The sequence below is a fragment of the Candoia aspera genome, chromosome 5 (assembly GCF_035149785.1).
Source record: "Candoia aspera isolate rCanAsp1 chromosome 5, rCanAsp1.hap2, whole genome shotgun sequence".
Taxonomy (NCBI): domain Eukaryota; kingdom Metazoa; phylum Chordata; class Lepidosauria; order Squamata; family Boidae; genus Candoia; species Candoia aspera.
In genome coordinates, this window is record NC_086157.1 from 57416336 (window position 1) to 57539853 (window position 123518).

Here is a 123518-nt window from a genome sequence, read left to right on the forward strand (position 1 = left end):
CTTCCAGATCCATGTGGCTCCCACTCAGATGATGTTCTGAAAGTCCTTGCAAATGTATCTGTCCTCCTGGCCCTTGGGGTAGGATGATTGTTCAGCCCTTATAGGTTATGTTTTGTTGTTATGTATGTTTTTTTCTCTTTGGGGTAATGTATGATCTATTTCTCAGTTTTTACTATTTCAAGCTTTTAAAGCTTTTAAAACGTAAGCCTCCCAAAGTCATTTGGAGTCAAGTGGTCTCTCAAATTAAATTATATACGTGTGTGTGTGTGTGTGTACATACATACATACATACATACATACATACATATACAGGACCAAAATCATCTTAACTAAATCCTATTGAACTTATCAGAACTTAATTCTAAGTAATGGTGCTTAGGAGTGCACTATGCTTTCCCAGAATGCAAAATTATATCCAGGATTCTTTCCTGGTTAGTTCATAAGCCATAATACCTTTGGGTTTTTGCTTTGGTTCTATGATTATTTTACAGGTAGTCCTCACTTAACAACAGTAATTGGGACCGGAATTTTCATTACTAAGCAATACAGTCATAAAGCACGATGTCACGTGACCGCATCACTTAGTAATGGCAGTTCTGGCACTTCTGGTTGCCGTTATTGAGTCAGTCCTGCACCATCATTAAGCACAACCTCCCGCTGGCTTCTGCACTGAGTTTGCTTGTCAGAACCCAGCAGTGAAGGTTCTGCCCTGGGTTTTGGGCAAGCAGCCGCCCTGTGGCCCTCCTTCCTGCACCGAAGGCACTGCCCTTTGGCATAACAGCGCTCCCTCTCCTCCTCCCAGGCACGTTGCCCGGGTTTCCCAGTCGTGGCAGTGGGTCGGGATCCCTTGCTGAGCACCGCGTGTCTCAACACCTTCTTACTGTGTGCGAAAGTCTCGTGGGCATGTTCAGCCTTCCCTGCCAACTGTATCCATTCATACAAAGTATCTGGGTTGTCCCTGCCCAACGACCACTGCAGGACCTCCATGTTCAGGCCGTCCTTAAATAGCTCTATTAAGGTAGCCTGGGACCAGTCCTCAACCTTCCCAGCCAAAGCCTTAAATTCCAAAGCGTAGTCAGCTACGGATCTTTGCCCCTGGCTGAGTTCTTTCTTTGGCTAATGGGTCTACAAAGTGTAGCTTTAATGCCCACAGGAATTCTTCGAAATCCTCCAGCTCAGGAGTGTCCGCCTCATTTAACTGGACAAACCAGTCAGCAGCCCACCCCTTTAGCTTGGTGGCAATGGCATTTATCTTGGCCCTTTCGGAACGGAAATACGGTCTGAATTCATCCATATAACTACTTGCATTGGTAAGAAAGAATGACAGCTTAGTTGGATCCCCGTCAAATTTGACGGTAAAGTCTTTAGCCCCCGCTCCAGGCGGGCCCCTCGCCACATCTGGGCGGTCGGTCCTTCTTTTGGATACTGGAGATCTCCGCTCTCGAAGAGGGGACCTTGAAATTCTCACTCTGTGAGATTTTGGCTCAGCCCTGTGCCATCTCCTTCCTCTTTCCACCAATCGAGGGGGAGAAGGGGAATACCTGGTGCTTGATTCTCCTCTCCCCCTCTCCCGGGGCCCCCAGTCCATTGACAGTTTCTTTAGCATATATTCCATCGACTCAAATTTGGCCTCCAATAGTCTTATCCTTTCAGGGGTTTGAGAATCCTCTTTCCCTCCCCCGTCCTGCCTCACAATGATTGGGGACATCAGGTACCGCTGCTTCCAAGACGCCTTGGACATCCCTGGTAGGGGTCCCCGTGCTTCATCCCAAGTGATCAGCTCGCTGGGCGACTCTCCGGTAGGCTCAGGGGCTCCTTTTTCTCCAACCTCCTCTTCCTCCGGACTGGAACTCAAAATGTCCTGTACCTCAGATAGTTCCCGAGTAGGAACCCTCTCCGTTCTCCTCACCGTGGAGTCGGGTTCCCCATTGCTCGTGTCCTCGCTTTCCCTGGTTTGGGGTTTTGGTTCGGTCATCGCTAGCGCTACTCCCTCACAAGATAAATCTGGAAAGGGGCTAACGGTAAACTTTTAAGAGTTTTCAGCTTTATGTAATGATTGCCTACCCTAACAAAACCAGACTCACAAGTAGAGGCTTAATGATATCTGATTTATTAAAGAATAGTATGCAAATACAGAGAAAGCTGAGAATGAGCAAAAGCGCACCAAACACAAACTAAAAACCCTCGGTGCGAACGTAATCCCTCCCCTCGCCCAAACCGTTTCAAATTCCCCACCTCAGGTGCTGGTAACAATTTCTGCTCATGTCCTGGGAAGAAAACCTTGAACACACGAAATAACCCAAACACATTCCAATCCAGCTGAATACAGATAACATCCCAGGAGACCGATTCCTCCTCCCCTCCCAACTGAAACACGCATCAGCAAAATGACATGTGAAACGTTACGATGTACGCTTAACATTGAAACGATGAACATGACAGTATACCATATAAGCGTATTCTCTGCCTGTGAATAATGCCAAGTTACATATAATCACTATTGGCCAAGCCAACAGATACACGTCAATGTGCCAAGCATGTTGCTCCCAAGATGAGGTTGACATGTTTGGGCCTATAAAGGAGAAGCCCACACTGGAAGCAGAGCCCGGGCTGTTGCCACTTGGCATGACATGTCCACTGGACAGCCCAGACAGAGGCAACCCCATTTAAACTCAACAAGCTAAGACTGGAAGATGCAGAAGGGAAGTTAGGAGGAGAGCCAGATCAAGGTTTGCTGGTTAAAAGGAGATGGAGTGACTGTTGCAGAGGAGACTTGATTTAGTAATAAGCCTGCCCACAAGATGGAGTATACTCTGTGTGCTCACGTGATTCTACACCTATGAGCAGCAACCAATAATGCTCACATTGGATAGAGACACTTGTGAGGCTAATCTAGAGTTTCTATGAAAGCTAGCCAGTAATAGTTGACACAGATATGTCACCCATCTATCTTGTGATTCTGGGATAAAAAATGAAGTATCCAGGGACTCATGTCAAGTTCCCATTGCTTCCTAGCAAAAACATTCAGTATGTTCCAAATTTTGTTCCAATAGAACACCCAAGCTATTTTGAGTTTTGTTTTGTTGGTATACAGCTAACTTAGCAAGTTCTTGTTTTTGTGTACATCTCTTGTATATGTAACATAGTAACATGTAACTATATGTAATATAGCGATATGTACACCAGCTTCATCTGCTTGACTGAAACATTAAAATAGGAACTTATTTTTTATTTAAGCTTTTAATAGATTTTTAGAAAGTTAAAAATACAAAGCACAAGGTAAGAAAAAAATAGCTATAGAGTAAAAACATGATAGAACAATTTTTAGTGATGCATTCTTCCATTTGTTCCCCAACTGCTGAACTAAATATTTGTTCTTTATATTGAACATTGAGGATTATCTGGGAACAGTTTGATCCTGTTGGGCCTGAGGAAGTGGACAGGATCTTCCGGATTGTAAATGCCACCACGTGTCATCTAGACCCATGTGCTTTCTGGCTTGTGAAAGCAGCCCGGGAGGTGACATGTGGTTGGGTCCAGGCGATGGTTAATGCATCTTTGAGGGAGGGAGTGGTTCCGGTTGCCTTTAAGGAGGCACTGGTACACCCCCTCCTCAAAAAGCCATCGCTGGACCCTACTGTCCTGGACAACTTTCGTCCAGTCTCCCACCTCCCCTTTTTGGGGAAGATGGTTGAGAAAGTGGTGGCGTTACAACTTCAGAGGATTCTGGATGAAACGGATTATCTAGACCCCTTTCAGTCAGGTTTCAGGCTGGGATATGGGACAGAGACTGCATTGGTTGCGCTTATGGATGATCTCTGGTGGGAGCGGGATGGAGGTGTGCATCCATCCTCGCTCTCCTTGATCTCTCAGCGGCTTTCGATACCATCGACCATGGTATTCTGGGGTGACTCAGGGAGTTGGGGGTGGGCGGCGTGGTTCTGCGCTGGTTCACCTCCTTCCTCCAGGGCCAGTCCCAGTCGGTGGTGATAGGAGATGAGAGATCCGACCCTCGACCCCTGCTTTGCGGGGTGCCGCAGGGTTCGGTTCTCTCCCCTCTCCGATTTAACATCTACATGAAACTGCTGGGTGAGGTCATCCGTCACCACGGGACGAGGTACCATCAGTATGCTGATGATACTCAGATATATATCTCCATCCCGGGTGAAGTAAGTGATGCGATCAATGCCTGGGGGCTGTGGGGGCCTGGATGAGGAGCAACAGGCTTCAGCTGAACCCTGGTAAGACGGAGTGGCTGTGGATTGATGGCTCCTCGGTATCCGGGAAGTTGTCATCTTTAGTTCTGGATGGGGTTGCACTGTCCTATTCAGAACCTGTGCGTAACTTGGGGATCCTCCTGGACTCACGACTCCTGCTCAAAGAGCAGGTGGCAGTCGTGGCTAGGAGGGCCTTTGCACAACTTCAGGTTGTGCCAGTTACACCCTTTCCTGGATGGAGATGCCCTCCGGACAGTCACTCATGCCCTGGTCATCTCCCATATAGACTACTGCAATGCGCTTTACATGGGGCTACCCTTGAAGAGTATCCAGAAGCTTCAGTTGGTCCAAAATGCGGCTGCGCAAACAGTGCTGAGTGCTCCAAGATCAGCACATGTAACACCTCTACTGCATGAACTGCATTGGGGTCCAGTTTGCTTCCAGGTCCAATTCAAGGTGTTGGTTATCACCTTTAAAGCCCTACATGGCATGGGGCCAGGCTACCTGAGGGACCATCTCATCCCTATAACATCAACCCGTCCCACCCGATCATGCAGAGAGGGCATGTTGCGGACCCCGTCTGTAAGAGAATTTCATCTGGCGGGGTCCAGGAGGTGGGCCTTCTCTGCAGTGGCGCCTGCCCTGTGGAACATTCTACTCCCTGAGGTGAGGCAGGCCCCTTCACTCCCGACCTTCCAGAGGGGCTTGAAGACCTGGTTTTGCCGCCTTGCCTGGGATGGGAAGGGCAATAGCTCTTCCTGGGGGTGGCTGGTGATGTAGAGTTCTCCCGACGGAATGGAAATCTCCCACTTGGATTTTATATTTATATTTTTATTATTTTAATATTGGTGATTTTATGATGTCAGTTTTTAAGGTGAATTTTATTGTAAACGCCCAGAGTCCCCCTTTTAGGGGGAGATGGGCGGTGATAGAAATGTGAATAATAAATAAATAAATCATTACTAATATCTGTTGAAGTTGCTTCTTAATTGGTCTCATAACTCTTTTCCTAGAAACCACATTCCAAATATCTAAGTTTGCTTTGCTGTATGATGTGTAGTTTATAAAGGAGCCATTCCCTGCTTAAATTGAGACTTCTATTATGGATCCATACTGTTGGTTTTGCCATTGCTGCATTACAGTTTTGATTTCACAGCCTTGTAGAAGTGAGTATTTTTAGAGGAAGAAAAGAGGTCCTGTGATACTCTAGGCAAGAGGCGGAAAATCTGTGGCTTTCTAGATGCTACTACAATCATCTCAGCATCTGTCACCACCTGATGAGACTGAGGGACTATAGAAGCTCTGGAATGCCATAGGTTCCACACCTGTGCTTGCTACAGCCAGTTTGGTATAGGTGCTGTGAGTTCTAGTCTGCCTTAGCCACAAAGCCAGCTAGGTGACTTTGGGCCAGTCATCCTCCCTCTCAGCCCTAGGAAGAAGCAATGGCAAACCACTTCTGAAAATGTTGCCAAAAAACCTGCATGGACTTATTCAGGCAGTCACCAGAAGTCAAGACTGACTTGAAAGCACACACACACAAATGTGTTCATCTAAAAGTATCACATGAATTCTCTTGAATTAGGCACACAAAAATAGACCAAAGAAATATATTCTGCATATTAATAAAAATGGAAACAATTTATCTTAACTTCATCCATTTTATTTAATTTGAGTTATATCTAATTGAGAAAAGTTACGTTCTCTTAATTGGTCTGAACTGTTGCACAGTAGTTTGCTTCCTCAATTCCCTTGGTAAATCAGAATGCTTAATAACATTCACATGGATTCCACTGGAGGAACACAATTTATTTGTAAAACATTCCCTATAATTAGAACTGTCATTTGAGCTAAAGCCTCATTTCTTCAAGTGACTACAGATGATATATGGTGTCTTAATTCTTCAGGAATTTGTAATACGCCAGTGCTTATGATATGATAAACAACCAGGTTTTCACAGTACTAATAATTAGAATCCTTCTAATTATCTTGGCAGGAAACTAGCCCCAAATATTCTAGTGCCTACTCCAAAATACATTACAAAATGAGTGGAATTTTATTCTGCTGTTCTTGATTCCTAGATCCTGTTCTTTAGAGATCATATCATACTGGTGATTCAAATCCAATTTGCACAATTTTAACATGCTGTATCACAATTTCTACAGTAATATAATATTGGAACTGATGGGCCACATAACATGCTTTGCAAAATCATGGTAAATCATTGCAAATATTCTTAAAGCTTGTAATACTTTAAATACTTAAGGAGATATTAAGTACAATTTGTTTAACAATGGCCACATTCAGAACATAAAACAATTGTCAGTGACAATGCACTATATGGAGAAGAGACTGACATGAAAAGGATCCTGATTCAATAGGACTAGGATGCTCCAGTTCAGAAATTTAAGTCAATCCTCTAAAATACCTCTAAAAATACATTCTGTGCCAACTTTGTCATCAAAGCTGCAATATTCCTAAAAGCTACTGCTGCTGTTATTCAGCCATCCACTTCATTTGCCTGTTAGCTTTAACACATTTTTTACCATGGCTCCAATACCATCAAAAATGTGATGCAATTCAGTTTCACACATAAATGCTGGTGTAGTAACTATCTTGTTGGTAGTGTCCACATGCGCTTCGTGAAGGGCAGTTAAGGAAAGTAACAAGATTAAATAACATTGTAAATCAGCAATAGTATACTTCCTTCTACACACAAAAATATCTTCCTATGGATGATGACATTTGGCCAAACTTACCTTGGTTCAGAAACTAGAAACTTGAATGGGAAACCGCCAAGGAATACCAGAGCTGTAGGCTAGACTGGGAAGATGAAAAATATTCTGAAAGACAGTAGAGGCAAACCATTCCTACAGTGCCTCCAAGAGAACTGCATGTGGTCACCAAATATCAAGCTCAACTCAGGAACAGGTTTTCCTCATTTGGGTTGCAAAAACCTGGACAATTAGTAGACAGCAGCAAAGTTGCTACTGTCTAGTAGTATGGATTTCTGCAGCCTATATATAGTACCCCTATTGGAGAGGTAGATTTGTTTAGCTCCATGTAATCACAGCTAAACATCTATGTTTTAAACATTTATTAGGAAACCAGCCATGCATTTCAGAACTACTTAAAGCAGAATAAGCTCTCAACCTTCTAACACTCCAGTATCCACTCAAGAGCCTGACAGCTAGCCCACAAATTAGAGATGGGTTCCAGCATAACATCTGACATTCTCTAGGGTTAAATTAATGCCATCAAATTTTGCAAGAACAGTAATCACCAGGTGAAATTTCCTTATCACGTTCTTATCATTTACATCTGAAATGAGATTCAACTAAGGAGGATGTGTTGACTGAAATCTAACTATGTTAAATGCAACTTTTCAAAATATTGAAGCATATCTAACAGCATTTTCCCACCAGAATTCAGGGCATAACTTGGGCTAAGCAGACTATATTATTATTTGGAAGTTTATTTTGCCACACTTTCAAAATAACCAAGGGGAAAAGATCAACTCCCCCAAAATAGAGAACATTTCCAAAACCAATACATTTCTGAGAAACAAAACATTTAAAAATTAAGTGACTGAGTGGTTGAGGTTCATGCCTGATCAAAAGAAAACTGCACTTCATTTTCAGCTAAGTCTAGGTTAATGGCATGTCTGAACTCAGACAGCTGTCGATAAGCTTTACCATGGTTCACTGAAAGAAGCCAAATTCAAGTTGCACACTTCTACTTCCATGCTTCTTGTGGCCAGGCTAAAGAAAAAGAGGGAAATGGGGAATATACAACAAAACCACAATTGGATGTTAGTCTAGAATGAAACCAAAAGTCTTCAGTCTCCTCTTTGTGGCAATAATACTGAAGAAGCAGGGAGGGGAGACTGCAAAAAATTAGGGCTAAATGATTGTGCCCAAATAAGGCTAAATACTCTGCCTTTCCAATTTAGAATATTATCTGTATTCTTTACAGAAGGATAGCATTGTGACAGGAGCATAGTGGGGAAGAAAGAGAGGAAATTTATAATCTGCTTTAATCTCTCTTAAATAGATAATAAATAGAAGATATGTCCATTTAAAAACAAATTCTTCATTCCTAATATTAATCCTTGAGAAAATTTAAATAATTTCCCATACTGTTCTTCTCAATTATACACAACATCACTAACTTAGGTGCAAGCCTAGTCTCCTTGGGAGTGTGGATGCGGAGTCACAAGATTAATAGTATTTGCTCTTTCAAGTTTAGAGAGGGAGCTTTAGTCTCAAAAGGGAGAATCCAACATTGCTTCTCTCCTTCACATATGTAAAAATGTCCAGAATCCTTACTTCACAAATCAGGAGAACAGAAAAGGAGAAAAAAAAATGTAGCATAGCTGGCCTAAGCAAGAGAGAGAAAATGGATGCAAAAAATCTGAAGTCAGGCATTGTTCTATTGAACTAGGGGAAAATGTAGACTACTCTTTGATGTGATCTAAGCTTTCTCCCATGGTTCTGTGGGGGAGAGATGGGCGGTGATAAAAATATGATTGATAGATAGATAGATAGATAGATAGATAGATAGATAGATAGATAGATAGATAGACAGATATAGATAGATAGATAGATAGATAGATAGATAGATAGATAGATAGATAGATAGATAGATAGATAGAGCAGCCACTAGGGAAAGGAGAAATGCAAACATTTTCCCCCCTCTCTTCCACCATGTTGCTAGTTAAGTACAGATAATGGCAGAGTTTCTGAAACTGGAAGATGATGGTTTCCTGGTTCTGGAAATTTAGAAAGCCCAGGAGGGTTTTAGCAATATAACTCATACCCTTATTGGGAATTTGTTGGACAATCCAGAAGGGTTCTTAAAAGTTCTTCACTTCTGTAATTACAGTTAGGAAATACTTCAGTGCCATTGATATAGTTGACTTCTTCCAAACATGTATGTGGGATTGGAATTGTGGCACACTTAAGGGATTCCTCACTTCTGCCTCAAGGTAGCTGAACTGAACATGAAAAGGATATTGTTACTTCTGTAATGCAGTGTTTTCCTCCCATGGCTTTAATGGCCCCAGCAGTGCCAGCATAAGGCCACCTCCCACCTTGTTCTTGTTCGTGTCCTACGGTAACTTCAGTGCCAGGAAGAACCTTTGCAGCCAAGACAGGGGAAATGCAGCACAACCTAAAACAAAGCCAAGGCATAATCTACATACAGAGTTCAGCAAAAAAGGATTATGTACAATCAAGATTAACATAGTCATGGAAAAAAGGAATATCTGATATTATAAAATATTTTTAAATTTTAGTGATTAGACATTTAGAGATAGCTTTTACTATTATGGTCCAATTAAGCACACAACAGGCATTTTATATACTGTATATACTTGAGGATAAACCAAGAATTTTAGCTTCCAAAATACACCCCAAAAATTGGGTTTGGCTTACCTGCAGATGGACTTATCCGTGAATACATACAGTATACTTTTTTTAAAGTTCTGTCTATACTTGTGGGTAAGCCGACCCTCAATGTTTTTATATGTTTTTTTCAATATATTCTGAAGGACTTCATTTGTTTTTATATTTTGTATCAATAAAAGTTGTTTTCCAGAATAGATTCCATTTAAAATTTTCACAATTGGCTTATGCTGGGTGGGTTTATCCACAAATATATATAGTAGATACTTTGCTCATATTAACCTTAAAGATAGATCTTATAATTATGGCTAATGATTTTAATCAAATTTTGAATTCTTTATCTGACTGTAGTAGTCTTTTAAATACATACTGATCATATAAATGGAATGTGCTTCAAGCCTACCTAGTGGAACTAAATTTGGTGGACGCATGGTGATTTTTGGATTCAACCCAAGATTTTTTTCCCCCAACAATCCATTAGACCTGTTCTTGATTTGACTATTTTTTAATATCTCAACCATTGGGTAGACAGCTGTACTATAAATTCTATTATTTTATCTGACCATGTTCCATAACATTATTTCCAGGAAAATTAGTTCTACTGGTTCAAGATGGCATTTAAATACTTCATTTATATTTATATAAACTATTAATTTTTTTGTGTGGTTTTTAAAAATAAAAATAGACAATCAACAAGAAAGAGAGATTGCATATATATTTTGCTTTTTTCTTTGTTTTTGTTTGGTACTTTGCAGTTTGTTCCCCCCCCCCTTTTTGTACTATATATCATAAATGAAAGTTTTGAAAAGAAAAACAAATGCAGCACCAGCTAAAAGAAAGCCTCATAAATTCTTCATAGAAGGGCTTGCTGTATTATGTCTAGTCAGGATTATATTTGTGCTGCAGAGGGCTGCCATGCAATTCCAGAAAAGGTACGGCTACTTTTAGGAGTTATAGATGGGTGCTTTTTCTGGATATCTTTGGCTCTGACATATCTGTTGGCCTTCTAATCTAAAGCACTGCCCAGAGTCATTGAGAGCTGGGCAGCATAAGGGGTTAAATCAATTATTAACTTGAATCAATAGCTTAAACTAGCCCTTCCCAATTAGATGACCACCCAAGCTCACAGTAGCCACTATTTATAGTGACTCACCAAGTGCCTAACCAATCTGTTTTTGCAGTTCTAGACTCGTAAGCTCATTTTATCTGGGAGAATCACCACAAGTAAGTCTCTGATTGAAGGAAGGGCCGTGGAAGGCTCTTTGGGAAAGACTATTTAAATAGCTGACGTACCCAATGGGCTTCCCTGCTTTGTAGAAGTCTTTCAGCACACGCTCAACTTCTTTATTAACTTTACAGTCTTTCCCATCCACAGCAAAGGTAGATCTGCCACAACAAGAGAAACCCACAGAAGGCATTACAGTTCTGATACACACACCTGCACTCAGTAACCTGCAGGGTATGAACACTTGAAATAACCAGATTTTTTTGTCATTCATAAATGCAAATACTTTAACAGAAAAAGTTGATCAATAAAAGACAGTGATCCTCTTCACCCGCCCCTGTTCCTTTCAATGTGGAAATGCTTTTTCCAGCAAAAATGTCAGGAGTAGTAAAGTCAGTCTTTCCACTTCTCCTTCCAAAAAGAAATAGGGGCCGGGAGGCAAGGTTTTATCGGTAATTTTATCGCTCTCCTTTCTATCATACAGTTACCAGGATCCTCCTCTTTCCAAGAACTAAGGAAAGGGAGCATTAAGTATTCCTTCCTTTTATCTTACAAAGGGAAACTTGGAGGTTCTTTCCTTGGTTCTGCTATCTGAGACTTTAAACAAGCTTCCACAGGAACCAACAGAAATTTTTTCCCCTATGTAATTGCTCTGCCAGGGACAGGGTTTGTAAGTGATTAGGAAGGAAGGGTTTTCCTGAAAAGCTCCAGATCAGAAATTATACAACTGTCAAAGTCTTATTGATGTATATGTTGGCAGGTGGATGTTGGAAGAGAAACACAGAGAGGGGAGAAAAGAGAGAGCAACCAAATAAATGGAGATATGAATGAATGGAGGTATGCAAAATCAACAGTAAGGGATTATTCTGGCCTCATCCACCCTACAGCTAACTTGAACTGCACTATAGGGTTATGTGTGCTTCAAATATGATTCCGAAGCGGTGTTTCCAGGCAAGCATAATAAAAGTCATACAGCTGCTTTAATGAATTGCATTGGCTATTCTTTTTTCAGGCTTGCACAGAAGCCTAAAAAAAAGTCACAGCTCCTCTGAAGAGGTGCTGTGGTTATGCTTCCACATACTCCAAACTCCTCTTCTGAGTACTCTTAAACACATGCCCAGTCCTAGTCTACACTATTATTTCCCAAGCTTTGTCTTAAAAACCATTTTTTATATGCCACACACAGACTACCACTCAAGTATATTCTCACGCAAACACCAAGGCATATAAAAAAGAGCAACTTTTAATTCTATTTTTCATGATTTGAGAAGGGCTATTTAGAAGTTTTACTAATTTCACCCAGGATTGCAGTCATAGTATACACTTCCTGCTATGCCATTTACTCACATCTGATCAACAAAGTAGCAGCATATTGTTGCAACTTACAGAATTCAACACTCACAGATTTTTAGCAGCTCCAAAGCCTCCAGGAAATATGACTGCATCATGGTCCTTTGCAGTAAGTTTAGCCAAGTCAGCAATTTTCCCACGAGCAATCCTTGCTGATTCTGCTAAGACATTTCTTAGGAGAATATCAGTATAAATGCTTTTGTGGGCACCCAATTTTAGAGCACTATTATCAATAGACTTTTAAAAAGAACAGTGTGTCTAATTCCCCCGTGTAATGAAAAACATAAATTATGTTGAAGGAGGAAATGAATGGCATTTTAACAGAATCACCACATTAAGAAGCTCAATCCATTCTTCTTAAACAACTGTTAGTAGTTGCAAAGTCACCAAACTTATTTATAAAGTATTTCATAAGCTACAATAACATTCTAATGATCTGATTCCAGAACGGTGATCAGAATAAGGGAAAAAACTCTGCCACAATAGAGAATGCTTCCAGTATATAGTTACCTCATACAATATTTTAAACTTTTAAGCTTCTGAACTCTACTGTTGGAAAAGACTCCTAAGAATACCATGGACAGCCAAAACAAACAAATGGATCATCGAACAAATCAACCCAGGGTTCTCAGTCAAGGCACAAATGATCAGGTTCAAATTATCCTACTTCAGACACATTATGAGAAGACCATCTCTCTGGAGAAGGGTCTGATGCTGGGAAAGGTGGAAGGAAAGAGAAGAAGAGGACAACCAGCAGCAAGGTGGTGACTCAGTTACAGTGGTGATGGGGGCACCATTAGAAGAGCTGAAGGACTAGGTTTCGGACATATCATCATGGAGAAAATCTATGTGGTCACTAACAGTCAACAACGACTTGATGGCATATAATCAATCAATCAATCAATCATACATTTTTAGTAACTCTTACCTTGATTCCCCCTCAGCTGGTTGTCCTTTGCTGTGATCAACAACATGCATCTGAGAAATATTTGGAGCATACATCTCAACATTGGCTCCTCCTCGGCTCAAATGAACCAATATCCTACATATAAATTCAATAAATTATCATCATCATCATCATCATCATCATCAACATATAGTAAGGACAGAATGAGACTAAATAAATAACTCATTAAATGCAAGTTTAACTTAAAATGAAATACTGTAGAAAGTATGAGGGAGGATGACATTCGAAAATATTCTAATGAGAAGTAACCTAATGCTGAAATTCTGTCTGGATAACTGGACTATATCAATCAGCTTTACTGATATCAATGGAGGTGTTAAAATACTTGTTAAAAATACACTTACGCAGAGGATTCGTGGATTTCCGTGCCATCATAAACACCACAACCAGAAAGAACCTGTAAAAAGTGATTAAGATCAGACAGAGCAGCCTATCCTGGATATCTCCTAACACTGCTAAATTTACTGAACTGCAGATATGATGATAGAAGTAGCATGACACAGCTAGAAGACCACAAATTGTGGTGGACCAACTTAGGAAACAAATACAGATGTAATCGAAATTATTCAACCCCCATTGCAAAGCAGGTTGTTTGTCAAAAACAGACTTTCAGCTGTTTGCAATGATCAAATCAAACAAAAGCAATTGAAATAGCGTGACACAATGAATGCTTCAAGTGGTGTCCCCAAATTCAGTTGAAAATTTATCATGACTTCTCCAGTCTCAAAATTATTCAACCGCTTCATGGCAAACATCTTCAGTACTTAGTAGAGCACCTTTTTGCCGTGATGACCTGCTGCAAACGAGATGCATAGCCAGACACCAGCTTCTGGCAGCGTTCCTGAGGAAACTTAGCCCATTCCTCATGAGCAATGGCCTCCAGTTCAGTAATATTCTTGGGTGTGCATTGCACCTGCCTTCTTCAAATCCCACCAGAGATTTTCTATGGGGTTCAAGTCAGGTGACTGTGATGGCCACTGTAGAATCTTCCAGGACTTCTTCTGCATCCAAGCCTTAGTGGAATTTGAGGTATGCTTGGGATCATTGTCCTGTTGGAAGGTTCAATGACGCCCAAGCTTCAGCTTCCTTACAGAGGGCATGATGTTTTCTCCTAGGATTTCCTGATACTTGTCCTGCTTTCCATTCACTTTTGTCTACTTTCTGTTTCCAAAGATGCCACATAAAGTCCAGGGATAATTCTCAATTTGAAACAAAATAAGTGCATTCGGTAGCTAGAATGCTGGTCTACAACTGCAGAGACCCAGGTTTCAGCCATTAAATTCAATAGGTAATTATGAGCAAGTCACTATTTTTCAACCTAACATACCAAACAGGAACAGTGTGAAGTTCTTCATACAGGTGCTTCAAGACAAACGAGTTTAAATATAACCTTACACATAAAGTAAACTCAGAAGTCTTCAGCAAAGGATCATTACCTTGTCATGGTGCTGGAGCTTGAGCACCTCAATGATGCCATGAGCTAAACCGTGTAGGGCCACCCAAGACGGGAAGGTCATGACAGAGAGGTCAGACTAAATGCGATCCCTGGGGAAGGTAATGGCAACCCACCCCAGTATTCTTGCCGTGAAAACTAAATGGATCAGTACAACCAGAGATATGTCGGTATACCATCGGAAGATGAGACCCCCAGGTCGGAAGATGGTCAAAATGCTACTGGGGAGGAACAGAGGATGCTTCAACTAGCCCCAGACGTGATGACACAGCTAGCTCAAAGCCGAAAGGACGGCTAGCGGCCGACAGTGCTGGTGGTGAATGGCGAATCCGATGTTCTAAGGATCAACACACCATTGGAGCCTGGAATGTAAGATCTATGACCTAGGCCAAATTGGACGTGGTTATTGGTGAGATGTCAAGATTAAATATAGACATTCTGGGCATCTGTGAACTGAACTGGACTGGAATGGGCCACTTCACATCAAATGACCACCAGATCTACTACTGTGGACAAGAGGACCACAGAAGAAATGGAGTAGCCTTCATAATTAATAGTAAAGTAGCTAAAGCAGTGCTTGGATACAATCCAAAAAATGATAGAATGATCTCAATTCGAATTCAGGGCAAGCATCTAACATCACAGTGATCCAAATATACGCCCCAACCACAGAAGCTGAAGTACAGCAGTTCTATGAGGATCTGCAGCACCTACTGGACAACACGCCTAAAGGAGATGTTATTTTCATCACGGGAGACTGGAATGCTACGGTGGGCAGTCAAATGACACCTGGAATTACAGGTAAGCATGGCCTGGGAAAACAAAACGAAGCAGGACATAGGCTGATAGAATTTTGCCAAGACAACTCAATGTGCATAACAAACACTCTCTTCCAGCAACCTAAGAGACGGCTTTATACATGGACTTCCCCAGATGGACATCACCGAAATCAGACTGACTACATCCTTTGCAGCCAAAGGTGGCAGACATCTATACAGTCGGTAAAAACAAGACCTGGAGCTGACTGTAGTTCTGATCATGAACTTCTTCTTGCAAAATTTAGGATCAGACTAAAGAGATTAGGGAAGACCCACAGATCAGCTAGATATGAGCTCAATAATATTCCTAAGGAATATGCAGTGGAGGTGAAGAATAGATTTAAGGGACTGGACTTAGTAGATAGGGTCCCAGAAGAACTATGGACAGAAGTTCGCAACATTGTTCAGGAGGCGGCAACAAAATACATCCCAAAGAAAGAGAAAACCAAGAAGGCAAAATGGCTGTCTGCTGAGACACTAGAAGTAGCCCAAGAAAGAAGGAAAGCAAAAGGCAACAGTGATAGGGGGAGATATGCCCAATTAGATGCAAAATTCCAGAGGTTACCAGAAGAGATAAGGAACTATTTTTAAACAAGCAATGCACAGAAGTGGAAGAAGACAATGGAATAGGAAGGACAAGAGACCTCTTCCAGAAAATTAGAAACATCAGAGGTAAATTCCAGGCAAAAATGGGTATGATCAAAAACAAAGATGGCAAGGACCTAACAGAAGAAGAAGAGATCAAGAAAAGATGGCAAGAATATACAGAAGACCTGTATAGGAAGGATAACAATATCGGGGATAGCTTTGACCGTGTGGTCAGTGAGCTAGAGCCAGACATCCTGAAGAGTGAGGTTGAATGGGCCTTAAGAAGCATTGCTAATAACAAGGCAGCAGGAGACGATGACATCCCAGCTGAACTGTTCAAAATCTTGCAAGATGATGCTGTCAAGGTAATGCATGCTATATGCCAGCAAATTTGGAAAACACAAGAATGGCCATCAGATTGGAAAAAATCAACTTATATCCCCATACCAAAAAAGGGGAACACTAAAAAATGTTCAAGCTATCGAGCAGTGGCACTCATTTCACATGCCAGTAAGGTAATGCTCAAGATCTTGCAAGGTAGACTTCAGCAATTCATGGAGCGAGAATTGCCAGATGTGCAAGCTGGGTTTAGAAAAGGCAGAGGAACTAGGGACCAAATTGCCAATATCCACTGGATAATGGAAAAAGCCAGGGAGTTTCAGAAAAACATGTATTTCTGTTTTATTGACTATTCTAAAGCCTTTGACTGTGTGGACCATAACAAATTGTGGCAAGTTCTTAGCGGTATGGGGATACCAAGTCATCTTGTCTGCCTCCTGAAGAATCTGTATAACGACCAAGTAGCAACAGTAAGAACAGACCACGGAACAACGGACTGGTTTAAGATTGGGAAAGGAGTACAGCAGGGCTGTATACTCTCACCCTACCTATTCAACTTGTACGCAGAACACATCATGCGACATGCTGGGCTTGAGGAATCCAAGGCTGGAGTTAAAATTGCTGGAAGAAACATTAACAATCTCAGATATGCAGATGATACCACTTTGATGGCTGAAAGCGAAGAGGAACTGAGGAGCCTTATGATGAAGGTGAAAGAAGAAAGTGCAAAAGCTGGCTTGCAGCTAAACCTCAAAAAAACCAAGATTATGACAACCAGCTTGATTGATAACTGGCAAATAGAGGGAGAATATGTAGAAGCAGTGAAAGACTTTGTATTTCTAGGTGCGAAGATTACTGCAGATGCTGACTGCAGTCAGGAAATCAGAAGACGCTTAATCCTTGGAAGAAGAGCAATGACAAATCTCGATAAAATAGTTAAGAGCAGAGACATCACACTGACAACAAAGGTCCGCATAGTTAAAGCAATGGTGTTCCCCGTAGTAACATATGGCTGCGAGAGCTGGACCATAAGGAAGGCTGAGAGAAGGAAGATAGATGCTTTTGAACTGTGGTGTTGGAGGAAAATTCTGAGAGTGCCTTGGACTGCAAGAAGATCCAACCAGTCCATCCTCTAGGAAATAAAGCCAGACTGCTCACTTGAGGGAATGATATTAAAGGCAAAACCGAAATACTTTGGCGACATAATGAGAAGACAGGACACCCTGGAGAAGATGCTGATGCTAGGGAGAGTGGAGGGCAAGAGGAAGAGGGGCCGACCAAGGGCAAGGTGGATGGATGATATCCTAGAGGTGACGGACTCGTCCCTGGTGGAGCTGGGGGTGTTGACGACCGACAGGAAGCTCTGGCGTGGGCTGGTCCATGAAGTCACGAAGAGTCGGAAGCGACTAAACGAATAAACAACAAACTCAGAAGTAGCTAGTAGAGTTACCACTGGGGTCAACTCAGCTCCTGATGATTACAGGGACTAATTTTTTATTTTTTTTTACAACAACACAAAAGCGGTTTGCCATTGCCTTCTGAGATGGTGCCGCTTCCTAGTCTAGTCCTGGGATTCCCCGTTTCCTATGATTTCCTAATGGCCTATCCAAGCCCAGGTCGGCTAGATGCCGTCACCTAGTACGCCTGTGCGGAACTTCACTTGTCACCAATCATTGCGCCTAACACCCCGCCCCCACCCACCCACCCTCCCACACCCACACACACACCCACACACACATCTGACTCTCCAATTGCAGCAGAGTTAATGGACTTTCCCTGTCTGGGAAAAATGATACAGCGCTGCAATTTCTGTTTTTGCCGCCGGACGGAAGCGTCTTTCGATGGAGTTTGAGAAAAGCGACTGCAGAGGGAGTGCGGTGTGCGCGGGGCGGTGGAGTCCCGCGCCTTAAAGCGCCCGAAACGACCCTTCCCGGCTGCGCTTCCTCCTTCTCCGGCACCCGCGAGGCTGCTGTTCGCCTGGCGGACACGAGGCGAACTTACCACAGCGACTTTAGCCCCGCGGCACTGCGCCGAGGAGTGAAAGGGAGAGCAGGACGCTGGGACCCCCCTCGAGAGCAGCAGCGCCGAGGACAGGAGAGGCGGCCGGCCGCTCGCGAACTTAGCAGCCCACATCTCGACTCGGCAGACAGACCCACAGGGGAACGGAAGGTTGCGCTGCGGCCGAAGCCCTTGTGAGCGGCTTCTCCAAAGGCTGCGTTTCGGAAGGGGACGCGCGCGGCAGCTCCACCTGGAGGCCGGAGGATGCACTCCGGCTCGCTGCTTCGTAAGCACAACTTAGGTTGTTGCTGCCAAGGGGAGCAGCCTGATCTTTGGAGCCGTCCACGCTCCGCAAAATGCAACGGAACGCTGTCCGGCCAACCCACGTAGACTCTTCCGTAATGCCTTTTGGGGGGCGGGGAAGGGAAGCAACGCGGTCATATAAAATGTGGTTTGGGTGGTTTGTGGACCGAAACTAACCGGGTGGAATAGTCGATCCCTGCAGCCTTGATATGGAAGGACCGTAACCCAGGAATGCGCCTCTTGGGGATGATACACCGGTTTGGGGCTGCATTGGTACCGACGTTTTAAACTCCCTTCTGACATTTTTGATGAGCCTTAAGAACAACTATAACTTATTTTAAAATAACATCTGGTTAGCTATTTTGTGTAAATTTTAATTGAGTCTGCATTTTGTAAAGCACTTTATCCCCTAATAAATGAAAATCAGGAATGTGATCTTCAAAGATTATACAAAGCGTGACTAACATTCTTTTACATTACTTAGTTTGCCTTGGCAAACAATTACATCTATTTGCTGTTTTCATATTTATTAGTCATATCTTTCCAGCAAAGTAAGCCACATTGTCCCATTTCGTTATGGGAGAGAAAACGGTGTTTTTTTTTAAAGGACCTCAAGGGGCTTTAAAAACTAATTTCTTTCATGAACAATCTATTTCAGTAATAGGTATTTTACAGAGACAAAGGGCCTTCACCTCTTACTTTGATACAGCAAAATACTATTAAAATAACTTGCTCTTTTTCTATTCAGCTGAGGATTCAGATTACAGTGGCATCTGTATCTTTCCACCATATTGCACCAATTTCACTATTAATACAGTACTGAAAGGCAAGGCAAGGCAAGCTGAGATGGAATAATTACTCTGATCAGAATGACTTGGCTATCTAAAACAGCTACTTTAGTTGTCTCAAAAAGGAATCAAATAGTTGTTTTCAGTGATTAGAATTATATTTTTACTCCCAGGGGTACACATAATATTTTCTGCCCTATCCAGCAAAATAACAGCCAGGCATGGTGTTATGCTGATGGAAAATGCTGTTTGTTATTCCATATCATGAAGCAACTATTTTTGACAAGGTCTGATTGGTCAATTCCCCCAGTTTATCTTTTTCAAATACTGTTCAAATAAATCCACTCTATATTGACTGGTATGTTTTTCTTTTATGTTTTTATTAGTAAACTACTTTACTGAACAAAACAGGACTCCAGAAAAAATAAATAAAACCCAATAAGCCAGATACCATTCCAGGGCAACAAGTACAAATAACTTCACTGATTGTAGCCTGTAGGTCTAAAGCATTTCTACTGTTAAACCAGTAGAATTTCTTCATAATTTCCATTCAGACTACAGTATTAGGAACCAGAATTCCAAAGCATTTTTTGCTACCACTAATAAGATACACTATAACATACTTAACAAAAGTGATTACACTGCATATGGAGTCCAAACCCTTCCTGTGAAACTTTTCAACATACTTTCAATTATTTACTGTTTCTACTGTGAAATTTTGAATAAGCTGTGCCTGTAAGTTTCTACAAAGGATTTCTAGAAAATCTGTGGTTATTTTAAGAAGATAAATGATCTTCAGTTTTGTTTGCAAAATGTAAAAATCTGGATCTATTCAATTCATTCTTTTGGTCCTTGTATCTTCTTCCCATAGCCATATATTTTATTTTATAGAAGTGATTTTACGTAACAGGTCATTTAGGTAATTTGCAAATCACCAACTATGTGAGCATTGGACATGGGTAGGAACACTTTTGATTCATGTAATCTATAACAGAATTACAATACATGTCTAATGGCAAGAAAAAAGCCATGGTTGGGATTTAGTGACCATACATACGTCCAGCTATACAATTACTGAAAAAAGTGTACAAAAGGCAAACTCTTTTCTCCAACATGATTGTTTCACATTTAAATCACCTATAAAAAATAGGCCACTTCAAGGGCTATGAAGTTCTCAGTGAATAGCACTGTTTAAATTTATGCATGGAAAGAAGTGTCATACTTCTATAAATGTACAGCTGATTCTTCCATAAAAGCTTCATCACTGGAGTCTTCCAAATCTTTCAAATCATTATTTTCAGAGTCTTCTGCTGTGCGTTTCATACCCCGTTGTTGTGAAATAGATAGAATGTATTTCATGTTATAACAATTCCAATCACAACTGCAGAAACAAAAACCAGAAAAGTAAGTCAAAGCTATGTTAAACATGCATGCATGCATGCATGCATGCATGCGTGTATGTGTGTGTGTGTGTGTGTATATATATATATGAATATGGCAAATAATCAGAGGCAATGAATTACATGGTTAGTTCAAATATACATCACTCAACACATCATCCAATACTTTGAAGCAATCTGAAAGCCATCCTATGATGTTTGAACTACAATGCCTTATTTACACATACAGTTCCTAATCAGATGTACAACTCGGCTTTCCACCTAGTTACTTCCTGTTGCAAGGTATTCCAATGTAGAATATTAGAGTAACTCAGGCAAGCCTCTACTTTTTCCACTGCCATTAGAAGCTCTAGCATTTGATATCACATGGATTGTTGCTCAATATAGTAACTTTGGGCTACAGAGAACAAGGAATGATTAAGGGCCCAAAGAAAAATCAGACAAAGCTGGCACTTACACAGATCATAACCTGACGTAAGTAATGAGAAAGAGGAAAAGAACATTTAAAAAAAAATAAAACTATCTTTTAGTGCTGTTTTTTATTCTCCTCAACTAAGTAGAACAGAATCAAACAAAATACTTACAGTTTAGAAAGGTCTTCAAAATGTTTCTGAATGCTCTTCTGTAGAAACTGAACAGTAGGCAGCAGTTTTTCTGATCTATGAAAGGACAAAAATACAGTCATTCTGTAATCTAGGGCTGCGCAAAGCTTTTGAAAGAGGAGTTAGGATAAAAACTTTGAAGCATTAAAACAACCACATCCTTTGCAAGGCTTCTATAACTGCTTCAGATGCTGTTTCTATGTGCATATACATTTCACAGTAGTGAAACTATGCCGTGTACACACATGCCAATACAGGAAGAAATTTCAAAGCCACAAAAACTTTGCAAAGGATGCAGTTGCTTCTTGGTACCAATGCACATTTTTCCAAGGCTTTGCACAGGTCTACTCCATATGCTAAAAATAAAAAGCCCAATGTTAATTTATACTTAACTTTCAAAGTGTTAATGAGATTGAAAAAGTATCTAAAGCAGTAGCAATAAAATAGCTACTAGATGCAACAGACACATAGAGTGTCTTGTTGCAACTTCTCTTGTACATGGCAGTTGGAAGCACAACTGCTGCTTCCCGTGTATTCCAGTTTTCAGTCAAATCACTGTAAGCCAATAAAATAGGAATGGACTCCTATCCCATACGGACATTCTAAGTAATGGCGTTTTGATAGTTGATATAATTCTACTTTTAAAACTATCAGCTGGCTATTAATATGTATTCTCCCTCTTTCAACCATATTAAGCTAAGCTCACTAACCTTGTTTTTAACTTGCATCCATGCAGCATGAGCAATTTCTGAGTCCACATGAGATAGAATTCCAAGTGACGAGATTTCTCAAAGCAAGATGCTAAAAATTCTAGGACCTTTTCTATGTACAAGTCCGGAAGCGATGAGCAGACTACATCAACTGTGTTTTACAACAAACAAGAGGATGTCTTAGTTGACCACAAATGAGTAAACCTAACTGGCAAAAAGAAGTCTGCTAGTCATGACTTATGCAGAAAGAAAATGTTTGCATTTTTAGCAAAGGAAACTCAAGGCAAGGAATGCTATATTGCATGACATAATTCTTTTTGTTCAGTTTCCACTTTTTAATAATTAGGGAACTTCTATGTGTTTAAAACACCCAAATTATTCAGGATATTATCTTTTGCTAACATCTTAGAAATTTAGGAAATGTAGGAAAGTAATTCTTGGGACGCGGTGGCGCTGTGGGTTAAGCCGCTGAGCTGATGAGCTTGCCGACTGGAAGGTCGGCGGTTCGAATCCGTGTGATGGGTGAGCTACCGTTGCTAGTCCCAGCTCCTGCCAACCTAGCAGTTCGAAAACATGCAAATGTGAGTAGATTAATAGGTACCGCTTCGGCGGGCAGGTAACGGCGTTCTGTGTAGTCATGCCGGCCACATGACCACGGAAGTGTCTACGGACAAACGCTGGCTCTTTGGCTTTGAAACGGAGATGAGCACCGCCCCCTAGAGTCGGGCACGACTGGACTTAATGTCAAGGGAAACCTTTACCTTTACTAGGAAAGTAATAGTAGCCCAGCTTACTTCCATCATACGGCACAGTTTCTAGAACCTCTTGAATCATTTTTTTCTCATTTAGTCGAAAGGCCATGACAATAGCCTTAGTGTACTCCTTTTGGTGTAATACTTTACGAATATTGCTAGGGGTGATGTCAATTTCTAAGTCAAATGGATCAAAGGTGAGACTAGAGTCTAAAGAGTAAATAAGGAGACCTTCTGTAGTGGTTGCTGCCCAACTTCTTCCTGAAAGAGAAGCACTGTGATATTAGCCAAAATTATGGAAGTGAGGAAGGGCAGGTGGGCAGGCAGGGAACTGAAGAACATTTTCAAGCAATGAAAAGATCCTCCAAAAACCTACCAGTAGGAGAGAAGTGGAGGCAGGACACTCTTATTTCTGGTTTAAAATGCCGAGAACTCATATCACCTGAAAATAAAGCAAAATGCAACTCAATAACTTCCTACCTGTATCTTGCACAAACCAATGCTGACACTGTATGTTGATTCTTTCTACAGTAAGAAATGTGGCAAGAAAGAGAACCGTATAGATACATTTACATTTCTTAAAAAGTTAAATTAAATTAAACATGCATATCTCATCTTTCCTTTAGGAGCTCAAGCTGATAGACAGGGCATTTCCTCCATCAATATTCCCCCACCCCCACCCCAACAAAAACCACCCTGGGAAATAAGTGACCATCCTTGTTCAAGTACAAATGTTTATGTGGTATATGTTTATATAGTTGTTGCCATCATAGCAACTATCTCTGAAGTACCAGTTCAGAGGGAAACATGTGTCAGTTGCCAACCTTAGAAACCTTAGAAAACAGATTCGGATTACAGTATTGATTGATCAAGCCCATTCTTCCTTGTCATAAATTATTCCAAATTAATTACAGAAATACAGGCACCATAGGCAGGGGGAGAAAAGGGAGAAAAGGGGGTGAGGAGAAGTAATATGCATACTATTACATAGTAGAGGCAATAGTGAAAATGCTACTGGTTACTATAGTACAAGAGTTACTACACTGTGTTAGTTAAAAACATCACAGATAATGAAAAATACTGTTCTAACACCCTCAATATGTTGAAAGATTTTCCAATGATCATAATCTGGGGCAATACTTCTCATTGCCCAATAAAGACACTCTGGTTGATTGCCAAACTATGAGATTCAATCATCACTTTATCAAGTGAGAGAATGTTTAAAACTTCACCCTTTTCATCTCTCATTTATTGATTGATTGATTAAATTCATACGCCATCCATCTCACTATATAAGTTACTCTAGGCAGCTTAAAGATAAAAAAGAATAAAAAATATACAAAAATATACAAAGTTAAAAAGACGGAGAGAGCATACTCCACCCACCAACCGCCCCCAGGGTTGCATACACCCACTGATTTCTATGCTAGGTGGCAGAGCCAGGTCTTAACGCTCTTCCAGAAGGCTTGAAGAGTGGGGGCCAACATCACCTCCGGGGGCAAGATGTTCCACAGGGCAGGGGCAGAAAAGGCTTTCCTCCTGGATCCCGCCAATCGGAATTCTTTGGCTGATAGGGTTTGTAACGTAGCTCTCCTGTCGGACCAGGTGGGACGGGTGAATATAATTGGGGCAAGACAGTCCCCCAGGTAACCTGGACCCATGCCATGTAGGCTTTAAAGGCCATAACCAACACCTTGAATTGAACCCGGAAGCAAACCGGCACCCAATATAACTCACGCAGCAGAGGTGTTATACGCGCAACTCTAAAGGCACCCATAACTGCCCGTGCTGCTGCATTCTGCTCCAGTTGTAGCTTCTGGATACTTTCCAAGGGTAGCCCCATGTGGAGCTCAGCAGGAAAAAACCCTAATGTAACGGACATAATTTGGTGAGTCTTACTTAAAATTAACTAATACCTCTCTTAACTCCTGGAAGAGGAATGACAACACCATCATCATCCCCATTTCCTTCTTCTATTAATGCCATGCTACCAAATTCAGTCATCTTCCTGCGATCCAAATACTCCTATAAAATAAGGTATGTGACAACATAGCATATTTCAAATTCCAAATATGTTTCAGAATACTTCAGCTACAGTGAATGCTAAATCCTTGCTCTTCCTCATCAGAACCAAGAATTGTCTATAGCTGATGGATAAACTGATATAACATTACAAAGACAACATTAATTCAGAGTATAGATAAATAGGAATGTCTTAATAAAGAATGCTTTAGAGCAGACAATCAAGTGATAGACACAAATTTGGATTACTCAGTCCAAAGAGCTCATTCACTGTCAGTTTAAAAATAGTATGTGGCAAGGCAAGTAGCATCAGTGAGCATACTTTTATTCCATAAACTTACAAGATTTATCCCATGTCCAAACACACATACACTAACCTCCATTGCATCTAAGGAAAGATTGCAAGATATTTCAAACTTCTTAATGAGAATCTGTTCCTTGACATGATAAATACAAACAAACTTTGATAGTCCTCCTGCCAAAATGCATTGGCCATCAGCAGAATAACACAGACTAGTAAAAGATCTGAAGAAGAAAAAAAAAGTGCAAATCAGTAATTTGACATACATCTCAGGCTTTAAATATCACACAGCTTATAGTTCTCACCAGAGCAGGTACTCTGGAATAACTGCAGTCTGCATCCCATACTGTAGGGTTGGAAATTTTTTCAACTATAATTTTGTGTAATGTTCTAGATGTGTGCAGATACACTCAATTTAAATCTCACTCAAACTTGAGAGATTTGACCATCTAGAGAAGTATCTGTAAAAATTATCCCCATGTAAAATCCAAACAAGTTAAACACATTCCTGACATGTTCACTTCACTTTATTTCTCACAACCTTTGTCTGTTAAAGCAATATAAAAATGGTGCTGGGAGATCTAAGAAATTCATTCAAGGTTATGTCCCAAGTAAAACTTAGGTTGAACTAAATCTCCAAGATTATGGCAACCAGCTTGATTGATAACTGGCAAATAGAGGGAGAAAATGTAGAAGCAGTGAAAGACTTTGTATTCCTAGGTGCAAAGATTACTGCAGATGCTGACTGCAGTCAGGAAATCAGAAGACACTTAATCCTTGGGAGAAGAGCAATGACAAATCTCAATAAAATAGTTAAGAGCAGAGACATCACACTGACAACAAAGGTCTGCATAGTTAAAGCAATGGTGTTCCCCGTAGTAACATATGGTTGTGAGAGCTGGACCATAAGGAAGGCTGAAAGAAGGAAGATCGATGCTTTTGAACTGTGGTGTCAGAGGAAAATTCTGAGAGTGCCTTGGACTGCAAGAAGATCAAACCAGTCCATCCTCTAGGAAATAAAGCCAGACTGCTCACTTGAGGGAATTATATTAAAGGCAAAACTGAAATACTTTGGCGACATAATGAGAAGACAGGACAGCCTGGAGAAGGTGCTGATGCTAGGGAGAGTGGAAGGCAAAAGGAAGAGGGGCCGACCAAGGGCAAGGTGGATGGATGATATTCTAGAGGTGACGGACTCATCCCTGGGGGAGCTGGAGGTGTTGCCGACCGCAGGAGGCTCTAGCGTGGGCTGGTCCATGAAGTCACGAAGAGTCGGAAGTGACTAAACGAATAAACAACAACAAAAATCTCCAAGATCCCTTCCAACCTTTACAGTCTATGATTTTATGAGCTTGTTCTAAGGGTCCAACATAAATTTCATAGATTCATATTTTCTCTATAGCTGGAAATTACATTGATTTAAATAAATATTTATAAATTTAGGATTCAAGTGTTCAAAAGAAAACCATAGAAATCATGCAGAGCAGATGCTCTGCACCCCATTGTTAAAATAAGCCTACAGTAATAGAATTCAAATTCAATTATTCAGATAAGAGATTCCGTCAATTATAACAGATATCTCCAGTTCAGAAAAAAAGATTAAAAGGTCATACGTATGCTACCTACTTGCTCTTAGCAGCTTGTTTGGCAGTTATTTTGTCCAGCTCTTTTCTCCCCATCTGAAGATCATGTCGCCCCATAATTGATCCAGTTTGCCCTGCATTTTCGTGATCCCAGAAAGTGATCTGCCCGTCCAAGGAAGCTACAGCAAGCTCACTGCCATCCGGACGAAAGGCAACAGCAAGCACTGCAAAAATCATTAGTGAAATCAAGGGCAAGCCTTATTTAAGATCCATTCCATTACATGCATTTTGATTGTATTACCTTCCATTCCTCAAACAGTTATCAGAGATCAGTTACTACCATGTTAAATTTCCACAAGCATAGCGATCCCACATTTCATAAGGATGGTCCTATTTCTTGTACTGAAAAATATATGCAACTTCGGAAGCTTTAACATGTTCAGTGTAATTTCCTATCTGACAAGTTGGAGTTCTGTACAGCTCCCCCCACCCAGATGATGTTCAGAAAGGTACTGAAAACCTGACTGTTTTCCCAGGTCTTGGGGCAGAGCAGCGGTTGAGTCCCTATAGGATATTTTATTGTTATTCAGAGTTTGCTTTCTGGATGCTTATGTTGTTTCTTGCTTTATATTGTTCTTACTTTCTTTTAATATAAGCTGCCCAGAGTCATCTGGAGTTAGGCAGCCTCTAAATTGCATTAAATAAATAAATAAACAGTAAAGCTCAATTCAGACTCGTTAACAAAAATTGTGTCACGTGGAAGTTTTTTTCCCCCAGTACCAGTGCTCTGGAGGTCTCCATGTGATTGGCTTCATTCCACCACGGCACCCCACAATTATTGCAAACAACACCCAAACAAAGCAAGACATTCAAGACATTTCAACAGATTTACCATCAGAACTTAGTGTCAGTGTTTCTTTGGTCCTCCAGCTATCCAGCATGTCCCACAATCTGACTGTTTTATCCCAAGAGGCACTTGCTAGAACACACTTCACTGGATTAAAACACAGACTACTGATGGGGCCTTCATGACCATCTAATACCTAATAGAGAAAAATACATATGCAACGTTTGGAAATCATGATTTATCTGATCTATGTGCTACCGTTTCAAACTACTCCCACTTCCAAAGAGTGTACTTTCAGATCACACATCTCAAGATTTCATTATTGAGTATAATTCCATCAATAAGTTCAACAGTAAATGATTTGAAGAGCCCTCTTTATATTGGCAAACTTTATCTTCTTAATGTATGCAACATCAAAGCCAAAATCTGCTGTAATAAGCAAATTAATAGAGAGGAGGGAACTCCAAGCTCAAGCACGATGATTCCAAAACTATCACAGTTCAATAAGTTGTACCGGCAGCACAGCTGAGGACAACAGTCTCAGAATAACGTTAGTGGCTACTATTACCTGTAACTCTGGCCACATTCAGTACAACAAATTGGGGATACAGTGTCATAGTGAATTATAAGACGAATAATATCTACAAACACATAATGGATCTCTGCACGTGCCCCTTATAAGATGCTGTTTAAACAATGAAGGCAAACATGGTATTAATAGGCCACAGTTGCACAGATGAAAGTTTCAGTTAACTGTTTAATTCCAACTGTTCATTCAGAAAAAAGATTGAGAAATCATGAATTCTATAACCAAGTGTCTAGTTTTATTTTTCTCACATAAATAATCAGCTTTAAAATTCACAGAAATGCAATGTTTGGCTTTAATAATCACTTAAAATTCTACCAATATAGGATCTCTCCTTTACAGGTAACACTGGTAAGAATACAATTCGTTTCAAAATGGATTACTGCAAGCACCATAAAAAGTGTCTGTAGCTTACATCTAAAAGTCGTCCACTCTGCACAGACCACACAAATACTTCAAAAGAGTCCTGGGAACCAGCTGAAACAATTTCTCCACTGGAGTCCACAGCTAAGCAGGAGAACTGTGTTGGTCGTGGGGAAGTGAAAGTTCGGAAATTGCGGTATCTATCGTAAAAGGCAAGAATAAGATATACGATTCTGGGCCTAGGTTAAAAACCTCTAAGTGCTACCAAACTGAAAGTAATTACAGAAAATAATATTTGATTAGGGTTTTCATTATTCTTCTACCATAGCCTAGTATTATACTGTATATCTGCTTCTAACCTGGAACATGATTTTAGAGGGGAGGCTTCCAAATCAGATCACACTGATACAATGTTTAATTGACACAACGGCCCAAGAGAACACAGTACAACTGACCTAATGAAAAATTGCACCTCCAGATTTTAATAAAGAATACTCTACATTTTCTGATGTCTACTCCAAGGCAGAGCAAAAAAGTAAGCAAGTAAAATAACAAGCTTACCTGTGGAGATCAAACGCCCGCACTGTTCCATCAAGAGAAGCACTCAAAACAACATATCCTGAGTTGGTAAATGTTACAGCAGATACGATGCTGGTATGCTCAGTAAATGTAACAAAGCAGAAGCCACTGCTGGTATTCCATACCTTCACCTGCAATGGAACAGAAAAGCTTTAAATCAGCTTGAGATAAATTATTCCTTTTCAATAACTGATTAATGATTTGACTTTGAGAGCTAACTATTGAAAGAATGTTCCTGTACTCATGACAGTTCCAATTCACCACCTTTAATAGTTACCCTGGCAGGGAGGTTAACCAGTCATATTTTGAACACAAATTATAGAACCATCTCTTTAGAAACTGGTGTGACCACAAGTTTCAGCTGTCATATATTTTTATCCCACCTTTTTATATACATATATAACTCAAGGTAGCAAACATACCTAATGTTATACAACCCTGCTCCAACCAAATATTTGGTTGTTTAAAAAAACAACCAACCCTCCAAATCAGGATTAAATACACATTTGAGAGAGATTTGTTTCTAGCTCCTAAGTATGTTAACTAGAACTGAAAAATCCCACTCTAGTCTAGAATTTTATTTTTAAAAAGATGCATTAACTAGTGAGAAGATCACAACTGTAACCTAAAAGATACTTAAAAATAGATCTTATCATTCCAAAGGTGAATTTGATAAAAATAGTGAACTTAGCATTATTTTTGTACCCTGTTGACTTCTCACAAAATATGTTATTATAAGCAATGTTAATTCTAACATTTTCTTAGACTATGTATGTAAACTATCAATAAAAGGACCAAATTAAGTGCTTCTATTCTTTTCCAGTGGTGTTCTATTGTTAGTAATTTGTTTAATTCCACAATTTATTTTAAACACACAAAAATAATTTTAGGATTTAGTATTCCAAAATAATTTAATATATACACATGCTAAATTATAAATTTTAATATGCATGTTGAATTATGAAATAAAACTGCACAATTAACATTTCTGACAATTAACCTACAGATATATTTTTGTCATACAGTGTCACATTTATTACTATATTGTTTTAATATGTTACTTATCCTTATCCACCCTGAGTAATATTCAGTAGAATAATTACTACTACTTTTTGATTTCCTTAATAAGGTTATTTTGATTTGTCAGGGTTAATCTTATAGGTCTTGACAACCTTGAATTGTTAAGGTTAATCTTAAACCTTGATTTGTCAAGGTTAATCTGACTAGTACTTGGATGGGATGCCAAGATACAGGCTTGACTAGAAAATGAGAAAAATATCCTTGAATAAGGCAATGGAGAATCATTTCCAAATTCTTATTTCTAACAGAATTAGCAAAAGAATACAATAAATAATGGAAAAAGATAACCTTGATGTATATCTCTGTAACATAAATGTTGAAAAAAAATGCAGATGGTCTTTTCAAAATACATTACTGATTGCCTGTTCTTAAACTGCCCTCCCATATTAATCAAATATTTCATATATTTAAAAAATCCGATTCCAACTCATCAAAAGATGTTTCTGCATCCAAAACAATATTGTGGCTTTAGGTATTTTAATTGTGGAATGTTAACGTAATAAACTACCCATTTAATATTTGTGAACAAATCTTTTCTTGCTCTTTTTAAACTATACGCTAAGAATTCCTTTTAAAACTCTTAAGTTTTAATGAACACTTACTTTTCCATCATCCCCACCAGTAACTAAGTACTGCCCATCTGGTGAATATGCAAGCGATACCATGCCGTTGAAATGGCCTTGCTGCTTCAGCACATAGGACTCACTTTGCCATTCCCACACCAAGAGCTGTCCCAGACCTGTCAATATAACAGAAAGGAAATCTGGTCATCTAGTGGAGAGATTTGTGTATGTACCAGTAATAGTCTAACCGTGTCAAATCGTTATATGAGATGGGCAGTGAAGAAATTTGATAAATAAATAAATAAATAGGGAATGAATCACAAGTATATGAAGGAACAGTGAATATGTTAGGAAGGTTAGAAAGACTGAACAAGATGTATTTGATGAAGAGGAGATAGAAAGAGGTGAAAAGTTCAAAAAACAAAACGGAATGTTTGAAGCAGTGGAGGGACATCACGTGTACAAGGGCTGTTTGCAAGGACAGAAGGGCATGGAGAGTTACAATCTTGGTATAAACTAGATTTAGCTATATTTCCTTTCCTTTCCTTATCTCATGCCTTAATTTCTTTGTCTTACTACTTCTTACTCTCTGTGCTTTGCATAACACTGCTTACCCTAAAAGAACACAGCATCCTGGGCATGAATATAGATATTTATGTACAAATCAAAAGATTATTTTAACGGTATTACATAAACAGGCCCTCCCTAATTCCATATCTTAGGTATGCACCTGCACAGCCAAAGGCAATCCAGTCACCAGTACTGTTGATGGAAATGGATGCAATTCTCTGGTCTGAAATGCTGAACAAAACGAAGAAAAAGTTAAATAGATCAAAAACAAAATTTATCATTATTTCCTAAGTTAAAGATATTGTTTCAAGTGCTCTCCCAATAAATAAAAATGGCTTTAAACAAAACTGATGAATAATTATTTCTTTAATATTATACAAATCTTCAGTAAGCAATATTAACATTAACCTTAAAGAATGGATGAGATTGAATTCTGGAAGCTCATGAAGGTGAAAAGTTCCAGAAGCAAATCCAGTGACCAACAGATGGATTTTCTTGTGATAAGCTGCAGCTGTCAGGGTGTTAAAATCTCCTTCTTTGTTAAAAAAGTATCTGAACACACAAAGAGTAAAAAAAATCAGATGCATTTTTATATAAGAACAATTATCATCCAATTACCTTTCTTATAAAACTGGTTAGACAAGTAGGAAAGGAAGTAGTAATGGTTGGTGATAAAATGCTATTTTTACATTAGCATATTAAGAAAAGCAAGAAAACAGTATTAACAGTATATTGTTAATATTCGTCACACATTACTAAAAATTGAACAATAATCATGAATCAAGGTTAAAATAATGAGCAGAAAGGCTTTAAGTATTACCTGTCAAAATTTTAGCACAGTCTGTCTAGTACAGCTGTAAGAATCTTTACTAAATTTAAATGGAGTTGTATATCATCTTTTTTTTCTCACATCATTTTAGTGGGTGGCGTGTTTGGTTAAGATTTTAGGCTATTTTATTCAAGTATTAGCTGCACAAGCACCTGCAGCATAGCAAGCTTTCACTACTGCTCCATCATTACTTAAATGACTGGAGAGAATGCATAATATAATGGCTTGCACATTTCCATATTTCTGCCAGAGGATGGAGATCCTCCGCAGAATTCACAACTTATTGTCCTCCTGATTTTCTGGACTTCAATTAACAGAATTTCCACACTTTGCCATCCTGGCCAGATAATATTTGCAGTTTAAGTCCAAAACACCTGGGGACGGGAGAACGTTAAGGAATACAAGATGAATTGTTTGTCTTAAACCACTGTAGACTAAGGAAACAAATTTAGCCCATACTTTTAAGCCTTCTGCTTAAAAAACTGATTGAAGTGCTACGTTAACAATTCTTCCTAGTTCAGGCTTCTTGAAATTCAATGAATTGTATTCTCACATCTTATGTGTAATTCAGAGCAACAATCTGATTACAGTAACAGCAACATTAGGTTCTTTTACTCTTAGTCAGTTAGCACTGAGATCAACAATGACAATTTTGATATTTCTTAACAAAACCAGAGTTCTTGGGTCTGCCTCATCAGTAATATAGAAACTAATACATTAGGTCTTCAGTTCAGAAAGTTAATTATAACAACCTGTTTCCAGTCACTTCTACCATGATTGCATTCGTACATTAAAAGCATTCCAATGGAGTTTGCTTAATCACATAAATAAACCAGATAGAAACGTACAACAAATTCCTCTTATAACTTTCTCTCACTGGAAAATCACTTACTTGGCAGCACATGAGTATTTCACTTTCTTTTTGTTTTCTTTTTCATTTCCACTGGCTTTTCCATGAACCTCTTTGCCTTTCTGTGTTTCTATCAACTCTTCATCTAGGTCTTTTGCTGATTCTTCCTGGTCAGTGGATTGGCTTTTGGGAGTTCTAGGTTTCAGACCATTTAGTTCTGTATCACACTGCCACACACACAAAGCCCCATCACAGCTGACAGTGTATAACTACAGTAGCAAAATATAATTATCAATTGACAGAAATGACCTTTAAACAAATGAACTTTGCAAAATTCCAAGCCCCTGAATTCAGTAAGGACCTTGCATTATTTGGCCCATAAAACTGTCAACTTGTAATAAAATCCTACATAAAGATTTCCTAACATTCAGTCTTATAAATTATCTAGCCTGCTGTTACAAAATGCTGCCTTCTAATCTATATATTTTAGTGTGAACATGTGTATGAGTGAGAGAGAAAAACCTCTTGAAATATTTGGACTTGACTGTAATTCTTGTTAGTATATTTATATTGGACATGTGCATTCCACTTAGTGATAAAGAATAGGGCTTTGCAGCACATCAGATTCAAAGGCGAAAAGCTGTTTGGAGCACTTGGGGTGTGATCATATATCACCTGCCTGCAACTCCTTAAGCAACTGCAACTTCTTCCCAGACTGCTCTCTGCAAAGACAGTGTGATCCTGGGGGAAAATACTAAGGAATTATAGAGAAATGCAGGATGTGCTCACCTGCATACTTCAAAGCATCTTTTTGCTTTTGAATCTGAAATGCTGTACAACGCTAATAGACAACTGGGTATGTGCATTCATTAGTTGTTTAAGTCCAAAATCTATAGTGCTAATTGTTGTGGCTTCTCAGAATACTGTATCAACTACCATCATATTTAAAGTACTGCCCTACTTGTTAATGTATTAACATTGTATCTATCTATCAAATATAGACCTCACAGCGACCAAATCAAATAAATACTAACCAACTAAATTACCAAATGATGTGAAAAAAAATGTGAAAGGTACATACATCCAAACTGTTTTCTTCAAAAAAACAGGCAACAATTGCATCTTTATGACCTCCTAGGGCATAATAAACCAGATTGACCCAGCGTTCTGCTCCAAACACCCACGTTGACATGTCTTTGCTACCTACTGCAAAACATCTAAAAGAAAAAAAAAGTTACTTCATGATTATTCTCTAATGTCTGTTACAATTACATAGCTGTGGATAAGACAATTTACTCATGCCAGACACTGTCTCCTAATAGCCTGTTGCAAAGGGAAAAATACTGAAGAATTAAGATAAAGTAGTCCTCATTTAGAGACTGCTCAGTTATGACGGTGATGAAAAGTAACTTTATGACCATCCTCACATTTATGATCTTCGCAGGTCTGTAAAGCAAAGGAAAGCCGAAGTAAAATCATAAGCGTGGTCACCATTTTGCTTTGTGACCACTTTGCTTAATGACTGAGTTGTCAGTCCCAATTGTAGTCGCTAAACAAAGACTACCTGTAAGTTGTTAGATCCAATTATTCATTTTCACCTTGAAAGGCAGGCAATCTATGCATGCACCTCCAGCCCTAATAAACCTGCATATATACGCATATTAAAAACAATGCAGTACTAATTTATTTATTTTTCAAATTTTGCCACTGCCCATCTCCCCGCAGAAGAGGGACTCTGGGCGGTTTGCTGGCAAAGTATTATTCTTATGTTTGGGATATTATAAGAACTTCAATTTGTAAAGGAGAGCAAGGGATGCTTGTCATTAGAACTGTCTGAAAAAAATTATCATATACAGTAGGTATAGATGAGAAAATACTCCTAAAATGCTTCAACACCTTTCTTTAAATTAATAGAATAATGGATATTTATATTGTTGGATTACAAATCATGGATTAAAACTAGAGAACTATAAGGAGATTTTCATTCCTGGCAGAGAAAAAAGCAATTTTTGCTTCTTTTTCCTGTGGAAGTCCCCACCCCCCAACCCCACCCCATTTCCTCTGAAGAACTGGGAGCCATCTCAAACTGAGGAAGGTTCCTGGCAGGCAATTCTGAAAAGGGGAAAATAAAGAGTTAGCTTCCTCCTTCTGATTTACAGAAAGGCTTGAAGCCTCTTCTGAAAATTGAAGGATTGCTTAAGATCTTCAGCAGCTCAACTCTTATCACTTTATAATAAACTGCATGCAATAAATTTAGTGATAGTAAACATCTCTGTGAAAATTGAAAAAAAGTAGTACATGAATACAATGTACAGAATAGACCACAGACACACATACATACCAAAAATTGGGCAACACGTCCAAATACATTTTAAAATTCTACATTGTTAATGAGTGTATCAGCAAACTAAAATAACACAGGTACCATTGATATTAAACATATTTGTTCATTTTTTGGCTTTCTCAATAAACTACACAGAAACTTACTTGGAATCATCAGTCCAGTCAATGCATGTTGTTTCATCGTAAGCACCATAATATGTTGTGTCAAGAACAAATGCATTAAATTCTCTCTTTTTCCCTGGGGCATGGTACATCAGTGCAACTTTGTCTTTAGTAATAACAAATTTTCTGTTTTACAAAAATGAAGAATAAAAATGAATTGTAGAATTATTCAGCAAAGAAATAAAGATCAACACATTATAGCCAAACAATATAGTTAACAAGTATTTATATAATTAAAATTATATATGCTTCTGTTGTAGATAGCAATTACTTTGTGATATTTATAAGCACTGCTATTACCACATGCTCATAAATAGCAAAGATAGATATAGATATAGACTGACCTTGAGCATGATCCATTAAATTATTTTATCTTCAGTTATATCTATTTTTCTTTAAATGAACTTATTTTCCTAAGTACTACTTTCGTGATGAACTTATTTTACCTTATGGTTAATTGCTACTACTATTTCTACACAAAGTAAAATAGTAAAATCAAATACACAAATACAGTTCTTCATACTTTCCATTTGGAGAAAAACAGACACTATGGACAGGTTTCTGAAAATGGAATCGATGGATAACAGATTTACTGATCAAGCTGACAAGTAAGGCAGATCCCTCTGTAAGGAACAGAAGAAATATTTGTTTATTTATTTATCAATCAAATTTGTCACCGCCCATCTCCTTCCCCCAGAGGGACTCTGGGCGGTTTACAACAAAAGTAGTCAATTAAAATAATAAATATAAAAACACTACAATATATAAAAATATAAACAGTATTAATAACTATAAAATATAAAAATAGCAGTAAAAATGAAGTCCAAGTGGGAATATATTTCAATTTTTTTAAAAGATGCAAATAATAAAAACAGTTATTTTACATTGTACTTCTGCTCATATTCCAACTAGAGGAATTTAATTCACACATTCTTATTTTATCTGAAGTTCAAAGGAACATGCAAACAGGTTAAAAAAATAGTTCATTTTTAATGAAAATGTAGTAATAATATTTGTATATATAATTTACTAATCAAATTCTTTCTTAACACCTTAAAAAGATTACCTTCATCAACAAGTATAGCAAGATTTCCATCTGGAGACAGTCCCATACATGCAACATTGTATTGGGCAGCCAGTGGTAATGTTTCAGACTTGTTACTGAAAAAGCAGATGAATACCATTTCAAAAACAATAGAGGAATAATTTATAAAGTAGTAATTTTAATGATATACTTCTGCCAGATGCAGGAATACAACAAAGAAGCAATAGAGGCACCATTATCCAATATATTTGAATCAGAGTAGAGAACTGAATCCTCTACAGCAGTGTTTCTCAACTGTGGCCATTTTAAGATGTGGACTTCAACTCCCAGAATGGCTGGCTGGGGAATTCTGAGAGTTCAAGTCCACGCATCTTAAAATGGCCAAGGTTGAGAAACACTGCACTACAGTTCTAATTTATCTAATTTATCTTATAAATTTCTTCCACAAAACAATGACTTCAGAGGCAGGTTGCAAAAGTATTTTTTTAACAGGCTATTTACTAATCAGACACTGAGAAGCCACAGTTACAACAAAAACCAGTGAGGTATAATGGTTCAGATGTTGGACTGCCACTTGGAAGACCCAGGTTCAAGTCCACCATCAGCCGTGGAAGCTGAAGAGCCAGTTCCACAATCTTCTCAGTACTCACAGCATAGTCTAATTTTTCCCCACAAAAACAAACTATTATATACATGCTTTCAGCTGAACTAACAGTAGGATATAAATCAAATAAACAAATAAATACTTTTTCAAGTCAAAGACTGTAATTCTGTTTCCCACTGGACTAATCAGAGAGTTTCCATCTGGAGTGAACTTCAAGTTTCCACATCGGTAGACTGTACCCAGCAAGTTGGAAAACTAGAAAAATAAAATTGAAATTGCATTAATGCAACTTAAGCAGAAAATAAAATAAAGCTTAAAAATGCAGTAACTTTTATAACTCTTGAAGGCATTTTCAGGCAATGCAAATTTGAAGGATACTGAAAATGGGAACTAAAAAGCATGTATGATTTGTAACCAACTCAATCCCAAAATGTAGAGATGTAAAGTACATATAATGCACAAATAAATTCTAGAAGGAGAAGCTCTAACAGTAAGATCTTAATCAAGTGCCACTTCTATATGCCCAAAATATTTCACCTGATCTTAAGATACAACACTAATATCAAACATAACTAGTAACTGGATTTAGAAAGCGTAATGTAGTAAGAAGTTGTAGAGGACCTCTCAGGTATTTTGGACTTTTGAAGAGATTTGGAAGCATGCCAGCTGTACTCTTGTCAAATGTAAACTCTGATACTGAGATTTAACAAGGACAAAGTGCAAAATACGTTGCCTTCTCGTGGATAATAAGCACAAAGTGAGAGGAAGCGGGAAAGAACAACTAGTGAGACTCAACACAGGCTGCATTTTTCAAAGATAGATATCCAACCCGCTCCAGTTGTGAAACCTGTGGGGAAGCAGCAACGGAATAAAAAAAACAGACTGGAAGACCGACCGGGAAGAGGAGAGGAAAAAATAAAACAAGGGAGCCCCCCACCCCCCAACAAAACTGGCAAATCCACAAATCCTCCAAGCCGGCAAAGGCAACTCGGTTTTCTCACCCGATAGGCGAATTTCATCCCTTCGGCTGCCCTCACTCCACTCGCACATGAGAGCAGAGAGGCAAATGGAAGGTTTTACTGCTTTCATTTCCGGGTCAAAAATATTTCCACAGCGACCGGAAGCCACTTTCTTTTAACCTTGCGCAGACACGATGGATTGAGCTGTAAATCCCTGAAGACTTGAGTTCTGAAGCGGGAGTTCCCGGATTCCCGAACATCCCGGGGGTGTCGCAGTTGAAAACTTCTGAGTTTGCCCGGATGAAGATGAGGTTGCGTGTTTGGTGATGTTCTAGTTCAGATTTAGTAACTGTTCTGCATATTTGGGACAGAAAAGGATTTAACAGACGTTTAAGGTGCCAATCGATGCATTCCTTCTTAGGAACAAGCCCTCACGATTAGAGGCTTGCACAGGGTCGGGCACCAGCAGGCCTCTTTTCAGACTCGTTCGTGGCCATAAAACAACAGAATGTGGTTTTTGGGTGGTGGTTTTAGGTGTGGGCAAAATTGGACAGTTGCTCAGAGCTCCACACTTGATACACTCCACACCCATTTTGGCATAATTTGAATACATAAAAAAGGAAACCTAAGGGAAGTTTGCTGGCGTCTTGTTAGGCAGGAAACCAGCTGCACCAATATAATTGTATTCTGACATCTGGGACAGCCTGCTTTTAGTAGGTAATCCCTCAAATCATCTGAACACTCAGATGATAACATCTCACTATTAGTCTGCGACAATAAAGACAAAAAGGAGGGTGACAAGAGAACCAGAGGCAATCAGCAAGATGCCTTAGATATATTGATCATTGGCACACAAAGAGGAAAAGGTTATAAAAACTAATATTCGGTGAGGGCCCCAATTATATTTTGGCCAGGAGCCAACCAATTCTAAGCCCATGGAGTCCTTGGGGCTCTCTGAACTTCGATGTTTGTTTGCAGATGTTTCATTTCTCTACTAGGCATCAGTGCAGTGCGTGTGGAGTTTGCTCCCTGTTTATATACAGTACAGTAGCTTGCCCTGCCAGTGTTGGTGGAAGTGTGGTTTTCTCCTTGGTAGTTCCTTGATTAGGGTATTGTTTTCTGCTTGTCTGGTCTTAATCCTTGCTTATCTGGGTGTAGGCTGCTGGAGAGGATGTGGTCTGGTCTTTTTGTTTCCTTCTTAGCTTTTTTATTGTCTCTTTTGAATGGTGTGTAAATGTGGTTGATCTCTATGTATCTATTGATGGCTGACTTGTCTGAGGGCCAGGCTTCCAGGAATTCCCTAGTGTTTTTGGATTTGGTTTGGTCTAGGATGCTCAGAGTTTCCCAGCTGAAACTATGGTTGAGTCTGTCCATGTGTTGTGAGTTTTCATTGTGTCTTCTGACTGCTAATTGGTGTTCATGGATGCGCTCTGCTGGTCTTCTGCCTGTCTGTCCTACATAGTGGCTTACAGTCCTTATGCTGTATGTTATAGATGACTCCTGTTTTTCCTTCTTGGGCTACTGGGTCTTTTGGTTTACTTAAGATGTTTTGGAGGGCTTTAGTTGGCTTGTGTGCAATGGTGATGCTGTGTGGTTGTTATAATCTGTTAGTTGTTTCTGAAATGTTTTTGATATATGTTAGTGTTACCTTTTCATAGCTTGTGTTGGTTGTGCTGTAGTGGGTTGGGTGATCAGGCACTTTTTGATAAAGTTGTGTGGGCATCCATTTTATTGGAAGATGTATATGTGTTTTCTTTTTCTGGTGTTCTGGGTTGCTGCAGTGTATTTGTACTCATTTGAATAATGTTCTTACACAGCTCCTCTTGTAGGAGGTTGAGTTGTTACTTTGGTAAAGGAGCACTTGGTTAACATGGGTTGTTTTTCCGATAGACTTGTGTTTCTAATTTGCCATTTCCTCTGCTGATGAGGATATCTTGGAAGGGGAGTGTGTTGTTGTTTTCATCTTCCCTTAAGAATTTTATTCCTTTGAAGATGTTGTTTCATGTGTCTTATCTAGCTGTTCCTTTTTTATTATGACTAAGGTATCATCTATATACTGGATCCATACTTTTGGTTGTATGTGTGGGAGTGCTATAGTTTCTAACCACATTACACTCTCTGCTATGAGTCCTGAGAGTGGTGATCCCATGAGTGATTTGTTGGTATATTTGTCCATCAAACTGGAAGTAGGTAGTGAAGCAGAGGTTGATGAGGTCCATGATTCTGGGTATTTCAGTCTTAGTATATTTGGCTAGGTTGGGTCTGTTGTGTAGTAGTGCTGCCATGGATTCTTTTGCTAGATACGTCCATAGATCCAGTGGCTAGAAACATTCAAAAGTGACAATAAAAAAGCTAAGGAGGAAACAAAAAGACCAGAACACATCCTCTCAAGCAACCTACATCCAAGTAAGCAGGGATTAACACCAGACAATCAAGCAGAAAACAATACCCTCAAATATTGAAGTGCACAAGCCAGAACCAACTATCCACCATGCATAAGAGGAGACACCATAGCAGTTTTGGGATAACTTAAAATATTAACTATACATCAATGAAAACCTTATGAGGCTTGAACATGTTAGAAGTTAATGGTGATGAATCAACTCAAATTGTATAAATCCATACTTTCTAAATTATATGCAATACTTGTATTTCTTATGTGTCTTTGCTGACCATTTTATCTACTGATATTTAAAAATGGAACTGCAGATGGCCATTGTATGAAAGTTCAAGTGGGGTGTGTGTGTGTGTGTGTGTGTGTAATGTAAAAATGTCTCCATTATTATTGTGGAGATACTGAGTTACACTGCAATGAGGAGCTATCCACAGCCTGAAACTAAAGCTCTACTTCCTGGGCAGTGCATCACCATCACCTGATGATGAGCTGCACCCTCAGCAAATCTCAGGGTACAAAACTTTTTCCAACAGTACCATCAACATCTAGCTACCTCTTGGCAGAATTCTAGACACAATTCTCCTTAATTTTACAGTATCTCTGCAACATGAAACATTTAGAATGTAGCTCCCCAACAGAAGAGAATATCTGTAGCTCAGGGTTGAACTGTGGAGTCCTTGGTGCTCTCTGAGCTTGGTTGTTTGCAATGAAATGTCTGCAAGCAAACAACCAAGCTCAGAGAGCACCAAAGGCTCCACATGTAGCTCTCTACAAACATAATTAGTTTTTCAATGCCTTCGGGGACTATAAAAAAAACAGGAACATTTTGTTTTAAAACCAGATTTTCTTTACTGTATTGTTTTCAATCTAATTACTTTACATCTAAGCCATTTCTTAGGGGGCGTGGTGCCTCGGTGGTTAAGACAACAGGCTTTTGCAAGTTCGGTGGTTCGAGACCCGAGCGTTGTGTGTCATGCTGGCCATACCATGCTGGCCACATGACTGCGGAAGTGTCTTTGGGCAACGCTGGCTCTTTGGCCATGAAACGGAGATGAGCACCACCCCCTAGTGTTGGACACGACTAAACAGGAACCTTTACTTTAAGCCATTTCTTAGTTTAAAATTACTGTGGCTGCTTTCAATCCAAAAATATCCTCCAGTATTTTGACTGCATAAGCGTATTTGATTTTTCTTTAAAAATGCTATGAGAAGCTTTAGGCTTCTGTTGGTAACAGGAGGTTTGTAAAGCAAGAATGCAGAGAACATAAACACGCAACAACCTTCAAGGCCAAAGTGTTTCTACACAGGAGGAACTGCAGAAAGAGAGCACAAAAAAACCTTTACAGGAGTAGATATAAATTCTGTACCATCTCTCTTGGCTGCTCCGAAACTGTTGATTAGTTATAATGACTTCCTTTCCTGTATTACAACAAGCATTCAATTTTAGGTGTATTTGTCTAAGTCTCTGGGGAATGCATTCAGTACCTAAATAAAGGAAGGAAATAATTCCATTCACCTGAATTTGGGGAGGATGGTTTTCAATGCCATTCACTGCAAAAAAGAAAAATGGAGCAGCCCAGCATGCCACTGTTGAGTGTAATGACACCTACAGGTGCTGCACTGGGAACTCCAGATTTAATATTTGCTTGCCAAATCTCTGAAGCATGTATATAGTTGTAAAAGTTTAGAGATTCATTAAAACATTCAATAACCAGAAGTGCCTAAACATTGCATGCTAACTGATGCAACTCAAATGACAGCTACATAACTAACAAACATTAAAAAAAATCATAAAAGAATTAGAAATAGGTTTCATGCACTATTTTTGTTAATTAATCTTATGGTAACATGTTTTCTGTCAGACTCCATCTGGGAAAGAAACTAACTGGGAGGTAACACATTAAACTAATAGAAAAGCTACTGAAATAAGTCTCTACCAGACCAACTTAGAATGGTAGTCTTTTAATACCCAATCATCTGAAACAAGATACAGCAACTGCCAATCCTGGCCACCCTTGCCTGGGTTTGGAAGCTAAGCAGAATCAGAATGATGTGATGTTGAACTATATACCAAAGCTTTGGAATCTGTTTATTAGGAACTATGGTTGTACTAAGCATGGAGGTTCCAATATTGAGTAACTGGAAATGTGATATTATTCCAGATGTCAAGGATTGGTTGTCAGGTATGTATGATCTATCTGTTTTGGAAAAGGCATTTTCTACTAATCAAGGGATGCCACAATATGTGTTACAATGGCAGAGATTTTGTGATATTTTACACTAATATTTTGTATTGATTATACTATAGTACAGTAGTGTATTTATTAGTAAACCAGTGACAATTGATATGTATAACATATAGTATAAGGTGGCTTTTCTTCCTTTTTTTCCCCTCTTAGTTTGTTTGGAGTTGGGTTTTTTCCTTTCCTTTTGTTGTTTTGGTTTCTATTAATATTTTTCTTTTAAGTTTAAAGATTGTTTTGTTAATTGTGTATGTTAAGAACATGAAATGACATGACACGACATGACATGACTTGGGCCTGATTCATAATTGGATGGGAGGCCATCTATTCATACCAGGGCTGAAGGCTAGATTGGAAAGTCAAATCAATAGTTTGGTTGTCAAGAAAACTGCATGGTTCTGCCCATGTAGTTAATCAGGAGTCAACCTCAACTAGGGTTGAGCTTTAGCTTTTAATGTGAAACAAAGGAACATATACACAAAAGTTGAGAATCAGAACAACTTGCTTAAAATATTCAAGATTTTTATTCACTTCATCCAGTAGCTTGTTTTCCATTTTTTGACAGTTTATTCCCCATTTTTCATGGCACTGCTTTAGGAAAGAATAAAACTGGGTAATAATGTTTCTGGATATTTTTCCTGTTTGCTTTTCTACATTTGCATTACATCTATAGAGTGTAATGTTATACAGAGCTGCAAGTAGGAATTGCTACAAATGTCATTTAAATTGAACAATTTCCAGGAGGAGTTAATTTTTCCAATCACAAATCTGTGAAATTCATCAAAATTTTACTCCTTTAACCCATTTGCATGTATTTACAAGCTTGAAAGTTATCTATAAATAAGATAATTTGCCATTTTTTTGCAGATGCATATATTGCAAATTGAATCAATCATTTACAAGTTAGAAACCAATCTTTTCCTTCTATACATATGTTATCACCTCAGTAGTGATTAAAATACACTTCTGGTGTATTTTAGTGAAGTTCATCATTTCAATATGAACATGAAAACTTTATGCTGCTCTAAAGCTAAAACAAAAGAAAGCTTTCTATATTAATTGCTAATAAAACCTTGCTCTTGGATATTTCACAATAAATTAGGTTGTTCATCATGTTCAAAATATACTTTTATACTCAAATCTGCTTGAAAAAAGCCTCTAGTTTAAATAAATTTTATAAACAAACTCATGTGTATACATATGTTCACTGTGTAATCTCATTAATTCTTATAAGCAAATAACCAAGATTAAGACAAATGATTGTCAAAAAGATGTTCCAGAGCTTGCATATTTTTTCTAAATAAATAAAAGCAAATGGCAAAGATACAGTCAACCTGACTTCAGTGGAAATTTCATGAGGGAAGTTTCTGCAATAGGAAGAAAACTGAACATACACAACAGCTATTGACAAATTACTAGAAATGTGATGTTTCCTCTGAAAATAAGGTTCAATTGCTCTTAAGGCAGGGCAAAGTAATCAAGAATAAAGATACACAATGTTGGAACACATGCACACACCATACAGCTTAATACTTAAAAGAATTTGGATTTTAGTTTCATATTGCCTCCTATACCTGGAATTATCATTGTTTTTGCATGTGATGGAGGTGGATTACTAAGAGGCTACATATGTTTCACAAATAAAGTAACTGTGAAGCTAATAATTGATATGAGCAGCAGCTAAGATAATTACAGTGAAGTTTAGAGAAATGTTTATGTACAAAAATACATTGTTTCTAAGAACTGGAAAAGGTTCTACATATTAAACTTATTTACAAGCTTTGATTTTCACACCAATAAAAACACATTTATTTTGTCCTTGATTTCTGGAACAAATTATACACAGACAATTACATCAGTTAGATTATTTCAGACGTTTTAAAATAATCATTTATACAATAGATTTACAACTAAAAAATAATCAGTTGGTATGGTGTAAATGCAGTTTGCTGCACCACAAATTCAGACTAGGACCTTAAATTCACCTATAACCAGATTGAAAAAACAATTAAGGCTCCCTGCAGCTCCTGCCTTCTCAGATTACAGTATGGTATGGAAGCCTGTGTGTATATACATACACACTTGCTCTTTTTCTATATATATGGCTCTGCAGTCCGTAATAAGTTAACAATTGTAACAGAAAAAGAAAGAAACTTTGGTTTTAAAATATCAAGTGAAATATTCAACAAAAATCAATTTAGTAAGACCCAATATACTAACTTCTAATCACTTAAGTATTATTTTTGGGGACAACCTTAGACCAATTTTTGTGTCTTCACTCCAAACTTAACTACACTGTGTCTTTAATTCTAACTTAACCACTTTTGTGCCACTTTGCTACTTGCATCAAGGTGTGCATGCATATATGTATATGTGTGTCTATGTCTCTGCATATTCCCCCATGTACTGACAGAATGGTTCTCTATATAGTACAAATTCAAGAGCATTAGCGGGCCGATAAATCTGTTATGTTCCAAGGCACAGAAGAAGTTAAGTCTTCAAGAAATAAATATATCTATATATATACAATACGTATTATTTAAAATCCTGTAGATAGTTAAGGGTTTAAGAATCACTCTATTACACAGAAATTTGGAAAAGTACCCTGGTCCAGGAAATCAGACAATTATGTGACTAGAAAGGCACACACTTTAGTCTTCAATTGCCACACTGCAAGACTTACACTGTATGTCAACCTGAAATATTATTTGAGCAGTAACCTAATTATTGAAGCTGCTCAAATTAACGATTTGCAGTAAGCATCTTTTATTTCATCAGCAGAATGACAGAGGAAAAAAAATCCCAAAATTCATTTTACACAAAAAGTAGCAATATAAACTAGCTGTTACAAGCATCACTGTACACTTAAATTGATACAATTGTCTGATGCTTCCAGGGCCAGTAAGGACTCTTTAAGTTGCCGTAGGCCTATTAGTGTTAAAATGTTTCAAGGATGAACTATCAGGTTATGATCTCTTAAAGTGCATTCATATTCAAGTCTCATGTGCATATTTCTACACATCTACAGAGAAATGTCATGTGACATTAACTTCCAAAATATGATCATCCTTGCTGGGAATGACAAGGATTTGCATGCCAGAACTGGAGTTGAAGACCTGTCCAGGGGAAAATGATTGGAGCTGGGGCATGGGCAAACCTTTGTGTTCTGCACTGGCTGTTGAATGTATGCTGCCTCTGCTCTTTATGCTACTGTTGTCAGCTTGATCATCCATATTTTTATCCACAGAGAGATTATCATTTTCAATCCAACTATCTGTAAACAATAAAATTGTAAAGCTTTATTTCACATCCATCTGTACATTGTTGATTATAATTAGCTTGCTTGCACTCATTATTAACTAAAATCATCAGAAATTATTTATCCATGCACTTAAAAGTATATTAACGTACGAAGAAAATCTGGCAAGGTTATGACAACAGTTTCACTAGAAAGCAATAGCCTGAAAGAAGCCAGTCAGGACATGCCTCTTCCCAACATTCTCACAGGTAAAAGTGAGAATGCATCTCAAGTGAGGCAGATGAAAAGTCTAGGTTAAGGAGTTCCTGAGAAGAGAAGAGTCTTCTGCTATGATACAGTTTTGTCTTTTTTTAAAACCAAGTACTTTAGCATAAAGGCAACATATACATGTGCTTAACGAAGTATTATAGTGAATGTATATATGTTTGTATATATGAATATATGAATATACTATAGTGAATGTATATATGTTTGTATATATGAATATAGTATATATGAATGTATATAGGTTTCAGGTCACTTACAAGAACTCCCAGTGCAGAAGGAATAATTAGATCAATATTTCCCAACCTTGGCAATTTCCATGTGTGTGCTCTTCAAATCCCAGAATGCCACAGCCAGCATGGCCACTGATGAGAAATCTGGGAGCTGAAGTCCACACCTGCAGAAGTTGTCAAGATTGGGAAACATTGGATTAAATCATTATTCAGAAATTTACCAGAAAGAGGTATATAACCATTGGCTCATTCAAAGTAATTACACTTCATCTATATGTCATCAGAACAATAGGCTCTACAAAGAACAAGATGTAATACTTCTGAAATGATTGTTGAAGTCTCAAAAGCCTACTATTTTCAGTTACTTTTTAGCAACTTATTTTAACCATGATTTCATTTAAGTATTAAGAACACAATCCAAAATGTTTTATTTTTTGTTCAAATGAAATTTAGCAGATTTTCAGAAAAAGGGAACATCCACATAAATATCTAAATTAACCCAAAATACCTGCCTTGAATCATGAAGAACTGTGATAGTGTAATGCTTTGAAGTAGAACTCTACAGAGAAAGGATATTCTATAATTTTATGTTAACAGTTTCTCACATAACTTTTAAATGAACGCATTCTTACCAGCATCAAGCTGCATAAAGTGAGCAGAGTGATGAGGGAGATATTTAAATAGTTTAACATCAGGGAAAGGGAGATATCCAGCAAAAAGTGGCATTACTTCCATATGTACTTTGTGGGTTGCTCGAACCGCTACTGGCATAGATATTACTCCTGAGCTCTTCCCACAGACTGCCCAGTTACTACTGTCATCTACAACTGAAATAAAGAGGAAATGTTATTCAAAATCAACTATTATTTCAACTGGTATGGCATTACAATGTGACATTGGGTAATATCCTATAAAGCAACCTTTTGTGGATTGATAGCACCTGGTCTTTTCCATAACTTATTTGTGCTTAAATTTAGAGGTGTTTTTTCGTCTAAAAGAAAAAGATTGGAAGTATGAGAGATATTTACAAGGCAGAATTTTCAAACATCCCTGCCTGCTAAATTAGTAATAGTAATATAACAGATAATTCTGTCAGATAAATATCATCTGTATGGAAAAATATAGTTCTATTAAAAAGTGTAGGATTATGATTCCACAAATACCTTTTAAGGATTCCTATAAAGGAATACTTTTATAAGATTCTTCTCTAAACATCTTCACTGTTCTGTTTCCAGTAACAGTCTGATGTAGCAGTTAAGGTGTTGGGTTAGAAGTTGCAAGACCTAGATTCTAATCTTTCCTCAACCCTGAAAACTCATGGGGCAACTTGGGGCCAATTGCTGTCTCTCAGCTCAGTTCAACGCCACCTCACGGGGTTGCTGTTGATGGGACAAAGAGGAGGACTGAGCACCACTCTAGCTCTTGTACAAAAGGTGTGATATAAATTTCATAAATACATAAATACATAATATCCTGGGATACCAAAAGAAAAGCACGTTTTAACATCATAATGCATCATAAAAGCATCATAACGTTGATGCTAACATTATGGTTCAGTAAGTTATCAACCAATAAACAGCCAAACTAAATCTTGAGTATATATATATTAGTTACTAACCTTCATACATCAGTTTGGTTGTACAGTATCTATCAGTTTCTGTTAATGCTTCATCTTTATCCACATCCAGGAGGTCTAAAAGACGGGTTATTGACACTTCCAATGAACAGAGTGAGCCTGTTTTACAATATTCTGCCCCCAGTGGGGGTGAAATCTCAGCTTTCACATTATACAATGTCTGGCAGGAGTACAATGATATTTATAATCAACATACAAAAGATAATTTTTCATAATATTCAAACTGATCAGAAGATACAATCTATTTTTATAACTGGATAGGACTTCCTAATCCCTGGGTTTCTACAAACACAGCATCAGTAAAAAAAAGTCCCATACAAGTCAATTTCTTATATTTAAAACTAACATTTTATAGAAATTACTTATGGCTACAATAGCATTAAACATTTTTGCTGACCACTACTTTGTCATTCGTCTTTGATACCATTATGGAAAAGCTTAATGGTGATTGTAATAGACAGATGGTAAGTGGAACAATGATTATATAAAATGCTTTCACTGCACATATCATTGCAATCATGTTAAGTCTGTACCAGCAGCAAGTTCAATAATGATACTGTACCAGGAAGCCTCACATAACTGTCACAATTAAAATATATACTCTTCTTGATGCTGCAGCTTAAAAAGCTACTTGCCATACAAAGACAGAAATGGAGCAAGTATAAAACATAAACCAATACATGATGTCTAGTACTGCAGCAGAAATATAACATCTTCTACACAAATTTTAATGCATTTTTCTCATTACTTATTGTAGCCTAGTGGTTTTACAACAAAGTACTGACAACTTACAAAAAAGTTTTCCAGCTGGAATTCATAAGTGTATGGCTTCAGAGAAAACGAGTGCTCCTCAGAGAGTGCTGAACAAAAGTTCATTGAAAATTTGCAGTGCAATGATGGGGGAAGCTCTTTTGTCCACTTCAGTTCCCAGACAAAAAATACTGCTTGCTTGCTGTAGATATGCTGAGAAAGAATTTTTAGTCAATATAATACATTAGAACTGTGCTGGGTAGCACCAGGTAAAACTGAAATATTTTTTAAATAAGTAAATCAATTATGAGTTTATTTACATATTTTCAGAAGCAGTGGCTTAACTGTAACAAACATGTGCGTTGTTACAGAAATCTTAACAAAATTGTGTTAAAGTTCAGGGGACTTGTGTGAACCAGATGGGGAGGTAAGAGATATGGATTGATTGAGATAATGCTGTGAATGTAGGAAGTACTGTATATCAGGCTGCAGACCTAGACCTACACTGTACATTCCCACAAATAAATACAGATTTTGGTACAGATTCAGACTACCTCAGCTCCAGAAGAAGTTTGGTCCTTTTAAAACAAAGAGGAAAGCTTGGGAAAAGTCTGTAAACCAACCAAGGGAAAAGCACAGGACTACCATCATCTTCCATAATCTCATTAAATTTGGAATCTCCAAGAATTGGGAGACATTCAAATAACTGAAGAAGGAATTTTTACTTGTAGAAATAGGTAAAATATCTAGCTGGGAAGTTGCACTGGGTTACTAGTATCTGTTTTCAATGCAGTGCTAGGTTTAATTATTTCCAATTTTCTATATAAATTAGGAAATTGTGTTCAATTATTTGGCTACTAAAGTAAAGTAAAACTTACTGAAAATAATTAGATGTCATGGAGGAAAAAAAGTCAGTTGAGGAAAAAAATCACAACTCTGGCCTCAGTGAAAATCCAAGCTCTTCTAGGGCCATTCAAGTGAATCCTCAATCCCATCCATCTACCTTAAGTTTTTTTCGCCTCAGTCTTGCCAAACTTTCTAATTTTTTTCTAACACATTCATCTGATTGCATTACATTCCCAAATAATGGGAGTTTCTGCTTGTTAATCATCACCTTATGGGAGCAGCCAGTCTCTATTTCTTCCATGATCAATCAATTCTTCATGGGGTTTTTTTTTACAGTCAGCAGTACTCTTCATAATCATCCCCAAATCCATACATTTTAAGACATCAACCATCTTTCTCTCACTCTTTCCCAATGCTCAGCTTTCACAACACATTATCACTGGAAAGGCTACTGTTTTAAGTATTCTTTCTTTCTTGTCATAGAAATATCCTTAGTTTTCCTGATTTTAATCTGTATTTATTACTGCCTTCCTCCGTTTACTTTTCCAGTACACTGTCTGATTGATACCACCTTCTTAATATTTAATATCCCAATTTTTTCATTTTTTATTTTCATAATGAGCTCATCTTCTTTACTTTTAGTTCAAATTGTTAAAGTGTTTTCACACACACCCCAATTTCGATTCCAGCTAATACTTCTACCAATCCTACCATTCTTATAATACCCTGCTGTTCAAGGTAAATAGATATGGTAACAATATTCATTGTTGTCTCATCTTCTTTCCTCTTCTGAGCTACTTGGCTTCTACATCCATAATGTACCCAAGGCCAACCACAATCATATTCATAACTCTAACAGAAGAGGCTCATTAAAAATCCTGGCCCAATGCCTGGGAGAAGACCTAGGTTTTCAAAGCCTTATGGAAAACCAGCACAGTTAAGATCATCCAAATTACAGGGGCATGCTGTTCCATAGAGCATTGCCATGATAGAGAATGTATGCCTCCAGGTCTCATCAGATGGCACTGCTTCACAGAGGGGCCCACAGCATACCTACCCTGTTCAATCTTGTGGGATGAACAGAAATGATTAGAGACAGGCAGTCCTTCCATGTAATGCTTTACAGGTGATAACTAGCATCTTGAATTGCACCTGAAAGCTTTGTGGGAGCCAGTGCAGTTTGTGAAGTAGTGATGTTACAGCAGTGTGCTGTAATGTACTCATAATAAACCATGCTGCTGTATTCTGGACCAATTGTAGCTTCTGACTGGTCTTCAATTCCATGTAGAGTGTGTTGCAATAGTCCAAACATGTGGTGAACAAGTAATGAGCGACAGTGAGCAAGGCCTTCTGATCTAGGAACATGCACAATTGGCATACAAGATGGATTTGTGCAAAGGCCGTCCTGGCCACAGCTGCCACCTCCTCTTCAAGTAGGAGCCAAGAGTTCAATAAGACCCCCATCTTGTGCACTAATTCTGCCTGGAGGAGTGCTACCCCATCCAAAACTAAAGCTGGAAGGTCCTCAGATCCAGGAGGCCTTAAAACCCACAGCCTCTTGATTTTGCCAGGATTAAAGCTTGCTCTTCCCCATCCAGACACACACAGCCTCACTTGGTTGGTATCACTTGGTGCCTCCCACTCCTAATCCTGCCCCCCACCAAACTAGTCCAAAAGGATATCATGACTGATGGTATTGAAGGCCACTGAAAGATCAAGGTAGGGTGTTATGGATGCATCACCTCTATGTGGTCCAGCCACACATCATCAACAAATAAAATCAATGCCATCTCAGTACTATATCCAGGTCTGGAAACCAAATGAAAGGGGTCTAGATAATCTGCTTCCTCCAGGCCATCTTCTCAACAACTTTCCCTATTGTCCAACACCACTGGATCCAGCAATTGTTTATTGAGGAGAGGATGGGTACTCTCTCTCTAAGACTACCCCCTTCCTCAAGTATGCATTCACCACCATCTGGATCCAACCACACACATGGAAGGCCTTGATAAACCAAGTGGGACATAGATCTAGTACACTTGTGGCCAAACTTACAGCTTAAGGACCTATCCACTTCCTCAGGACCAACAGGCTCAAACTTCCCAATTCTTACAGTAGCTTCTTGTTTATTGTAAAGACTTCTCAGAAATATAATGCAATGTTTGGCATGCTCCTTAGCCATGATATGTTCCATATTCTCACATGATCTACACAAAAGCCTTGCTATAGCCAATGAAGCAAAAGCAAACCACCTTCTTAAACTTTCATTCTCTCTATTATTATTCTTATACTAGCTGTCTGATCTCACGTCCCTCTGCCTTTTCTGAAATTGACTGTCCATTTGACATTTCTATTTCTATGTATGGCTCTATTCTTTTTTGCAAGATCTTGAGCAAAACTTCACTAGTGTTAGGAATTAATGCAAATGTTTAATAACTTACAAGTTCTCTTCTTCAGTATAGGTATATATACCAACCTTTCCCAGTCTCTAGGGCACACAATTTTATTGTGTATTTGTTGAAAAAGTGAAGTTAGCACTAGCCCTTTAACTTCTCCTACAGATTTAAACAGTTCAACAGACTGAAAATAAATGTGTGAAAGGTCCCCTGTGCAAGCACTGAGTCATGTCTGACGCTTTGGGGGGACACCACTTTCGTGACATTTTCTTGGCAGACTATAGTGGGGTGGTTTGCCATTGCCTTCCCCAGTCATCACCTTCCCCAGCAAGCTGGGTACTCATTTTACCAACCTCGGAAGGATGGAAGGCTGAGTCGACCTGAGCCAGCTACCTGAGAATCCAGCTTCCGCTGGGATCGAACTCGGGTCGTGGGGAGTGTTTCGGCTGCAATACTGCCACCTACCACTCTGCGCTACACAAGGCTGTGATAAATAAATGTACCCAAACAGAAAACTGCAGTTCAAATTATCAGCAACAGATTTTCAATTACAGGTAATCCTCACTTAACAACCATTTGTTTAATGATGGTTTGGACTTAGGATGGTGCTGGGAAAAACTACTTACAACTGGTCCTCACACTTACGACCATTGCAGCAACCCCATGACCACATGATCACGATTTGGGTGCTTGGCAACCGGTTTGCATTTATGACCATCAGCGCATCCCATGGTCATGTGATTGGCATTTTCTACCTTCCCAGCCAGCTTCTAGCAAGCAAAATCAGTGGGGAACCGTGTGATTCACTTAACGACCACATGGTTTGCTTAAAACCCATGGTGATTCACTTAATGGTCACCACAAAAAAGGTCACAAAATCAGGTCAGATTCACTTAATGACTGCTTCACTCAGCAACCAAAATTCCAGGCCCGATTGTGGTTAAGTGAGGACTACCTGTATACCATTCAAATAAAAGAACCTGTCCACAGGACTTTTTCAAAACCCCATCCCTATTGCAGCTTTTCAACTGCATCTCAAATAGTCACCATAACATTTACAGTAAGTTTATTGAAAAGACTACAGCCCAAAATGAAGCTAATATTGTCTCCATATATTGTAGATGAGGACAAGGGACTCTTGGGGTACCATTCATTCTTCCCAAATACTTTTCAGGCATCACAATAATATGATACTTTTCATAATCATTTTTTAAGAATAAATACTTGATTTTTTTCAGAAGCCACACACATGTAGATATTTATGGCTTTAAGATATATAATAAAATGAGTGAGATTGAGTTGTAGTTTGTATATACTTTTTATGTTATTACAAGAAATACATGTGAAATAGTTACCTGTTCCGCTTTGGGATTTAGAGGTTGAAGACTTAAATCTTTGTAAATGTCAGAACTTGTGAGATTATTGTCAGAGAACTGAAAACAGATTTCTGACATGTTCTGCACACAAACTTGTATATATTTCCTAAAATAAGAAGGAAATGACTTTTTAAATATTGTAAGGAGTTATTACTATATACAATTTATGTGTGTGTGTGTGCGTGTGTAGCAGCAGAATTAACAAGATGAAAACAGTAGTTTAAAAAAGAACCTGAGGAAAACATGCTAATTTACATTAGGTTATACCCACTAAATCTGGATGATGTTTTAAGTAAGGCTCTCATTTGAAAGGTAAAGGGCAAAAAATCCCACCATACAATTGACAGTACAATAAACTACATGTCTACTTAGGACAGTCAAACTGAATTCACTAAGGCTTCCTCCCAAGGAAATAGGTTTGGAATTGTAGCTTGAATCATAAAAGGACACAAGGGCGGCTTTGGAATTAAAAGGCATTTTCAAAACTTCCTGCTCATTCATACTACCTAACTTGTAGCTTTGATAAGAAAAGCTTTACTGATGGAATGGAGAATGAGAACTTTGAGTAACTTACCTTGTGCCTGCTGATAATAAGGAATGCTTGGCTTTAAAGGGTACACTGAATGTAAGTGAAATAATAGTGGAATAAATTGACCACGGACAATCAATGGTTACCTGTAGGAAACAGAAAATAAAATCATCTGCTATATAGCTTAAAATTTCTATTTAATTACAAATAGGTGCTGTATTTCTCAATTTTGGGTGTTGGAGAATAAGTGAAGAGCAGAGCAGAGCAGAGCATATCCAATCCAATCCAATCTAGAAGCATTTTAGTACAGATTTATTGTCTTGCCATTCTTTCATCTCTGCATAAATGCACAAAACAAATGTTTTATAGCAAGCTAGCTGGAATAGCAGGCTTGAAAATCTATTCAGATTCTCTCAGGAATTGATGTTTGTAATTTAATGGAAATAACAACACAAAACAATGCAGAAACACTGTAGAATTGCCAAAACATCCCCAGGGATCAAACAAGTAGTGCAGCAGATTATTAATATATAAGTATTTGCCAGTTTGAAACATGACGTTGACACCTGAATTTCATATCTAGTTAATTTAAATATTAGCCAAAATAAGTTCAAAAAATTATTCATATTTCCTCACCTTTTGGTCAATTGTAGCCATGCTGTTGTAAGATGTTTCTTTCTCTTTGCTTTTTTTCCTACACTCCTTACTTGTTAGATTCTCATTTTCCATTATACATATTGGGATTGGTGGTGAGTATAAAACTTCAAGCTCAAAGGTAATCACATGATAAGCAGGAACCACAGGTAAACTGATGCTTGTGATTTTCTCAGATGACTGAACTGTTAGTGATGCTTCTGATACCTTTTCTACAATTGTATGAAATAGAAATTAGGGACTATAATTTACATTTGAATTAACAAAATATTCAGCGTGTAACAAATAAGCAAACTGTTTTGACCTCAAAACAGTTGTTTTGAATGTACCAAGCATGAAGTGTTTAAAAGTTTTGTTTCAAAATTTCAAAATTTATTTTGAAATGTGTTTCAGAAGTTTTATTTCATTTGTTCTGAGCACTGCAACTGTGTCTTTGGTGGGGAGGCAGAAGTAGGTGAACTTTTTTCAACCTAGCCAGTACCGCATTAGTGATCAGTCATGCCCCTAATTCTATTGCTTTAGATTGGATGGGCTGAAGCGGGAGTTAAGTACTGAAAATAAAATAGGAATTAAGTTCATGCTAGACAAAAGAATAGCTGAGCAAGGTTTTTTTTAATTATTGTTATGAGAAAATTAATGCGGATGGATGGATTGCATGTGTGTTGTGTTTATTTTGCAGGCAAATAGTTCAAAAATGTGTTACTAATGCTAGTAAGGTTTTATATATATAAAGATTACAAGAGTAATACAAAATTGCTTTATTTCTTAAGCTTCATTATGGCTGTGCACTCTATGCATGTTCTTATGCCTTGCTGAAGTTGAGTTTCAGGGTAAATTTAAAAGCCAAAAATAATTTATTGATTTGGCTAGTTTGATGAGCTCCTGGATATGTGGTAATTCTGAGCTTATACCTTGCTGTCACAATGTTAAGTGTATTTATATAATTAAGAAACATCAGCAAGTCTTTTCTTGTTGCAGCTATCAGTGGACTCCTGCGTACAAGCAAAAACACCAGCTTTTGCTGGAGTTCTGCCTAGCAAGTAGGCCCCCAAAGGGGTGGGGGGGAAGAAACCCCAAAAGTCACTTTTTGTTTGTTCTTGCTAAGAAATGGGGTATTAGTATATATGAAAGAGATTATTTCTCTTAAAAATCAAAACATTGAAGAAAATCTCATGGAAGAGATAGGCTAACGAAAAGGAATGTTAAAGCAATTTGTGCTCCTTTTGCCAAGTATCCAGTGAAATAAATTGAAAAAAATCTCTTCTGAGGAGGAAGGACTGATAATTGTTTTCAGTTGGTGAGGATAGAGTTGTGTTCCTATTGTTTCCTATGGGATTTATTTTAACACTGTAAAGTGTCCTTTGTTAAATTTTCTGTTATTTGGGCAGTAGTAGCACTCTGTATGGACGATATAATCCTCTACTCCTGTATCCCTGGAATAAAAAAATAAGGGAGAAAGCAGCACTGCAATATTTGCTTTCTACATGGCTTCATTATATATAAATATCAAGTCAATCTACTATAGATACAATCCAGAGATCAGAAGGCACTATACACGCTGCTTGCTTTCATGGTTTCAACTAAAAGCTGTGTGTAGCTCAGCAAACTGATAACCCACCCACCCCAATAAATATATATATAAAAGTAAGAACAAGTGGGTTTTACTTAGGATCTATCCTTAGAAAGAAATCTTTGTGAAAAAAGACAATATATGAATATTAAGCACTATAACTATAAGGATCTCTTCTATAAGTTTTTCTTTTGTAACAGGAGCAATTCATTCAGAATTACTAAGTGCTCTTTCACACATTCCTGGCAATATGCTTTCCTCCCATCCTCAAGAACAGGGGAAAGTCTTTCAGCCTGAAAACCGCTGCTGCCGCAAGGCTGGTAGTGTCAATGCCTTCACTACAGGTCTCATTCCTGAGGCATAAATCAATGGCAGCAATTTTATTAAGTCTGGATGGTGGCATCTCAACAGTGCCTGTCCAGTGTGCTCTTTCTCCATTTCCTGGGTTGCTATGGCACGAGTGTAGCTGCTGCCCTACTCTTCTTTTGGCCCTGGGGGTGTCAGTCAACAGCTTGTAGTGCCCAGGCAACATTGTGCACTTTGGCTGCTTGGAAAAATAGCAGCAGCAGCGCCATTGCAAGAACAGGTGACAGAATGCAAATATGAGGTCCAGAAGTAGGAAAAACAATAGGGTTATGATCTTTTTTGCGCACAAATAGGAAAGTTGATGTCAGGGAAGTTCTTCCATAAAGTTGATATTCCCTGACAGAATCAAACCAAAAAAGCAAGCATCTGCTCTGTTCAGCAGCCAAAGCACAAATGAATCCTGCAGGCCACTGGCCTCATTCAGCATCTTCCTGTATATAACACAAAACGTTCATACAGAGGGCTTATTTTGTTTTCCTATGAAAAACACAACTTGCCTGTTGGATCATCCTACAACCAAGCTTACTTCAGTAACATATGGACACCAAGATGGAGAATTCATTGTGACAGCACATCCTCATTAATTGGTAATGGCAAGAAAGATGTGTGGATAAGCTTTAAAGTTTAATGTTGTTTCTAATGCTATTTCCCTGTGTTTTAAATTGTGCAAAGGAGAAGTAAAGCATCAGAAGTAGATTGATTCTAACGATATACATATTATACCAAATCCTAATAAAATGCAGACTGCAATGGTCATGAGAAGCTTAAATGCAACAACAATTAAGATACCAGAGAAAACAGAGTGCTATGTGTCCATCCTTCCGAGGTTGGTAAAATGAGTACCCAGCTTGCTGGGGAAGGTGATAACTGGGGAAGGCAATGGCAAGCCACCCCGCTTTAGTCTGCCAAGAAAACGTCAAAGTGGCATCCCCCCAAGGGGTCAGACATGACTCAGTGCTTGCACAGGGGACCTTTCACCTTTTTTCACATGTGTTAACATCTACAATTTCCTTGATGGTTTTTTATGCTGTGGAATCTCTTTTATCACAGGATTAAAATTAGTGTAATAACAAAACTGAATACCTTGAGTATTTGAATAAATCACAGCTTTGCTCTCTGGATGGTACAAGACAGGCATGGCATCAGCATTACTTAGTTGTAGTGCATCTCCATTCTTTAAATTATAATGGCCAGTAGTCACTGTAAATTTTACCTTCTGAGGAATGCCAGCCAAAAGGCTATCTGGAGAAAAATGAGTTGATAATAAGGAGTGTGGCAAAGGAATCACTGCTTGCACAACATAATTTGGATAATATTGAATCAAATATACAATCTGTTTTAGTGTGTTCTAATCTTTAATCTATTTGTGGTTTAGTAAGAAGAGAGAAAGACACTCTTTTACCTCAATAATCATTTAAAGATAAAATACTGTGCCTGTAAGAGCCCAGAAAGACATATATCCCCAGGGAAGTTTGACAGTGTACATCAAAAACTCCAAAGAGTGTGTCCGGTAACTGCTGAGTTAATAGCTTAGCTAAAACAGAGACACACAAAAGGGATTTTTGAACAGAAACTGATCACTCATATGGAAAACACAATTTTCTGTTATCCTAGAATAACCACAAAGGTGATAAAACTATTATTTATCGAAAGGTTTCAGTGAATCAAATCACAAATTATCTCTGGTACATATGGATATTAGTTCATAATTCACAAAACTATAAAATGATGACCCTAAATATATTGTTTTCTATCACATAATTGTACAAAGTGTTTCACATTCATTGAATTATCTATGAAAGATCTCAAGCAAACAGATTCACAACTAGGTCTTATTTGAAGAACCTCTTGCTTTAGATGAATAAAGAGCTGAATATTTTCATCCGTCAGAAACAGCTTAAACCTTCCACAATAAACCCAGGGAATGAAGGCAATGCCAGGCACTCATTCCATTATGTCCCATATTTTTAGGATATCCTCAGATATTGCAACAGATACAAATTTTAAAAAAATATACGGTACCATTACATGGCAGTGAAGTTAACTAAACAATTCCCTTGGACTCATCAACTTAAGCTATGATATTTACTTTTGACTTCAAAGCAATAATTACATATAATGAATGGTGAGGAAAAGTTTGTAAACTCTTTAGAATTATCAGCAATACTGCAATACTGTGACTACAATAAGATCTGAGTTTCAAACTCCTATTAAAGGAGAGTTCACAAATATAAAGGGTTCCTAACTTTTTCTCACCACTGAAGCTGCTTAAATATTGTATTCATTAGTAAACATTTTTCAAGGGTTTAAATGTGTAATTTTCCAAATTAGATACCCAGTAACATCTTTATATCTATCCATCCATCCATCCATCCATCTCCTATCAGTTAGAGGAACAAACGATTTGGTCCAAATACATTATTTTTTTAAAAAAAATATTGGTTAATGGAAGATAGCTGCACAGAACTTAGTCCTCACACATTAGTTTATAGTTTTTCTATTTGAGGTATAAGGAAATAATAAAAAAGTACAACTTCTAATTATTTACTTACCAGTACATGGTTCCACTTTTAGCTGTGGCTCCTGAGAATACACATCATACTGCACAATTGGATAAATATGAAGTAGGGCAAACTGCATTTTGCCCACTGAAATGCATAACTGCCTGAGTGTATATGTTCCAGGTTCTTTGCCCTATGAGAACATTTTAAGTATTTATATATTAAAACCTTCTTCAATTTTTTTTAACTGAAGACCATTTGAGAAAGCAAGCAATTTCTTAACAATTGGTCAGCATATAATTACACAAAATGGAATGCATTTTCATCCTCAAAGTGACATTGTGTCCACATAACCATTGGTATATTCTACATTTTTATGAATAGAGCAAAAGAGCATAAAGCAGCTTCAGATGTGCTTTTACATTAAATAATTTGAACTCATGGCAATTTAAAGAGGAAAAATACCAATGTATTTGAACTCAGGAATTTCTGCTTCCACCCACTCCACCCTGTGAACACGGAGCTCAACTAAGTATGTTCTGCTATATGTGGTGGGGAAAGCACACATAGGCCAGCCAACCACACATACACCAAACTGCAGCTTATTTACACATCTAAACACAAACACACTGAGTTTATTTATACAAACTCATTTATAACAATGGATTGATTAAAATTAATCTACTGTTCCATATTACTAAAAGAAGTATGCACATAGAATTCAGGACATTAGGATTTGTGTTATTTGCTATTTCATGTATATACTGTACATGCTTGAACTGCCCACTGATACATTAAATTCTCACCTATAATCAGTTATTATTTGATGGACTTTATATCAGGTCCCTCAATATCATAAGAATTTTCAGTTTTAAGAATGGGTTTGTTTTTATTTCATATTCATCTATTTCAAACTGAGTTTTGGGTTTGCTTTGCTTTCTACTTTTTTTCTTCTGTTCGTTTTTGTTTGTATTTCTTCTTGTATGTGGTCAATGTTTTTACATACACAGTACAGTGATGCTTAAAAGTTTGTGAACTCTTTTGAATTTTCAGTATTTCTGCATAAATGGCCAAAAATGTCATCTGTTCTCCACATAAGTCCTAAAACTAGATAAAGAGAACCGAGTTAAACAAATGAGTTAAAAACATTATACTCGTTTATTTATTGAGGAAAATAATCCAAAGCTTCATATTTATGTGTGGCAAAAGAATGTGAACCTCTAGAATTATCAGTTCATTCGAAGGGGAAATTAGAGTCAGGTATTTCAATCAATAGGATGATAATCAGGTTGAGTGTGGGAGGTTCTGCCTCTAAGAACAGAATTCTGGGTATTCACTATCTAAGTCTGATCTTCACATCACAGGTATGTGGAAGTGTGTCATGATTTGAAGAAAGGAGATTTCTGAGGACCTCCAAAAAACAGTTATTGATGTTCACCAGGCTGGTAAAGGTTACAAAACTATTCTAAAGAGGTTGGACTCTACCAGTCCACTCTTGGGCAGAACACATACAAATGGAAGCAATTCAACACCACTGTTACCCTCCCCAGGAGTGGTCGACCAACCAAGATCACACCAAAAGCTATAATACTCCAGGAGGTCTCCCCAGGGTAATGTCTAAGGAACTAAAGGCCTCTCCTGCATTGGCAAATGTTAGTGTTCATGAGACCACCATCAGAAGAACACTGAACAATGATGGGTGTGCATGGCAGGGATGCAAGGAGAAAGCCGTTACTCTCCAAAAGAACATCGCTGCCCTTCTAGAGTTTGCAAAAGACCACATGGATAAACCACAAGACTATTGGAAGAACGTTCTGTGAATGGATGAGATCAAAATAGAACTTTTGGGCTTTAATGGAAAGAGTTATGTTCGGTGAAAGGCAAACACTGCATTCTAGCAGAAGAACGTTATCCCATCTGTGGTGGCAGTATCATAGTTTGGGCCTGCTTTGCTGGCTCTGGACCAGGACAGCTTGCCATCGTTGATGGAACTATGAATTCTGAATTTACCAGCAAATTCTATAGGAAAATGACACAGTATCTATCCATGAACTGATGCTCAAGAGAAAGTGGGTCATGCCGCAAGACAATGATCCAAACTGTACAAGTCATATGACCAAAGAATGATTAAAGCAGAAGGAAGTTAATGTTTTGGAATGGCCAAGTCAAAGTCCTGATCTTAATCCTATGGAAATGTTGTGGAAAGACCTGAAGCGGGCAGTTCATGTGAGGAAGCCCACCAGCATCCCTGAGTTCAAGCTGTAAGGAGGAATGGGTTAGAATTCTTCCAAGCCTATGTGCAGGACTGATCAATAGTTATCGGAAATGTTTCGCTGCAGTTATTGATGCCCAAGGGGGGCATACCAATTACTGAAAGCAAAGGTTCACAAAGGTGCCACACAGAAATGTAGCTTTGGATCATTTTCCTCAATAAATAAATGAACAAGTATAATGTTTTTGACTCATTTGTTTAATTGGGTTCTCTTTAACTAGTTTTAGGACTTGTATGGAGAACAGATCACATTTTTGGTTATATTTATGCAGTAATATTGAAAATTCAAAAGGGTTCACAAACTTTTAAGCACCACTGTATTAAAAGCAATAAAAATATCCAAAAGAACATGCAATTAATCAAAACACATTCAACACTTTCTTTAAATACAATTTCAGTTTAGCATTCACAATGATATTGGAAGTACTAACTGCTTCAATATTACAATTAACCATTAAATGTTTTTTAGCCCACATAAAATCAACTTTTCTCAACACATGCAGTCAGAGGAATTCTCTACTTAAACAGAGTTACCTACTGCATTCAAGCCAGTAAGCTATAGCTATTAACTAGCTCGAAATGGCAATTTAAGGTTGTGGTTTGTTCATAAGTGGTCATAACAGTTTGCTATTTTAGAAAGACTAACAATGAACACAGCTTTTCTAATGCTGCAAAAGGAGTAACCAAGAGGCTTATATAGAGGAAAGGTTGCATGCAATTTCAGCATAAACATAGTTATACATGACTGGAAAAATGATTATGTATGAACATACTACTGAATAATATTAAATGTGATATAGTTAAATATATTACACCATATTACAAAATACATGTAATTAAAGTACCTATATTTATATTTCTTTAGAGTTGGTTTCAAAATTAATTCCAGATGCAAAACCAGACACTGCTTTAGATTTTGGACTTTATTTCATGTGAGCAACCCAGAGTTAGTTTAAAGTGGGTAGGATATAAATGATGCGTGTATGGTAACCTAGACAGGTAAATGATGAAATACTGTACATGAGCCAGACTTCTGCATTTACAATGTTTACACAAAACCACACAAAAAAAGTTACCCTAATACTTGGAAGAGAGATGAAATGTTAATTGTAGCTTTGCTTTTCAGACTTAGAGAAGAAATGTAAGTTTTCAAAACAATTTGCTACGCTATTTCTATAGATGCATGTCACAGAACCAATCAGAAATCCCGCCTAAGCAAGTAGCCTTCCTTTCAGATATTCTAGTCTTTAGCCTGAAATGCCGAAGAAGGAAGCAGTAAAGGACTAGAAGTGCAAAACAGAGGCAAGGGAGCAATACTGGATTACAGTTTGCTTTCTATAAAACATACCTGGGTTCTGAAAGTTATTTTATTGACCCCTGGTTCCAGTATTAAGTTGCTACATTTTAACACGTGGGCCCCATCCTCCAGAGTCAGCCCTGTAGGTATTTCCAATGAAGAGCTGCTCTCCTGCCTTCGTAACAGCATATGCACATTTTTGCAGATGATGCCTGTTGTGTTCAAAGAATTATCCGAGGGGCTTCTCTCATACATTTCATACAACTCCAGCCCTGGTAAGCTACTTCTTGAAAGAGAGACACCTACAATCTCATTTGGAAAGTTGATAATACCATTGGAAGTCTTGTGTTTCGTAAGCCATTCAGCTGTCTTCCGGTAGCTATTTTTTTCAATGCTGAAATGGACATTAATAGCAATGTGATCCACGTTCACCGATATGGGCATCTGATTTACCAGCGTCAGTTCAATAGACAGTGTTCCACCCACATGAACCACAGCATTAGGAGGATCAAAATGTAGATTCTTCAACTGTGCGAAGGAATGCATGGAAAGCATAACTTTCTGTCCTGGGAATTAAATATAAATGGGATTTATGGTACACTCTGTTGGCAGGATCAGTTTTACTGAAAACAACATTTCCATTTATCTAATTATAATAACCTTAAGGGAAAAATAACTTCCTGGTTTGGTCATTTAAATATATTTAACTCAGGGAATATACATTTACCTGTTGATCTCCAAACCCAAAGCAATTTTTATCAAGGTCTTGCAGTTTGGAACAAAACATTAAGTGTGCCTAAAATATTTTGAATCCTAGCTGTAACATACATTTTGTTTAACCAAACACTCAGGTAGTAGTAGCTGCAGGTGAACTTAATTAAAGTAAGGGGTTGAATATTCAAAGCAAATATATTATGCATATTATAATCTGTCTTCTTTCTCTTGCTACGTGCAAATTTTATTCTAGTTTATTCTAGTTATAGGGAAGCATAAAGCTCTGAGTTAAAAGTATTTGAAAACTTATTCACTCACTCTTCTAGCTTCTGTGATTTCAACATATACTACTCACACACTTCAACCATATCATTTCTGTTGTAAGGATTAGAAACTTGTTGCTCGCTCTCTCTCAAAAAAAGCTGAGTTTGAACTATGAAGTCATATTTTGTAAATGTTACATTTATTGATGGATTTACATAGGGTTTAAAACTAAACTGCCCTGAAATTACTCATCATCAAACAAAATAAAAGAGCCCCAAACTAATAGAAGACAAGCACAAATAGGAATCTTGAGAAAATTAAGAAATTATCTTGACATTTACAGAATGAAGTTGGTAGCTTTAAAAATAGCCTGTTTGAAGTCTGACAATAAGATCCTCTCAAATCTTACCTTCTACTTCTGAGGGTTGTTTGGCAAAATCTAATATTTCTTGGCAAAAATGTTTCCGCTCTTCTTCAGTTAAGTTATTATCACCAGCTAAAAGACTGCTTGTCTGAAGATAGCTGGCACAGAGATAAGGAAGTGTGGAAAAAGAATATATATACAAGTCTTGGTACAAAAGCAGTTAATTCTTTATCTTCCATTTATCAGAAATACTGAAAAGGTGATACAGTAATACAATAATTTTAGTACTTCAGGAGTGACTTTACACTGAAATAGTGCAAAATATTTTTTTTCTATGCCAACTAGAATTCAAGATGCTCTATTTAAAACTATGATTCAAATTTGAATGCATAAAAATATATATATTTAAAGCAATTAAATGGGAGCAAAAGGGAAAGGATAAGATATATATGAAGAAGAATCAATAGAAAAGACCATCAATCAATTTCTGAGATGATCATTAACCAAATTCTGCTCCAGTTACCAACCCCAACCCATCCCTTCCTCTTCTTCTGGTATATTTCCCTTTGACTTGAGTATCTCTTAACTGCCCAAACTGTAATAGAATTAATTCCTATTGGAGCATACCTAGCATTTGAATCACTGACTGTGATACATAACTAAAGGAATGTGCTACACAATACTAAGCTAGAAAATGTTTTTTTTTTCTCAGCTTCAGTGAGACAGGATGTATCTACTACAGTTGTCAGGGAAATCAGGATATAGCAGGCCCCCATGATCCTAATATGGTGTTTTACCTTTAACTATAAATGCTAGACCAGATGAAGAAATAAAACAAAGCCTGTGGCTCCAACAACCTGGAGCTCTTATGGTATTTCAGGGGTTGAATGGCAAAGATAGCCAAACAGGATTTAACTACAGCTTTCAAGCACATTGGAAAAGAGCACAGGAACACAATGAATGCTCCAGGCAGTAATAATCCTTTTCAACAATCTGAAGTCAAAACTGGCAACTTTAAGAGTGGCTTAAAAATCTGATTCCTCAATTGTAATCTCCAACTTGTAAATCAACATTTTTTTTGTTTTTTGCATTTATTTAAAACATGTTCTAATATCTAACTAGGTCCTTAATACCTCAATTAATATTAGTCCAATTTAAACTCAGGAGCAGTCTATACAAACTTGTGAGGATGTATGTATTTACATTTTTGACCTTGTCTGCAGTCAGAAGCTAACCAGGGTCAAACCTGGTTAATATTGTATGAGAAACCATCAATGCATCCAAGGAGTGTAGGCTAGATGGGAAGTCGAGACTACGGCAAACTGCTTCCATGCTGCTAACAAGGGAACTGCACTGATGTATTCACATAATTTCCAGGAGTCAAGGTTAATTAAAGGATGTATTTATTTCATAGTATGAGATACAGACTTTTTGGTGGCTGCATGCAGACTTTTGGAAGTTAATACCTCTGCTACTCCCAAATGTGTTTTAAGTTCTACTACCCCGCCAATAAGATAAATCCAAGCACACATAATCAGCAATTTTCCATTTTTCTGAAGGATACTTTTCAGTTTGTCCGAGATGTTTTTGACATTCTGCTAGTTGCTTCCGTGTATGCGTAATAAGCAATGCCCATCCTTCAGCAAGGTATGTTTTTAATGCACCTTGAAGATAAACCTCAGCTTTCTGAGGACTCTTCTTCTTCCTTGGGAACAAAATCACCAAGAGGGAGAGAGGAGGGGAAAATACATTAAATGCATTCATATACAGCTTTTATATGTAAACACTTTTCTTTACCTGCTCTCTCTTACAATTATCAACTAATGAATAGGTGACAAATTCTTAATTCAACATAGTATATTCACTACTAAACGTGTTAATAGCCAGTTAGAATACATCTAAAGAATATTTTCAACTCATGGCAGGCTATGTGGTATTAGACAAAAAACAGAAAGTCTATTAAATTCTTACCTAAACATTTCTAAACATACAAATAAAAAATTTAAAGTTTCAAAATCACAAAGCACTCTCATTCTGTGTCCCAGAACTATCTAAGGTGATTTTCTTTGTACTGTAGTACAAAGAAACCAGTAATTTAACCTACTGAACCTACTGATCACTGTGGTTTTATCAGCAAGCATTTTATAAAAAGTGCACAACTTAACATCCATCAATCAATTTTATTTACAGCCAAAAGGCCCAAATAGCAAGTCACAAATATAATCCAAAATTTGTTTTAATATATATAGGACTCCTTTGAACATTACAATAAACCATAAAATATTTAAGTGACAAACACACTGCACTAGTGTCCTGTGCATGCCTGCCAGAGCAGCATAGTTTGGAAGTAATTAAGTATTTTCCCCAAACAGAGAATGGGGAGAGCTATTTCTGGCTGCCACAAATAGCAGAATAAAACATGTTTTGGAAAAGGTTATCTTAAGATTTAACAAGGCTGTACTACTCTGCAATGGGTGGCATATTTAGCCACTGCCAAGCTATGAGCAGGGAACCTGGAAGTTACAGTTCTCCAGCTATTCACAAGGCACTGCCAGTGTGCTTTTATAGTTAAAGGTGAGATGCATATAGTAGGTTAGAGATACCCTTTTCAGAATATTACAATATGCAACAATTCCAATAAGTTTATGTACATGTAAAACTCTGCCAGATCCTTTCCAACAAGCTTTGCTGAGCGAATTCTTCCAATATTTTTGTACATTTCAATAGTAGCATGAGAAAGATCCTGTGGAAAAGAAATAAAAGGACGGAGGATAAACTATACTGTTACAACTCATCCTTGTTCTGCATCAAGTTTAATTTAGCTATATTCAGGAACATATGGCTCCTAACGCTGGCCAAAGCATACAGAACTCTTAAGATTTCAAAACTTCAAGGTGTTCCAGTCATTTAACTGGTTTGAAAATTAGAATGTTATGGAGTTGTCAAATGTTTTGCTGAAATCAATAAAGTATATTACATCTACTGCTTTCCTACAATCTATTAAGGGAGCTACCAATTGAAAAAAAAAAAAACAAGATTAGGACAGCTTGCAAAGTTGATCTTGACAAGTCTGTGCTGATTTTTGGTAACTGCTTCATAATTTTCAAGGTGCTTACAGCTCAATCACTTTATGATCTGCTCTTGAAGATTTTCAGTCATCAATTTCCTTGGATCATTCCCCCCCCCCCTATTTAAACAGGGACATTTGCCCTCCTCTAGTCATCTACCCTTCAGCAAAGGATCGTTACCTTGTCGTGGTGCTGGAGCTTGAGCACCTCAATGATGCCATGAGCTAAACCGTGAAGGGCCACCCAAGACGGGAAGGTCATGACAGAGACGTCAGACTAAATGCGATCCCTGGGGAAGGTAATGGTAACCCACCCCAGTATTCTTGCCGTGAAAACTAAATGGATCAGTACAACCAGAGATATGTCGGTATACCATCGGAAGATGAGACCCCCAGGTCGGAAGATGGTCAAAATGCTACTGGGGAGGAACAGAGGATGAGCTCAACTAGCCCCAGACGTGATGACGCAGCTAGCTCAAAGCCGAAAGGATGGCTAGCGGCCAACGGTGCTGGTGGTGAACGGCGAATCCGATGTTCTAAGGATCAACACACCATTGGAACCTGGAATGTAAGATCTATGAGCCAGGGCAAATTGGATGTGGTTATTGGTGAGATGTCAAGATTAAAGATAGACATTTTGGGCATCAGTGAACTGAAATAGACTGGAATGGGCCACTTCACATCAAATGACCACCAGATCTACTACTGTGGACAAGAGGACCACAGAGGAAATGGAGTAGCCTTCATAATTAATAGTAAAGTGGCTAAAGCAGTGCTTGGATACAACCCAAAAAACGACAGAATGATCTCAATTCGAATTCAGGGCAAGCCATCTAACATCACAGTGATCCAAATATACGCCCCAACCACAAATGCTGAAGAAGCTGAAGTAGAGCAGTTCTATGAGGATCTGCAGCACCTACTGGACAACACGCCTAAAAGATGTTATTTTCATCACAGGAGACTGGAATGCTAAGGTGGGCAGTCAAATGACACCTCGAATTACAGGTAAGTATGGCCTGGGAGAACAAAATGAAGCAGGACATAGGCTGATAGAATTTTGCCAAGACAATTCACTCTGCATAACAAACACCCTCTTCCAACAACCTAAGAGACGGCTTTATACATGGACTTCACCAGATGGACAACACCGAAATCAGATTGATTACATCCTTTGCAGCCAAAGGTGGCGGACATCTGTACAGTCGGTAAAAACAAGGCCTGGAGCTGACTGTAGTTCAGATCACGAACTTCTTCTTGCACAATTTAGGATCAGACTAAAGAGATTAGGGAAGACCCACAGATCAGCTAGATATGAGCTCAATAATATTCCTAAGGAATATGCAGTGGAGGTGAAGAATAGATTTAAGGGACTGGACTTAGTAGATAGGGTCCCAGAAGAACTCTGGACAGAAGTTGGCAGCATTGTTCAGGAGGCGGCAACAAAATACATCCCAAAGAAAGAGAAAACCAAGAAGGCAAAATGGCTGTCTGCTGAGACACTAGAAGTAGCCCAAGAAAGAAGGAAAGCAAAAGGCAACAGTGATAGGGGGAGATATGCCCAATTAAATGCAAAATTCCAGAGGTTAGCCAGAAGAGATAAGGAATTATTTTTAAACAAGCAATGCACAGAAGTGGAAGAAGACAATAGAATAGGAAGGACAAGAGACCTCTTCCAGAACATTAGAAACATCGGAGGTAAATTCCAGGCCAAAATGGGTATGATCAAAAACAAAGATGGCAAGGACCTAACAGAAGAAGAAGAGATCAAGAAAAGGTGGCAAGAATATACAGAAGACCTGTATAGGAAGGATAACAATATCGGGGATAGCTTTGATGGTGTGGTCAGTGAGCTAGAGCCAGACATCCTGAAGAGTGAGGTTGAGTGGGCCTTAAGAAGCATTGCTAATAACAAGGCAGCAGGAGACGATGGCATCCCAGCTGAACTGTTCAAAATCTTGCAAGATGATGCTGTCAAGGTAATGCATGCTATATGCCAGCAAATTTGGAAAACACAAGAATGGCCATCAGATTGGAAAAAATCAACTTATATCCCCATACCAAAAAAGGGAAACACTAAAGAATGTTCAAACTATCGAACAGTGGCACTCATTTCACATGCCAGTAAGGTAATGCTCAAGATCCTGCAAGGTAGACTTCAGCAGTTCATGGAGCGAGAATTGCCAGATGTACAAGCTGGGTTTAGAAAAGGCAGAGGAACTATAGACCAAATTGCCAATATCCGCTGGATAATGGAAAAAGCCAGGGAGTTTCAGAGAAACATCTATTTCTGTTTTATTGACTATTCTAAAGCCTTTGACTGTGTGGACCATAACAAATTGTGGCAAGTTCTTAGCGGTATGGGGATACCAAGTCATCTTGTATGCCTCCTCAAGAATCTGTATAATGACCAAGTAGTAACAGTAAGAACAGACCATGGAACAACGGACTGGTTTAAGATTGGGAAAGGAGTACGGCAGAGCTGTATACTCTCACCCTACCTATTCAACTTGTATGCAGAACACATCATGCGACAAGCTGGCCTTGAGGAATCCAAGGCTGGAGTTAAAATTGCTGGAAGAAACATTAACAATCTCAGATATGCAGATGATACCACTTTGATGGCTGAAAGTGAAGAGGAACTGAGGAGCCTTATGATGAAGGTGAAAGAAGAAAGTGCAAAAGCTGGTTTGCAGCTAAACCTCAAAAAAACCAAGATTATGGCAACCAGCTTGATTGATAACTGGCAAATAGAGGGAGAAAATGTAGAAGCAGTGAAAGACTTTGTATTCCTAGGTGCAAAGATTACTGCAGACGCTGACTGCAGTCAGGAAATCAGAAGACGCTTAATCCTTGGGAGAAGAGCAATGACAAATCTCGATAAAATAGTTAAGAGCAGAGACATCACACTGACAACAAAGGCCCGCATAGTTAAAGCAATGGTGTTCCCTGTAGTAACATATGGCTGCGAGAGCTGGACCATAAGGAAGGCTGAGAGAAGGAAGATCGATGCTTTTGAACTGTGGTGTTGGAGGAAAATTCTGAGAGTGCCTTGGACTGCAAGAAGATCAAACCAGTCCATCCTCCAGGAAATAAAGCCAGACTGCTCACTTGAGGGAATGATATTAAAGGCAAAACTGAAATACTTTGGCCACATAATGAGAAGACAGGACACCCTGGAGAAGATGCTGATGCTAGGGAGAGTGGAGGGCAAGAGGAAGAGGGGCCGACCAAGGGCAAGATGGATGGATGATATTCTAGAGGTGACGGACTCGTCCCTGGGGGAGCTGGGGGTGCTGACGACCGACAGGAAGCTCTGGCGTGGGCTGGTCCATGAAGTCACGAAGAGTCGGAAGCGACTAAACGAATAAACAACAACAAAGTCATCTACCCTTCTGTCTGTTTGCCATTTTTCAGATACAGTACCCTAGGATGCAATCCTTTGAGTACAGCATGATGCCATTCATCTGGCCTTGGAAATTTAAACTTACTCAAAATAAATATAATCACAGTCAGGAAATACCTCTCAGTCTCAAGCACCAATCCTGCTCCTTCATCCCGCTCATCCTACAACTGCCTGATGGGGTATATGCTCTTTTGTTAGAGAAGACCAAGGCAAAATAAGAGTTGTGTAATTCCACCTTCTCATTCTTCTGTGTATTTTGCCATATTCACTGTGTGGCTAGTATAGTGATTCTTTCATCTTCCTTTTATTTTGAACCTATCTGAAGAAACCATTCTTTCTGTTCTTAGTATCCTTCACTAGGCTCAGCTCATTCTGAGTTTCTTCTTTCCTGACATCTTTTCTACTGTTCTGTAGAGAACACATCAGGGCTAGAAACTTTAGAATCCCTGAAGAAAAAAAAACTTCTGCTAGCATTCGTCCTATTCTTATCTAACTTTTCCATGGATGTAAAAAAGGGCATTTATATAGTAAGCTTTTTAATGACAGGGAGCTTTTATTTATGCAGCTTTCTAAATATTACCTGAAGCATATTTAAATTAAACAGTTGACAACAAAATTAAATTAGTTTGAAATCCAGAATTCATATATAAATATAGTATGGGGGGGTATTTTGATTGATGTTTTTAGCTGAGATATTTCGTTTTGGATGTCCAAAATTTTACACTCTCTGTATCATTTTACTAAAAGTGATTGAGCTGCTAACAATTATGCTATTTTTCAAAGTAGATTTTAATACATATCTAAAAATACTATTCTGCTCTAAATACTAGTTAACTGAAAAATATGCGTAACATGTATATCCTCAACATGTTATATGAATGCAGAAATACATATACCATGCTTACCAAATAATGCTTTTCAAAAGCTTCTACAGATGATAAGGCTTCTTTGAGTTTCTTATAAGGAGACTGTGCTGTATTGGCTTCAGAAATAAAATAGAACATAATAGAAAATAGTAAGATTTAAAAAGCATCATCCACAACTTTGCACTAAGTGTTCTGCTCAGAATTTCAGTTTTAATTCTCATTATGGATGGATGGAGGCAATTTGGGTGTACCTATGGTGCTACAGTCTCCATAAAAGGGAGATGCTCCACTACTATCTTTACAACAGTAATCCTTGCTATGCTTGCAAAGATGGAAAGCTGCCACCAGCTACTGCAGGTGGAAAGCTAAAAATGGTTTTCACAGTCATATCAGATTTAGCTTTGGATTCCTTGACTGGGCCAAGGAGGGACTCCTGAGTGGACTGTGAGCACCTGTGCTCCCCACTTTCCCCTCCCTTGTGAGCCCTCCCTCTTGGGACAGCACAGCTATGACGGCACAATTGCCTATAAAACGTTTTCAGCATTTTCAAATGCTGGGGGTGGGGTGGGGCGGGGGAGAAAGAGCAAGTCTATTGGAACTGTATAAGCACAAATGTCTTGACTGATAGACAGGCAGGCTGGCCACAAAACCAGGAGAAAAGAAACAAAAACCTGCTGATGGGTGAAGTATTTCTGGGCTGTGGGGAACGCTGGGCAGCAAAGCCCCGGATGGGAGCCTAGATAGGCTAAAGCAGCAAATTCCAAGCCCTGCTGAGCTTAAAAAAGAAAGGGGGGGGGCAGCCAAGAAACTGAGGTGTGGGAGTTGTGTTCCCCTCCCCAGTCACCTTGTGGAGACAAAAGTTCCTCCAGTCCAGAAGAGAGAAGGCATCCCCTACCCCCACTCTACCCACGCTTTGGAGCATTCATTTCTGAGAGGAAAAAATAACGAAGCCCCACAGGACACAAAAGGAGCAAACAGTAAAAAGCCCCATAGATAGAAACCAAACAGTAAGGTATTTGCCTATAAACCGAGCAGGTATGTCCAGAATTCCTTTTGTAAAACAGAATTTTTATTTCATGCAATAAAACTCTCCCGCAGCTATTGAAGGGAGATAAAACCAACACTTCTAGTTTCCAGTGCTTATTGTGGCTTTGCTGAGTTTGGGGTCAGCCCAATCAATAGTATTCCAAAAGAACCAATGACAGCAGGAAATCTCCCTCAGACTGGGCATTACAACATAATACCCTGGGTCAAGGTGGGGGGGTGGGGGGAATCTGTTATTTTCTGCTTTGGCAAGTGAGATCTGATATTGCTGTGGATGATCTATCTAGTCATTTACCTCCTTAAACTGGTACAGAATTCTGCCCCTTTCTAGAAATAGAGACACTTTGAATCCCTGACCCTTGGAATTGGCATCTGATCCTTGCTTTTTTTCTCCAGCCAACAATGGTAGCCTTTTTCTTGTGCAAATACTGAAGCCATCACTAGTATAAAAGAGCTTCCCACTGTAGCAAAAGCCAGCAGAAGAGCACTTTTTGTAATATGTAGACAACCAACAAATAAGATTAGGATTGCTCTCTATTAATATTGTGCTACTTTGGGAAGTTAAGATGGACCTATTTCTTGTGGGTTACTCATGCCTAACTTATGGCATTCTATCAACAGAAATGTAGAAATCTAAGAACCTAGCAAAAACTTGCACCTTAAGAATTGCTCATGGACCCTGAAAAGGATAGGAAAGACATTTATCTTCCTATGTTCCTGCCATGATCTCTCTCTTAGCCTGCACTCTCAGATACAGAGCTTTCTCTTTTCTGATAATTATATCATTTTCAGATGAAGGCCAAGTATTTCCTGAATGTCCTGCATATCCCTCAGAACATTGTGATAGGAAGTAGCTAACAACAGCCTCCAAAATAGTTTGCTTTGTGAGAAAAATACTGTATCCCAGGCAACATTCACCTTCTCTCTTGCTTATTTTTTTTTCCCTTCTCTTCCTCTGCTCTCTCCATTTTACTTCTCTAATTCTTTTTATCTCCTTCTGATCCTGGCATCAATCTTTCTATAAGGAGGATTTTTAATATGCATTCTTCTTAAAGACTTATTTTTTCCCCATTTCATTCTCTTTTCTTCTATGCTTAGTATTTTTCCCGCCTTTCTCATTCTATTTCCTTTTCGCTCAACAGGACAACTCCAAACCCTTTTCTTAACAGGATGCAGGTTTGGAAAACATACAATGGTGCATTAAAAGAAGTAATAAAAGTATATAGTTGCAATTCTGCACAACTTCAGAATATAGAAATTTATTCGGTTAGTTTGAATTATTATACCAGGAACACACTCCCTTCCTTAACCTTAAGAGGATATACTCTTCAGTTTTTCAATTTTTTAAACCAAAATAAAAGTATAAGTTAAAGATAAATAATCACTAGCAGGTATCCAAATAGATACACGACCATATTAAAACATACTTCAAAATTAAAAATCTCAAGATTATAAATATCTCTGATTTTGTTGTATTAATAGGTATAGGACCACATTGATATTGTACATCCTTTGAAATGAAAAAATTGAAGATTATAAAGGTCTCTGAGTTTTGTTAAATGTAGTAAAGATAGCCATAGAGATCCCACTTTTCTGTGCAAAAATTGCAGCATTCGTCCAAATAGGTCATGAAGATTCTAAGTATCAGTGATTACTTGAAAAGCACCAACTTGTTTCATTTGTGGTATGTTGATACCTGTTTCAGGGCGCTCAGCTCCAAGTCCTGCCAAAAGATCAACTGTTCTGTTAAGATCTTCTGAATTGGGCCCCTTTTCTGACACAAGTCCACATAAGTAGCCCAAAGATTTCAACTGTAAGAAAATTATAACCATGAAGTATCTCCATTTTATGATAACAATATATATAAAAAACAGGACTTAGTTTTAACCCTCTAAATTTTAACAAGAACTTCTGACATAAACATGTTTCAATAAAAGCTAACAAAATTTAAGTCTGCCTCTTAATATTTTAACATAGTTAACTATCTGAAATTTGCTAAGCTAAAATGTGCAAAGCTTTATTCTGCAAATTTGAAAGACAAATTTATTTTTTCAAAAGAATAAATATGAGCAAGTTACAAGAGCAATATTTATAAGAATTAAGAAATTAGGAAACTATTTTAAAATCAGTTAGGTTTAACAAACATAAAACTCTTAACAAGACCATTTTCAAAAAACTCCCCATATTGATTGAAATAATATTTTAGCTAGCATAGTTGTTAGATTGCAATGTGGAATTAATAATATAGTTTATAAGTATGGTATAAATTAATTCCATAAAGTTCCAGTAGTAAATAGTTTTTGGGGAAAAAAATTAGTTGTGGAACTACAAATAGTTTCTTTGGCCTTAAATAACGAAGATTCATTAAAATCTCTTGTGTGACAGAGATTAAACCTATATAAGTAAAATAGAATTAAGGCAAGAGTTCAATTTCTTTGTGAAATTTCAGTATAAAATTATTCAAATCAAGCTCTATATAAGTTTCAGGAGGAATAGTCAGCTTTTCAATAGTAGGGTTCTATTAGCTTTCCAAATGAGGATGTTTTACAAGCAAGTTAATAATTTCAGAGGAATTCAATGAAACTAAACAATTTGTGCAATGCTAAACTGCTTTAGTTGGACTACTAAAGAGTCCTTCTCTTGGGTCAAAAAATGCATCTTTATATAACTCATTTGAATAATTAGAGTTATTTCATTAAGTGTGCACCTATTAACTGATGAATATAAATTCCTGACCAGCATCACAATTTCAAGTTCACACTTCTGGTGAGAATTCATGGCGAACTAGATGTCCCTGGAGGAGGAGGGACAGCACTGCGGTGGCGATCAGCAGCCAATGAATTCTGTCCAGTGAAGTCTCTCTGGAAAAAGGAGAGATCGTGAGATCACCCACTTGTGCTCCAGACAGCTGCTCCTCATGAATAGATTGCAGGAACTGAGATTTTTGTGGTTGACTTATGAGTCAAGCACCTGGGAGTCGAGGGATTTCAACCAAGCTCACAGCTCTAATGTAGCCTATATGGACTCAAGGTTCACCAAGCCTCATTACTTAATCATTTTCAGAAATTGCTTATTAACTGCTTTTCAGCTATTTTGAATTTTTGCAACGGCAAGTTTTAGAGCACCAGGTGAGCCTCCTTCAAACCTTAGTGAAAGAAGTTTTAAATACAATTTTAAGGACAAAAAAAAACTTTCTGTGGGGGAATGTAAACAGCAAAAGGGTGATTAGAATGTTGATTTTGGAAAGTTACAAACAGGCTAAGGGTCCAGATTTGATCTGGATTTGAAATAAGATTTTGAAATTAATTATAAGAAGCATTTCCCATGGGAAAATGCTGTTGTTTTGAATTCTTTTTTTAAAAAGATAGGACTTGAATGAAGGTTGGACACTAGAGGGAACCAGAAGGAACTAAAGATTACAATTAAAGGAGAAGAACACTTAAATTTGACTTACTAATATAGAATGGAGCAAAATACTTTAAAATTGGATGTATTGAAGGGTATTTTTGAACGATGAACCCAGAAGTTAAGTTTAAAAATGTCTGCCATTATAGACAGACTGTGTTTAAAACATGTTATGAGGAACAAGTTTTACCAGGGTAAGACCGAGACTGAAGTGAAACTGGATTTAAAAATGACAGGCTACAAGAGTGATATGGGAAAAGATGCTACACTGGATATACAAATGAAACCGGCTGATGTCATAATAATTAAAAGGGATATACAAATAACAAACCAAAGAGTGACCTGGATAACTTTCCTATATTGGATGTACAAAACAGTCTCGCTAAGGTTCTGAAGACAAAGAAAAAAAGAAAAGAAATTAAGTTCTAAGAGTATTTGAAGGGATTAAAGATCAAGATTGTTAAAAGTAAAAGGAAGGAATATGAAGTTGGTTTATTTGATTAAGCCTAAATTAGATATGTTATCTCTGGTAACCCTTAATGGACTTCTGCTAACTAGGACTGAATGAAGAGGTTTAAAGTTTTAAAGGTTTCAAAGATGAGATATGGCAAGAAGAGATCATCTGTTGTATTTTAAGAGAAGGTGATAAGTTACTAAAACTTTTTATACTTGTTATGAAGAGGGAAGTCATTTCTTTACATATTTTTCTTTTTCTTTACTATATTCTTATTTTTTCTTTCTTTTCTATTTTTCTATTTTTTCTCCTTTTCTGTACTATTTTTTATTCTTTTTTTAGTTTTTGTTAGTTCTTATCTTTTTAACTGCAATGTTTAATAAAATTACTATAAAAAAGAATTTCAAGTTCAAGTAGGTTTTTTTTTTCATTTCTATTACCAGAAATTCTGGCAGAGGACAAAAACTTGCGATTAGTAGCACAATGTATCAAAAAAACATGGCTCTCCCATTCAGCTGCTCCCCATAAAGAACAGCATACATACTCAAGAAGCTTCTCTAAATAGATATACAAGACTATGCATGGCAAGGGGATAGTACTGTGCTTGCCACCCACTCTCCCCTGACATTTGTACACTGAAACATCATGTTTGCAAAGGAATATATCTATGCAGAGCCTTAGATCTAAGTTCATATTCTATATGTCATACTGTCAAGAGTATCTATGTACTTATATAACTGCATAATTGGTTTCCATATATACTGGATTGTACATAAATACATAATTATGTGAATATAGTGATCCAACACATGATGTACAGAACAAAATGTCATACTGATGGGGTAGAATGAATGACATAATACTAATTCTCTCAGCATATATAATCCAGTATATAAATATCTAGATAGGGGTTTTGTTTGTGTGTGTGAGAGAGTTAGACAAAACAAGTTGCCAGTTGGACAGATGAAAGAAAATACATTAGCCTGGACCATAGCCATCCAAATACATCCTGATGATACAACATTACTTGAAGAAAATTAGATACTCTGCCATTCCAAATCTTAGCATATTATGTTATCAATACAACTTCAGTACTTCAAAAGTAAAATGTTATATGTAGCAGAAGCTACTTTTTAAAAAATAAAGGTATCTTGATTATTACAAAAATTGTAAAATACTTTCTATTCTAAATCTACCTCAAATGTGATATTTAGGGGGGGGTCACATCCCCCACTTCTGCTCACCTTTTCAGTGGCATAACTCCATAATCCAACTGTGTGGGAAACATTAGAATCAATTTGAGACCGATCACAACATCCTTCTATTCTTTGCAAAACCTCAAGGCAACTTAAGAAGACCCAACAATCCAAAGCCCCAGGAGGAACAGAGACCTTAAAATAAAATGAGTTAAGTGATCAATCAGATATGAAGCTTATTATTACAGAACACAACTTAGGAAAAAAAGTATTTTTCAAAGGTTTAGTGTGCTCTCGTACAACACAAAACTAGCTGTTACTATATGGAACAAAATACAGGTTGCAAACTGAGGGAGATAGAAATATATTGTGATTAGTTTCCTTAAACTAAGTATAAAAATGACATAACAGGTTTTCTTTAGCTAGCTAGCTAGCTAGACAGAAGCAAGAAAGAATGTAAGTACATGTTCCTGTAATGCCACCCAGAAGGAAGGGAGAAAAAGAAAAAGGGGGGCAGTAAGAAAAAGAAAAGACAGTAAGAAAATAAACACAACAAAATCAACAGCCATTGGACATAACCAATTGACAGCTAAAAAATAAGCAATGCTTATTTTCTAAGAGTTTGCTAAAGTCCAAGACACAAAAAAAATATTTGGCAAAGTATCTGGCAAATGTAACAGAAGAAGCCAAAGAAATACTTATCAAAAAAATATTTTTAAAAGTTTGCTCTTAAATATAATACATAAACCAGAGCCTGAGCTCAGTAAGAGTATCATTTTCAATCTCACGCTGTGCTTCTACAGCTCCATACATTGCAAATTGTAACTTGAGGGTGGGGGAAACACAGCAGTGACAAAAGAACCTCTGGTCTTCCAGTAGCATACTAGGGGCTACATTCCTGAAGTAGATGAGACTAGAACGAAAACTAAATTTTAATTTAAAAAATCAGTTAAATTAAAACACTATGATTACTCTACATAGTGTTCCCCTTCTGTTATTTAAAATGTAAGGTGGAATTGACTTGCTACTGTATAAAAAGTCATTTGGCTGTTTATAAAACAGTTATTGTAGACTACTTAATAGGCAACATTGTTTTTCTCAGATGAAACATAAGTTTATCAAGCTCTTAATTTCCTTTCCATTCTCCACAAATCAGACATATGTTGCTTCAAATATGAAGAGACAGCTATTGGTCTAGTGGTTAAGGTGCTGGGCTAGAAACCAGGAGGCTGTGAGTTCTAGTCCCGCCTGAGGCATGAAATCCGGCTGGGTGACTTTGGGCCAGTCACTCTCTCTCAGCCCCACTCACCTCACAGGGTTGCTGTTGTGGGGAAAATAGGAGGAGGAAGGAGTGTTAGGTATGTTTGCCAACTTGAGTTATTTATAAAAATAATAAAGGCTGGATAAAAATTAAAATAAATAAATAAAATGAGGTATAAAACATTTCTTCTTCGTTGACTTAAATGATTCTATTATAATTTCTGTACAAAACTATAATCTGCTTCCTGAAACTTCTGCAGTTAACATAAATCACTAACTGCTAGCAATCCTACCTGAAATTGTAGGTCATCTCTATAATCTATAGCAAATGATAAACATGACAAAGAGACATAAGCTTTAATCACTTTTTAGATTAAATTACATAGACTTACTTCAAGAAGCTTTAGCTCTTGCACACAGTTGTGAAGAAGTTCTAGTGCTCGTTGAGATACCTCCCATGGCCTCTGAAGAAAAATTAGTAATGTGCATTGACGAGAAAAAAGGTAACTGCGCAGATCTAACAGAGTGGCTTCCTGGTTCTGAATCAGTTCTCTCTTTTCCATGTCTATTGGTTTACGAAGAACCAACCCATACCAGCTTCGCACTGGCTGACAAAAAAAAGTCAACCAATTTGCCCCATCTATAACAAGCAAATATACAAAATAAGGAACAGAACAGATTGGTGAAAATATGTGAATATTTCACATAATGTGAGTTTTTTTTAATTAGAAGGCAGTAACAAGTTTAAAAAATTTCCATGGATTATACTGAGTCCTTCAGAATGATCTACTGAAATGTTGCAAAGCAAAAATAATTAAGGATATACAGAAGTACACTTTTTAGCTACTTACCACCAGCACCAAAATTGACAACATATTGAGAAAACAGGGCATCCAGCTCATCATATTGCACCAGAGCATCTTCAAATTGCTGAAGCATTTCAAATACAAAGGCCAATTCTTCCTTTTAATACAAACAAAAAATATTATACATAAACACACACACACACACACGCACAGACACACGCACATAAGCTGTCAGGATTATGACAGAAAGAAAATCAAGTTGCAACTTCAAGGATGTCAGGATTATGACAGAGAAAGATAATCAAGTTGCAAGTTCAACTTTTCAGGAAAACCTTGTAAATTTATCACTCTACTGGAACATAATAATTGTTTGAATGTGAGTTCTATAAGCACTGTGACAAATAACCCAGTTTGACTTCTGTTTGGCTACTCCCATAAGCAATGCCAAAGCAGAGCTTTTGCTCATGATTTTAGCTTACAATGGCTTTAAGAAAATATATTTTATTATAAACGGGTTCTATTAGATGAGTAGCAAAGCAAAATGATATTTAAATATTATTTTAAATAATTATTTTTCCACATACTGTTTTACTATACCTGGACCATAAAATAGTCACAAAAACTCCACCCTGGTTCTGTCCTCTTCTCTCTCAAAGTTCTCATGTCATCTTCAAATTTGCCTAGGTTTTTGGTAAAGGACATGAGAAGTAGTGTCCTAAGTTTTGTCAAGAAGGCATTCCAGGATTCCTGAGAGCGGGAAGTGTCTTTCAAAGGATCAGACAGAACTACACATCTGTAGTAAGATGAATGAGTGAATATTTCAGTCAAGATTGCACAATCAAATGGTACAGTTTCCAAATGGTACAAGAAGGCACATGCTCCTGAGGCAAATTCAACCAACTTGGCATCCTTTCCCGAAGAGGAATCACCCTCCAATTTCTGCCCCATGTCTTTAACTTCAGATTGCTACTGATGATATCAAGGTTAAGAATTCTCTTCCTTGTTCAAGAAACCCATCATATCACTCATATGTTGCTTTGAGTTTGTCAGATCACTGCTCCATGATCAGACTCTTCTGCAGTTTTCTCAGTAGCCGCTAGTGCTACCCAAATTTTGTGAATGTAGACATATTTATGATTATTAAATCATATTTATTAAATCATATTTATGATATTATCATCTTTGTATCACTATAATAAACAAATATCTATTTTTTTGGCTGTTCTCATGATACTTTCTCAAGAGGCCAAATTCAAAGTTCATGGTTTTTTTTAATCACTCAACCACTCAGGCAACATACAAGTTTAATAAATTATTATATACTTTCAGGCCAGCACACACTATAAATCTACATTCAAAACTCTTAATATGTATTACTTAGGTACATATGACTACTACAAAACTGTAGATAAATCTATCCGATAATATCACCAATAACATAGTGGGACAAAGGAGATTCAGAAAAATCAAACAATTACAATAGTGTCTCTTGAGCAACTTATATTTGTTTATATTTGATCATTCTGAACATGCTTTTGTTGTTATATAGTTAGATTTTGCTTGCTTATATAATTTATAACTGCTTTTCAAAGGTAAAATATTCCCAAAGCAGGAATTAATTAGCATTCTCCAAAGCAATTTTTCACATGCTCAGATGATAAAGGGGATAAACTTCTCCCTTGTTATTTTAGGTATTTTAGATTGTTAATGTCTTAGATGGAAGCACTAAGAGCATGCTCTGCTTCTGAAGACTTCAGTGGCACATTCAGCAATGATTATCACAGATTTATGTTACAATACCAAAAATCTTACCTGTCACTCTGCTTATTACAGAAGTCATTTCGTATTTTATCTACTATAGATGTTCGAGGAAGGATATTCGTTTTGTTTTTTTTCTTGGCATCACACTCAACTACAACAATTAACCAATCCATTGAACTATGAACTTTCAGAACATTCTGCCACTTGGTGATGTCATCTTTTACAGTAGCTTTATATACTTCCGTATCCTAAGGGTGTAAGTGATGAATCACAAGATTAAATTTGCTAGATAAATAAGCTTGAACTGCTTTTCTGGTATGCCAGGAGGAAAAAATATTCACAGTTATTAAGCTCAATTAGTAAAAAGGCTAATATTTTTTTCCACACAGATCCTACAACAAATACCTTAAAATAAGAACATTTGTTTTTAGTTGCCTATCCCACATGTGTACTATGTGATTATTTTATAGCTGCATGTTTCTATTGTCTCACAATTTAATGTTTTTTATCACAATATGACAGGATGCAAAATCAAATACACAATATCTTCAGCCACCAAAAAAAAACATATAAGACTTGTGCTCTGAACACACAAGACTACTTACACAACATTCTGTCCAATAAATATGGAGAAAAGGAAATGTCAGAAGAGCTTTGTTTCCTTCTTTAGGTAGTAGCTCTTCTTTAAATTGTACAAAATTAGATTCCAGATGAATCATCTTAGGGGCCCGTCCATAAGACCTGCATAATATTTAGAACATTTACATTAGCTGACACATATGAACAAATCTTGAAGAACAACAGAGAGCGTGCAGATAAATATTTATAGAAAAGATAAGGAAATCGTACTCAGTTTGGAAATGCAGATTTAATAATTTATACAAAAATTCATACAAACCTGTTTTCTCTTATAAAAAAACTAAAATGTATAGAAGTGCCTAGTGAAAGAGAAAACACTGTTCTTATAGATGGTATCTTATGATATCCAAAGTTTATTGAACTGAAGCTAGAATTTACTTCAGTTCGACTTAATTTTAAACACAAGAAAGCAGAGTATAAGTTCTCTTGCCATATGTATTCCTCCTTAGCTTCTAGTATCAAGAGACTAAAGAACATTTAACTGTTATTTTATAATGAAAATTAGTGCTTGATATTTTGATTTTGTTTGAATAGATTTTATTTGTATATTAAATCACACATGTTGGTTCATTTTGGTGGTAGGTAAATATACTAAAGATGAAGAAAAACTGTATTACCTTCTCCATTCCATGGGTTCTTTTGGGAGCTGCTGAGAAAGTGTGGGATACAGAGAACTGAAAAGGCTCTGATCACCAGCACCTAAGAGACAAAAATATCAGAATCTGAAGATGATTCTTGTTCAGATAAAGATAAATTGTTTAAGGTAAAGTTCCATTTATTAGATATCTTGATGATCCGTCATAAACATTGGCCAATGTTTTGAACAAAATTATAGTTACTTTTGGATTTATGTTTCTTAATGAAAAACAGATTAAACTTTTAAGGTAAACATGCAACCATATAAATAAATCAGAAATGAGCCTGTTTGCAAGTACGAGAAAAAAAAAAAAGCCCCGAAAACCAAAAGAAGAGGAGAGAGTATCTCTAGTACCAGTAGGAAATAATTTATTGTACAGAAGCTCAATGTGTTTCTGACCATTCCTTTGTCAAGGACACTACAAAGCAAAACCATACAAACACCTTGTAAAATTTTATCCATGTAAATAAATACATCTATATCTAAATTGAATTAAGATAAAGGAACAACATTTAGTATAATAAATTGTTTGAACCTATAGAAAAGAAAAACAGAATAAATTATATTTTATAATTCTAGTTATTTTATCTCTAAAATTCTGAAACAAATAAGCATGTCAAATAATCTGGAACTAATACAAATAGTGTAAATAAAAATGTACACTTGTATGGAGAAAAGGTTATAACCCATCTCATAAGTGCAGCATGTGTTGTATGTATTTAACTTTAACTTAGCTTCAGCTTAGAAAAAGGCATTTGCTTCAGCATGCCCATAATATGATTAATCTAATTGTTTATGATTAAAAAAATTATAAAATTGGTGAAGGATATGAAGTAATGAAAAGTTCTAAATTTGGGACAGATCGTTTGATAGTGCCAAGAGTGAGTCTTCAGTGAAAAAAAAATATATATGGAAGGAAAGAAGTGAAACAAAGGAGAATGAAAACAGAATGTTCGTAAGACAACAAGAATCCTGTTGGAAGAAGCATAAAAACTTCCATTAATTTTCCCACACAATGAATGAAAAGTGGGGATAAGGAAAGAGGATATAGAAGCTGCTTGCTACAAATTGCTATAGAAACATGTGGAATTATGCTAATAGAAACTAAGAAATATGATTCTTAAAGAAGGATGATTGGAAGGAGGTTGTGGATAAAAAAGTGCACATCAGAGAATAGCTAAGGATAATGGAAAGGTATACTTTCCCATCCAAATATTTAGGAACGCTTGGTCAAATTATATGTTTTAATGAATCCTTAAGTCAGTGTTTCTCAGCCTCAGCAAACTTAAGATGTGCGGACTGCAGCGCCCAGAATTGGCTGGGGAATTCTGGGAGTTTGACACACCTTAAAGTTGCTGAGATTGAGAAACACTGCCCCAAGTGAATAGAATGGTACAAAGTTAAACCTGACATCTCTCTGAAAAACTGAATGCATATTATTTACAGTAATAAACAAAGCATAGCTCCCATTTACAATTTGAAAATAAATAATAAAATATGCTACTCCAGCATTTTGGAAAACTTCAAGTCAGTACTTTGTTACACTTCATCTGGTATTCAAATACAGATTTGAAATGTTTCCTAAGAGTCTAGTCTTTGGGGGGTTTTCCAACTCTTCCTTGCAGAACTCTTCTAACTCAGAAATAGGCTTTTTTAAAAAAGAATTTTATTAAGTTTCAAGACAGGGATAAAAGCTACAAAAAAAAAACTACAAAAAAAAAGAAAAAAGAACTAAAAAGGTGTGAAAAAACAAGATAATTTTTTTTTTCAAAATTACAGAAAGATGTAACTTCTGACTTTTAACAGCAAGGATATACAAAACTTTCCATAATCAATCTCTTACTCTATATTAAACCAAAACCACATTATTTCTATAAATCAGTCCACTTTATCACATTATAAAAATCACTAAGTACAGTTACTCCTCCCTTATATTAAAATAAAGAAAAAAAATTCATATAGGCTTCCTAAACAATTCCCCCACCAAAAGGTAACACTTATTTAATAATTCCCTCCCTACCACTACTCCTACTACTATTCTAAAAAGCACATAAATTGTCTACCATTATACTTAATAGTACAACAGTTTAATAATCTTAATAAACCCAAAAAACAAAAACAATTCAAAACAGTAGCCTTAAATCAAATCCTTAAAACCATCCAAATCCTTAAAAGCCAGTAACATCAGTCGAACTCTTAAAACAATCCAGATAAACATTCTTTAACACTTACCCCACTTCAGAATAACCAGAACATTTACATATCCCCACAAAGTGCACAGAGCTTTTCTCTTGAAAAAAATCAAACATCCCAACTGCCCTCCTCAAAAATTCCAGCTTCTCTTCAAAAAACCTCCCATACATAAGGACCCCTTCTTTTTCATGGCATTCCTCCAGGACGTCAATGTCACTTATTGCTTACAGATCTCTCTCTCCCTTAAATTTCTCCAATTCCACTATCCAATCTTCATCCAGCACCTCGATAAAAATCCCAATCTCAGTCTTAAAAAAACCCTTTCTATTGTTCTTAAATTCCTCAATTTCATCCACCACATCCCCAACCTGATGGCACATTTTAAATCTCATATTTTCCACAATGTCCTGAATATCTTGCATAAAAGCTTGGTAGCAGTCAGAAGAAATCCGTTTAAAATCTTGGTGGAAATCAGAAAAAAATCTGTTTAAAATCTTCCATGTCTCACGCAGTAGATTATAACATCCCCTAGGAGCTTAACCAGCAAAAGTCAAAGATATGGAAAAGCTCCGGAATGTATTTACACCAGCAAGAGTGAGATAGGCAGACAGTTCCCATGGGAAAATAGAAACAGAAAGCTGAAGGTTCAGATCAACTGATTCAACGTGTAGGAAAATGCCAGTATCTTCTCTTAGGTTACGCATACTAAAAAAAACCCCATAAATTTGATTTAGAAATGGGGTGGTCGGTCTTAGTGTCCCTTTAAGGCTACAGCACCGCTTAGAAAATGATGACGACCCCACCTCCCAGCTAGCTCTTACCAGTCAAATGTGAAGCACTGTTTGCAATCTTCTGGCTTCAAGCAGCTGTCCAGAGGACAGATGGGATGATTCCAGGTGTTTTCCTTTATCCAGAGAAAGTTCCTGGGCTTCAGTAAACCTACCTGAGCCCCCCCAAAATTGTCATGTTGTCAGCTCTGCCTGCTAAGCCTGCGGGCACATTTCCGCACCAGAAATCTAACTCAGAAATAGTTTGCACACACTGCATGTTTGGTATCTACCCACAGATTTTCTAGAATGAACATTTCTATCAGAAGTTTAGCAATGGCTGGACAACTTAACTTTGTCATGACCTCAACTTCTACAATATACAAATAGTGATTTCATACACCCATTAGCCCTTGGTGTCATAGCAGTAATAGATTAGCAACATAGGGAACAAAGAACTAATCAGCATCATGATTTATTAAGTGACAGGATTATCACTTGAGAATCCTCTTTTTAATTAGCTAAACAAACAAAACTTTCTCAGTTGATATAAAGTACATTTTGACTACATAAGATTTTTGATACAGAAAGGACCTGAAATATAAAGATGTGCATGTATTTTGTTCTACTGGCACATTATAAACTTTCTGGACCAGTGTTTTTTTTTTCAGTTGAGTTTTTATTTCCAAGTGAGTTTTAAGTACTGTGAAACAAATATATATAAAATAACTTTGGAGGAAATCAATGCTGAATAAGAAAATTGTTTATATCTGATGTCACTTAAGCTATCATTTCCCATCAGACTGCTATATAAGTACACTTAAAAGTACACAGCATGTGCAATAAACATCATAATTTTTTTTTCCAAATAACATTCTGATAAGAGCATAAACCTTTAACTTATTTCAGGCTTTGCACTCATCAAGAGCAAGGACCTGCCAACATATACTTAGCAATTCTCCATCTGCCTGAAAAGAGATATACTTTATGCCAGAACAAATATTCTGCTCTGTGACTTATTGCAGCCTGGGAAGCTCATTTTCTTATTAGAAAAAATCAAGGGTCCTGGATGGTACTGTTCTTGCTTCCCTAGCCTTAAGGGCTTAAAGCAAAACTCGATGTTTTTTCAGGGGGCAGCTAATCTGCTTTAGTTTTACTTTCTGTTACTTAGATTTTTCATGAAACATATTTTACTGTTTGGGCTATCGTTATTGAAATGTAATCATAACATTTGTTCCTTAATGAAAGGCATCCTCAGAACTGTATAAGGAAATCTATAAATATTGATAAAAATATAAAAAAAAAGGTCAAGCAAAATATTCTTTTCAGAGATGAAAAGAGAGTATGAAAATAAAAAGATGAAAGCATTGCAGGTTGGGAAATGAATGGAACCACAGGTATGATTAAAGTTATTAGACTGACTATCAGACCAGACCTGAGACCTGGGTACAGAGCCTGTTAACTGCTATCCCATGTGAATTAACACAGTTCTGGTCTTCGGAAATACTTGAAGGGGGACAAAGTGGTGAGGGAGCTGTATCCATCAATGAAGACAGAAAACAGACAAACAAAGCTTTCCGTCAGAAAAAAACTGCAGCTATTGAGGTTTAACTAGCATGAAAAATCGGATGAAGCAAACATAAAACTCTTCCTATAAAATAAATTGCATTATTCATTTTAATTGCAAAATATTGACCAGGATAAAAGCAGCAGTTACAATAGATAGTTATGGGTTGTTGTGGCTACAACAACAAACCTCTGGAAATAATTACTGAAACAATTTGACATTTAGTTTAAATATTTATAAGTTGCTCAGAAAGGAGCTTCTATGGCTACAAATCATTTTCAAAATTCTTTTGAAATAAATATCTACCAGCTAAAACCAAATAATATTTAGATAGAAGATAATTCTGAAATAGTTTGCAAAGGTCATCTTAGTTATAGGTAGCAGAAAAGTCCTTGCCCCTTTGCTCCATCTAGTTTTGTTTTATTGAGATTCTTCTCAACAAATGAACAAATGTAAAGCTAAAATAATGAAACAAAAGCACCAACATCTGTCATAATTTTTATTTCCAATAATGCCACTAGCCATCATATATATTGTAAAGAATTTTTAAAGAAATAAAAATAGGGACTGCAATTCAGAGCACATTATCCTGGGAGGTAAGAAGGGAAGCAATGTCACCAATAATTTACCTCCTGGCAAATGGGAGTTTTGTGACTGCCTTACCCGCCATCAGCTATTTTCTGAGAATATTCTTAAAATGCTCTCAAAATTTAAAAAGCACGCATAGGCACAAAATGGTTGAGGACCTTCTGGCTAAGTTTCAAGCACTTTATAATTTGCATATATACTACTGCAAATGTTGTCTTTAAAATTAAAATAATTCTCACCGTCCCATAAAAATTAATTCTAAGGATAATTTGTTCAATTTTCACATTATAATTGATTTGCCATTTTGTGCTTCAAGAATTTAAAACTAGTCCCAGAATTATTTGCTTTTACTTTCAGTAGTTGGTTGTTTTTACTGTCAAACTGAGTTTTTCAAATTATTTAAACATAATTTCTACAGGAATCATTAAATTAAAAAAAATGTTTCAGGGAGGGTCAGCAGCTGGCTAGTTAGTTCTTGTATGGGAGACCAGCAGGAAATAGCCAGCCCAATGGCCAGATTGGAGTCAAAAATATCTTGGAACACAACAATGTTAAATGATTCTGTACTGTTGCTAGGAAAACTGTATGGCTGTGTCCATGCAGTCATTTGAATTTGAGATTGACTCAAGTGTGTATTTTTATTTAAAAGATAGCACTACACTATTCAATAAATCTCACAGGTGTATGACAGACTTTAGAACAGAATGCATGATTTTTTATATGTTTTGGTAAGCAACTCCCAACAATGTTCATGCTCATGATCAAGGGCTTTTAGGCCATGGAATCTGTTAATTAAAAAAAAAATCTTGGAACCCTTGATGAAAAAGTAAAACTCTAATGATAGAAAATTGGCTGCATTCAAGTGAACTTTTATTTTTGTCCTTAGTCTCTCTTAAAAAATCTTCCTTGAAGATCACTGAGAAAGTTTTAAGTATAGTATATGTATGCCACTTAATACCCTTAAGAAGTTCTGAACATCAACTTCCTGCCATTGTCCTGTTGATTGAGACTGACAGGTACTGAAATCCAAAAGATCTGGTAATTACAGGCAACCTGACCTGTAAAATTATATTTGCTACATATACAGTATATCTATATATCTATATTGTATACTGTATACACACACACACACGTACACACACAGACACACATACAATCTTACTGTTCTAAAATGAAGTTCTGAACTCACAGCTAGGCTTAAGAATATATCATCTTCTGCACAGTACTCTGCATAACACGTCTAAACCTGCCGGTACTGCCATATAAATCCCAACAGTCCCATTCACCAGATCGTATGTCAGATATTGTATCATGCAATTCAAACACCAATACTAAAGCATGCAGGCCACTGGAACACAAGCAGCACTTAATCAACTACTGTACTGGGCTATTCCCTCCTTTGCTGGGCACAGCAACAACTGTAAGTAGGATTCATAGTAGCAGAAGCAGTAACTAGAGCTCTCAGTCTGTATGTTAATCCTTTAGGCATTGTGCCACTATCTAAATTATGCTAACTTTGCCCCTAATATACATACACTGCGTATTATATAATCTGGATGACAAACACAGTTACGAATGCTGCCCCACACATATATAATATTGCAAATGAAAAAACAATTTACTAACTAGTAAGTAGGAGCTTGCCCAGCTCACCCCAAAGCTAGAATTGTATGATTACTAAATGTGGGGAGGAGAAGGAAGCCTCCCTAAATATATTTTTCAGTAGTGGCATACTTTGGGTTACTATCTTGTTCCATGCTATCCTATTCCTGGCCAGTAAATAAAAATCCACCAATATTAAATGCAAGCTTAAACAAAATTTGTATTAATTTTCTAAAAAGGTATACAGGATGATCTACCTGGACTTTTTGCGGGATGGATCATTAAAGTCTAGATACTATCACTGAAAAACTCTATTCCATAAAGTCAACACCCAAATAATCTCACTTTAGTGCTGGCTACTCCCCTTTAGCAGTAAATATCCAAATAATACCTCTCCAAAAACAGAAGGATTTGCAGATATTCTGAACTTCCAGTATTTTCCAAACTGCCCTTTTTCCCAGGCACTGAGATTATCAGAGCAAATGCTCTAGTAAGAAGAGTGTTCATTTATATTATGATCTACAAAATCTCCAGAAATCAGCATCAGCATATAATCTGTTTACAGTTCTAGTTGTGCGTTCTTTACCTTAGTAGCAATAAAATTATTTCTTGCCAAACCCCAAACACTATTTGTATGTAACACACACCTTGGCCTGAATATGAACTTTGCTCTAGATTCCTCAGAAACATTTTCCAACAACCTGATGTATACCCAGTGTGTAAGCACTGGCACATTCAAGCATTCACACAATAACAGTCCAAATTCCAAGCTCCTTTTACTGTTTTAATGAAGCAAAATGACCAGCACAAGAGCAAAGCTGAGAATGGAGAGTTCCCGCGCAAACCTACATTTAAAACTACATTCACATAATTATTTTTTTCCCACTTCCCATTAAAGTATATCACCCCCCTTCTCAACCCAGGTGGCTCTCTGGTGTATCTCCTCTCTCCGGCCTTGGCGTGTGAACATCATAAATTCCTAGCCATAATATTCCAATTCACACTCCAATCCAGCACCCCCTCCCATCTGGCGACACGGAGTCTGTTCCCAGTGATAAGAGACCAAAGGAAGATGCTCTGATAAGGGGTTCTGTGAACCTTTTGATTCGAGGGATATGACACAGGGTGATTCTTCAATGGGAAGCAAGCATAACCAAAATAGAGATATAGTTACAGATAAGCATCTCTGTTTATTGGTTAAGGGTGTCTTGTTTTCTTTGTGGCCAGTTACATTGATATTAGCTGGTGCTCACGTGGGATAGGAAAGATCCCTCCAACAGAACCTGCAGTATTACAATTTTACAATTTTTCACAAAAAGCTTTATTAATGATGGGCTTTGAGCAGGCCACGTGAGCACTTAAACAACAAGCTATGGAAATGGATGGAAAACTAAAGCAATCCTGGTTTCTGAGATATATATTTTTGGGAAACCAATCCTTTAGGTTTAGGCCATCAAGATATTTAAATCAACTCATAGTGCCAAAATAAAAAAGAGTTTACATTAATATGACCATAACAATGAATATCATAAGGAAGTTAAATTAAATTTAGTAAATAACTAGGTTTTAATTTGCCACAATAATTAAGACAACGATAACACCAGCTAAAGTTTCTGGAGGAGAATTCTGTAATCAGGGTGCCATAGCTGACCAGACTCTTTATCACATCTCTGAGTTACTGTAGTTCCCATTATCAAATATAGAGTCCTCACAGCAGATCATATGCTCAGGCAGATAAAAAGAGCTCAATATTTAACACACAAACTTAAAACTTTTAAACATCATTATTAGCACCAAGAATCTATATACTAAAACTCTTGCATCTGTTTGATTGTTTGTGACCTTCAACTGGGCAAAACAGTGCACCATTGGGCAACAATTTTTAAACCAAGGTACCTCAATGGGCTAACTTATAGAATGTGTCCAAAATCCAAGATCCATTACTCCAGTGGGATTGAAATTTGGCAATGTTGTGTACTCTTCATTGCCACTGTGCTACCACTCAGCCACAGTCAGATGATTGTTATTTCCAACACTCCTTGCTAGCTTCCTACAAAGAAAGTCAATGGGGAAGCCAGCAGGGAAGGTGCACTTCCTTCCATGGCCTTCCTTCACTCCCACACATGCACACACACACACACACACCAGCACCCTCTTTTCTGGGCCTCTCTGTGCTCACATGCACACTGCACCCTCTTTCCCCTTCCTGTGCTCCCACACATACATACACACATCCACCAGTGCCTTCCTTCCTGGGCCTCCCTGCAACTGCACACACACACACCAGAACACTCCCTGCCGGCCTTCCTGTGTTCACATGCACCCCGCACCCTCTTTCTCCACATGGACCGCAGCATCCCCTCCACCAACTCACGTGCAGCCTCCCCCGCCCTCCTGCGGCATCTCTGCACTCCTTACCTGAGAATTCCTCCACTGTTCTGCCTACCTCAATGAGCTGAGGGAGGGCAGTTAACAGATTATCAACACATAAATGAAAAGTCACCAAAAGAAAGCAAGTCCACAAAGAAAGTATTTGGTCTTTTCTTTTTTTCTGAAAATATCAACACCATGTAGAGGAAGATATACAGCTATACTGCCTAGCTTGCCCTTTGCGTACAGAAAATGCACATAATGTAATTATCCAATTACATTACCCATACATGTAATTGGATAAATACCCATACATAAAATTCTTCCTAGCACATAGTTTTGGAGTAAAGGATGCACAGCAATACAAAGAATTTTCCTGACCATTTTGTGTATAACATTTTCTCTCAGTACAACACTAAGGTGTTGTACATCACTTTAAAAACTCAGAAAAATGGTGGGATAGAAATGCTAATAATAATTTCACAATAACAGAAAGTTATCACACTTCCCCCCATTTTTTACGGAACAAAAAGCACATGGGAACATCAAATTTTGCTCTCCCCCCCCCATTTTTTAAATCTCTAAGATCACCTACAAAACAGAAATTCTTGCTGGATAGAGGGAATCCAATTCTTACCAACTCTACTTTCAGTTCCTTCTGTCACCTTCCTTGTTATTCCAGATTTTTCTTAATATTCAAGAGTAGATTTTTGGTTGGCCACTAAAATCACCATATTTTTCCTCCTGAACTCTACTTGTAGGATTTCAGGATCCAAGACCATATGATCTGCCATAAGGATTTGGGGGAAGGGAGGAATCTCATTTATTGAACTTTCCACCGCTACCACCCACCCACCCACCCACCAGACTGACTGTAAAAGAACTGCAAGTACTACCACAAAAACAACAAATCAAAAGGCATAATTTGGCCTACAAGACTCAAAAAAAGGACCAGCAATATTTTTTAAATTCTGAGTAGCTAGTATAGTGTCTTTTGTGGTTCCTGCTGAAGCACCAGCAAAGTTTAATGGCACTTAGGCAATTGCCTTCTGAGGTTATAATGAACCTACCTGTGCTTTTAAACAACACTTCAAGTTGCTTTTTCACACTGATGCAAACATTTTTATGCAGAAGCCCTGTATAAAGGGGTGGGGGGGGTGATCTTCAACTTCAGCGTTTGGATGATAAAACTAATTGCAGTAAGCTAAGATAAAGTTAAGACTGGTTGTATAACAACTGCACAATTTCAGCAACCTATCCAGGATACTAGAGTGCCAATCTTGGATGAATGGTAAAATGATCTATGAAGAATCTGATTCCACAAAAAGATAGGAAAAATTTCCAAAGACCCTGCCAGGTAAATGGTTTTAGGATTATAAATTTATAATCACAAAAGTAATTTATAATGTATACTTGCTAAATTCAAAAAAGTGATTTAAATCAAGCCAAATTACATCATGCAAAATGTTTGGAAGAATATAGCAAGAGACTATCTTTACCTTTAGTAGCTGCCTGAACTGAAAGTAATTTTTCCCAAGCATGAAAAATCTCACAAAGTTCTCTTTATTAAGATAAAAGCAATAATGATTTAAGAATTTCAGCAAGTGAACTATTTTCAATTTAGAAAAAATATATCTATGTGTAAATAAGGATTTCTGAATATCTTTCTCATAGCTTTAGTATGCAGAGTCCTTCCCTGACAAAGGGGACATTTGCAGCTGTGAATTATTTATACATCAGTTATCACTCTGAAAACCAACTCTTACATTCAGTGCTAGAACACTGAAAACTACAGGGGAGCAGGGCCCCTGAAATTTCCACCCATCCCAAAGTCCTAAACCTACAGAGTTCAGGGATGTATGGTGCCTTAGACTATTAGCAGAAGAGCACGGGAATTATTTTTTATCCAACCAAGAAAATTAATTTGAGGTACAAATTCTTCAAGCACATCATGATGGAACAGAATGGTTACAAACAGCAGCAGGTTTTCCTCAATAAGAGTCTTGGAGAACACTCACTAACTTGACTGAAGTTAGACATTTCAGAAGTGGATCTACAGATATGATGTTGCAATAGTTACTAAAGCATTAACTCCACATAGCCATGCACTATGAAGACCTCCTTCAAACCTTCTTAAATGATACTCTAATAAAGGGACTTGCAGCAACAGTATTCTGAACCATATCGTTGGGGCTAGGAAAAAAGTAAGAATGGAGAGAAAGGGTAATAAAGTAAAAATTTCTATATAACTGCAATGAAAACAGATAGTAAATATGAAGTGAGACATCATCATCACAGGAACAGAGTAAACATTAATTGAGGTACCCTACCTGCACTAACTCGCTGGGCCTCTGGGAAGTTCTGCACTGACATCCACTACCTTCACCACATATACTCTTTAAATTAGCAAAAAAAGGATCCTAACTTGGCATTAGGATTTTCAGGTCTAAACCATATTACAGAAGAGTAGAGAAAGTTTTTTTTTACAGATGCAAATTAATACATACTAGACAACCCGTGACCTGTTGTGTCACCATTTCAGAGAGATTTCCTTACCAGATTCCTCAATGCCTTCAACAATGGCAGAGCTTCTAATGTACTGCCTTCACTGGAAAAGTTCTTAAAAATTCAGGGAGATATTCAGAGAAGTACTGCCTTGAAAATAGCCCATGTTATTCCTATTGAACTGTATAGCTCAGTCAAACATCAGGAGTTGACCCCAGGAAATGTTTTATGACATTTTGTATTATGTCATAAAGTGTTTTATGGTAATTTTTATATCATATAATGATTTATAAAATTTGCCAAATTTCAATTCCACGGGAGTCATGGGTCCTGAGTTTTGGATGCATTCTGTAAATTAGCCCATCTGAGGTACCTTGGTTCAAAAACCTAAGGTTACAAACAAACAGACATGAGAGTTTTAGTAGTATATAGATGACTGGTACTGTGACCTGTATCTAAAAAGGGAAACTAACAGAGAAATTATATTTTTAAGAACCCACAGAAAAGGAAGGATTGAAGAATGGGGCAGTGGCTTGTATAGGGCAAGCTGCAAGTTTCTCAGCTGTGACCAGGAACAAGGAAACTAAAATAATACTGTTCATTGTTGTATGTTTTGGTGTTTATTGTATTCTATAAATTATATATTTGCAGATTTTAACTGTTCTAAGACTATATAGTTCTATATAGTAAATATAAGTATTAGGCAGAAAAGATAACAAAAACATGGAAGCTGAAAGAGGAAAAACAATTGAAGAAGAAATAGTATAAAACAAAGTAGTATAGTCAAGCTATGGTAGAATCTCTGGCAAGTACTCAGTTATGTTAAGGCAGAGATAGGCAAGCTCTGGAGCTTCATCTGGCCATTACAGCTGAAAAATTCTCATCATTTTGAGTCAGAAATAAAGCATCACGGAAACTAGTTTAAACCCTACTGTATTAATTAGTGGGTTTATTTTGATTCTTCTGATCTTATTATGAACTACTAGAGCTGTTGAAGTAGGACAGTGTAGGAATTAGCCAGCCAATCAATCAATCAATCTAACAGTTTAAAATACAACCCCCTAAAAAGGGAAAAAAAACAGTCCAGTGCACTATGCCTCTCCCCCCCATACAGGACTTACATAAGTAAGTAAATTAACAAACAAACATCCCAACCTTAATAGTTGTTTTATAGTTATCTTACCTGTACCTGACTACCTTAAGGACAGTATTTTATGGAAAAGAAGGAGTTCATCTCTTATAAATCTTCCAACTTTCCCCCTACAAAAGTCAGTGACAATCAGTTCACAATGGAAAATAATTATTGTTTGTTATCACCTTTTCTTTGCACAAAACTCCCTTAACCTATTTGTTTGAAATTTATCACAGATATCCCCTGCTATAAGGAATATATAAAATATATGATATTTCTCACCATAATAAACACAACTATAAAATTCTTCACCCTGGGCCAATTACTACTTCTCAGCCCAAATCAGCATGAAATTCTGTGGCAATCCAACCAATAAACAAAAAACCTTTGTTTCATCATAAATCAATAAGCTTCAGTGGAAGAACTAGGCAAATGCATGGAATATAACAAGCAGATCCTGCAGGACCAATCCTAAAAAAATAAACATTCCTCACTATAAGAAACATTTATACTACAGATTATCCTGTGGGCAAACAAGAAAGTTATGGACTGTCTGAAAAAAAGACAGACATGTTGCAGAAAAGATAGAGGACACAAGACAGATATAAACTACTTCTTTATAATCTCTCTCCAATATCCATCTTAAGTTATCTCTGTTGCAGAGATTTTGTAAAGTAGTCTATATTTGTTTTATTGACTAGAACAAGGCCTTTATATAGATCACGCCAGAAGCTGAAATGTATTAAGGCTAATGCGTATGCCAGAATATCTTCTTCTTCTTTGAAACTTTTATAATGAAATAGAAGCTACTGTAAGAAATGTTTCTGGTGAAACCATAGGCTTAGAATAGGAAAGGAAGTAAGACAAGGAGGAATATTGTCTCCCCATCTGATTAACTCATACAGGGTATATATTTAAAAATGGCAGGATCGAAAAGGATGACATCTGGGATCAAAACTAGCAGAAATTTGAGTTATGTAAATTACACCACTCTGTTTGCTAAAGGCAAAAAATATTTAGAAGGGCTAATTATGAAAGTGAAAAATAGAAAGTGAAAAATCAGAATTAATGTAAAATATTAAGAAAAAAACTAAAATTAATCAGCATACTTAGTGAACTTATAGTTGGCAGTAGAAAAGTGAAGTTTTGGTTTGGTTTATTTTCCTTTCCAGTTCAAGAATAGCTAAAGGATAGACAGTATACTAGAGAAAGAAAGAGATTAATTCTAGGAAAGTGGAAATAGCAAACTTTGATAAAATCATGAATGATAAAAACATTTTTAGGACAAAAATCAAACTAGTTAAATCAATGGCCTTTTTTGTGGTAATGAATGGTTCTAGACTTTGAGAAAGAGCAAAAGAAAAAAGATACCACCTTCAAATTCAGTAGCTGAAGACAGTTACCAAGAGTACTATGGATTGCAAGAAGAACTAAGCATTCAATCCTGGAAGAAATAACTGAGTGTTCCCTTGAGACAATGATCAGCAAGCAGAAACTTACCTATTTCAGACATCTGAAGCAAGCATATGATGGACTAGAAAATGACTATGCTAAACAAAGTTGAAGCAAAGTAAGACAATGGATAAGTTGAATGAACTAGATAAAAAGACTATTATTGGAATAGTTACAAGTTGAGATGGCAAACATTTGCCCATGGAGTAACCAAGAGTGGAATAAGTCTCAATGGCTAACTACCTACCTCAAAAACCCATTCACTGATTTCTATATGTGCTACCTTTGATTATATTTACATTCCTGCAAATGTCATCCTATTGATTTTCTTTTTTTAAGTTGTAGCTGTGTCCCTTTTTTCTGTATGCTGGATTATATAAAAAGGGCCTCCAAGTTTCCCAAACAACATTCAGAATTTGGTGTAGTCAAAGTAAGCTTCCTTCAGGGCAACAGAGAACATACTATTTTCAGGGCTCACGGCAAGTTCAGCAGCCCTGGTACAGCCATAATAATTATATTTCATTTTCTTCAACAATTTTGAGAACGCCATCTTCAATAACTTAAATTTATCCCTCTTTAATTGTGAATATGTGTCCTACTGGTTTTTGCCATTCAAGCTCCCAAGTTAAAAACTATACTAAAAGCAAGTTAAAATAATACATGACCAAAGGTTTTAACCAATACTGTAAGTACTCAGGCCAACACTTGTTACTTTATGATTTTAAATTGACTAGCCTCGATAGTCCTATCTGACTCTAATGGTAAAGAAGAAGGATAAAGGCTCTGGATGAAATTAAAGATTCCTTCAAGTCAACACTGACTTCAGGGACATATTCATGTAGTTTTCTCTGCAACAATATAAAAGTGGTTTGACATTGCCTTTTCAGTTATTACTACTTCCCAATCTTGCCTACAGTCATGAGATTTCTTAGTGGTCTCTCCATTCAGGTACCAACCAGGTCTGACCTTATCTAGTTTTTAGTGATCAGCCAACTAAATTAGGTCCACATTTTAACACCAACCCATTGGCAATTATTTACATTCAAATAAATCACAAATTCCTGGGCTAGAGTTAAGACATATTCTCTTTTAAATAGCCCTGTTAGCTATTACAAGACATTATTAATTCTCACTCTCTGTATACTTTTACAAGATATCCTTACAGGACAATTAAATAGGAAATAAATCCTACTAAATTCTATGTGAGTGGGAGAGCAAACAAAACACATTTTAAAAAATATTTACAGTCATATTTTATTTATCTAAAATATTTATAGCTCACCCACTATCAAAAGTATCTTTTTTATTAAGAATTTTATTAAGTTTCAAGACAAAGGTAAAAGCTACAAAAAACAAAAAACTACAGAAAAAAGAAAAAAGAACTAAAAACAATGTGAAAAGACAGGAGAAAACTTTTTTCAACATTACAGAAAGGTGTGACTTCCAACTTTTAACAGCAAGGATATAGAAAACTTTCCATAACCAATCTCTTACTCTATATTAAACCAAAACCACATTATTTCTATAAATCATTCCACTTTAGCTCATTATAAAAATCACCAAGTACAGTTACTCCCTCCCCTTATATTAAAATAAAGAGGAAAAAAATTATATAAATCTCCTAAGCAACTTTCCCCCCAAAAGATAACACTTAATTATTCCCTTCCTACCACTATTCTATACATTTCTACTATAATAAAAATCAAACTAAAAAACGCATAATTTTTTTGTCATTATACTTAATACAACAGTTTTAATAATCTTAATCTTAATAAACCCAAAAAAGAAAAACAATTCAAAACAGTAACCTTAAATCAAATCCTTAAACCATCCAAATAAACATTTTTTTATACCCTAATAATCTTAATCCAAATCCTTAAAAACAAATGACATCAATCAAACCCTAAAAACGATCCAGGTAAAGATTCTTTATCTCACTTCAAAATAAACCAAAGCATTTACATATCCCCACAATATGCACAGAGCTTTTCTCTTGAAAAAATCAAACAGCCCAACTGTCCCCCTCAAAAATTCCAACTTCTCTTCAGAAAACCTCCTATACAGAATTACCCCTTCTTTTTCATGGCATTTCAGCAAAAGGTCAATTTCACTTATTGCTTGCAGGTCCCTCTCTCCATTAATTTTCTCCAATTCCACTATCCAATCATCATCCATTCCGATGAAGAAATCCCAATCTCATTCTTAGAAGAAACATTTCTATCACTGTTGAATTCTTAAATTTCATCCACTACATCCCCAACCAGATGACACATTTTAGACCTCATATTTGCCATGATGTCCTGAATATCTTGCATAAAAGCTTGATAGGAGTCAGAAAAGATCTGTTTAAAATCTTGGTGGAAGTCAGAAAAAATCTGTTTAAAAGCTTCCATGTCTCACGCAGTAGATTATGGCATCCCCGAGGAGCTTAACCAGCGAAAGTCAAAGATATGGAAAAGTTCTGCAGTGTAAGTGTAAGTGAAAGTGAGATAAGCAGACAGTTCCCAAGGGAAAGTAGAAACAGAAAGCTGAAGGTTTAAATCAGCCGATTCAACGTGTAGGAAAATGCTAATATCTTCAAACTTAATACCAAAATAATAACAGGAAGTTGTTTACTCTAAATCCTCCTTTATATTTGGAAGGAAAACAAATTGCCATGTTAAAAAAAAGTATTTTTTTTAAAAAAGTAATCCCAAAAAAAAACAATAAGTACCAAGAGAGCCAGCATCTCCTCGCTGCAGAAAGCCTCTCTTAGGGTACACATACTTAAAAAAAAACACCATAAAGTTGGTGATTTAGAAATGGGGTGACTGGTCTTAGGGTCCCTTTAAGGCTATAGGATGGCTTGGAAAATGATGCCCCCGCCTCCCAGCTAGCTCTTACCAGTCGAACACGAAACGCTGTTTGCAATCTTCTGGCTGCAAGCAGCTGTCCAAAGGACAGATGGGGTGATTTCAGGTAATTTCCTTTATCTGGAAAACACTCCTGGGCTTCAGGAAACGTCCCTGAGCCCGAAAAAAATTGCCGTATTATCGGTTCCGCCTGCTAAGCCCGCAGGCACAGCTGCTCAGTCCACCATGTCCCCACCAGAAGCCCAAAAGGACCTTTTCTAAAAGGCTTTTGAGGGACTGATTTGAACAGAATCACCAGTACCAGAATGATTTGATTAACCTGCATTTGGGCTTATATTTAATTAACTACTGTACAACTATGTGGAATGAACATCTAGTAGAACATCAACATTTGTGGGCTCTGTTGGAGAGTATGTCTTCCCATTAAAATCCTGGCAATTGCTATAGAGTAGACAGGGTATTTCATTCTCCAGTTTAAGCCACCAGAGAAGTTTGGGCCTTGTTAGGTCATAGACTGGATTTTGATGTTGACACTCATCTATATACTACTAAAACTCCCAGGTTGGTTTGTCTGTAACCTTTAACTGGGCAAAACAGTGTGTCACAGGCAACAAGGTTTGAACCAAGGTACCTCAAATGGGCTAACTTATAGAATGCATCCAAAACCCAAGACCCATGACTCCAGTGGAATTGAAATTTGGCAAATTTTATAAAACATTTTATGACATAAAACTTATCACAAAACATTTTATGATATAATACAAAATGTCATAAAACATTTCCTGGGGTCAACTGTGCTATATGTTTGACTGTGCTATATGGTTCAATATGAATGACATGGGCTACTTTCAAGGCAGATGCATCTCTGAATATCTCCCTGAATTTTTAAGAACTTTTCCAGTGAAGGCAGTACATTAGAAGCTCTGCCATTGTTGAAGGCATTGAGGAATCTGGTAAGGAAATCTCTCTGAAATGATGACACAACGGGTCACGGGTTGTCTAGTGAATATTTAACTTCGTGAAAAAAACTTGACCCTAAAAATAGGGAGCGAAATCTTCTGTTGGAAGCTGTGGGTGGAATCTTGAATATGTACTTTAAATAAATTACTTCGTAACAACTATTTTATTTTTTTTCTCGACTTCAAATGGATTTTTGTCTTCCTAATTCACAACAATGACAATATAATAAATTCAAGTATGTTTTAATGTCCCAATATGGACTGGATTCTTTGGTAGCATCTCAAAAACCCAAGGTGTAATATATTTGATGGAGTTGATGTCTGGAATTAAACCCATGTCCTTTTCATATCAAAAGCAAAGGGACATTTTTGAAGCCAGCATTAAGGACAGTCCAAGTATTAAAGAACTGGAACACCCAATAAAGGAACATCAATGGTTGCAGGTTTTAAAAAACGCTAAATTTGCTTCACTGAATTTAAAATTAATTTTGATTCATCAAATATCTTATTTTGAGTTTACTGGACACTCCAAAGAATGTATTCAAAAGGATGAACATCATCATTTTCTCTGCTGGCAATGTAAGAAATTTCAGGAGTCATTGGTCCATATGGTTTGGTCCTGTGGATCACTGACATCTTTCTGGAACAATATTTTAATAAAAATAAACAGGTTTATGGGGATTTTCTTTTTAAAGACGTTAATGCTATGTTGTCGTTTTGGAATAAGACCATTTTCAGGCAGTTATGATTGTATTGGGCCTGGGGTGTTGCTAAGAGAATTATTTTCAGAAATGTGAAAAGTAGCAATATTCCTGATATTAAAGACTGGATTCAAGAGATGTGTGACTTAACCATTTTTTAAAAGACTATGTTTTCCTGTGGCATAGATTATTTTATAATGTTAGGCAATAATTATTTTCTGCTAAATTTAGAAATCTGTTTACATTTGATTAATATGTGACATATATTGATAGTTTCCCCCTTTTCTGATTTTTTAAGATTTTGCTTTTGTAGTTTTTCATGTATTTCTTTCCTGATTCCTTGTTTGCATTTTGTAATTTCTCTATTTCTTTCTGTAAAACTTAAATAGTAATAATAATCATCATATATGTTCTCACTGACAAAAAATTATTAACCTGTATGATTATTGTCTTTATTATGTATTTATATTTTATGCATGAACTAGAATTTATTTTGGATTTAGGTAGCAAATAAATCCCATATATAAATACAACCATGTGATATAAACACTTTAAAATATACATATTGCAAAAAATAGGAATTTAGTTGCAAAAGGTGCTATCGGATTCCTAATTTTTTTCCACCATAGACTAACACAGCTCCTACAATGTACACAATAATTGCAGTAACTGTGTAATGGGTACAGACAAGCTTCAGAGATCCTAATTACAGCAGAACACACAAGTGACTGGAATTCAATATCTTTATTTACTTGATTTGTAAACTGCCCATTCTGGAAGTCTTAACTATCTTAACTGCTAGAAAGAAAACTCAGAAGGAACATTCAGCAAAATTCTTGTGTAACACAACTCCTCTCCCCTTTGAGATTAACTAGCCTGAAGAGCTAGCTTGCTTGAGCCTTTTGGTTTTAGAGTCTTCCCACGGAAAGAAATAGAAGACACTGGGACCACTCAGATGGTCTAGGCCTTTGCAAACTGACTGATAGTTGCTGGGCTTAAAATAATATTGTGTTTTCTTTCACTGGTAGAAAGCAGAGGGTATTTTCTTTCCTTCAGGGTTGGTCCCATCTGCCTGGTTGGGAGAGAAGGAAGAAAGAAGACTGTGGCAGTAAGAAGACTGTGGCAGTAAGTACCTGTGAAAGCAATTCCTCCCGTGTGCACCCCAGACAGAGCTGGTTGGAGGGGTAGGCCCAAGGGTGGAGGGAGATCCCTCTTACACATTGACAGAGAGGCATTTATGGGATAAAAGGCATGCTTAGGGTTGTTGAAGTGAAGTCCCAAGTATGAAAACAAAAAGCCAGGAAAAAGGGCATTGCAAAACCATGATATGTAATCAAAGAAAGCCCACATATCTCTCAGTTGTAGGATACTAAAGGGGCATTCTCCCCCTTGCAGACCTTAAAGGGTTAAGGATTCCTGAAATAGCATGTATGAAGTACTTTTAACACTGTAAAGACTTCCTTCAGTATAGCTATTTCTGTGAAACAGAACTTAGTCTTTTCCAAGTTTTAAGGCTTAATATTCAACCATCAGTAAAATTCAATTTCAGTTATTAGTTTGCTGGGCTTAAAATAATACTGTCTTTTCTTTCACTGGTAGAAAGCAGAAGGTATTTTCTTCTTTCTATAATATGAACTGTGCCACCTTTTATTAAACAGAATGAAGCTAAAACTATAACAGAACTATATTGAGAAAATGCAGACTAATCTCCAATAGAAACAAACATATTCTGCTTTATGCATGTAATCAAATGCAAGGACCAGTGTTTATGTCAGGTACAATTGCTACTAAAAAGTTAATAAATATCAGCTTAAAAATAATGACAGCTAGTGCAGTAAGCAAGGAATTAATATGTTTCCACCACACATTTCCTACTTAGCATTAGGCAAGCTGATATTGTTCATCACATGTAATACAAACTAATTATTTTAATATTACAAAACTTCAGGGCTAAAATTGTAAGACTGAATACTGTGCATGAATGAAAACCTACTAGAAATGTACTTACACTGCATTTCTACAACAGCAGACTTTCTGTTCTACTGGTTTCAAAGACATATAGATGATGGAACAATATATAACTTGACTGTAAACTCCCTCACCATGGAGAATAGTATATTTATTTACAAATTGAGGATTATTTAGCCTGCTTCAAAATGGGTCTGCATTATTATGTTCATCTCTTTAAAATGAACCACCAGTAGAAAAACTGATGGTCTAAAAAACACTACAACTTGAGACTGAAAAGTGAAAAAGGCTCTTTTTTATATTTCCACCTTTTTATGTTATAATAGTTAGTTATAACATAGCCCTCCAAATAGATAGATAGAATACTTTATTGGCCAAGTATGATTAGACATACAAGGAATTTGACTTCGGTGGAAGAGCTCTCAATATATTTACATAACATCAAAAATAAATAGTAAAGGAATAATGTTATTTACTAACATTATTAACTATACAATCAAGAAAAAAAATTGAAGGAAATAATACTACAGCTATTAACTGACATACACTGATATTTAAAAGGAGAACTAAGGGACAGTATACTGCATCTGTTGTCTAACACATGTTCACATTTAACAGAGCATTACCAGTCACATGATAGTATATAGTAAGCCAATTAGGATAACCTCAAGCATTTCTTAGGACACCAGCCTATTACTTTTATATGTGCAGAAACAATTATGCTAATAACTAGCAAAGAGCAAAAGGCTTGATTATGCAAATTGCCCAGAGCTGCATACACCATACAACTGTGAGATTTTGGAACCAATGAATTCTCTGCTTTACATCGGAGTTTCCCAAACCCAGACTTCCACAGAGTTCCTTTGGGCAACTCCTTTCTATCAAATCCACTTTTCCTAGGTTTGTTTTATTTTGAGAGGAAAGGTGAAACTGGGATGAATATAGTACAATGTCCATGGGTGTGGGATTCGTTTGAACTACAGGAGACAGCCAACATGATACATATCCATTCTTCTAGCTGTTCCTCCCTCCTATGAAAGAGACACGTGTGGAATCGTTTGACATCCAAGTACAGTAAGTGCTAATAGATTTCTCCCCAAGAAGTGCCTCCCGTGTTGAATGTTTGAACAAGCACTGAAGAGAAAGAGGCTCAGCACGGGTTGCCCTCGTGCATCGTCGGTGCCGTAAGCCGAGCCTCGGTGGTGTAGGCTGAAGTAGACCTCGGGTCTCCGGTTAACCCCACGAGGGTGACCCGACACCTCGCAAGACACCCGCAGCTAAACCACCAGGCAGTAACACCCGACACAGTCGCGCCTTCCCCCCGCGCAATAAATAAGCCTTTCCCGGCGCCAAGGGTTCCCGCCCCTCGCCGGCGACCCTGGGCGGGGGATGCACGGAACGGCCCTGCCGCAGACTCGCCCCCGACTATCCAGCCGCCGCTCTGCCTCACTCTCAGCTCACTCACAGGTAACGATGGGCTTGTTCTCCATCGTGTAGATAACCGGCGGCGTCTCCACCGCTCCCCTGTCTTCTGCCAGCGCCCCTTGAGTGGCCGCTATGACTGCTACCGCCACCGGCGCGAGTTCCATGGAGGGGCAGTGCGCTCAGCCCCGGATCTTTCTGCTCCACGCCATAAATCCGCCGCGCCGCACCTTTCCTCTGCCCGCACTCCTGCCGCCTCCGGCGAAAAGACCCGCCTGAACCCCTCCCCTCCACTCCACTCCACTCCAACCCCCAGCCAGCCCCCTCGTGCGCTAGTCTCTCGGCTCGAAGAGCGTTCCAGCTTCATCCGCTTCCTGTATCACCGACCAGCATTACCCCTTCCGGCAAAGGGAGAAGCGGATGTTAAAGGGGAGGAGAGAGTCCGCCGTGACCTCCGATTACATTTTTTTAAAAGGGGAGTGCGCAGTGGAAAGGAAAGGAAGGGCAGGGAGAAGATCAGGTAAGGCGGGGGCGGGGGCGGGGGCGGGGGGCGGGGGGCGGGGGTCTGGTATGTCAGTTCGTAGGAAGGTTTGTTTGCAAAGGGAGGCGGTAGAACTATAGATATTTTGCTGGAGAAGGAATATTAGTGCACCTTCTTAATTTCATCCTGGCAAATGGGGGCATAAGATGCACGCCGGCAGAGTATTGTTGCGCTTGTTGTTATGTAAAATAAAATTTAAAAATAGGTCACATTTCACAGTGGTGAATATTTTTATTTATTTACAGTATTTCTATAACTCCTGATGTACCATTTTAGACCGTATACAGGTAATCCTGGCTTACCAACTGCCTTGTGCTGTTGGTAAGTTATCACGGTGCTAAAAGAAAATACCTTTGTGACTAAGGAACACATTTAGGATGGTTGCAGCATCCCTCAGTCAAGTGATCGCCATTCATGTACTTTACAACCAATGCGCATTTCACTTCTGACAAGCAGAATTAATATTAAGTACTGTTGTTGTTGTTTACTCGTTTAGTCGCTTCCGACTCTTCGTGACTTCATGGACCAGCCCACGCCAGAGCTTCCTGTCGGTCGTCAACTCCCCCAGGGACGAGTCCGTCACCTCTAGAATATCATCCATCCATCTTGCCCTTGGTCGGCCCCTCTTCCTTTTGCCTTCCACTCTCCCTAGCATCAGCATCTTCTCCAGGGTGTCCTGTCTTCTCATTATGTGGCCAGAGTATTTCAGTTTTGCCTTTAAAATCATTCCCTCAAATGAGCAGTCTGGCTTTATTTCCTGGAGGATGGACTGGTTGGATCTTCTTGCAGTCCAAGGCACTCTCAGAATTTTCCTCCAACACCACAGTTCAAAAGCATCGATCTTCCTTCGCTCATCCTTCCTTATGGTCCAGCTCTCACAGCCATATGTTACTACAGGGAACACCATTGCTTTAACTATGCGGGCCTTTGTTGTCAGTGTGATGTCTCTGCTCTTAACTATTTTATCGAGATTTGTCATTGCTCTTCTCCCAAGGATTAAGCGTCTTCTGATTTCCTGACTGCAGTCAGCATCTGCAGTAATCTTTGCACCTAGGAATACAAAGTCTTTCACTGCTTCTACATTTTCTCCCTCTATTTGCCAGTTATCAATCAAGCTGGTTGCCATAATCTTGGTTTTTTTGAGGTTTAGCTGCAAACCAGCTTTTGCACTTTCTTCTTTCACCTTCATCATAAGGCTCCTCAGTTCCTCTTCACTTTCAGCCATCAAAGTGGTATCATCTGCATATCTGAGATTGTTAATGTTTCTTCCAGCAATTTTAACTCCAGCCTTGGATTCCTCAAGGCCAGCTTGTCGCATGATGTGTTCTGCATACAAGTTGAATAGGTAGGGTGAGAGTATACAGCTCTGCCGTACTCCTTTCCCAATCTTAAACCAGTCCGTTGTTCCGTGGTCTGTTCTTACTGTTGCTACTTGGTCGTTATACAGATTCTTCAGGAGGCAGACAAGATGACTTGGTATCCCCATACCACTAAGAACTTGCCACAATTTGTTATGGTCCACACAGTCAAACACTTTAGAATAGTCAATAAAACAGAAATAGATGTTTTTCTGAAACTCCCTGGCTTTTTCCATTATCCAGCGGATATTGGCAATTTGGTCTATAGTTCCTCTGCCTTTTCTAAACCCAGCTTGTACATCTGGCAATTCTCGCTCCATGAACTGCTGAAGTCTACCTTGCAGGATCTTGAGCATTACCTTACTGGCATGTGAAATGAGTGCCACTGTTCGATAGTTTGAACATTCTTTAGTGTTCCCCTTTTTTGGTATGGGGATATAAGTTGATTTTTTCCAGTCTGATGGCCATTCTTGTGTTTTCCAAATTTGCTGGCATATAGCATGCATTACCTTGACAGCATCATCTTGCAAGGTTTTGAACAGTTCAGCTGGGATGCCGTCGTCTCCTGCTGCCTTGTTATTAGCAATGCTTCTTAAGGCCCACTCAACCTCACTCTTCAGGATGTCTGGCTCTAGCTCACTGACCACACCCTCAAAGCTATCCCCAATATTGTTATCCTTCCTATACAGGTCTTCTGTATATTCTTGCCACCTTTTCTTGATCTCTTCTTCTTCTGTTAGGTCCTTGCCATCTTTCTTTTTGATCATGCCCATTTTTGCCTGGAATTTACCTCCAATGTTTCTAATTTTCTGGAAGAGGTCTCTTGTCCTTCCTATTCTATTGTCTTCTTCCACTTCCGCGCATTGCTTGTTTAAAAATAATTCCTTATCTCTTCTGGCTAAGCTCTGGAATTTTGCATTTAATTGGGCATATCTCCCCCTATCACTGTTGCCTTTTGCTTTCCTTCTTTCTTGGGCTACTTCTAGTGTCTCAGCAGACAGCCATTTTGCCTTCTTGGTTTTCTCTTTCTTTGGGATGTATTTTGTTGCCGCCTCCTGAACAATGCTGCCAACTTCTGTCCAGAGTTCTTCCAGGACCCTATCTACTAAGTCCAGTCCCTTAAATCTATTCTTCACCTCCACTGCATATTCCTTAGGAATGTTATTGAGCTCATATCTAGCTGATCTGTGGGTCTTCCCTAATCTCTTTAGTCTGATCCTAAATTGTGCAAGAAGAAGTTCGTGATCTGAACTGCAGTCAGCTCCAGGCCTTGTTTTTACCGACTGTACAGATGTCCGCCACCTTTGGCTGCAAAGGATGTAATCAATCTGATTTCGGTGTTGTCCATCTGGTGAAGTCCATGTATAAAGCCGTCTCTTAGGTTGTTGGAAGAGAGTGTTTGTTATGCAGAGTGAATTTTCTTGGCAAAATTCTATCAGCCTATGTCCTGCTTCATTTTGTTCTCCCAGGCAATACTTACCTGTAATTCGAGGTGTCATTTGACTGCCCACCTTAGCATTCCAGTCTCCCGTGATGAAAATAACATCTCTTTTAGGTGTGTTGTCCAGTAGGTGCTGCAGATCCTCATAGAACTGCTCTACTTCAGCTTCTTCAGCATTTGTGGTTGGGGAGTATATTTGGATCACTGTGATGTTAGATGGCTTGCCCTGAATTCAAATTGAGATCATTCTGTCGTTTTTTGGGTTGTATCCAAGCACTGCTTTAGCCACTTTACTATTAATTATGAAGGCTACTCCATTTCTTCTGTGGTCCTCTTGTCCACAGTAGTAGATCTGGTGGTCATTTGATGTGAAGTGGCCCATTCCAGTCCATTTCAGTTCACTGACGCCCAGAATGTCTATCTTTAATCTTGACATCTCACCAATAACCACATCCAATTTGCCCTGGCTCATAGATCTTACATTCCAGGTTCCAATGGTGTGTTGATCCTTAGAACATCGGATTCGCCGTTCACCACCAGCACCGTCGGCCGCTAGCCGTCCTTTCGGCTTTGAGCTAGCTGCGTCATCACGTCTGGGGCTAGTTGAGCTCATCCTCTGTTCCTCCCCAGTAGCATTTTGACCATCTTCCGACCTGGGGGTCTCATCTTCCAATGGTATACCAACATATCTCTGGTTGTACTGATCCATTTAGTTTTCACGGCAAGAATACTGGGGTGGGTTGCCGTTACCTTCCCCAGGGATCGCATTTAGTCTGACCTCTCTGTCATGACCTTCCCGTCTTGGGTGGCCCTTCACGGTTTAGCTCATGGCATCATTGAGGTGCTCCAGCACCACGACAAGGTAACGATCCTTTGCTGAAGATTAAGTTTTGTAGTTCTTCTAAATACAGATGGAAGTATTTTAAAGGTACGAGGTAAATTACAACACTAATTTTAACCATTGTTTTGAGAGTGAACTAGCTTATCTAAAACAAACATGCATTTGGCTGAATGCTCTTATACAGTAACAGGTAGTCCTTGCTTAGTGACCACAATTGTGACCAGCAACTCAGTCATTAAGTGACACAGTCACTAAGCGGAAAATCGCATGACTGTAACTGGGCTTATGACCTTACTTCCCCTTCAGTCATTAAGTGAAGCAATGCGGTCACTAAGCAGAAAATCATGTGACCACGACTTACGTTTTACTTCCACCTTCCATACTGTACAGTATTAATTCTGCTTGTCACAAGTGAAAATGTGTGCCGGTTGCAAAGTCCGGAAATGGCGATCACATGACTGAGGGATGCTGCGACAGTAGTAAATGAAAGGATTGGTCACAAAGTTATATTTTTAGCACTATCATAAGTTTGAATGATCACTGCATGAGGCAGTCAGTAAGCAAGGACTACCTGTGCATACTGCATTCAGTGATACCTGCCTATGAGTTTGATATGTTCAGGCAGTTTCTACATTTAAGGTGCAGGTGAGATACCCAACTTTTTATCTCTATGAAAGCAGCATATTTTGGAATAATAAAGTTTTTCAAGTTTGATTACTGTAATACAGTAAAAAAAACCCTGCTTTCTTCAACAGCTGAATCCAGAAAAAAAATAACCTGCTTCCTAATGCTTGGGTAGGGTCCTTTCTTTCTTTCTTTCTTTCTTTCTTTCTTTCTTTCTTTCTTTCTTTCTTTCTTTCTCTCTCTCTCTCTCTCTCTCTCTCTCTCTCTCTCTCTCTCTCTCTCTCTCTCTCTCTCTTTCTTTCTTTCTTTCTTTCTTTCTTCTCCTTCCACATCTCAATCTACTTTTCTTCCCTCTTTCCCCTTCCCTTCCCAATGTAACTATCCTTCTTCCAACTTCTTTTTTGTTGTTTCTGCTGCAAGGAGGGAGGGAGCTATATATTCTCTCAGTGTGCACTCTTTTTTCTCCATGCATGGCAATGATTTGTATGTGAGAGGGAAGATGACTGGAAGATGGCAGATTCCAACCTAAGGTTAAAATACTGGTGAAGCAATATTGCTGTATGAGTTATTATTTATCTGTTCCCTAAACTCCTGACCTTCAACTTTGCAAACAATTGTTGACTTCCTGTGAACCCTGGCTTTTCCTCACAAATGGACTGTATATGGAGTCTGACCTTCACAGTTCATTCTCGCCAATTGTCAAGAATCAGATTCAATCTTGCACATGCTGTACACTAATAAAAAAAAGTGACCATGAAGAGGAGTGGAGCAGGGGAGAGCCAGTTAAGAACAAAAACTGTATAAACACATATTTAATATAGTAAATAAATGAATTTAAAATATGTTGCTGCTAGCAGTGATCACATGCTTTTATCAAGGGAATGAAATCTTTAACAGACAAGGAAAACATATACTACTGCTTCCCCCCGCCCCCAATACTGAAGATAACTTGTTCTGAACAAATCAAACTATTTTTTTGAGTATCTCTCTATCTCTACATCTCTCTATCTCTCTCTCTGTCTACAGTACTTTGCAACTGGCTCTTATTTTTGCTTGCGATGTCTTCAAAGGGAAAGAGAAAGAGCTCCATTTCAGCTAAAGAAAGAAGCAAGAAGCAAAGGAAAGCCATCGATCTTGATTTGAAGATGAAGATCATCAAAGCGTATGACACCGGAAAGAAGGTGAATATTATAGCACAAGAAGAAGGGCTGGCCCATTCCACCATCTCCTCTATTTTGAAGGATAGGGAAAGAATCAGAGAGGCGATGAAAGGTTCACCAGGAACAAAAGCAGTTATAACAAGACAGCGGAAGGGGCTCATCCACGAAATGGAAAACCTCCTTATACTTTGGATCGAAGATCAGGTACAAAAGAGGATGCCAATTAGCCTTCTTCTCATTCAGGGTAAGGCACGCAGCATTTTCGAAATGCTCAAGGGACGAGCAGGTGAGGAGTGCACCGAAACATTCACTGCCAGCCGTGGCTGGTTTATGCGGTTTCAGCGAAGATTTAATTACCACAGCACACGCAAGTCACGTAAAGCTGCAAGCACTGATGAAGCTGCCAAACATTTTCTGGATGAACTTGATGATATTGTTGCAAAAGGGAACTATTTGCCTGAACAGATATTCAATGTGGACCAAACCTGGTTATTCTGGAAAAAAATGCCAGAGCGGACCTATATACACAAAGAGGCCAAAGCAATGCCTGGATATAAAGCATTTAAGGACAGAGTAACCTTGCTGTTGGGTGGAAATGTCTCCGGATTCAAGCTGAAGCCATTTATGATCCACAAATCGGAGAATCACAGTGCATTCAAAAACATATGCAAACACACACTGCCCGTTTATTACCGATCCAATCAGAAGGCTTGGATGACACAAGTCCTCTTTGAGGATTGGTGTATGAATTGTTTCATACCCCAAGTAAAAGAATATTGCTCGCAAAACAGAATTCCTTTTAAAATTCTCCTCCTCCTTGACAACAAACCTGGACATTCCCCGCATCTCAACAGTCTCTACCCGGATGTAAAGGTAGTTTATCTACCCAAAAACACCACCTCTCTCCTACAGCCTATGGACCAGGGAGCTATCACAATATTCAAGGCGTACTATTTACGTGCAGTGTTTGCCAAAGCCATAGCTGCAATGGAGGATAAGACGACACTGCGTGAGTTTTGGAAAGGCTACAATATCCTCCATTGCATCAAAAACATCACAGCAGCATGGCAGGATGTCACTGTGAAATGCATGCAAGGGATTTGGAAAAAGTGTTTAAAATGTTTTGCTGTTCTTGTAAACAATTTTCAAGGATTTGACCATAACAAAGATATGGATGAAATAAATAAGGAAATTTTGACACTCATGAAATCCCTTGATTTAGAGGTTGATGCTGAAGATGTGAAAAGTTTGATAGCCTACACTGAGGGAGAGCTTTCAAATGAAGATTTAATCGAACTGAAAGAAGAATTGGAAGCACGAGGGGCTGTGGAAGAGGAGGAGGAGGAGGAACCAGAAGAAGAACCGGAGGCGGAGGAAGAGGAAGAGGAAGAGGAGGAGGAGGAACCAGAAGAAGAACCTGAAGAAGAACCAGAGGAGGAGGAAGAGGAGGAGGAGGAACCAGAAGAAGAACCGGAGGCGGAGGAAGAGGAAGAGGAGGAGGAAGAGGAGGAGGAGGAACCAGAAGAAGAACCAGAAGAAGATCTGGAGGAGGAGGAGGAGGAGAAAAATGTAGAACTTCAGCCAAAAAAGTTCAATGTGAAAACATTGGCTGGTGTTTTCTCAGACATTAACAAAAGTTTATCAAAATTAGAAAGTATGGATCCAAATGTAGAACGTTTTAGAAAGGTACATCGGGAAATGCATGAAATCTTGAAGTGTTACCGGGAAATATATGAAGAAAAAAAGAAAAAAACAGTGCAAACCAAGCTTAGTGGGTTCTTTAAGAAAGTTACTCCTTCCTCAGTGCTACTTCCTTCCCCATCGCCCTCCCCATCCACAGGAATAGAAGACCCAGACGATCCTCAGCCATCAGCCAGTGATGCCAAAGTATCCAGCGTTTCCAAAAACACAGAAAAAGACTACAGTAATCTTTTGAAGGACTTATATTGATGTTTACAGATGCCATACCGTAATTATAAAATCTCATTTTGTACTCATTTGGTTAAAAATGTTCAGTTCATTGAAGGATAAAAGAAATTGAGTATGGAAGGTGGAAGTAAAATCGTAAGTTGTGGTCATGTGATTTTTCACTTAGCAACCACTTCACTTAACAACCAAAGGGGAAGTACTGCAAAATCATAAACCCATGATTTGTGGTCCCATGATTTTCCACTTAGTGACCAAGTTGCCAATCCCAATTGTGGTTGCTAAACAAGGACTACCTGTATATTAAAATGTTCTGAACAATTTTAAATGAAATAAACTATATAAAGCAATAAAATGCACTAAAATTTCTAGTTGTGATTTTATTTAAACTGAGAAAATAGCTTTATAAATGAATGATAATTAATGAGATCCAGAGAATTTAGTTGGAAGATTGCAGGATTTGGGGGCTTCTATACAAAATGCACAACAGTTTTATTTTTGCAGCAATGTCTTGAAATCATATCATACCCAAGATTAGTGGTTATCACTAATATCAGACACAAAGCATTTTCATGCTTGTAGCCCATGACTTGGGCAATTTGAAAGATGGCTAAATCCTTCCACATGAGCATCTGCTTACACTCACAAACTTTTTCCACACATGTTAAAGAGAGCAATTAGTGTTTTTTCCCACCCACAGTTGATGTTTAGTGAGGGGAAACAAAGTCACAGGAACCCACCAATCCCTTTCCTTTAATACCTCACATCAAAATCAGGACAGCACCACCGGTTATTTTCTTTCCTGTGGCAGAACTCAGTAGAACCAATTGAATCTAGCATACTTTTCTGCTGACTCAGGGGGAGGAGGAATGCATATTAACATGGCTGTGAGGAAGAGCCCATCTTTTGGAGTAAAATATGCATAGGATTTTGTTGTAACTGTTATATTGCTGAATTGTCTTTTATTTTTGTTTTTTAAAGATTATACTGAGATTTTAGTGTATACTATCTTGGGGGAAGACTGTTTTTTTTAAAAAAATTAAAAAGTAGCTGAAAAACTGCAGCTGCATTTTTCATGATGATGCATTTGTGATGAGCTTGACCAGGAGAGGAAGTAACAATATTAGAACAATTCTGTAACATGGACACATTAATTGATGTGGTTAAATCACACAGAAGTCCTTTCACAAAAGCCAATATAGAAAACACTCATCTTGCAAATGCATGCAGCTATTTCTCCAGATACTGCTTCTCCCAGTGTTGCTGGATTTTTTTGCTAAAGTTTTACAATATACACTTGCCAAAAGTATTGGTACCCCTCCACTTTTTCCTAAAGAACCACAATTGGCCATGAAATAAATTGAAACTGATATAAATAAATGGCATCTACCATTCTTTATTCCATAGTCCCTAGGGCAGATGCTTTGCTTTTGATGTATGACTTAACATATTCTTGTAAATAATAAATAAAAATGGCATGGACATAATTATTAGTACACATTAGAAGTTAAAAGACATTATTGGATTTTAGTGGTCTGTCAAGCAGTATCAGAGATGTCTTCGATCTCATAATCAGTTATTCAGCCTATTTGAATGGAGAAAAGTACTTTGGCATTTTGTGTCATTCTGTGCAACACACTGAACATGGACAAGAAAAGCAGAGAGTTGTCTGACGAGAAAAGGAAGAAGGTGGTAGCTAAGCATAATAAAGGGAAAGGCTAGAAAACTGTTTCCAATGAGCTTTATGTTCCTGTGAGCATGGTTGCTAATATTATCAAGAAGCTTAAGGTCCACAGGACTGTAGCCAACCTCTCTGGACATGGCCACAAGAGGAAGACTGACCCCAGGTTGAACCGAAGGATAGTTCAAATGCTGGAGAAAGAACCAAAGAAAACTTCAAAACATCCTAGCTGACCTCCAAGATCAAGATACAACGATTTCAGGTTGCACCATCCATCGCTTTCTGACTGAAAGTGGCCTCTATGGTAGAAGACTCAGGAAGACCCCACTTCTGAAAAAGGCTAGAGAAGGTCCTTCTACATGGAAAATGGAAGCTCTACCGGACAAAAAAACCAGACTGAGTGTGCTACTGTATAATCCATCAAAAATGGTTTATTGAAATGGATCTTATTTGATGCAGGCAGATAGGTTTGGCTAGTGGCTTAGAAACACAGAATTATTTTGGCACACATCAATGTCCCATATGCAGCCCCTCTGTCTAACATAGACACTTAATCAGCCTGACTTTACTGTGACTCTCTAAAGCAGATAAACATTTATGCTTGATTCATAGCCTGGTAAACTATAATGTGCTTTCTCTGGTTTGGTTTAGCACATTGTGCTAATCAGCCATTTTGGCATGTAGATCTTGCCTTTTTTGTATGAACCCAAATAATTCCTGTTTACAGTATATAATAAGCCATATAAAACAAATTGTGAGATGTAAACCTATCTTTAGTAGTTAATGCAAAAAATGTTAACTACTCAATAGCTTCTTTACTTTTAAGTAAGTCCCCATAAAGTGTGGAGATTATAATCAGAACATGGAAATAATTTTCCAAGAATAATTTATTATTTTGTTGAAGCAAGTTCTGAAGAAAAGCAGCTACTGGCAATGAGAATTTAGATGGAAGAATTTCAATGAAACTAGCAGAATTTTTCTGAGAAATTGTAGAAAATAAGTAGTTCAGGTTTACAATTATAGTTTTATAACCTGACACAATAGGGAAGTTTGAAGTATTGCAGATTATCACTGCAGGAAACAGCAGTGGGGGAAAAGGGAAGCTGAAGTAAAAAGTAAGCACAATTGTGGTCACATGATTTTCCACTTAGCAACCATATCACTTAGCGACCAAGTTGCTAGTCCCAACTATGGTTGCTAAACAAGAACTAGCTGTAGCTTTTCGTGACTACCAGGCAGCTCACCCACCTTGTGAATCAACTGCCCAGCAGCTTTTGACAGCAGTTCCAAGCAAGTCTGCTTGGCAGTTGACCATCAGAGGTGTGGTTGTCAGATGGTTTCCCACCAGCTAGTGAAGTTTAGAAAGTGGAGGGGAGCAAAGCAGACAGTTTAATCAATGCCCTGCACAGCTGAAATCAAGACATCATAATCCAGCAGCAAAACAGAACAGAGTTTATAGAGGAAGGGTAGGGAGAGGCAGTAGGGACAGGAAATGTTATGTTGGTACAATTTTTTGCCAGCTCTCTGATGGTTGGCTAATATTTTAACTGAGCTGCAGAGAAAGGCTTAAGAATCATGAAGGCTGTCATATTTTGCACATTTATTTTGGAGTGTTTGTGTCATTTATTTATGAACAAGGATGCATGGGAATATAAATAGCAAAGACTGCTCTTTGGATCCAGTCTTGAATGGAACAAGCCTCCACTGATACGGTGCATCTGTAAAAGGAAGCAGCTGTCAAGGAAAGACCATAAAGAGGGCTACATTTGTTGATTCAGGCCACAGGCCTATCTGTTCCAGCATTCTCTGCACGCTGGCCAGCAAAGGTCCTTGGAAACTCCAAACAGGTTGCCAGCAGTATAATAGGAAGTGCGCAGTCTCTCCTGTCCTGTCCCCATGGTTGGAATGAAGGTGTTTCTTCTCCATTACATGCACAGTGGCCAACGCAACTATGAGTTGGAAGTCCATGTAATGCCGTGTCAGGCACCCTTCTGTAACCCGAGCTGCACATGTATATGTACAGTATTTCTCTACTGGCTTCTAGTCTTTTCAGCTCCCCATGTCAATAAGGATAAATGTTGGCCAGCATTCCAGAATCATGTTTCTGTGCTATATAAGATGTTGCTGTCTGGATCATGGTGCTGCCTTAATTATGTCATCTGATTTCAAATTTTCATACCCAGGGAATGCTGTCCTTTCTCTGGTTTTGCAAGCCCTTGTTCTCTTGTGAAGGCTATCCAATCCATGCTGTTTGAGGACAGTAAATCCATGGTTTTTAATATGGAATGCTCAACATACAAGTAGTAATCCATGTAAATCTTCTATTTGTTTATTCATTTATTTCAGAGTGGCTTTTTATGCTTTAGTTCTTTCATTTTTCTATGTGCTATTAATAATACCTGCTTGGATTTAAATACTTTAGCTCAAAACTGTCCCATGTTCCTGAACATTTTCTACAGTACTGATCTGAGAAAGAAAAAAAATGCATTTTAAGAGAGAGAGGAGGGTTACAAACCTTAGTATGCATTACATTTTTCTGAGATTGTTTCTCTTTTGCTTTGAGGCAGCAGGTAGGAAGATTGTATACAATGAAAATTCAACTGGGTTAAGCTAATTATTGATTGTATTGGAAATATATGAGGTATTAGTACTATTAAAGGCAGACAGATGAAATAAAAATCCTCTTTATGCCCCTTCAGCTATCAGAAACCTCAAAGATAATAGCAGACCAACCTCAAAGCTGGCTTTCCCAGGATCTCACAGTCCATATTTAGGTGTGATTTAGAGAATATGTACCTCTTAATTCATCAATTCTGTTGATTTGAGAAAATACAATTTGGATGGATGGACGGATATATTTTCCCAGGCATTGGCATATAGTTTGTGTCAAGGACATTTCACAGATAAAGAGATAATGGATAAAGAAGATACACCTGACCATGCCAGTCTAACTCCATACACCAGATGGTTAACCTTGAGATTGAGGATTTAAGATAAATCAGGCTGTGCTAAAATACCTTGTACAAAACAAGAGCATAAGAAATAAGTTTACCCATAAATCCATAAACCACGGGTAGACAAAGAGGAAAACATGCACATACAAAGAGGGATGTTCTCCAGAGAGTCCTTGCTTTTCTTCTGTGATTTCTACTATAGTTCCTTAAAGAGGGCTTGTTCTGGGAGTCAAATTGCTATTAATTGTTAGTTCTCTCTAAAGGAGATGTGCATGCCTTTTCCAAGTGAGCCTATACATTTTTAAATCTTTATAACTGAAACTTGCATTAAATGATATGTTTTGCTATTTCTATTTCTGCTAGTTCTTGTATTCAGGCCTGAATGTTGATGTTTTCTATACAGTAACTTAAATGACACCCTCTGCTTACAAGATGGAAGTATTATCAGCAGGAGTGGGATTTCTCCAAGGTTTGCAGAATTATTATTTTTTTAAATAGAGAGTCTCTGGAACAGCCCATTGGGGACTGAGTGAAATGACAACAGAATACCAGGAAGGGGGAGGCAGATAAGAAACTGAATGGAGAGCTATGGAGGAGGCATACTGTAATTGAATTAATGCAACAGTGAACAGGACCAACCTATACTGGGGCATTTCATTGTAAATCCTACGTGCAAGTGTATATTTTGAATTTGTGGGTAAAGGAAATTGATTGAGGAGAAAGAACTGGATGAGAAAGAATGTTCTGGCTGGGTATTGAGAGTGCTGCCAAGCAGCATTTTAGCATAAGCCTATTACCTTGATCTCTGATCAGAATGACCCAAGCATTCCAAATGAATTATGAATGAATAAAACCATTATGAAAACCATTATAATTGGTTATATAATATAATAATTTATATAATAAAACCATTATGAAAACAATACAAACTCCCTTTTTGTGTTTATTTTAATTCTGTTCTAAAAAGATGGTACTGTATATGTGGCTCCAGATTTCAAGGAGAAAGTGAGAAAAGGAAGAAGGAAAACAGTTTAAAAGCACACTACATTAAGTTAGAATGGTTGGTGCTCCCCCAAGCCTCTTTCTCTATCACCACCTCAATTTGCCTTAACAGCTAAGATATGAATAAACAATTAAGTCTGTCTCCCTGATCTATCACATCCCAGCACCTAAATCTAAGGAAGACTGACCTAAGGATTTTGCCATGAATGAACTGTTACACTCATGTCCTGGAGGTTTGCTTGCTGGCTGATGTGGCTCCATAGTTATCTTTGATTTATCTTCCTCCTTGAGATCTTTAAGAGAAAGAAGAAAATGTAAAGACCCCTCTGAGTTGAGCTGTAGTCTTTTCTATTATTCACGTCACTTTGACCTTTAAAACAGTCTCTAATACAGTAGTAAGAGATTTATATGAAATGAAAGCCTGTTTGTGGCAGCGTATAGCTTCAGCCAAATAACTGGAAGTGAAGATAGGAACTGCATATGTATCCTGAAAGTCCCCATTAAAACCCTACATGGCACAGGGCCGCATGATTTGAAGGATCACCTATCTCTGATTATGTGTAACGATCTGCTCATTCTACTAGGTCCAGCAGGATGGGCCTGTTGCAGGTCCCATCTATGAAGCAGTGTCATCTAAGAGGATCCAGAAGAGGTCCCTTCTCTATCATGAGCCCTGCCCTCTGGAACAGTCTGGACTGCTGGAGAGTCTGGACACCTGGCTTCCCCATAGGCAGCAGCCCCAAAGGCACCATTCAGGCACTATGCAAGCTCCTTATTGCTCTTGAAACAGTGCTAGACCTGCTTTTTGAGCACAAGTTTACAATGCTAGTCTTCTGCTGGACAGGTCAATTTAAACCCAGAAAAAGAACTGGGTTCTGCCAGCGCTATCCCAACTGAGTTTATTACAGATTTTCCACTGATTCTGTCAATGAAGGGGTTCACGTGGCTGTGTTTTTCATTATTTTTATTAACTTGGCAGTTTTATTAACGGCAGTGCCATTTTGCCTGTTTGTATGCCATTTTAAATACTCTAGAGATTACACCAGCAACAAAATGAGAACTGTACTTCTTGGCCACTCAATGCTAGCACTAGCACACTTCTAGCAAATGGCAGGTTGAGATGGTTTATTGCACATTTACATTCCTATCTGTACAAATATATTGAATTGTCAGAAATAACTTGTCCAGCCAGGCTTAGAGGAGGGGTGCAAGGCAAAAGAGGAGGAAGAGACCCTGATGATTGGTGCAACCACTTCTCACTAACTTTTCTTCCTGTCCTTGTGACCTCCCACTCAAATTATGTTTGGATTGCATTTTGCAGTACTTATTGCATTTTCTTTTATGCAGATGGGGTCTGCGACCCAAAGTAAAGCTATTTTTAGATATGGAGGTCATAAAAGTCCAAGATCATCCCCCCCAACCCCCCCCCCAACCTCTGTCTTGTGCTTTCTCAGAATAGTGCTCAGTCCACATTCAGTAAGTCAGGGTGACAGGTCTCTAGACCAGGATTTCTCAACCTTGGCAGCTTTCAGATGTGTGGACTCATCTGTATATCTAATCCAGGGTTTCTCAAGGTTGAGAAACACTGATCTAATCCCATCCCACCACAAGGACAGCTACTGGTGGTTGTTTTCCTGCTAGCAGCTGATGCTTGTGGGAAGAGATGTGAAGCTGGGGAATCCACCAATCCCTTTCCTTAACTTGTCCTGTTTTAAAAGTGTAAGGACAGCAGCAATCACCAGCCAAGAAATGAGACAGAACAGGACTTGGCCATCATCAGGGCAACAAAATTTATATTGACGTACGTTTCTGCTGATTCAAGGGCTGGAGAAATGCAAATTAATGTGGCTATAAGGGAGAGTTCTAAGCTATAATATGATTTGTTTTGTTTTTGCTTGGTGTATTATATGAACCCAGTCATTGTTTAATATTCACCCACTGTTTATTTTTTAATGCACCAAGCAAACCCAGTTAATTATGGTTTGTTGACTAAAATGTAGCAAATATAATTTGTGAGTCACTGAAATCTATGCAGAGAATCATGAAGAGCATGATTAATTTTAATGAAGAGAACAACAAAAATAATTAAAATAATGTGATTGAATAATGGGACAATATACTGTTTTGGCTTTCCATTCTTGCAATCAGTTACTTATGTAGGAACTACAGATGTTGAACAAATATTGTTTACTGAATATTCTTTGGGATTTAAAGTATTATTTAACTGGTGGAATTTTTAAAAATAATTCATGTAGTTTTGGCAGCTTTTGAAAAATGCACCCATTTGACAGAAAAAAACTTAATAATATAAAGTTTTGGTATTAAAACACAATAAAGAAAAATACATATTTTTGTTAGCAGGCACAGCCATGATGGAATATTTTGACTCAGAAATATTGTGAACATGGCCAGTTTCTGTGGACCACTCAATGTTTACTGGCCTTCTCAAATTGAAAGCTGGACGAGAAGACCTAGGGGTGTGTGTTTGTGTGCATATGTGTGTGTGTAAATATTGAGCATTGCAGCTGTAAGTAATGGGTTAAAAGAGAGTACTTACAGGTTTTACAGTAGAGTTCGATAATCTTTTCAGCTGCCATCACGCACTCTTATACAGATTCCAAAGAAAATAAAAATAGATTGAAATCTTATGAGAGCTGGCAATCTCATTTTAAGAATGTCAAAATTTTAAATCTAACAAGTAAATAAAATTGTGTGTCAAGTCATGTGAGAATACTGAAATCCCATGACAGTTCACATTTTTTGCCTAAAATTGTAAGATATTTGGTATCTTATGAGATTTTTTGGCAATTTTTAATTGCTTGTAGATTTTAATTTGATTTGGGGATGTCATGGAAATCCATTGATGTCTTTGTTGTATCACTGACTTTTGTCCTGGAGCATTAAACTAGGATGTTTGAGAGCTCATGGCCACAATTCAACCTCCTGGTCTTCTAGAGGGCCATAGTAGACCTTCTGGTGAATAGTTACATCACTGGAAGGGGCAGGTCAGAATATTTTAGTCCATTTGGGAGGGATAATAGTGGCATTTAAGTTTGGGAATGGGACCAGGAAACAGTGGGAGTCTCCCACTCTTACCCTTAACTCTCCTGAACTAAAAAAGCTGCTGTAAATCACTATATTTTGGGTCAACATGATTTTATGTGTCTTCTAAGGGTGGTGAGGGGAGGGGTTTGCTTCCTGAAGGCCTCCTATTCCCATTTCCTTCCTTAAACCTCCCCCACAAATGCATTCAAATGGGTTAAAATTGGTTCAAAAACTGCAATTCCAGACAGATTTTTATGGGTTTTAAGGACAGATGGAAATGGAAGTGATTGCCTCCAAGAGATCAATTGCTCCCATACTGACATGAAGCCTACAGTGACCAATTCTTCTCAGCACTGCCTGACAGTATATTATACATTATTTTGGTGATGGGATATTATTAAAACCCCTACATCATAACAATAAAAATGAGAAAGGATTTTTTTTTTCAGATTTAGAAACTTTAGCAACAAACATGTTGAAAGATAGCAGAGGAAGAAATGGTGAGAATAGAAGCACAGGTATCTTCAGTTGCAAGAGGTAAAAGTAGAATCTGTTGAGTTGAGCTTGCCTCCTGGTGACTTAGTGGACACATCAGTGTAACCTTTAATGTAGACAATTACATGGTAGTTGTTTGTCATTGCCTTCTTCTGGGACTTTTTTTCCCAGTTCCAATGCTGACACCTCACCAATCTCAACTGATCTCAGAAAGTGATACAAGATCAGATCTGGTTAATATGTAGAATGGAGACCACCAGAGAACTGCAGGGCTCTTGGCTATACTTGAAGTTGGGAGGAAAAAATTCTAGAAGATGGCAATGGCACATAAAAGCATGTATCACCCCAATTTTCTTGAAAATGCCTTGCTAACCATTCTTCACAGATACATCTGTAAAACGTAGTCTTCTTATGTCCAGCCAGTAGCCAAGGCCACTAACTTTGGCTTTCTCTGATCTGATGTGAAAGTACTGTTTTCCATCTTCTCTTGACACAAGTCTTGCTATATGCATGATTGGTGTTGTTTGGCAGTGATCATAGTGATGAAGTGGCAGGGCTGGGATCTGCCCACCTCCTACTGGCTACTTATAGCTGTTGTGGACATGCCCCCCATCCCAAGTCTCTGCCACATTCCCTCCTTGGCCACTTGGTTTGTGCTGTTGGACTGACTTGACACCAGGAGAGCAGTAGTACCAGGTTTGCTCGAGAAAGTGGGAAACCAGAACCTCTCTGAAGTGACCTTTCAGCCAGGGCATGTTTTTTCTACATAGGTTTGACAGGCAGATAGGTAGAACAGTATTGATACTTAGAAGGTCAGAAAGATGCTTACCTCTCTAGCGATCTATGAAAACATGCCTCCTCCACCAGCCCACGCTGAGGGAACCATTTGGTGGATTTTTCCCTCCACTAGCAGGGAAATCCATCAATTGCTATACCTTAACTTGCCCCGCAGTAAATTGATAGGAGAGTACCACTTACTAGCTGTGTAACTGAAGCAGAGTAAAGCTTGGCTGGGGGCACAGAGCAAATTATGCTGGGGCACTTTGGTGCCATCTTGCAGACCAGAGGAAAGCAATTAACTAATTGTCTGGATGTGCCTTATACTGTGTCATTGCCAAGCATGCTCTAGTGCAATGTTTTTCAGCCTCAGCAATTTTAAGCAGAGAATTCTGGGAGTTGAAGTCCACATACCTTAAAGTTGCTAAGGTTGAGAAACACGGCTCTAGTGCATGCTAGTCAGTCCCCATACAGAGGAGTGATTTCGCCTCATGCCCTGAGCTGGGAAGTTACAACACGGGAGAGAAATAAGTAGGAACGCAGACTGGATACTCTGCCATAGCCCGGCTTACTAGCAGACCTGCTCTTATCCAGAAATGCCATGCTCTCTTGTCAGCCCACATTGTTTAACGCTGAACCAATAAACAATAAGAAGCAGCTGGAAACAGTGCATTTTTGACAAAGAAATTTTATCTTTCTACAAGTATCCAATATTCAGTCTTGCAAAATCCACTTTCTATACAATCCAGCCTATTCAGTCAAGAAATAATCTACTTGTAAAAATGAAACTAAATATGTATGACCCTTTTAGATATTGGAAATATACAGATCTTCTGAACCATGATTAATTTCCATCTGAGTAATCTATCTTGACTTTATTATTTGGGAAGTGATTTAAAATTGTCTTGAAGAGATTTGTACATGGAA

At 37.9% G+C, this 123518-nt stretch overlaps 4 protein-coding genes across 6 annotated transcripts; 1 reads left to right on the plus strand and 3 right to left on the minus strand.

Moving 5' to 3' along the window:
* Positions 1–3221: 3221 nt before the first annotated feature.
* GATD3 (glutamine amidotransferase class 1 domain containing 3) lies at positions 3222–18594 on the minus strand. Its single transcript, XM_063305273.1, has 7 exons — positions 18361–18594; positions 13506–13558; positions 13123–13236; positions 12247–12366; positions 10913–11005; positions 9230–9386; positions 3222–6856 (listed from the first exon to the last, which is right to left on the minus strand). Exons 1-7 carry the CDS (start codon positions 18490–18492, stop codon positions 6728–6730), a joined length of 798 nt encoding a protein of 265 aa, XP_063161343.1. The 5' UTR covers positions 18493–18594; the 3' UTR covers positions 3222–6727.
* A 1307-nt stretch (positions 18595–19901) lies between these two features.
* PWP2 (PWP2 small subunit processome component) lies at positions 19902–38313 on the minus strand. 2 transcript variants are annotated; one of them, XM_063305275.1, is made up of 21 exons: positions 38241–38313; positions 37382–37494; positions 36657–36751; positions 36114–36213; positions 35573–35716; positions 34167–34302; positions 33128–33354; positions 31815–31958; positions 31567–31637; positions 30876–31012; positions 29176–29324; positions 28667–28814; positions 27711–27861; positions 26862–27042; positions 25312–25459; positions 24829–24937; positions 23289–23354; positions 22955–23173; positions 22161–22311; positions 21433–21507; positions 19902–20829 (listed from the first exon to the last, which is right to left on the minus strand). In XM_063305275.1, exons 1-21 carry the CDS (start codon positions 38256–38258, stop codon positions 20673–20675), a joined length of 2739 nt encoding a protein of 912 aa, XP_063161345.1. In that variant the 5' UTR covers positions 38259–38313; the 3' UTR covers positions 19902–20672. The 2 variants fall into 2 exon arrangements, with proteins under 2 accessions (XP_063161345.1, XP_063161346.1); XM_063305276.1 differs by lacking the exon at positions 38241–38313 and adding an exon at positions 38069–38231.
* A 5028-nt stretch (positions 38314–43341) lies between these two features.
* On the minus strand, positions 43342–105028 carry TRAPPC10 (trafficking protein particle complex subunit 10). 2 transcript variants are annotated; one of them, XM_063305305.1, is made up of 23 exons: positions 104790–105028; positions 82649–82730; positions 81998–82133; positions 81444–81640; positions 80229–80424; positions 79677–79788; positions 79218–79465; positions 77614–77760; positions 74207–74321; positions 71506–71582; positions 66779–66870; positions 65692–65832; positions 64173–64285; positions 62837–63351; positions 59268–59409; positions 57799–57957; positions 54762–54991; positions 54171–54271; positions 53576–53702; positions 49021–49191; positions 48211–48388; positions 47225–47419; positions 43342–46110 (listed from the first exon to the last, which is right to left on the minus strand). In XM_063305305.1, exons 1-23 carry the CDS (start codon positions 104911–104913, stop codon positions 45872–45874), a joined length of 3837 nt encoding a protein of 1278 aa, XP_063161375.1. In that variant the 5' UTR covers positions 104914–105028; the 3' UTR covers positions 43342–45871. The 2 variants fall into 2 exon arrangements, with proteins under 2 accessions (XP_063161375.1, XP_063161376.1); XM_063305306.1 differs by lacking the exon at positions 43342–46110 and having other exon boundaries at positions 47287–47419; positions 48211–48285.
* A 134-nt stretch (positions 105029–105162) lies between these two features.
* LOC134498253 (tigger transposable element-derived protein 1-like) lies at positions 105163–119059 on the plus strand. The gene is made up of 3 exons (XM_063304328.1): positions 105163–105266; positions 110578–112187; positions 118859–119059. The coding sequence occupies exons 1-3, from the start codon at positions 105167–105169 to the stop codon at positions 119057–119059; spliced, it is 1911 nt and encodes a 636-aa protein (XP_063160398.1). The 5' UTR covers positions 105163–105166.
* The last annotated feature ends 4459 nt before the right edge of the window (positions 119060–123518 follow it).

What these genes read in the sequence shown, in the direction of transcription:
- GATD3 (XM_063305273.1), bottom strand. Translation starts at nt 18,492, where the DNA reads ATGTGGGCTGCTAAGTTCGCGAGCGGCCGGCCGCCTCTCCTGTCCTCG. An exon ending in GCGGGGCTAAAGTCGCTGTG is followed by an intron (nt 13,559 to 18,360) that starts GTAAGTTCGCCT and finishes CACTTTTTACAG; the next exon opens with GTTCTTTCTGGTTGTGGTGT. An exon ending in TTTGGAGCTGCTAAAAATCT is followed by an intron (nt 11,006 to 12,246) that starts GTGAGTGTTGAA and finishes TTGTTGTGGCAG; the next exon opens with ATCTACCTTTGCTGTGGATG.
- LOC134498253 (XM_063304328.1), top strand. Translation starts at nt 105,167, where the DNA reads ATGTTAAAGGGGAGGAGAGAGTCCGCCGTGACCTCCGATTACATTTTT. An exon ending in AAGGGCAGGGAGAAGATCAG is followed by an intron (nt 105,267 to 110,577) that starts GTAAGGCGGGGG and finishes CTCTGTCTACAG; the next exon opens with TACTTTGCAACTGGCTCTTA. An exon ending in AACCAGAAGAAGAACCGGAG is followed by an intron (nt 112,188 to 118,858) that starts GCGGAGGAAGAG and finishes TCATTCTACTAG; the next exon opens with GTCCAGCAGGATGGGCCTGT.
- TRAPPC10 (XM_063305305.1), bottom strand. Translation starts at nt 104,913, where the DNA reads ATGGAACTCGCGCCGGTGGCGGTAGCAGTCATAGCGGCCACTCAAGGG. An exon ending in GAACAAGCCCATCGTTACCT is followed by an intron (nt 82,731 to 104,789) that starts GTGAGTGAGCTG and finishes TTTGTCTCTTAG; the next exon opens with GTGCTGGTGATCAGAGCCTT. An exon ending in TGTAATAAGCAGAGTGACAG is followed by an intron (nt 80,425 to 81,443) that starts GTAAGATTTTTG and finishes ATCTTACTACAG; the next exon opens with ATGTGTAGTTCTGTCTGATC.
- PWP2 (XM_063305275.1), bottom strand. An exon ending in TGCTATACTTGTTGATGAAG is followed by an intron (nt 36,214 to 36,656) that starts GTAATCTTTTTA and finishes TGTTCCTTACAG; the next exon opens with AGGGATCTGCCTTACTTGTC. An exon ending in CCTCCACTTCTCTCCTACTG is followed by an intron (nt 23,174 to 23,288) that starts GTAGGTTTTTGG and finishes CTTCTCTTTCAG; the next exon opens with GAAGAAGTTGGGCAGCAACC.